This window comes from Electrophorus electricus, chromosome 5, assembly GCF_041902795.1.
Source record: "Electrophorus electricus isolate QZ-2024a chromosome 5, ASM4190279v1, whole genome shotgun sequence".
NCBI classification, from domain to species: Eukaryota; Metazoa; Chordata; class Actinopteri; order Gymnotiformes; family Gymnotidae; genus Electrophorus; species Electrophorus electricus.
The window spans coordinates 34,066,436-34,210,614 of record NC_137501.1 but is presented as its reverse complement, the minus strand read 5'-3'; positions in this window follow the sequence as shown (position 1 = coordinate 34,210,614).

Sequence of the window (144,179 nt, the reverse complement as noted above, 5' to 3'; positions counted from 1 at the left end):
ATCGTATCGGAAGAACGGTGGGTCCAATCCGCGTGCCGCTTAAAGGCGATTACAAGGGAGATGCAAACCTTTCCAAAGAGCCATGAAAAGACTTTCTACTCCCAAGGAGACAATAGATATTAAGCCGAAATGACGTCCGACGCGCGCATTTTCTCCGCCGCGCACCACATTTAAAAAAATCATAGCGTGAAAACCGTGGGTTCGATCCGCGTGCCGCTCGAAGGCGATTACAGCGGAGATGCAGCCCTTTCCAAAGAGCCATGAAAAGACTTTCTACTCCCAAGGAGACAAGAGATATTAAGCCGAAATGACGTCCGACGCGCGCATTTCCTCCGCCGCGCACCACATTTAAAAAAATCATAGCGTGAAAACCGTGGGTTCGATCCGCGTCCCGCTCGAAGGCGATTACAGGGGAGATGGAGCCCTTTCCAAAGAGGCATGAACAGACTTCCTACTCCCAAGGAGCCCAAAGATATTAAGCCGCAAATACGTCCTACGCGCGTCTTTTCTACGCCGCGCACCAAATTTAAAAAATCGTAGCGTAAGAACGGTGGGTCCGATCCGCGTGCCGCTTAAAGGCGATTACAGGGGAGATGCAAACCTTTCCAAAGAGCCATGAAAAGACTTTCTACTCCCAAGGAGACAAGAGATATTAAGCCGCAATGACGTCCGACGCGCGCATTTTCTCCGACGCGCAACACATTTAAAAAAATCATAGCGTGAAAACCGTGGGTTCAATCCGCGTGCCGCTCGAAGGCGATTACAGGGGAGATGCAGCCCTTTCCAAAGAGCCATGAACAGACTTTCTACACCCAATGAGACAAGAGATATTAAGCCGCAATGACGTCCGACGCGCGCATTTTCTCCGACGCGCAACACATTTAAAAAAATCATAGCGTGAAAACCGTGGGTTCAATCCGCGTGCCGCTCGAAGGCGATTACAGGGGAGATGCAGCCCTTTCCAAAGAGCCATGAACAGACTTTCTACTCCCAAGGAGACCAGAAATATTAACATATAAAACGTTACGCTCCAGTCGGATGAACGAGAAACGCTTGTACAATTGCAACGAATTGGAGGAGAAAGTTTAAACAAACGCGCTGACTTTGAACGCTCACATCTAGGCCGGGCCAACTCCAAATGGCGTGCAACTCGGTGTGCATCACCTCCATGACTGTCCCTAACGAACGCCACCTGCCACGCTTTCGGCCTATCCCTGGCGGCATTAAAAAATCGTAGCATGATAACGATGGTTCCGATCCGCGTGCCGCTCGAAGGCGATTACAGGGGAGATGGAGCCCTTTCCAAAGAGGCATGAACAGACTTCCTACTCCCAAGGAGACAAGAGATATTACGCGCATTTTCTCCGACGCGCACCACGTTTAAAAAATCGTAGCGTGAGAACGGTGGGTCCGATCCGCGTGCCGCTTAAAGGCGATTACAGGGGAGATGCAACCCTTTCCAAAGAACCATGAAAAGACTTTCTACTCCCAAGGAGACAAGAGATATTAAGCCGCAATGACGTCCGACGCGCGCATTTTCTCCGCCGCGCAGCACATTTAAAAAAATCATAGCGTGAAAACCGTGGGTTCGATCCGCGTGCCGCTCGAAGGCGATTACAGGGGAGATGGAGCCCTTTCCAAAGAGGCATGAACAGACTTCCTACTCCCAAGGAGCCCAAAGATATTAAGCCGCAAATACGTCCTACGCGCGTCTTTTCTACGCCGCGCACCACATTTAAAAAATCGTAGCGTAAGAACGGTGGGTCCGATCCGCGTGCCGCTTAAAGGCGATTACAGGGGAGATGCAAACCTTTCCAAAGAGCCATGAAAAGACTTTCTACTCCCAAGGAGACAAGAGATATTAAGCCGCAATGACGTCCGACGCGCGCATTTCCTCCGCCGCGCACCACATTTAAAAAAATCATAGCGTGAAAACCGTGGGTTCGATCCGCGTGCCGCTCGAAGGCGATTACAGGGGAGATGCAGCCCTTTCCAAAGAGCCATGAACAGACTTTCTACACCCAATGAGACAAGAGATATTAAGCCGCAAATACGTCCGGCGCGCGTCTTTTCTCCGCCGCGCAACACATTTAAAACAAATCGTAGCGTGAAAAACCGTGGGTTCGATCCGCGTGCCGCTCGAAGGCGATTACAGGGGAGATACATCCCTTTCAAAAGAGCCATGAACAGACTTTCTACTCCCAAGGAGACCAGAAATATTAACATATAAAGCGTTACGCTCCAGTCGGATGAACGAGAAACGCTTGTACAATTGCAACGAATTGGAGGAGAAAGTTTAAACAAACGCGCTGACTTTGAACGCTCACATCTAGGCCGGGCCAACTCCAAATGGCGTGCAACTCGGTGTGCATCACCTCCATGACTGTCCCTAACGAACGCCACCTGCCACGCTTTCGGCCTATCCCTGGCGGCATTAAAAAATCGTAGCATGATAACGATGGTTCCGATCCGCGTGCCGCTCGAAGGCGATTACAGGGGAGATGGAGCCCTTTCCAAAGAGGCATGAACAGACTTCCTACTCCCAAGGAGCCCAAAGATATTAAGCCGCAAATACGTCCTACGCGCGTCTTTTCTACGCCGCGCACCACATTTAAAAAATCGTATCGGAAGAACGGTGGGTCCAATCCGCGTGCCGCTTAAAGGCGATTACAAGGGAGATGCAAACCTTTCCAAAGAGCCATGAAAAGACTTTCTACTCCCAAGGAGACAATAGATATTAAGCCGAAATGACGTCCGACGCGCGCATTTTCTCCGCCGCGCACCACATTTAAAAAAATCATAGCGTGAAAACCGTGGGTTCGATCCGCGTGCCGCTCGAAGGCGATTACAGCGGAGATGCAGCCCTTTCCAAAGAGCCATGAAAAGACTTTCTACTCCCAAGGAGACAAGAGATATTAAGCCGAAATGACGTCCGACGCGCGCATTTCCTCCGCCGCGCACCACATTTAAAAAAATCATAGCGTGAAAACCGTGGGTTCGATCCGCGTCCCGCTCGAATGCGATTACAGGGGAGATGGAGCCCTTTCCAAAGAGGCATGAACAGACTTCCTACTCCCAAGGAGCCCAAAGATATTAAGCCGCAAATACGTCCTACGCGCGTCTTTTCTACGCCGCGCACCACATTTAAAAAATCGTAGCGTAAGAACGGTGGGTCCGATCCGCGTGCCGCTTAAAGGCGATTACAGGGGAGATTCAGCCCTTTCCAAAGAGCCATGAACAGACTTTCTACACCCAATGAGACAAGAGATATTAAGCCGCAAATACGTCCGGCGCGCGTCTTTTCTCCGCCGCGCAACACATATAAAAAAGATCGTAGCGTGAAAAACGTGGGTTCGATCCGCGTGCCGCTCGAAGGCGATTACAGGGGAGATGCATCCCTTTCAAAAGAGCCATGAACAGACTTTCTACTCCCAAGGAGACCAGAAATATTAACATATAAAACGTTACGCTCCAGTCGGATGAACGAGAAACGCTTGTACAATTGCAACGAATTGGAGGAGAAAGTTTAAACAAACGCGCTGACTTTGAACGCTCACATCTAGGCCGGGCCAACTCCAAATGGCGTGCAACTCGGTGTGCATCACCTCCATGACTGTCCCTAACGAACGCCACCTGCCACGCTTTCGGCCTATCCCTGGCGGCATTAAAAAATCGTAGCATGATAACGATGGTTCCGATCCGCGTGCCGCTCGAAGGCGATTACAGGGGAGATGGAGCCCTTTCCAAAGAGGCATGAACAGACTTCCTACTCCCAAGGAGACAAGAGATATTACGCGCATTTTCTCCGACGCGCACCACGTTTAAAAAATCGTAGCGTGAGAACGGTGGGTCCGATCCGCGTGCCGCTTAAAGGCGATTACAGGGGAGATGCAACCCTTTCCAAAGAACCATGAAAAGACTTTCTACTCCCAAGGAGACAAGAGATATTAAGCCGCAATGACGTCCGACGCGCGCATTTTCTCCGCCGCGCAGCACATTTAAAAAAATCATAGCGTGAAAACCGTGGGTTCGATCCGCGTGCCGCTCGAAGGCGATTACAGGGGAGATGCAGCCCTTTCCAAAGAGGCATGAACAGACTTCCTACTCCCAAGGAGCCCAAAGATATTAAGCCGCAAATACGTCCTACGCGCGTCTTTTCTACGCCGCGCACCACATTTAAAAAATCGTAGCGTAAGAACGGTGGGTCCGATCCGCGTGCCGCTTAAAGGCGATTACAGGGGAGATGCAAACCTTTCCAAAGAGCCATGAAAAGACTTTCTACTCCCAAGGAGACAAGAGATATTAAGCCGCAATGACGTCCGACGCGCGCATTTCCTCCGCCGCGCACCACATTTAAAAAAATCATAGCGTGAAAACCGTGGGTTCGATCCGCGTGCCGCTCGAAGGCGATTACAGGGGAGATGCAGCCCTTTCCAAAGAGCCATGAACAGACTTTCTACACCCAATGAGACAAGAGATATTAAGCCGCAAATACCTCCGGCGCGCGTCTTTTCTCCGCCGCGCAACACATTTAAAACAAATCGTAGTGTGAAAAACGTGGGTTCGATCCGCGTGCCGCTCAAAGGCGATTACAGGGGAGATGCATCCCTTTCAAAAGAGCCATGAACAGACTTTCTACTCCCAAGGAGACCAGAAATATTAACATATAAAGCGTTACGCTCCAGTCGGATGAACGAGAAACGCTTGTACAATTGCAACGAATTGGAGGAGAAAGTTTAAACAAACGCGCTGACTTTGAACGCTCACATCTAGGCCGGGCCAACTCCAAATGGCGTGCAACTCGGTGTGCATCACCTCCATGACTGTCCCTAACGAACGCCACCTGCCACGCTTTCGGCCTATCCCTGGCGGCATTAAAAAATCGTAGCATGATAACGATGGTTCCGATCCGCGTGCCGCTCGAAGGCGATTACAGGGGAGATGCAGCCCTTTCCAAAGAGCCATGAACAGACTTTCTACTCCCAAGGAGACAAGAGATATTAAGCCGCAATGACGTCCGACGCGCGCATTTTCTCCGCCGCGCAGCACATTTAAAAAAATCATAGCGTGAAAACCGTGGGTTCGATCCGCGTGCCGCTCGAAGGCGATTACAGGGGAGATGGAGCCCTTTCCAAAGAGGCATGAACAGACTTCCTACTCCCAAGGAGCCCAAAGATATTAAGCCGCAAATACGTCCTACGCGCGTCTTTTCTACGCCGCGCACCACATTTAAAAAATCGTAGCGTAAGAACGGTGGGTCCGATCCGCGTGCCGCTTAAAGGCGATTACAGGGAAGATGCAAACCTTTCCAAAGAGCCATGAACAGACTTTCTACTCCCAATGAGACAAGAGATATTAAGCCGCAAATACGTCCGGCGCGCGTCTTTTCTCCGCCGCGCAACACATTTAAAAAAAATCGTAGCGTGAAAAACGTGGGTTCGATCCGCGTGCCGCTCGAAGGCGATTACAGGGGAGATGCATCCCTTTCAAAAGAGCCATGAACAGACTTTCTACTCCCAAGGAGACCAGAAATATTAACATATAAATCGTTACGCTCCAGTCGGATGAACGAGAAACGCTTGTACAATTGCAACGAATTGGAGGAGAAAGTTTAAACAAACGCGCTGACTTTGAACGCTCACATCTAGGCCGGGCCAACTCCAAATGGCGTGCAACTCGGTGCGCATCACCTCCATGACTGTCCCTAACGAACGCCACCTGCCACGCTTTCGGCCTATCCCTGGCGGCATTAAAAAATCGTAGCATGATAACGATGGTTCCGATCCGCGTGCCGCTCGAAGGCGATTACAGGGGAGATGGAGCCCTTTCCAAAGAGGCATGAACAGACTTCCTACTCCCAAGGAGCCCAAAGATATTAAGCCGCAAATACGTCCTACGCGCGTCTTTTCTACGCCGCGCACCACATTTAAAAAATCGTATCGGAAGAACGGTGGGTCCAATCCGCGTGCCGCTTAAAGGCGATTACAAGGGAGATGCAAACCTTTCCAAAGAGCCATGAAAAGACTTTCTACTCCCAAGGAGACAATAGATATTAAGCCGAAATGACGTCCGACGCGCGCATTTTCTCCGCCGCGCACCACATTTAAAAAAATCATAGCGTGAAAACCGTGGGTTCGATCCGCGTGCCGCTCGAAGGCGATTACAGCGGAGATGCAGCCCTTTCCAAAGAGCCATGAAAAGACTTTCTACTCCCAATGAGACAAGAGATATTAAGCCGAAATGACGTCCGACGCGCGCATTTCCTCCGCCGCGCACCACATTTAAAAAAATCATAGCGTGAAAACCGTGGGTTCGATCCGCGTCCCGCTCGAATGCGATTACAGGGGAGATGGAGCCCTTTCCAAAGAGGCATGAACAGACTTCCTACTCCCAAGGAGCCCAAAGATATTAAGCCGCAAATACGTCCTACGCGCGTCTTTTCTACGCCGCGCACCACATTTAAAAAATCGTAGCGTAAGAACGGTGGGTCCGATCCGCGTGCCGCTTAAAGGCGATTACAGGGGAGATTCAGCCCTTTCCAAAGAGCCATGAACAGACTTTCTACACCCAATGAGACAAGAGATATTAAGCCGCAAATACGTCCGGCGCGCGTCTTTTCTCCGCCGCGCAACACATATAAAAAAGATCGTAGCGTGAAAAACGTGGGTTCGATCCGCGTGCCGCTCGAAGGCGATTACAGGGGAGATGCATCCCTTTCAAAAGAGCCATGAACAGACTTTCTACTCCCAAGGAGACCAGAAATATTAACATATAAAACGTTACGCTCCAGTCGGATGAACGAGAAACGCTTGTACAATTGCAACGAATTGGAGGAGAAAGTTTAAACAAACGCGCTGACTTTGAACGCTCACATCTAGGCCGGGCCAACTCCAAATGGCGTGCAACTCGGTGTGCATCACCTCCATGACTGTCCCTAACGAACGCCACCTGCCACGCTTTCGGCCTATCCCTGGCGGCATTAAAAAATCGTAGCATGATAACGATGGTTCCGATCCGCGTGCCGCTCGAAGGCGATTACAGGGGAGATGGAGCCCTTTCCAAAGAGGCATGAACAGACTTCCTACTCCCAAGGAGACAAGAGATATTACGCGCATTTTCTCCGACGCGCACCACGTTTAAAAAATCGTAGCGTGAGAACGGTGGGTCCGATCCGCGTGCCGCTTAAAGGCGATTACAGGGGAGATGCAACCCTTTCCAAAGAACCATGAAAAGACTTTCTACTCCCAAGGAGACAAGAGATATTAAGCCGCAATGACGTCCGACGCGCGCATTTTCTCCGCCGCGCAGCACATTTAAAAAAATCATAGCGTGAAAACCGTGGGTTCGATCCGCGTGCCGCTCGAAGGCGATTACAGGGGAGATGCAGCCCTTTCCAAAGAGGCATGAACAGACTTCCTACTCCCAAGGAGCCCAAAGATATTAAGCCGCAAATACGTCCTACGCGCGTCTTTTCTACGCCGCGCACCACATTTAAAAAATCGTAGCGTAAGAACGGTGGGTCCGATCCGCGTGCCGCTTAAAGGCGATTACAGGGGAGATGCAAACCTTTCCAAAGAGCCATGAAAAGACTTTCTACTCCCAAGGAGACAAGAGATATTAAGCCGCAATGACGTCCGACGCGCGCATTTCCTCCGCCGCGCACCACATTTAAAAAAATCATAGCGTGAAAACCGTGGGTTCGATCCGCGTGCCGCTCGAAGGCGATTACAGGGGAGATGCAGCCCTTTCCAAAGAGCCATGAACAGACTTTCTACACCCAATGAGACAAGAGATATTAAGCCGCAAATACCTCCGGCGCGCGTCTTTTCTCCGCCGCGCAACACATTTAAAACAAATCGTAGTGTGAAAAACGTGGGTTCGATCCGCGTGCCGCTCAAAGGCGATTACAGGGGAGATGCATCCCTTTCAAAAGAGCCATGAACAGACTTTCTACTCCCAAGGAGACCAGAAATATTAACATATAAAGCGTTACGCTCCAGTCGGATGAACGAGAAACGCTTGTACAATTGCAACGAATTGGAGGAGAAAGTTTAAACAAACGCGCTGACTTTGAACGCTCACATCTAGGCCGGGCCAACTCCAAATGGCGTGCAACTCGGTGTGCATCACCTCCATGACTGTCCCTAACGAACGCCACCTGCCACGCTTTCGGCCTATCCCTGGCGGCATTAAAAAATCGTAGCATGATAACGATGGTTCCGATCCGCGTGCCGCTCGAAGGCGATTACAGGGGAGATGCAGCCCTTTCCAACGAGCCATGAACAGACTTTCTACTCCCAAGGAGACAAGAGATATTAAGCCGCAATGACGTCCGACGCGCGCATTTTCTCCGCCGCGCAGCACATTTAAAAAAATCATAGCGTGAAAACCGTGGGTTCGATCCGCGTGCCGCTCGAAGGCGATTACAGGGGAGATGGAGCCCTTTCCAAAGAGGCATGAACAGACTTCCTACTCCCAAGGAGCCCAAAGATATTAAGCCGCAAATACGTCCTACGCGCGTCTTTTCTACGCCGCGCACCACATTTAAAAAATCGTAGCGTAAGAACGGTGGGTCCGATCCGCGTGCCGCTTAAAGGCGATTACAGGGAAGATGCAAACCTTTCCAAAGAGCCATGAACAGACTTTCTACTCCCAATGAGACAAGAGATATTAAGCCGCAAATACGTCCGGCGCGCGTCTTTTCTCCGCCGCGCAACACATTTAAAAAAAATCGTAGCGTGAAAAACGTGGGTTCGATCCGCGTGCCGCTCGAAGGCGATTACAGGGGAGATGCATCCCTTTCAAAAGAGCCATGAACAGACTTTCTACTCCCAAGGAGACCAGAAATATTAACATATAAATCGTTACGCTCCAGTCGGATGAACGAGAAACGCTTGTACAATTGCAACGAATTGGAGGAGAAAGTTTAAACAAACGCGCTGACTTTGAACGCTCACATCTAGGCCGGGCCAACTCCAAATGGCGTGCAACTCGGTGCGCATCACCTCCATGACTGTCCCTAACGAACGCCACCTGCCACGCTTTCGGCCTATCCCTGGCGGCATTAAAAAATCGTAGCATGATAACGATGGTTCCGATCCGCGTGCCGCTCGAAGGCGATTACAGGGGAGATGGAGCCCTTTCCAAAGAGGCATGAACAGACTTCCTACTCCCAAGGAGCCCAAAGATATTAAGCCGCAAATACGTCCTACGCGCGTCTTTTCTACGCCGCGCACCACATTTAAAAAATCGTATCGGAAGAACGGTGGGTCCAATCCGCGTGCCGCTTAAAGGCGATTACAAGGGAGATGCAAACCTTTCCAAAGAGCCATGAAAAGACTTTCTACTCCCAAGGAGACAATAGATATTAAGCCGAAATGACGTCCGACGCGCGCATTTTCTCCGCCGCGCACCACATTTAAAAAAATCATAGCGTGAAAACCGTGGGTTCGATCCGCGTGCCGCTCGAAGGCGATTACAGCGGAGATGCAGCCCTTTCCAAAGAGCCATGAAAAGACTTTCTACTCCCAAGGAGACAAGAGATATTAAGCCGAAATGACGTCCGACGCGCGCATTTCCTCCGCCGCGCACCACATTTAAAAAAATCATAGCGTGAAAACCGTGGGTTCGATCCGCGTCCCGCTCGAAGGCGATTACAGGGGAGATGGAGCCCTTTCCAAAGAGGCATGAACAGACTTCCTACTCCCAAGGAGCCCAAAGATATTAAGCCGCAAATACGTCCTACGCGCGTCTTTTCTACGCCGCGCACCACATTTAAAAAATCGTAGCGTAAGAACGGTGGGTCCGATCCGCGTGCCGCTTAAAGGCGATTACAGGGGAGATGCAGCCCTTTCCAAAGAGCCATGAACAGACTTTCTACACCCAATGAGACAAGAGATATTAAGCCGCAAATACGTCCGGCGCGCGTCTTTTCTCCGCCGCGCAACACATATAAAAAAGATCGTAGCGTGAAAAACGTGGGTTCGATCCGCGTGCCGCTCGAAGGCGATTACAGGGGAGATGCATCCCTTTCAAAAGAGCCATGAACAGACTTTCTACTCCCAAGGAGACCAGAAATATTAACATATAAAACGTTACGCTCCAGTCGGATGAACGAGAAACGCTTGTACAATTGCAACGAATTGGAGGAGAAAGTTTAAACAAACGCGCTGACTTTGAACGCTCACATCTAGGCCGGGCCAACTCCAAATGGCGTGCAACTCGGTGTGCATCACCTCCATGACTGTCCCTAACGAACGCCACCTGCCACGCTTTCGGCCTATCCCTGGCGGCATTAAAAAATCGTAGCATGATAACGATGGTTCCGATCCGCGTGCCGCTCGAAGGCGATTACAGGGGAGATGGAGCCCTTTCCAAAGAGGCATGAACAGACTTCCTACTCCCAAGGAGACAAGAGATATTACGCGCATTTTCTCCGACGCGCACCACGTTTAAAAAATCGTAGCGTGAGAACGGTGGGTCCGATCCGCGTGCCGCTTAAAGGCGATTACAGGGGAGATGCAACCCTTTCCAAAGAACCATGAAAAGACTTTCTACTCCCAAGGAGACAAGAGATATTAAGCCGCAATGACGTCCGACGCGCGCATTTTCTCCGCCGCGCAGCACATTTAAAAAAATCATAGCGTGAAAACCGTGGGTTCGATCCGCGTGCCGCTCGAAGGCGATTACAGGGGAGATGGAGCCCTTTCCAAAGAGGCATGAACAGACTTCCTACTCCCAAGGAGCCCAAAGATATTAAGCCGCAAATACGTCCTACGCGCGTCTTTTCTACGCCGCGCACCACATTTAAAAAATCGTAGCGTAAGAACGGTGGGTCCGATCCGCGTGCCGCTTAAAGGCGATTACAGGGGAGATGCAAACCTTTCCAAAGAGCCATGAAAAGACTTTCTACTCCCAAGGAGACAAGAGATATTAAGCCGCAATGACGTCCGACGCGCGCATTTCCTCCGCCGCGCACCACATTTAAAAAAATCATAGCGTGAAAACCGTGGGTTCGATCCGCGTGCCGCTCGAAGGCGATTACAGGGGAGATGCAGCCCTTTCCAAAGAGGCATGAACAGACTTCCTACCCCCAAGGAGCCCAAAGATATTAAGCCGCAAATACGTCCTACGCGCGTCTTTTCTACGCGGCGCACCACATTTAAAAATTCGTATCGGAAGAACGGTGGGTCCAATCCGCGTGCCGCTTAAAGGCGATTACAAGGGAGATGCAAACCTTTCCAAAGAGCCATGAAAAGACTTTCTACTCCCAAGGAGACAATAGATATTAAGCCGAAATGACGTCCGACGCGCGCATTTTCTCCGCCGCGCACCACATTTAAAAAAATCATAGCGTGAAAACCGTGGGTTCGATCCGCGTGCCGCTCGAAGGCGATTACAGCGGAGATGCAGCCCTTTCCAAAGAGCCATGAACAGACTTTCTACACCCAATGAGACAAGAGATATTAAGCCGCAAATACGTCCGGCGCGCGTCTTTTCTCCGCCGCGCAACACATATAAAAAAGATCGTAGCGTGAAAAACGTGGGTTCGATCCGCGTGCCGCTCGAAGGCGATTACAGGGGAGATGCATCCCTTTCAAAAGAGCCATGAACAGACTTTCTACTCCCAAGGAGACCAGAAAGATTAACATATAAAACGTTACGCTCCAGTCGGATGAACGAGAAACGCTTGTACAATTGCAACGAATTGGAGGAGAAAGTTTAAACAAACGCGCTGACTTTGAACGCTCACATCTAGGCCGGGCCAACTCCAAATGGCGTGCAACTCGGTGTGCATCACCTCCATGACTGTCCCTAACGAACGCCACCTGCCACGCTTTCGGCCTATCCCTGGCGGCATTAAAAAATCGTAGCGTGATAACGATGGTTCCGATGCGCGTGCCGCTCGAAGGCGATTACAGGGGAGATACAGCCCTTTCCAAAGAGCCATGAACAGACTTTCTACTCCCAAGGAGACAAGAGATATTACGCGCATTTTCTCCGACGCGCACCACGTTTAAAAAATCGTAGCGTGAGAACGGTGGGTCCGATCCGCGTGCCGCTTAAAGGCGATTACAGGGGAGATGCAACCCTTTCCAAAGAACCATGAAAAGACTTTCTACTCCCAAGGAGACAAGAGATATTAAGCCGCAATGACGTCCGACGCGCGCATTTTCTCCGCCGCGCAGCACATTTAAAAAAATCATAGCGTGAAAACCGTGGGTTCGATCCGCGTGCCGCTCGAAGGCGATTACAGGGGAGATGGAGCCCTTTCCAAAGAGGCATGAACAGACTTCCTACTCCCAAGGAGCCCAAAGATATTAAGCCGCAAATACGTCCTACGCGCGTCTTTTCTACGCAGCGCACCACATTTAAAAAATCGTAGCGTAAGAACGGTGGGTCCGATCCGCGTGCCGCTTAAAGGCGATTACAGGGGAGATGCAAACCTTTCCAAAGAGCCATGAAAAGACTTTCTACTCCCAAGGAGACCAGAAATATTAACATATAAAGCGTTACGCTCCAGTCGGATGAACGAGAAACGCTTGTACAATTGCAACGAATTGGAGGAGAAAGTTTAAACAAACGCGCTGACTTTGAACGCTCACATCTAGGCCGGGCCAACTCCAAATGGCGTGCAACTCGGTGTGCATCACCTCCATGACTGTCCCTAACGAACGCCACCTGCCACGCTTTCGGCCTATCCCTGGCGGCATTAAAAAATCGTAGCATGATAACGATGGTTCCGATCCGCGTGCCGCTCGAAGGCGATTACAGGGGAGATGCAGCCCTTTCCAAAGAGCCATGAACAGACTTTCTACTCCCAAGGAGACAAGAGATATTAAGCCGCAATGACGTCCGACGCGCGCAATTTCTCCGCCGCGCAGCACATTTAAAAAAATCATAGCGTGAAAACCGTGGGTTCGATCCGCGTGCCGCTCGAAGGCGATTACAGGGGAGATGGAGCCCTTTCCAAAGAGGCATGAACAGACTTCCTACTCCCAAGGAGCCCAAAGATATTAAGCCGCAAATACGTCCTACGCGCGTCTTTTCTACGCCGCGCACCACATTTAAAAAATCGTAGCGTAAGAACGGTGGGTCCGATCCGCGTGCCGCTTAAAGGCGATTACAGGGAAGATGCAAACCTTTCCAAAGAGCCATGAACAGACTTTCTACTCCCAATGAGACAAGAGATATTAAGCCGCAAATACGTCCGGCGCGCGTCTTTTCTCCGCCGCGCAACACATTTAAAAAAAATCGTAGCGTGAAAAACGTGGGTTCGATCCGCGTGCCGCTCGAAGGCGATTACAGGGGAGATGCATCCCTTTGAAAAGAGCCATGAACAGACTTTCTACTCCCAAGGAGACCAGAAATATTAACATATAAATCGTTACGCTCCAGTCGGATGAACGAGAAACGCTTGTACAATTGCAACGAATTGGAGGAGAAAGTTTAAACAAACGCGCTGACTTTGAACGCTCACATCTAGGCCGGGCCAACTCCAAATGGCGTGCAACTCGGTGCGCATCACCTCCATGACTGTCCCTAACGAACGCCACCTGCCACGCTTTCGGCCTATCCCTGGCGGCATTAAAAAATCGTAGCGTGATAACGATGGTTCCGATGCGCGTGCCGCTCGAAGGCGATTACAGGGGAGATACAGCCCTTTCCAAAGAGCCATGAACAGACTTTCTACTCCCAAGGAGACAAGAGATATTACGCGCATTTTCTCCGACGCGCACGACGTTTAAAAAATCGTAGCGTGAGAACGGTGGGTCCGATCCGGGTGCCGCTTAAAGGCGATTACAGGGGAGATGCAGCCCTTTCCAAAGAGCCATGAACAGACTTCCTACTCCCAAGGAGACAAGAGATATTAAGCCGCAAATACGTCCGGCGCGCGTCTTTTCTCCGCCGCGCAACACATTTAAAAAAAATCGTAGCGTGAAAAACGTGGGTTCGATCCGCGTGCCGCTCGAAGGCGATTACAGGGGAGATGCATCCCTTTCAAAAGAGCCATGAACAGACTTTCTACTCCCAAGGAGACCAGAAATATTAACATATAAAGCGTTACGCTCCAGTCGGATGAACGAGAAACGCTTGTACAATTGCAACGAATTGGAGGAGAAAGTTTAAACAAACGCGCTGACTTTGAACGCTCACATCTAGGCCGGGCCAACTCCAAATGGCGTGCAACTCGGTGTGCATCACCTCCATGACTGTCCCTAACCAACGCCACCTGCCACGCTTTCGGCCAATCCCTGGCGGCATTAAAAAATCGTAGCGTGATAACGATGGTTCCGATGCGCGTGCCGCTCGAAGGCGATTACAGGGGAGATACAGCCCTTTCCAATGAGCCATGAACAGACTTTCTACTCCCAAGGAGACAAGAGATATTACGCGCATTTTCTCCGACGCGCACCACGTTTAAAAAATCGTAGCGTGAGAACCGTGGGTCCGATCCGCGTGCCGCTTAAAGGCGATTACAGGGAAGATGCAAACCTTTCCAAAGAGCCATGAACAGACTTTCTACTCCCAATGAGACAAGCCGCAAATACGTCCGGCGCGCGTCTATTCTCCGCCGCGCAACACATTTAAAAAAAACCGTAGCGTGAAAACCGTGGGTTCGATCCGCGTGCCGCTTAAAGGCGATTACAGGGGAGATGCAGCCCTTTCCAAAGAGCCATGAAAAGACTTTCTACTCCCAAGGAGACAAGAGATATTAAGCCGAAATGACGTCCGACGCGCGCATTTCCTCCGCCGCGCACCACATTTCAAAAAATCATAGCGTGAAAACCGTGGGTTCGATCCGCGTGCCGCTCGAAGGCGATTACAGGGGAGATGCAGCCCTTTCCAAAGAGGCATGAACAGACTTCCTACTCCCAAGGAGCCCAAACATATTAAGCCGCAAATACGTCCTACGCGCGTCTTTTCTACGCCGCGCACCACATTTAAAAAATCGTATCGGAAGAACGGTGGGTCCAATCCGCGTGCCGCTTAAAGGCGATTACAAGGGAGATGCAAACCTTTCCAAAGAGCCATGAAAAGACTTTCTACTCCCAAGGAGACAATAGATATTAAGCCGAAATGACGTCCGACGCGCGCATTTTCTCCGCCGCGCACCACATTTAAAAAAATCATAGCGTGAAAACCGTGGGTTCGATCCGCGTGCCGCTCGAAGGCGATTACAGCGGAGATGCAGCCCTTTCCAAAGAGCCATGAACAGACTTTCTACTCCCAAGGAGACAAGAGATATTAAGCCGAAATGACGTCCGACGCGCGCATTTCCTCCGCCGCGCACCACATTTAAAAAAATCATAGCGTGAAAACCGTGGGTTCGATCCGCGTGCCGTTCGAAGGCGATTACAGGGGAGATGCAGCCCTTTCCAAAGAGCCATGAACAGACTTTCTACACCCAATGAGACAAGAGATATTAAGCCGCAAATACGTCCGGCGCGCGTCTTTTCTCCGCCGCGCAACACATTTAAAAAAAATCGTAGCGTGAAAAACGTGGGTTCGATCCGCGTGCCGCTCGAAGGCGATTACAGGGGAGATGCATCCCTTTCAAAAGAGCCATGAACAGACTTTCTACTCCCAAGGAGACCAGAAATATTAACATATAAAGCGTTACGCTCCAGTCGGATGAACGAGAAACGCTTGTACAATTGCAACGAATTGGAGGAGAAAGTTTAAACAAACGCGCTGACTTTGAACGCTCACATCTAGGCCGGGCCAACTCCAAATGGCGTGCAACTCGGTGTGCATCACCTCCATGACTGTCCCTAACGAACGCCACCTGCCACGCTTTCGGCCTATCCCTGGCGGCATTAAAAAATCGTAGCGTGATAACGATGGTTCCGATGCGCGTGCCGCTCGAAGGCGATTACAGGGGAGATACAGCCCTTTCCAAAGAGCCATGAACAGACTTTCTACTCCCAAGGAGACAAGAGATATTACGCGCATTTTCTCCGACGCGCACCACGTTTAAAAAATCGTAGCGTGAGAACGGTGGGTCCGATCCGCGTGCCGCTTAAAGGCGATTACAGGGGAGATGCAACCCTTTCCAAAGAACCATGAAAAGACTTTCTACTCCCAAGGAGACGAGATATTAAGCCGCAATGACGTCCGACGCGCGCATTTTCTCCGCCGCGCAGCACATTTAAAAAAATCATAGCGTGAAAACCGTGGGTTCGATCCGCGTGCCGCTCGAAGGCGATTACAGGGGAGATGGAGCCCTTTCCAAAGAGGCAAGAACAGACTTCCTACTCCCAAGGAGCCCAAAGATATTAAGCCGCAAATACGTCCTACGCGCGTCTTTTCTACGCCGCGCACCACATTTAAAAAATCGTAGCGTAAGAACGGTGGGTCCGATCCGCGTGCCGCTTAAAGGCGATTACAGGGAAGATGCAAACCTTTCCAAAGAGCCATGAACAGACTTTCTACTCCCAATGAGACAAGAGATATTAAGCCGCAAATACGTCCGGCGCGCGTCTTTTCTCCGCCGCGCAACACATTTAAAAAAAATCGTAGCGTGAAAAACGTGGGTTCGATCCGCGTGCCGCTCGAAGGCGATTACAGGGGAGATGCATCCCTTTCAAAAGAGCCATGAACAGACTTTCTACTCCCAAGGAGACCAGAAATATTAACATATAAATCGTTACGCTCCAGTCGGATGAACGAGAAACGCTTGTACAATTGCAACGAATTGGAGGAGAAAGTTTAAACAAACGCGCTGACTTTGAACGCTCACATCTAGGCCGGGCCAACTCCAAATGGCGTGCAACTCGGTGCGCATCACCTCCATGACTGTCCCTAACGAACGCCACCTGCCACGCTTTCGGCCTATCCCTGGCGGCATTAAAAAATCGTAGCATGATAACGATGGTTCCGATCCGCGTGCCGCTCGAAGGCGATTACAGGGGAGATGGAGCCCTTTCCAAAGAGGCATGAACAGACTTCCTACTCCCAAGGAGCCCAAAGATATTAAGCCGCAAATACGTCCTACGCGCGTCTTTTCTACGCCGCGCACCACATTTAAAAAATCGTATCGGAAGAACGGTGGGTCCAATCCGCGTGCCGCTTAAAGGCGATTACAAGGGAGATGCAAACCTTTCCAAAGAGCCATGAAAAGACTTTCTACTCCCAAGGAGACAATAGATATTAAGCCGAAATGACGTCCGACGCGCGCATTTTCTCCGCCGCGCACCACATTTAAAAAAATCATAGCGTGAAAACCGTGGGTTCGATCCGCGTGCCGCTCGAAGGCGATTACAGCGGAGATGCAGCCCTTTCCAAAGAGCCATGAAAAGACTTTCTACTCCCAAGGAGACAAGAGATATTAAGCCGAAATGACGTCCGACGCGCGCATTTCCTCCGCCGCGCACCACATTTAAAAAAATCATAGCGTGAAAACCGTGGGTTCGATCCGCGTCCCGCTCGAAGGCGATTACAGGGGAGATGGAGCCCTTTCCAAAGAGGCATGAACAGACTTCCTACTCCCAAGGAGCCCAAAGATATTAAGCCGCAAATACGTCCTACGCGCGTCTTTTCTACGCCGCGCACCACATTTAAAAAATCGTAGCGTAAGAACGGTGGGTCCGATCCGCGTGCCGCTTAAAGGCGATTACAGGGGAGATGCAGCCCTTTCCAAAGAGCCATGAACAGACTTTCTACACCCAATGAGACAAGAGATATTAAGCCGCAAATACGTCCGGCGCGCGTCTTTTCTCCGCCGCGCAACACATATAAAAAAGATCGTAGCGTGAAAAACGTGGGTTCGATCCGCGTGCCGCTCGAAGGCGATTACAGGGGAGATGCATCCCTTTCAAAAGAGCCATGAACAGACTTTCTACTCCCAAGGAGACCAGAAATATTAACATATAAAACGTTACGCTCCAGTCGGATGAACGAGAAACGCTTGTACAATTGCAACGAATTGGAGGAGAAAGTTTAAACAAACGCGCTGACTTTGAACGCTCACATCTAGGCCGGGCCAACTCCAAATGGCGTGCAACTCGGTGTGCATCACCTCCATGACTGTCCCTAACGAACGCCACCTGCCACGCTTTCGGCCTATCCCTGGCGGCATTAAAAAATCGTAGCATGATAACGATGGTTCCGATCCGCGTGCCGCTCGAAGGCGATTACAGGGGAGATGGAGCCCTTTCCAAAGAGGCATGAACAGACTTCCTACTCCCAAGGAGACAAGAGATATTACGCGCATTTTCTCCGACGCGCACCACGTTTAAAAAATCGTAGCGTGAGAACGGTGGGTCCGATCCGCGTGCCGCTTAAAGGCGATTACAGGGGAGATGCAACCCTTTCCAAAGAACCATGAAAAGACTTTCTACTCCCAAGGAGACAAGAGATATTAAGCCGCAATGACGTCCGACGCGCGCATTTTCTCCGCCGCGCAGCACATTTAAAAAAATCATAGCGTGAAAACCGTGGGTTCGATCCGCGTGCCGCTCGAAGGCGATTACAGGGGAGATGGAGCCCTTTCCAAAGAGGCATGAACAGACTTCCTACTCCCAAGGAGCCCAAAGATATTAAGCCGCAAATACGTCCTACGCGCGTCTTTTCTACGCCGCGCACCACATTTAAAAAATCGTAGCGTAAGAACGGTGGGTCCGATCCGCGTGCCGCTTAAAGGCGATTACAGGGGAGATGCAAACCTTTCCAAAGAGCCATGAAAAGACTTTCTACTCCCAAGGAGACAAGAGATATTAAGCCGCAATGACGTCCGACGCGCGCATTTCCTCCGCCGCGCACCACATTTAAAAAAATCATAGCGTGAAAACCGTGGGTTCGATCCGCGTGCCGCTCGAAGGCGATTACAGGGGAGATGCAGCCCTTTCCAAAGAGGCATGAACAGACTTCCTACTCCCAAGGAGCCCAAAGATATTAAGCCGCAAATACGTCCTACGCGCGTCTTTTCTACGCGGCGCACCACATTTAAAAAATCGTATCGGAAGAACGGTGGGTCCAATCCGCGTGCCGCTTAAAGGCGATTACAAGGGAGATGCAAACCTTTCCAAAGAGCCATGAAAAGACTTTCTACTCCCAAGGAGACAATAGATATTAAGCCGAAATGACGTCCGACGCGCGCATTTTCTCCGCCGCGCACCACATTTAAAAAAATCATAGCGTGAAAACCGTGGGTTCGATCCGCGTGCCGCTCGAAGGCGATTACAGCGGAGATGCAGCCCTTTCCAAAGAGCCATGAACAGACTTTCTACACCCAATGAGACAAGAGATATTAAGCCGCAAATACGTCCGGCGCGCGTCTTTTCTCCGCCGCGCAACACATTTAAAAAAAATCGTAGCGTGAAAAACGTGGGTTCGATCCGCGTGCCGCTCGAAGGCGATTACAGGGGAGATGCATCCCTTTCAAAAGAGCCATGAACAGACTTTCTACTCCCAAGGAGACCAGAAATATTAACATATAAATCGTTACGCTCCAGTCGGATGAACGAGAAACGCTTGTACAATTGCAACGAATTGGAGGAGAAAGTTTAAACAAACGCGCTGACTTTGAACGCTCACATCTAGGCCGGGCCAACTCCAAATGGCGTGCAACTCGGTGTGCATCACCTCCATGACTGTCCCTAACGAACGCCACCTGCCACGCTTTCGGCCTATCCCTGGCGGCATTAAAAAATCGTAGCGTGATAACGATGGTTCCGATGCGCGTGCCGCTCGAAGGCGATTACAGGGGAGATACAGCCCTTTCCAAAGAGCCATGAACAGACTTTCTACTCCCAAGGAGACAAGAGATATTACGCGCATTTTCTCCGACGCGCACCACGTTTAAAAAATCGTAGCGTGAGAACGGTGGGTCCGATCCGCGTGCCGCTTAAAGGCGATTACAGGGGAGATGCAACCCTTTCCAAAGAACCATGAAAAGACTTTCTACTCCCAAGGAGACAAGAGATATTAAGCCGCAATGACGTCCGACGCGCGCATTTTCTCCGCCGCGCAGCACATTTAAAAAAATCATAGCGTGAAAACCGTGGGTTCGATCCGCGTGCCGCTCGAAGGCGATTACAGGGGAGATGGAGCCCTTTCCAAAGAGGCATGAACAGACTTCCTACTCCCAAGGAGCCCAAAGATATTAAGCCGCAAATACGTCCTACGCGCGTCTTTTCTACGCCGCGCACCACATTTAAAAAATCGTAGCGTAAGAACGGTGGGTCCGATCCGCGTGCCGCTTAAAGGCGATTACAGGGGAGATGCAAACCTTTCCAAAGAGCCATGAAAAGACTTTCTACTCCCAAGGAGACAAGAGATATTAAGCCGCAATGACGTCCGACGCGCGCATTTCCTCCGCCGCGCACCACATTTAAAAAAATCATAGCGTGAAAACCGTGGGTTCGATCCGCGTGCCGCTCGAAGGCGATTACAGGGGAGATGCAGCCCTTTCCAAAGAGCCATGAACAGACTTTCTACACCCAATGAGACAAGAGATATTAAGCCGCAAATACGTCCGGCGCGCGTCTTTTCTCCGCCGCGCAACACATTTAAAACAAATCGTAGCGTGAAAAACGTGGGTTCGATCCGCGTGCCGCTCAAAGGCGATTACAGGGGAGATGCATCCCTTTCAAAAGAGCCATGAACAGACTTTCTACTCCCAAGGAGACCAGAAATATTAACATATAAAGCGTTACGCTCCAGTCGGATGAACGAGAAACGCTTGTACAATTGCAACGAATTGGAGGAGAAAGTTTAAACAAACGCGCTGACTTTGAACGCTCACATCTAGGCCGGGCCAACTCCAAATGGCGTGCAACTCGGTGTGCATCACCTCCATGACTGTCCCTAACGAACGCCACCTGCCACGCTTTCGGCCTATCCCTGGCGGCATTAAAAAATCGTAGCATGATAACGATGGTTCCGATCCGCGTGCCGCTCGAAGGCGATTACAGGGGAGATGCAGCCCTTTCCAAAGAGCCATGAACAGACTTTCTACTCCCAAGGAGACAAGAGATATTAAGCCGCAATGACGTCCGACGCGCGCATTTTCTCCGCCGCGCAGCACATTTAAAAAAATCATAGCGTGAAAACCGTGGGTTCGATCCGCGTGCCGCTCGAAGGCGATTACAGGGGAGATGGAGCCCTTTCCAAAGAGGCATGAACAGACTTCCTACTCCCAAGGAGCCCAAAGATATTAAGCCGCAAATACGTCCTACGCGCGTCTTTTCTACGCCGCGCACCACATTTAAAAAATCGTAGCGTAAGAACGGTGGGTCCGATCCGCGTGCCGCTTAAAGGCGATTACAGGGAAGATGCAAACCTTTCCAAAGAGCCATGAACAGACTTTCTACTCCCAATGAGACAAGAGATATTAAGCCGCAAATACGTCCGGCGCGCGTCTTTTCTCCGCCGCGCAACACATTTAAAAAAAATCGTAGCGTGAAAAACGTGGGTTCGATCCGCGTGCCGCTCGAAGGCGATTACAGGGGAGATGCATCCCTTTGAAAAGAGCCATGAACAGACTTTCTACTCCCAAGGAGACCAGAAATATTAACATATAAATCGTTACGCTCCAGTCGGATGAACGAGAAACGCTTGTACAATTGCAACGAATTGGAGGAGAAAGTTTAAACAAACGCGCTGACTTTGAACGCTCACATCTAGGCCGGGCCAACTCCAAATGGCGTGCAACTCGGTGCGCATCACCTCCATGACTGTCCCTAACGAACGCCACCTGCCACGCTTTCGGCCTATCCCTGGCGGCATTAAAAAATCGTAGCGTGATAACGATGGTTCCGATGCGCGTGCCGCTCGAAGGCGATTACAGGGGAGATACAGCCCTTTCCAAAGAGCCATGAACAGACTTTCTACTCCCAAGGAGACAAGAGATATTACGCGCATTTTCTCCGACGAGCACGACGTTTAAAAAATCGTAGCGTGAGAACGGTGGGTCCGATCCGGGTGCCGCTTAAAGGCGATTACAGGGGAGATGCAGCCCTTTCCAAAGAGCCATGAACAGACTTTCTACTCCCAAGGAGACAAGAGATATTAAGCCGCAAATACGTCCGGCGCGCGTCTTTTCTCCGCCGCGCAACACATTTAAAAAAAATCGTAGCGTGAAAAACGTGGGTTCGATCCGCGTGCCGCTCGAAGGCGATTACAGGGGAGATGCATCCCTTTCAAAAGAGCCATGAACAGACTTTCTACTCCCAAGGAGACCAGAAATATTAACATATAAAGCGTTACGCTCCAGTCGGATGAACGAGAAACGCTTGTACAATTGCAACGAATTGGAGGAGAAAGTTTAAACAAACGCGCTGACTTTGAACGCTCACATCTAGGCCGGGCCAACTCCAAATGGCGTGCAACTCGGTGTGCATCACCTCCATGACTGTCCCTAACCAACGCCACCTGCCACGCTTTCGGCCAATCCCTGGCGGCATTAAAAAATCGTAGCGTGATAACGATGGTTCCGATGCGCGTGCCGCTCGAAGGCGATTACAGGGGAGATACAGCCCTTTCCAATGAGCCATGAACAGACTTTCTACTCCCAAGGAGACAAGAGATATTACGCGCATTTTCTCCGACGCGCACCACGTTTAAAAAATCGTAGCGTGAGAACCGTGGGTCCGATCCGCGTGCCGCTTAAAGGCGATTACAGGGAAGATGCAAACCTTTCCAAAGAGCCATGAACAGACTTTCTACTCCCAATGAGACAAGCCGCAAATACGTCCGGCGCGCGTCTATTCTCCGCCGCGCAACACATTTAAAAAAAATCGTAGCGTGAAAACCGTGGGTTCGATCCGCGTGCCGCTTAAAGGCGATTACAGGGGAGATGCAGCCCTTTCCAAAGAGCCATGAAAAGACTTTCTACTCCCAAGGAGACAAGAGATATTAAGCCGAAATGACGTCCGACGCGCGCATTTCCTCCGCCGCGCACCACATTTCAAAAAATCATAGCGTGAAAACCGTGGGTTCGATCCGCGTGCCGCTCGAAGGCGATTACAGGGGAGATGCAGCCCTTTCCAAAGAGGCATGAACAGACTTCCTACTCCCAAGGAGCCCAAAGATATTAAGCCGCAAATACGTCCTACGCGCGTCTTTTCTACGCCGCGCACCACATTTAAAAAATCGTATCGGAAGAACGGTGGGTCCGATCCGCGTGCCGCTTAAAGGCGATTACAGGGGAGATGCAACCCTTTCCAAAGAACCATGAAAAGACTTTCTACTCCCAAGGAGACAAGAGATATTAAGCCGCAATGACGTCCGACGCGCGCATTTTCTCCGCCGCGCAGCACATTTAAAAAAATCATAGCGTGAAAACCGTGGGTTCGATCCGCGTGCCGCTCGAAGGCGATTACAGCGGAGATGCAGCCCTTTCCAAAGAGCCATGAAAAGACTTTCTACTCCCAAGGAGACAAGAGATATTAAGCCGCAATGACGTCCGACGCGCGCATTTTCTCCGACGCGCAACACATTTAAAAAAATCATAGTGTGAAAACCGTGGGTTCGATCCGCGTGCCGCTCGAAGGCGATTACAGGGGAGATGCAGCCCTTTCCAAAGAGCCATGAAAAGACTTTCTACTCCCAATGAGACAAGAGATATCAAGCCGCAAATACGTCCGGCGCGCGTCTATTCTCCGCCGCGCAACACATTTAAAAAAAATCGTAGCGAGAAAACCGTGGGTTCGATCCGCGTGCCGCTTAAAGGCGATTACAGCGGAGATGCAGCCCTTTCCAAAGAGCCATGAAAAGACTTTCTACTCCCAAGGAGACAAGCGATATTAAGCCGAAATGACGTCCGACGCGCGTCTTTTCTACGCCGCGCACCACATTTAAAAAATCGTATCGGAAGAACGGTGGGTCCAATCCGCGTGCCGCTTAAAGGCGATTACAAGGGAGATGCAAACCTTTTCAAAGAGCCATGAAAAGACTTTCTACTCCCAAGGAGACAATAGATATTAAGCCGAAATGACGTCCGACGCGCGCATTTTCTCCGCCGCGCACCACATTTAAAAAAATCATAGCGTGAAAACCGTAGGTTCGATCCGCGTGCCGCTCGAAAGCGATTACAGCGGAGATGCAGCCCTTTCCAAAGAGCCATGAAAAGACTTTCTACTCCCAAGGAGACAAGAGATATTAAGCCGAAATGACGTCCGACGCGCGCATTTCCTCCGCCGCGCACCACATTTAAAAAAATCATAGCTTGAAAACCGTGGGTTCGATCCGCGTGCCGCTCGAAGGCGATTACAGGGGAGATGCAGCCCTTTCCAAAGAGCCATGAACAGACTTTCTACACCCAATGAGACAAGAGATATTAAGCCGCAAATACGTCCGGCGCGCGTCTTTTCTCCGCCGCGCAACACATTTAAAAAAAATCGTAGCGTGAAAAACGTGGGTTCGATCCGCGTGCCGCTCGAAGGCGATTACAGGGGAGATGCATCCCTTTCAAAAGAGCCATGAACAGACTTTCTACTCCCAAGGAGACCAGAAATATTAACATATAAAGCGTTACGCTCCAGTCGGATGAACGAGAAACGCTTGTACAATTGCAACGAATTGGAGGAGAAAGTTTAAACAAACGCGCTGACTTTGAACGCTCACATCTAGGCCGGGCCAACTCCAAATGGCGTGCAACTCGGTGTGCATCACCTCCATGACTGTCCCTAACGAACGCCACCTGCCACGCTTTCGGCCTATCCCTGGCGGCATTAAAAAATCGTAGCATGATAACGATGGTTCCGATCCGCGTGCCGCTCGAAGGCGATTACAGGGGAGATGCAGCCCTTTCCAAAGAGCCATGAACAGACTTTCTACTCCCAAGGAGACAAGAGATATTAAGCCGCAATGACGTCCGACGCGCGCATTTTCTCCGCCGCGCAGCACATTTAAAAAAATCATAGCGTGAAAACCGTGGGTTCGATCCGCGTGCCGCTCGAAGGCGATTACAGGGGAGATGGAGCCCTTTCCAAAGAGGCATGAACAGACTTCCTACTCCCAAGGAGCCCAAAGATATTAAGCCGCAAATACGTCCTACGCGCGTCTTTTCTACGCCGCGCACCACATTTAAAAAATCGTAGCGTAAGAACGGTGGGTCCGATCCGCGTGCCGCTTAAAGGCGATTACAGGGAAGATGCAAACCTTTCCAAAGAGCCATGAACAGACTTTCTACTCCCAATGAGACAAGAGATATTAAGCCGCAAATACGTCCGGCGCGCGTCTTTTCTCCGCCGCGCAACACATTTAAAAAAAATCGTAGCGTGAAAAACGTGGGTTCGATCCGCGTGCCGCTCGAAGGCGATTACAGGGGAGATGCATCCCTTTGAAAAGAGCCATGAACAGACTTTCTACTCCCAAGGAGACCAGAAATATTAACATATAAATCGTTACGCTCCAGTCGGATGAACGAGAAACGCTTGTACAATTGCAACGAATTGGAGGAGAAAGTTTAAACAAACGCGCTGACTTTGAACGCTCACATCTAGGCCGGGCCAACTCCAAATGGCGTGCAACTCGGTGCGCATCACCTCCATGACTGTCCCTAACGAACGCCACCTGCCACGCTTTCGGCCTATCCCTGGCGGCATTAAAAAATCGTAGCGTGATAACGATGGTTCCGATGCGCGTGCCGCTCGAAGGCGATTACAGGGGAGATACAGCCCTTTCCAAAGAGCCATGAACAGACTTTCTACTCCCAAGGAGACAAGAGATATTACGCGCATTTTCTCCGACGAGCACGACGTTTAAAAAATCGTAGCGTGAGAACGGTGGGTCCGATCCGGGTGCCGCTTAAAGGCGATTACAGGGGAGATGCAGCCCTTTCCAAAGAGCCATGAACAGACTTTCTACTCCCAAGGAGACAAGAGATATTAACATATAAAGCGTTACGCTCCAGTCGGATGAACGAGAAACGCTTGTACAATTGCAACGAATTGGAGGAGAAAGTTTAAACAAACGCGCTGACTTTGAACGCTCACATCTAGGCCGGGCCAACTCCAAATGGCGTGCAACTCGGTGTGCATCACCTCCATGACTGTCCCTAACGAACGCCACCTGCCACGCTTTCGGCCTATCCCTGGCGGCATTAAAAAATCGTAGCATGATAACGATGGTTCCGATCCGCGTGCCGCTCGAAGGCGATTACAGGGGAGATGCAGCCCTTTCCAAAGAGCCATGAACAGACTTTCTACTCCCAAGGAGACAAGAGATATTAAGCCGCAATGACGTCCGACGCGCGTCTTTTCTACGCCGCGCACCACATTTAAAAAATCGTATCGGAAGAACGGTGGGTCCAATCCGCGTGCCGCTTAAAGGCGATTACAAGGGATATGCAAACCTTTCCAAAGAGCCATGAAAAGACGTTCTACTCCCAAGGAGACAATAGATATTAAGCCGAAATGACGTCCGACGCGCGCATTTTCTCCGCCGCGCACCACATTTAAAAAAATCATAGCGTGAAAACCGTGGGTTCGATCCGCGTGCCGCTCGAAGGCGATTACAGCGGAGATGCAGCCCTTTCCAAAGAGCCATGAAAAGACTTTCTACTCCCAAGGAGACAAGCGATATTAAGCCGAAATGACGTCCGACGCGCGTCTTTTCTACGCCGCGCACCACATTTAAAAAATCGTATCGGAAGAACGGTGGGTCCAATCCGCGTGCCGCTTAAAGGCGATTACAAGGGAGATGCAAACCTTTTCAAAGAGCCATGAAAAGACTTTCTACTCCCAAGGAGACAATAGATATTAAGCCGAAATGACGTCCGACGCGCGCATTTTCTCCGCCGCGCACCACATTTAAAAAAATCATAGCGTGAAAACCGTAGGTTCGATCCGCGTGCCGCTCGAAAGCGATTACAGCGGAGATGCAGCCCTTTCCAAAGAGCCATGAAAAGACTTTCTACTCCCAAGGAGACAAGAGATATTAAGCCGAAATGACGTCCGACGCGCGCATTTCCTCCGCCGCGCACCACATTTAAAAAAATCATAGCTTGAAAACCGTGGGTTCGATCCGCGTGCCGCTCGAAGGCGATTACAGGGGAGATGCAGCCCTTTCCAAAGAGCCATGAACAGACTTTCTACACCCAATGAGACAAGAGATATTAAGCCGCAAATACGTCCGGCGCGCGTCTTTTCTCCGCCGCGCAACACATTTAAAAAAAATCGTAGCGTGAAAAACGTGGGTTCGATCCGCGTGCCGCTCGAAGGCGATTACAGGGGAGATGCATCCCTTTCAAAAGAGCCATGAACAGACTTTCTACTCCCAAGGAGACCAGAAATATTAACATATAAAGCGTTACGCTCCAGTCGGATGAACGAGAAACGCTTGTACAATTGCAACGAATTGGAGGAGAAAGTTTAAACAAACGCGCTGACTTTGAACGCTCACATCTAGGCCGGGCCAACTCCAAATGGCGTGCAACTCGGTGTGCATCACCTCCATGACTGTCCCTAACCAACGCCACCTGCCACGCTTTCGGCCAATCCCTGGCGGCATTAAAAAATCGTAGCGTGATAACGATGGTTCCGATGCGCGTGCCGCTCGAAGGCGATTACAGGGGAGATACAGCCCTTTCCAATGAGCCATGAACAGACTTTCTACTCCCAAGGAGACAAGAGATATTACGCGCATTTTCTCCGACGCGCACCACGTTTAAAAAATCGTAGCGTGAGAACCGTGGGTCCGATCCGCGTGCCGCTTAAAGGCGATTACAGGGAAGATGCAAACCTTTCCAAAGAGCCATGAACAGACTTTCTACTCCCAATGAGACAAGCCGCAAATACGTCCGGCGCGCGTCTATTCTCCGCCGCGCAACACATTTAAAAAAAATCGTAGCGTGAAAACCGTGGGTTCGATCCGCGTGCCGCTTAAAGGCGATTACAGGGGAGATGCAGCCCTTTCCAAAGAGCCATGAAAAGACTTTCTACTCCCAAGGAGACAAGAGATATTAAGCCGAAATGACGTCCGACGCGCGCATTTCCTCCGCCGCGCACCATATTTCAAAAAATCATAGCGTGAAAACCGTGGGTTCGATCCGCGTGCCGCTCGAAGGCGATTACAGGGGAGATGCAGCCCTTTCCAAAGAGGCATGAACAGACTTCCTACTCCCAAGGAGCCCAAAGATATTAAGCCGCAAATACGTCCTACGCGCGTCTTTTCTACGCCGCGCACCACATTTAAAAAATCGTATCGGAAGAACGGTGGGTCCAATCCGCGTGCCGCTTAAAGGCGATTACAAGGGATATGCAAACCTTTCCAAAGAGCCATGAAAAGACTTTCTACTCCCAAGGAGACAATAGATATTAAGCCGAAATGACGTCCGACGCGCGCATTTTCTCCGCCGCGCACCACATTTAAAAAAATCATAGCGTGAAAACCGTGGGTTCGATCCGCGTGCCGCTCGAAGGCGATTACAGCGGAGATGCAGCCCTTTCCAAAGAGCCATGAACAGACTTTCTACTCCCAAGGAGACAAGAGATATTAAGCCGAAATGACGTCCGACGCGCGCATTTCCTCCGCCGCGCACCACATTTAAAAAAATCATAGCGTGAAAACCGTGGGTTCGATCCGCGTGCCGTTCGAAGGCGATTACAGGGGAGATGCAGCCCTTTCCAAAGAGCCATGAACAGACTTTCTACACCCAATGAGACAAGAGATATTAAGCCGCAAATACGTCCGGCGCGCGTCTTTTCTCCGCCGCGCAACACATTTAAAAAAAATCGTAGCGTGAAAAACGTGGGTTCGATCCGCGTGCCGCTCGAAGGCGATTACAGGGGAGATGCATCCCTTTCAAAAGAGCCATGAACAGACTTTCTACTCCCAAGGAGACCAGAAATATTAACATATAAATCGTTACGCTCCAGTCGGATGAACGAGAAACGCTTGTACAATTGCAACGAATTGGAGGAGAAAGTTTAAACAAACGCGCTGACTTTGAACGCTCACATCTAGGCCGGGCCAACTCCAAATGGCGTGCAACTCGGTGTGCATCACCTCCATGACTGTCCCTAACGAACGCCACCTGCCACGCTTTCGGCCTATCCCTGGCGGCATTAAAAAATCGTAGCGTGATAACGATGGTTCCGATGCGCGTGCCGCTCGAAGGCGATTACAGGGGAGATACAGCCCTTTCCAAAGAGCCATGAACAGACTTTCTACTCCCAAGGAGACAAGAGATATTACGCGCATTTTCTCCGACGCGCACCACGTTTAAAAAATCGTAGCGTGAGAACGGTGGGTCCGATCCGCGTGCCGCTTAAAGGCGATTACAGGGGAGATGCAACCCTTTCCAAAGAACCATGAAAAGACTTTCTACTCCCAAGGAGACAAGAGATATTAAGCCGCAATGACGTCCGACGCGCGCATTTTCTCCGCCGCGCAGCACATTTAAAAAAATCATAGCGTGAAAACCGTGGGTTCGATCCGCGTGCCGCTCGAAGGCGATTACAGCGGAGATGCAGCCCTTTCCAAAGAGCCATGAAAAGACTTTCTACTCCCAAGGAGACAAGAGATATTAAGCCGCAATGACGTCCGACGCGCGCATTTTCTCCGACGCGCAACACATTTAAAAAAATCATAGCGTGAAAACCGTGGGTTCGATCCGCGTGCCGCTCGAAGGCGATTACAGGGGAGATGCAGCCCTTTCCAAAGAGCCATGAAAAGACTTTCTACTCCCAATGAGACAAGAGATATCAAGCCGCAAATACGTCCGGCGCGCGTCTATTCTCCGCCGCGCAACACATTTAAAAAAAATCGTAGCGTGAAAACCGTGGGTTCGATCCGCGTGCCGCTTAAAGGCGATTACAGCGGAGATGCAGCCCTTTCCAAAGAGCCATGAAAAGACTTTCTACTCCCAAGGAGACAAGAGATATTAAGCCGAAATGACGTCCGACGCGCGTCTTTTCTACGCCGCGCACCACATTTAAAAAATCGTATCGGAAGAACGGTGGGTCCAATCCGCGTGCCGCTTAAAGGCGATTACAAGGGAGATGCAAACCTTTTCAAAGAGCCATGAAAAGACTTTCTACTCCCAAGGAGACAATAGATATTAAGCCGAAATGACGTCCGACGCGCGCATTTTCTCCGCCGCGCACCACATTTAAAAAAATCATAGCGTGAAAACCGTAGGTTCGATCCGCGTGCCGCTCGAAAGCGATTACAGCGGAGATGCAGCCCTTTCCAAAGAGCCATGAAAAGACTTTCTACTCCCAAGGAGACAAGAGATATTAAGCCGAAATGACGTCCGACGCGCGCATTTCCTCCGCCGCGCACCACATTTAAAAAAATCATAGCTTGAAAACCGTGGGTTCGATCCGCGTGCCGCTAGAAGGCGATTACAGGGGAGATGCAGCCCTTTCCAAAGAGCCATGAACAGACTTTCTACACCCAATGAGACAAGAGATATTAAGCCGCAAATACGTCCGGCGCGCGTCTTTTCTCCGCCGCGCAACACATTTAAAAAAAATCGTAGCGTGAAAAACGTGGGTTCGATCCGCGTGCCGCTCGAAGGCGATTACAGGGGAGATGCATCCCTTTCAAAAGAGCCATGAACAGACTTTCTACTCCCAAGGAGACCAGAAATATTAACATATAAAGCGTTACGCTCCAGTCGGATGAACGAGAAACGCTTGTACAATTGCAACGAATTGGAGGAGAAAGTTTAAACAAACGCGCTGACTTTGAACGCTCACATCTAGGCCGGGCCAACTCCAAATGGCGTGCAACTCGGTGCGCATCACCTCCATGACTGTCCCTAACGAACGCCACCTGCCACGCTTTCGGCCCGTCCCTGGCGGCATTAAAAAATCGTAGCGTGATAACGATGGTTCCGATGCGCGTGCCGCTCGAAGGCGATTACAGGGGAGATACAGCCCTTTCCAAAGAGCCATGAACAGACTTTCTACTCCCAAGGAGACAAGAGATATTACGCGCATTTTCTCCGACGCGCACCACGTTTAAAAAATCGTAGCGTGAGAACGGTGGGTCCGATCCGCGTGCCGCTTAAAGGCGATTACAGGGGAGATGCATCCCTTTCCAAAGAGCCATGAACAGACTTTCTACTCCCAAGGAGACCAGAGATATTAACAGATAAAGCGTTACGCTCCAGTCGGATGAGCGAGAAACGCTTGTACAATTGCAACGAATTGGAGGAGAAAGTTTAAACAAACGCGCTGACTTTGAAGGCTCACATCTAGGCCGGGCCAGGTCCAAATGGCCTGCAACTCGGTCCGCATCACGTCCATGACTTTTCCTAACGAACGCCACCTGCCAAGCTTTCGGCCCGTCCCTGTCGGCATTAAAAAATCGTAGCGTGATAAGGATGGTTCCGATCCGCGTGCCGCGCGAAGGCGATTACAGGGGAGATGCAGCCCTTTCCAAAGAACCATGAACAGACTTTCTACTCCCAATGAGACAAGAGATATCAAGCCGCAAATACGTCCGGCGCGCGTCTTTTCTCCGCCGCGCAACACATTTAAAAAAAATCGTAGCGTGAAAACCGTGGGTTCGATCCGCGTGCCGCTTAAAGGCGATTACAGGGGAGATGCAGCCCTTTCCAAAGAGCCATGAAAAGACTTTCTACTCCCAAGGAGACAAGAGATATCAAGCCACAAATACGTCCGGACCGCGTCTTTTCTCCGCAGCTCACCACATTTAAAAAAATCGTAGCGTGAAAACCGTGGGTTCGATATAGTATACATACAGAGTATATAGTTTGACCAAAAGATCGTGCTGATCTTTGATCTCCTGGTTCTTCATCTCCAGCGCCACTTTCAGACTCAATGTCCTCCTCTATGGGCTGGTATAACCCACACATACGAATCATCACTACAGCCAGTACAATGGAAAGGTGGGAATGTGTACTGAATGTGTACTGACATTATAAGTGAAAGGTGGAGGTACTGGTGGATGTGTACTGACACTATAAGGGATCTCTACCTGCAGTGACAGTCTGAGCTTCTCAAGTTCTTCCTCCAGAGATTTCTTCTCCTGTTCACAGGCCATTTTCATATCTGCCAGAGCAAGTATCAATACTGCTGGATATAACATAGATTGTATATACTACATAATTACTACTGAATATATAAAATATAATATATATAGTACTATACATATATTAGTATCACTTTTATTGGAGCCTAAAGGCTAGCATTCATTATTAGTTATGTTAGTATTATTGCATTTCCATAGTACTTACTCTTGATGGACCTGTTATGCTCCTCCTCCTCCTGCTGTTTCTGCAGGAGCTCTGTCTCCTCATGCTGCTTGTGTTTCAGCATCTCCTGAAGAACCTGCAGCTCCTTCTGCTTCTGCAACCTCAACTCCTTCAGCTGCTCCAACAAACTGTTCTCCAACTCCTCCTTCTCACACCGCAAACACTCCAATCGGGCCACAGGCCCCACTAGTGACACAGAACCACACACACACACACACACACACACACACACACAGAGAGAGATAAACATGTATAAATGTATAAGAATTTGTGGATAAAATTATTATGAGATTATTTATAATGAAACGACTACACTACACAACCACTTCTTCCTTTTATTTACATATTATACAGATATTTAGAGATATTTACATTTTATTTACCCGCGTGCGTCTCTCTTCTCCAAGGTAGCGGAGAGATATGAAAGGATAAAAGGGGAAAAGAATAAAATGCACGTCGGTTTTAATTTCGCAGGCTACCTGCGCTGAAGGCGTGGAAAACGAGCACGTGACGGAAAGGCTTCCGTACCCGATGGGTCCAAATCACATGCCCAGCAAAGTAGCCTTAAACCTGGACACACAATGGAGACCATTTGACCATTTAAAATCATATTACAACCAGACTTCCAGGCCCAAGAGGTCACACAGTCATGCACAGCAAAGTAGCTCTGGGCCTGGGCACACTTCACGCAGTTTGACCATTTAAATAAAAGTAGAAACAGACTTCCTGGCCCAAGAGGTCACACAGTCATGCCCAGCAAGGATGCTTTAAACGTGGGCACACTTCAGACCGTTTCACTCTTTAAATCATTCAAAGCACCACATTTCAAGGCCCAAGAGGTCACAGAATCATGCCCATCAAAGTAGCTCTGCGCCTGGGCACACTTCACGCAGTTTGACCCTTTAAATAATACTACAACCAGACACATACAGGTGCGCACATATACACAGATACACATTCTGTTTAATTTCTTCACATCTGCAGACTAGAGTAAGCTGAGGGTATAGTGTTAAACCAGGTACTACATAAACAGTATATAGTATATATACAGAGGATATAGTGTTAAACCAGGTACTATATAGAGAGTATATAGTTTGACCAAAAGATCGTGCTGATCTTTGATCTCCTGGTTCTTCATCTCCAGTGCCACTTTCAGACTCATAATGTCCTCCTCTATGGGCTGGTATAACACACACACGAATCATCACTACAGCCAGTACAATGGAAAGGTGGGAATGTGTACTGAATGTGTACTGACGTTATAAGTGAAAGGTGGAGCTACTGGTGGATGTGTACTGACACTATAAGGGATCTCTACCTGCAGTGACAGTCTGAGCTTCTCAAGTTCTTCCTCCAGAGATTTCTTCTCCTGTTCACAGGCCATTTTCATATCTGCCAGAGCAAGTATCATTACTGCTGGATATAACACAGATTGTATATACTACATAATTACTACTGAATATATAAAATATAATATATATAGTACTATACATATATTAGTATCACTTTTATTGGAGCCTAAAGGCTAACATTCATTATTAGTTATGTTAGTATTATTGCATTTCCATAGTACTTACTCTTGATGGACCTGTTATGCTCCTCCTCCTCCTGCTGTTTCTGCAGGAGCTCTGTCTCCTCCTGCTGCTTGTGTTTCAGCATCTCCTGAAGAACCTGCAGCTCCTTCTGCTTCTGCAACCTCAACTCCTTCAGCTGCTCCAACAAATTGTTCTCCAACTCCTCCTTCTCACAACGCAAACACTCCAATCGGGCCACAGGCCCCACTAGTGACACAGAACCACACACACACACACACACACACACACACACACACAGAGAGAGATAAACATGTATAAATGTATAAGAATTTGTGGATAAAATTATTATGAGATTATTTATAATCAAACGACTACACTACACAACCACTTCTTCCTTTTATTTACATATTATACAGATATTTACAGATATTTACATTTTATTTACCCGCGTGCGTCTCTCTTCTCCAAGGTAGCGGAGAGATATGAAAGGATAAAAGGGGAAAAGAATAAAATGCACGTCGGTTTTAAATTCGCAGGCTACCTGCGCTGAAGGCGTGGAAAACGAGCAGGTGACGGAAAGGCTTCCGTACCCGAAGGGTCCAAATCACATGCCCAGCAAAGTAGCCTTAAACCTGGACACACAATGGAGACCATTTGACCCTTTAAATAATACTACAACCAGACACATACAGGTGCGCACATATACACAGATACACATTCTGTTTAAATTTCTTCACATCTGCAGACTAGAGTAAGCTGAGGATATAGTGTTAAACCAGGTACTACATAAACAGTATATAGTATATATACAGAGGATATAGTGTTAAACCAGGTACTACATACAGAGTATATAGTATATATACAGAGTATATAGTTTGACCAAAAGATCGTGCTGATCTTTGATCTCCTGGTTCTTCATCTCCAGCGCCACTTTCAGACTCATAAAGTCCTCCTCTATGGGCTGGTATAACACACACACGAATCATCACTACAGCCAGTACAATGGAAAGGTGGGAATGTGTACTGAATGTGTACTGACGTTATAAGTGAAAGGTGGAGGTACTGGTGGATGTGTACTGACACTATAAGGGATCTCTACCTGCAGTGACAGTCTGAGCTTCTCAAGTTCTTCCTCCAGAGATTTCTTCTCCTGTTCACAGGCCATTTTCATATCTGCCAGAGCAAGTATCATTACTGCTGGATATAACACAGATTGTATATACTACATAATTACTACTGAATATATAAAATATAATATATATAGTACTATACATTTATTAGTATCACTTTTATTGGAGCCTAAAGGCTAACATTCATTATTAGTTATGTTAGTATTATTGCATTTCCATAGTACTTACTCTTGATGGACCTGTTATGCTCCTCCTCCTCCTGCTGTTTCTGCAGGAGCTCTGTCTCCTCCTGCTGCTTGTGTTTCAGCATCTCCTGAAGAACCTGCAGCTCCTTCTGCTTCTGCAACCTCAACTCCTTCAGCTGCTCCAACAAACTGTTCTCCAACTCCTCCTTCTCACACCGCAAACACTCCAATCGGGCCACAGGCCCCACTAGTGACACAGAACCACACACACACACACACACACACACACACACACACACACACAAAGAGAGAGATAAACATGTATAAATGTATAAGAATTTGTGGATAAAATTATTATGAGATTATTTATAATCAAACGACTACACTACACAACCACATCTTCCTTTTATTTACATATTATACAGATATTTAGAGATATTTACATTTTATTTACCCGCGTGCGTCTCTCTTCTCCAAGGTAGCGGAGAGATATGAAAGGATAAAAGGGGAAAAGAATAAAATGCACGTCGGTTTTAAATTCGCAGGCTACCTACGCTGAAGGCGTGGAAAACGAGCACGTGACGGAAAGGCTTCCGTACCCGATGGGTCCAAATCACATGCCCAGCAAAGTAGCCTTAAACCTGGACACACAATGGAGACCATTTGACCCTTTAAAATCATATTACAACCAGACTTCCAGGCCCAAGAGGTCACACAGTCATGCACAGCAAAGTAGCTCTGGGCCTGGGCACACTTCACGCAGTTTGACCGTTTAAATAAAAGTAGAAACAGACTTCCTGGCCCAAGAGGTCACACAGTCATGCCCAGCAAGGATGCTTTAAACGTGGGCACACTTCAGACCGTTTCACTCTTTAAATCATTCAAAGCACCACATTTCAAGGCCCAAGAGGTCACAGAATCATGCCCATCAAAGTAGCTCTGCGCCTGGGCACACTTCACGCAGTTTGACCCTTTAAATAATACTACAACCAGACACATACAGGTGGGCACATATACACAGATACACATTCTGTTTAATTTCTTCACATCTGCAGACTAGAGTAAGCTGAGGGTATAGTGTTAAACCAGGTACTACATAAACAGTATATAGTATATATACAGAGGATATAGTGTTAAACCAGGTACTATATAGAGAGTATATAGTTTGACCAAAAGATCGTGCTGATCTTTGATCTCCTGGTTCTTCATCTCCAGTGCCACTTTCAGACTCATAATGTCCTCCTCTATGGGCTGGTATAACACACACACGAATCATCACTACAGCCAGTACAATGGAAAGGTGGGAATGTGTACTGAATGTGTACTGACGTTATAAGTGAAAGGTGGAGCTACTGGTGGATGTGTACTGACACTATAAGGGATCTCTACCTGCAGTGACAGTCTGAGCTTCTCAAGTTCTTCCTCCAGAGATTTCTTCTCCTGTTCACAGGCCATTTTCATATCTGCCAGAGCAAGTATCATTACTGCTGGATATAACACAGATTGTATATACTACATAATTACTACTGAATATATAAAATATAATATATATAGTACTATACATATATTAGTATCACTTTTATTGGAGCCTAAAGGCTAACATTCATTATTAGTTATGTTAGTATTATTGCATTTCCATAGTACTTACTCTTGATGGACCTGTTATGCTCCTCCTCCTCCTGCTGTTTCTGCAGGAGCTCTGTCTCCTCCTGCTGCTTGTGTTTCAGCATCTCCTGAAGAACCTGCAGCTCCTTCTGCTTCTGCAACCTCAACTCCTTCAGCTGCTCCAACAAATTGTTCTCCAACTCCTCCTTCTCACACCGCAAACACTCCAATCGGGCCACAGGCCCCACTAGTGACACAGAACCACACACACACACACACACACACACACACACACACAGAGAGATAAACATGTATAAATGTATAAGAATTTGTGGATAAAATTATTATGAGATTATTTATAATCAAACGACTACACTACACAACCACTTCTTCCTTTTATTTACATATTATACAGATATTTACAGATATTTACATTTTATTTACCCGCGTGCGTCTCTCTTCTCCAAGGTAGCGGAGAGATATGAAAGGATAAAAGGGGAAAAGAATAAAATGCACGTCGGTTTTAAATTCGCAGGCTACCTGCGCTGAAGGCGTGGAAAACGAGCAGGTGACGGAAAGGCTTCCGTACCCGAAGGGTCCAAATCACATGCCCAGCAAAGTAGCCTTAAACCTGGACACACAATGGAGACCATTTGACCCTTTAAATAATACTACAACCAGACACATACAGGTGCGCACATATACACAGATACACATTCTGTTTAAATTTCTTCACATCTGCAGACTAGAGTAAGCTGAGGATATAGTGTTAAACCAGGTACTACATAAACAGTATATAGTATATATACAGAGGATATAGTGTTAAACCAGGTACTACATACAGAGTATATAGTATATATACAGAGTATATAGTTTGACCAAAAGATCGTGCTGATCTTTGATCTCCTGGTTCTTCATCTCCAGCGCCACTTTCAGACTCATAAAGTCCTCCTCTATGGGCTGGTATAACACACACACGAATCATCACTACAGCCAGTACAATGGAAAGGTGGGAATGTGTACTGAATGTGTACTGACGTTATAAGTGAAAGGTGGAGGTACTGGTGGATGTGTACTGACACTATAAGGGATCTCTACCTGCAGTGACAGTCTGAGCTTCTCAAGTTCTTCCTCCAGAGATTTCTTCTCCTGTTCACAGGCCATTTTCATATCTGCCAGAGCAAGTATCATTACTGCTGGATATAACACAGATTGTATATACTACATAATTACTACTGAATATATAAAATATAATATATATAGTACTATACATTTATTAGTATCACTTTTATTGGAGCCTAAAGGCTAACATTCATTATTAGTTATGTTAGTATTATTGCATTTCCATAGTACTTACTCTTGATGGACCTGTTATGCTCCTCCTCCTCCTGCTGTTTCTGCAGGAGCTCTGTCTCCTCCTGCTGCTTGTGTTTCAGCATCTCCTGAAGAACCTGCAGCTCCTTCTGCTTCTGCAACCTCAACTCCTTCAGCTGCTCCAACAAACTGTTCTCCAACTCCTCCTTCTCACACCGCAAACACTCCAATCGGGCCACAGGCCCCACTAGTGACACAGAACCACACACACACACACACACACACACACACACACACACACACACACAAAGAGAGAGATAAACATGTATAAATGTATAAGAATTTGTGGATAAAATTATTATGAGATTATTTATAATCAAACGACTACACTACACAACCACATCTTCCTTTTATTTACATATTATACAGATATTTAGAGATATTTACATTTTATTTACCCGCGTGCGTCTCTCTTCTCCAAGGTAGCGGAGAGATATGAAAGGATAAAAGGGGAAAAGAATAAAATGCACGTCGGTTTTAAATTCGCAGGCTACCTGCGCTGAAGGCGTGGAAAACGAGCACGTGACGGAAAGGCTTCCGTACCCGATGGGTCCAAATCACATGCCCAGCAAAGTAGCCTTAAACCTGGACACACAATGGAGACCATTTGACCCTTTAAATAATACTACAACCAGACACATACAGGTGCGCACATATACACAGATACACATTCTGTTTAAATTTCTTCACATCTGCAGACTAGAGTAAGCTGAGGGTATAGTGTTAAACCAGGAACTACATAAACAGTATATAGTATATATACAGAGGATATAGTGTTAAACCAGGTACTACATACAGAGTATATAGTATACATACAGAGTATATAGTTTGACCAAAAGATCGTGCTGATCTTTGATCTCCTGGTTCTTCATCTCCAGCGCCACTTTCAGACTCATAATGTCCTCCTCTATGGGCTGGTATAACCCACACACACGAATCATCACTACAGCCAGTACAATGGAAAGGTGGGAATGTGTACTGAATGTGTACTGACGTTATAAGTGAAAGGTGGAGGTACTGGTGGATGTGTACTGACACTATAAGGGATCTCTACCTGCAGTGACAGTCTGAGCTTCTCAAGTTCTTCCTCCAGAGATTTCTTCTCCTGTTCACAGGCCATTTTCATATCTGCCAGAGCAAGTATCATTACTGCTGGATATAACATAGATTGTATATACTACATAATTACTACTGAATATATAAAATATAATATATATAGTACTATACATATATTAGTATCACTTTTATTGGAGCCTAAAGGCTAGCATTCATTATTATGTTAGTATTATTGCATTTCCATAGTACTTACTCTTGATGGACCTGTTATGCTCCTCCTCCTCCTGCTGTTTCTGCAGGAGCTCTGTCTCCTCCTGCTGCTTGTGTTTCAGCATCTCCTGAAGAACCTGCAGCTCCTTCTGCTTCTGCAAACTCAACTCCTTCAGCTGCTCCAACAAACTGTTCTCCAACTCCTCCTTCTCACACCGCAAACACTCCAATCGGGCCACAGGCCCCACTAGTGACACAGAACCACACACACACACAGACACACACACACACACACACACACACACACACACACACACACACACACACACACACACACACAGAGAGATAAACATGTATAAATGTATAATAATTTGTGGATAAAATTATTATGAGATTATTTATAATCAAACGACTACACTACACAACCACTTCTTCCTTTTATTTACATATTATACAGATATTTACAGATATTTACATTTTATTTACCCGTGTGCGTCTCTCTTCTCCAAGGTAGCGGAGAGATATGAAAGGATAAAAGGGGAAAAGAATAAAATGCACGTCGGTTTTAAATTCGCAGGCTACCTGCGCTGAAGGCGTGGAAAACGAGCACGTGACGGAAAGGCTTCCGTACCCGATGGGTCCAAATCACATGCCCAGCAAAGTAGCCTTAAACCTGGACACACAATGGAGACCATTTGACCCTTTAAAATCATACTACAAGCAGACTTCCAGGCCCAAGAGGTCACACAGTCATGCCCAGCAAAGTACCTCTGGGCCTGGGCACACTTCACGCAGTTTGACCGTTTAAATAAAACTAGAAACAGACTTCCTGGCCCAAGAGGTCACACAGTCATGCCCAGCAAGGTTGCTTTAAACGTGGGCACGTTATAAGTGAGAGGTGGAGGTACTGGTGGATGTGTACTGACACTATAAGGGATCTCTACCTGCAGTGACAGTCTGAGCTTCTCAAGTTCTTCCTCCAGAGAGTTCTTCTCCTGTTCACAGGCCATTTTCATATCTGCCAGAGCAAGTATCATTACTGCTGGACATAACACAGATTGTATATACTACATAATTACTACTGAATATATAAAATATAATATATATAGTACTATACATATATTAGTATCACTTTTATTGGAGCCTAAAGGCTAACATTCATTATTAGTTATGTTAGTATTATTGCATTTCCATAGTACTTACTCTTGATGGACCTGTTATGCTCCTCCTCCTCCTGCTGTTTCTGCAGGAGCTCTGTCTCCTCCTGCTGCTTGTGTTTCAGCATCTCCTGAAGAACCTGCAGCTCCTTCTGCTTCTGCAACCTCAACTCCTTCGGCTGCTCCAACAAACTGTTCTCCAACTCCTCCTTCTCACACCGCAAACACTCCAATCGGACCACAGGCCCCACTAGTGACACAGAACCACACACACACACAGACACACACACACACACACACACACACACACAGAGAGATAAACATGTATAAATGTATAAGAATTTGTGGATAAAATTATTATGAGATTATTTATAATCAAACGACTACACTACACAACCACTTCTTCCTTTTATTTACATATTATACAGATATTTACATTTTATTTACCCGCGTGCGTCTCTCTTCTCCAAGGTAGCGGAGAGATATGAAAGGATAAAAGGGGAAAAGAATAAAATGCACGTCGGTTTTAAATTCGCAGGCTACCTGCGCTGAAGGCGTGGAAAACGAGCACGTGACGGAAAGGCTTCCGTACCCGATGGGTCCAAATCACATGCCCAGCAAAGTAGCCTTAAACCTGGACACACAATGGAGACCATTTGACCCTTTAAAATCATATTACAACCAGACTTCCAGGCCCAAGAGGTCACACAGTCATGCCCAGCAAAGTAGCTCTGGGCCTGGGCACACTTCACGCAGTTTTACCGTTTAAATAAAACTAGAAACAGACACATACAGGTGCGCACATATACACATAAACACATTCTGTTTAATTTCTTCACATCTGCAGAATAGAGTAAGCTGAGGGTATAGTGTTAAACCAGGAACTACATAAACAGTATATAGTATATATACAGAGGATATAGTGTTAAACCAGGTACTACATACAGAGTATATAGTATACATACAGAGTATATAGTTTGACCAAAAGATCGTGCTGATCTTTGATCTCCTGGTTCTTCATCTCCAGCGCCACTTTCAGACTCATAAAGTCCTCCTCTATGGGCTGGTATAACACACACACGAATCATATCTACAGCCAGTACAATGGAAAGGTGGGAATGTGTACTGTATGTGTACTGACGTTATAAGTGAAAGGTGGAGGTACTGGTGGATGTGTACTGACACTATAAGGGATCTCTACCTGCAGTGACAGTCTGAGCTTCTCAAGTTCTTCCTCCAGAGATTTCTTCTCCTGTTCACAGGCCATTTTCATATCTGCCAGAGCAAGTATCATTACTGCTGGATATAACACAGATTGTATATACTACATAATTACTACTGAATATATAAAATATAATATATATAGTACTATACATATATTAGTATCACTTTTATTGGAGCCTAAAGGCTAACATTCATTATTAGTTATGTTAGTATTATTGCATTTCCATAGTACTTACTCTTAATGGACCTGTTATGCTCCTCCTCCTCCTGCTGTTTCTGCAGGAGCTCTGTCTCCTCCTGCTGCTTGTGTTTCAGCATCTCCTGAAGAACCTGCAGCTCCTTCTGCTTCTGCAACCTCAACTCCTTCAGCTGCTCCAACAAACTGTTCTCCAACTCCTCCTTCTCACACCGCAAACACTCCAATCGGGCCACAGGCCCCACTAGTGACACAGAACCACACACACTCACACACAGAGAGAGATAAACATGTATAAATGTATAAGAATTTGTGGATAAAATTATTATGAGATTATTTATAATCAAACGACTACACTACACAACAACATCTTCCTTTTATTTACATATTATACAGATATTTAGAGATATTTACATTTTATTTACCCGCGTGCGTCTCTCTTCTCCAAGGTAGCGGAGAGATATGAAAGGATAAAAGGGGAAAAGAATAAAATGCACGTCGGTTTTAAATTCGCAGGCTACCTGCGCTGAAGGCGTGGAAAACGAGCACGTGACGGAAAGGCTTCCGTACCCGATGGGTCCAAATCACATGCCCAGCAAAGTAGCCTTAAACCTGGACACACAATGGAGACCATTTGACCCTTTAAAATCATACTACAACCAGACTTCCAGGCCCAAGAGGTCACACAGTCATGCCCAGCAAAGTAGCTCTGGGCATGGGCACACTTCATGCAGTTTGACCCTTTATATAATACTACAACCAGACACATACAGGTGCGCACATATACACAGATGCACATTCTGTTTAATTTCTTCACATCTGCAGACTAGAGTAAGCTGAGGGTATAGTGTTAAACCAGGTACTACATAAACAGTATATAATATATAAACAGAGGATATAATGTTAAACCAGGTACTACATACAGAGTATATAGTTTGACCAAAAGATCGTGGTGATCTTTGATCTCCTGGTTCTTCATCTCCAGCGCCACTTTCAGACTCATAATGTCCTCCTCTATGGGCTGGTATAACACACACACGAATCATCACTACAGCCAGTACAATGGAAAGGTGGGAATGTGTACTGAATGTGTACTGACGTTATAAGTGAAAGGTGGAGCTACTGGTGGATGTGTACTGACACTATAAGGGATCTCTACCTGCAGTGACAGTCTGAGCTTCTCAAGTTCTTCCTCCAGAGATTTCTTCTCCTGTTCACAGGCCATTTTCATATCTGCCAGAGCAAGTATCATTACTGCTGGATATAACACAGATTGTATATACTACATAATTACTACTGAATATATAAAATATAATATATATAGTACTATACATATATTAGTATCACTTTTATTGGAGCCTAAAGGCTAACATTCATTATTAGTTATGTTAGTATTATTGCATTTCCATAGTACTTACTCTTGATGGACCTGTTATGCTCCTCCTCCTCCTGCTGTTTCTGCAGGAGCTCTGTCTCCTCCTGCTGCTTGTGTTTCAGCATCTCCTGAAGAACCTGCAGCTCCTTCTGCTTCTGCAACCTCAACTCCTTCAGCTGCTCCAACAAACTGTTCTCCAACTCCTCCTTCTCACACCGCAAACACTCCAATCGGACCACAGGCCCCACTAGTGACACAGAACCACACACACACACACACACACACGCACACACAGAGAGAGATAAACATGTATAAATGTATAATAATTTGTGGATAAAATTATTATGAGATTATTTATAATCAAACGACTACACTACACAACCACTTCTTCCTTTTATTTACATATTATACAGATATTTACAGATATTTACATTTTATTTACCCGCGTGCGTCTCTCTTCTCCAAGGTAGCGGAGAGATATGAAAGGATAAAAGGGGAAAAGAATAAAATGCACGTCGGTTTTAAATTCGCAGGCTACCTGCGCTGAAGGCGTGGAAAACGAGCACGTGACGGAAAGGCTTCCGTACCCGATGGGTCCAAATCACATGCCCAGCAAAGTAGCCTTAAACCTGGACACACAATGGAGACCATTTGACCCTTTAAATAATACTACAACCAGACACATACAGGTGCGCACATATACACAGATACACATTCTGTTTAAATTTCTTCACATCTGCAGACTAGAGTAAGCTGAGGGTATAGTGTTAAACCAGGAACTACATAAACAGTATATAGTATATATACAGAGGATATAGTGTTAAACCAGGTACTACATACAGAGTATATAGTATACATACAGAGTATATAGTTTGACCAAAAGATCGTGCTGATCTTTGATCTCCTGGTTCTTCATCTCCAGCGCCACTTTCAGACTCATAATGTCCTCCTCTATGGGCTGGTATAACCCACACACACGAATCATCACTACAGCCAGTACAATGGAAAGGTGGGAATGTGTACTGAATATGTACTGACGTTATAAGTGAAAGGTGGAGGTACTGGTGGATGTGTACTGACACTATAAGGGATCTCTACCTGCAGTGACAGTCTGAGCTTCTCAAGTTCTTCCTCCAGAGATTTCTTCTCCTGTTCACAGGCCATTTTCATATCTGCCAGAGCAAGTATCATTACTGCTGGATATAACATAGATTGTATATACTACATAATTACTACTGAATATATAAAATATAATATATATAGTACTATACATATATTAGTATCACTTTTATTGGAGCCTAAAGGCTAGCATTCATTATTATGTTAGTATTATTGCATTTCCATAGTACTTACTCTTGATGGACCTGTTATGCTCCTCCTCCTCCTGCTGTTTCTGCAGGAGCTCTGTCTCCTCCTGCTGCTTGTGTTTCAGCATCTCCTGAAGAACCTGCAGCTCCTTCTGCTTCTGCAACCTCAACTCCTTCAGCTGCTCCAACAAACTGTTCTCCAACTCCTCCTTCTCACACCGCAAACACTCCAATCGGGCCACAGGCCCCACTAGTGACACAGAACCACACACACACACAGACACACACACACACACACACACACACACACACACACACACACACACACACACACACAGAGAGATAAACATGTATAAATGTATAATAATTTGTGGATAAAATTATTATGAGATTATTTATAATCAAACGACTACACTACACAACCACTTCTTCCTTTTATTTACATATTATACAGATATTTACAGATATTTACATTTTATTTACCCGCGTGCGTCTCTCTTCTCCAAGGTAGCGGAGAGATATGAAAGGATAAAAGGGGAAAAGAATAAAATGCACGTCGGTTTTAAATTCGCAGGCTACCTGCGCTGAAGGCGTGGAAAACGAGCACGTGACGGAAAGGCTTCCGTACCCGATGGGTCCAAATCACATGCCCAGCAAAGTAGCCTTAAACCTGGACACACAATGGAGACCATTTGACCCTTTAAAATCATACTACAACCAGACTTCCAGGCCCAAGAGGTCACACAGTCATGCCCAGCAAAGTAGCTCTGGGCCTGGGCACACTTCACGCAGTTTTACCGTTTAAATAAAACTAGAAACAGACACATACAGGTGCGCACATATACACATAAACACATTCTGTTTAATTTCTTCACATCTGCAGAATAGAGTAAGCTGAGGGTATAGTGTTAAACCAGGAACTACATAAACAGTATATAGTATATATACAGAGGATATAGTGTTAAACCAGGTACTACATACAGAGTATATAGTATACATACAGAGTATATAGTTTGACCAAAAGATCGTGCTGATCTTTGATCTCCTGGTTCTTCATCTCCAGCGCCACTTTCAGACTCATAATGTCCTCCTCTATGGGCTGGTATAACACACACACGAATCATCACTACAGCCAGTACAATGGAAAGGTGGGAATGTGTACTGAATGTGTACTGACGTTATAAGTGAAAGGTGGAGCTACTGGTGGATGTGTACTGACACTATAAGGGATCTCTACCTGCAGTGACAGTCTGAGCTTCTCAAGTTCTTCCTCCAGAGATTTCTTCTCCTGTTCACAGGCCATTTTCATATCTGCCAGAGCAAGTATCATTACTGCTGGATATAACACAGATTGTATATACTACATAATTACTACTGAATATATAAAATATAATATATATAGTACTATACATATATTAGTATCACTTTTATTGGAGCCTAAAGGCTAACATTCATTATTAGTTATGTTAGTATTATTGCATTTCCATAGTACTTACCCTTGAGGGACCTGTTATGCTCCTCCTCCTCCTGCTGTTTCTGCAGGAGCTCTGTCTCCTCCTGCTGCTTGTGTTTCAGCATCTCCTGAAGAACCTGCAGCTCCTTCTGCTTCTGCAACCTCAACTCCTTCAGCTGCTCCAACAAACTGTTCTCCAACTCCTCCTTCTCACACCGCAAACACTCCAATCGGGCCACAGGCCCCACTAGTGACACAGAACCACACACACACACACACACACACACACACACACACACAAAGAGAGAGATAAACATGTATAAATGTATAAGAATTTGTGGATAAAATTATTATGAGATTATTTATAATGAAACGACTACACTACACAGCCACTTCTTCCTTTTATTTACATATTATACAGATATTTACAGATATTTACATTTTATTTACCCGCGTGCGTCTCTCTTCTCCAAGATAGCGGAGAGATATGAAAGGATAAAAGGGGAAAAGAATAAAATGCACGTCGGTTTTAAATTCGCAGGCTACCTGCGCTGAAGGCGTGGAAAACGAGCACGTGACGGAAAGGCTTCCGTACCCGATGGGTCCAAATCACATGCCCAGCAAAGTAGCCTTAAACCTGGACACACAATGGAGACCATTTGACCCTTTAAATAATACTACAACCAGACACATACAGGTGCGCACATATACACAGATACACATTCTGTTTAAATTTCTTCACATCTGCAGTCTAGAGTAAGCTGAGGGTATAGTGTTAAACCAGGAACTACATAAACAGTATATAGTATATATACAGAGGATATAGTGTTAAACCAGGTACTACATACAGAGTATATAGTATACATACAGAGTATATAGTTTGACCAAAAGATCGTGCTGATCTTTGATCTCCTGGTTCTTCATCTCCAGCGCCACTTTCAGACTCATAATGTCCACCTCTATGGGCTGGTATAACACACACACGAATCATCACTACAGCCAGTACAATGGAAAGGTGGGAATGTGTACTGAATGTGTACTGACGTTATAAGTGAAAGGTGGAGCTACTGGTGGATGTGTACTGACACTATAAGGGATCTCTACCTGCAGTGACAGTCTGAGCTTCTCAAGTTCTTCCTCCAGAGATTTCTTCTCCTGTTCACAGGCCATTTTCATATCTGCCAGAGCAAGTATCATTACTGCTGGATATAACACAGATTGTATATACTACATAATTACTACTGAATATATAAAATATAATATATATAGTACTATACATATATTAGTATCACTTTTATTGGAGCCTAAAGGCTAACATTCATTATTAGTTATGTTAGTATTATTGCATTTCCATAGTACTTACCCTTGAGGGACCTGTTATGCTCCTCCTCCTCCTGCTGTTTCTGCAGGAGCTCTGTCTCCTCCTGCTGCTTGTGTTTCAGCATCTCCTGAAGAACCTGCAGCTCCTTCTGCTTCTGCAACCTCAACTCCTTCAGCTGCTCCAACAAACTGTTCTCCAACTCCTCCTTCTCACACCGCAAACACTCCAATCGGGCCACAGGCCCCACTAGTGACACAGAACCACACACACACACACACACACACACACACACACACACACAAAGAGAGAGATAAACATGTATAAATGTATAAGAATTTGTGGATAAAATTATTATGAGATTATTTATAATGAAACGACTACACTACACAGCCACTTCTTCCTTTTATTTACATATTATACAGATATTTACAGATATTTACATTTTATTTACCCGCGTGCGTCTCTCTTCTCCAAGATAGCGGAGAGATATGAAAGGATAAAAGGGGAAAAGAATAAAATGCACGTCGGTTTTAAATTCGCAGGCTACCTGCGCTGAAGGCGTGGAAAACGAGCACGTGACGGAAAGGCTTCCGTACCCGATGGGTCCAAATCACATGCCCAGCAAACTAGCCTTAAACCTGGACAAACAATGGAGACCATTTGACCCTTTAAAATCATACTAAAACCAGACTTCCAGGCCCAAGAGGTCACACAGTCATGCCCAGCAAAGTAGCTCTGGGCCTGGGCACACTTCACGCAGTTTGACCCTTTAAATAATACTACAACCAGACACATACAGGTGGGCACATATACACAGATACACATTCTGTTTAATTTCTTCACATCTGCAGACTAGAGTAAGCTGAGGGTATAGTGTTCAAGCAGGTACTACATAAACAGTATATAGTATATATACAGAGGATATAGTGTTAAACCAGGTACTACATACAGAGTATATAGTATACATACAGAGTATATAGTTTGACCAAAAGATCGTGCTGATCTTTGATCTCCTGGTTCTTCATCTCCAGCGCCACTTTCAGACTCATAATGTCCTCCTCTATGGGCTGGTATAACACACACACGAATCATCACTACAGCCAGTACAATGGAAAGGTGGGAATGTGTACTGAATGTGTACTGACGTTATAAGTGAAAGGTGGAGCTACTGGTGGATGTGTACTGACACTATAAGGGATCTCTACCTGCAGTGACAGTCTGAGCTTCTCAAGTTCTTCCTCCAGAGATTTCTTCTCCTGTTCACAGGCCATTTTCATATCTGCCAGAGCAAGTATCATTACTGCTGGATATAACACAGATTGTATATACTACATAATTACTACTGAATATATAAAATATAATATATATAGTACTATACATATATTAGTATCACTTTTATTGGAGCCTAAAGGCTAACATTCATTATTAGTTATGTTAGTATTATTGCATTTCCATAGTACTTACTCTTGATGGACCTGTTATGCTCCTCCTCCTCCTGCTGTTTCTGCAGGAGCTCTGTCTCCTCCTGCTGCTTGTGTTTCAGCATCTCCTGAAGAACCTGCAGCTCCTTCTGCTTCTGCAACCTCAACTCCTTCAGCTGCTCCAACAAACTGTTCTCCAACTCCTCCTTCTCACACCGCAAACACTCCAATCGGACCACAGGCCCCACTAGTGACACAGAACCACACACACACACACACACACACGCACACACAGAGAGAGATAAACATGTATAAATGTATAATAATTTGTGGATAAAATTATTATGAGATTATTTATAATCAAACGACTACACTACACAACCACTTCTTCCTTTTATTTACATATTATACAGATATTTACAGATATTTACATTTTATTTACCCGCGTGCGTCTCTCTTCTCCAAGGTAGCGGAGAGATATGAAAGGATAAAAGGGGAAAAGAATAAAATGCACGTCGGTTTTAAATTCGCAGGCTACCTGCGCTGAAGGCGTGGAAAACGAGCACGTGACGGAAAGGCTTCCGTACCCGATGGGTCCAAATCACATGCCCAGCAAAGTAGCCTTAAACCTGGACACACAATGGAGACCATTTGACCCTTTAAATAATACTACAACCAGACACATACAGGTGCGCACATATACACAGATACACATTCTGTTTAAATTTCTTCACATCTGCAGACTAGAGTAAGCTGAGGGTATAGTGTTAAACCAGGAACTACATAAACAGTATATAGTATATATACAGAGGATATAGTGTTAAACCAGGTACTACATACAGAGTATATAGTATACATACAGAGTATATAGTTTGACCAAAAGATCGTGCTGATCTTTGATCTCCTGGTTCTTCATCTCCAGCGCCACTTTCAGACTCATAATGTCCTCCTCTATGGGCTGGTATAACCCACACACACGAATCATCACTACAGCCAGTACAATGGAAAGGTGGGAATGTGTACTGAATATGTACTGACGTTATAAGTGAAAGGTGGAGGTACTGGTGGATGTGTACTGACACTATAAGGGATCTCTACCTGCAGTGACAGTCTGAGCTTCTCAAGTTCTTCCTCCAGAGATTTCTTCTCCTGTTCACAGGCCATTTTCATATCTGCCAGAGCAAGTATCATTACTGCTGGATATAACATAGATTGTATATACTACATAATTACTACTGAATATATAAAATATAATATATATAGTACTATACATATATTAGTATCACTTTTATTGGAGCCTAAAGGCTAGCATTCATTATTATGTTAGTATTATTGCATTTCCATAGTACTTACTCTTGATGGACCTGTTATGCTCCTCCTCCTCCTGCTGTTTCTGCAGGAGCTCTGTCTCCTCCTGCTGCTTGTGTTTCAGCATCTCCTGAAGAACCTGCAGCTCCTTCTGCTTCTGCAACCTCAACTCCTTCAGCTGCTCCAACAAACTGTTCTCCAACTCCTCCTTCTCACACCGCAAACACTCCAATCGGGCCACAGGCCCCACTAGTGACACAGAACCACACACACACACAGACACACACACACACACACACACACACACACACACACACACACACACACACACACACACACACACACAGAGAGATAAACATGTATAAATGTATAATAATTTGTGGATAAAATTATTATGAGATTATTTATAATCAAACGACTACACTACACAACCACTTCTTCCTTTTATTTACATATTATACAGATATTTACAGATATTTACATTTTATTTACCCGCGTGCGTCTCTCTTCTCCAAGGTAGCGGAGAGATATGAAAGGATAAAAGGGGAAAAGAATAAAATGCACGTCGGTTTTAAATTCGCAGGCTACCTGCGCTGAAGGCGTGGAAAACGAGCACGTGACGGAAAGGCTTCCGTACCCGATGGGTCCAAATCACATGCCCAGCAAAGTAGCCTTAAACCTGGACACACAATGGAGACCATTTGACCCTTTAAAATCATACTACAACCAGACTTCCAGGCCCAAGAGGTCACACAGTCATGCCCAGCAAAGTAGCTCTGGGCCTGGGCACACTTCACGCAGTTTTACCGTTTAAATAAAACTAGAAACAGACACATACAGGTGCGCACATATACACATAAACACATTCTGTTTAATTTCTTCACATCTGCAGAATAGAGTAAGCTGAGGGTATAGTGTTAAACCAGGAACTACATAAACAGTATATAGTATATATACAGAGGATATAGTGTTAAACCAGGTACTACATACAGAGTATATAGTATACATACAGAGTATATAGTTTGACCAAAAGATCGTGCTGATCTTTGATCTCCTGGTTCTTCATCTCCAGCGCCACTTTCAGACTCATAATGTCCTCCTCTATGGGCTGGTATAACACACACACGAATCATCACTACAGCCAGTACAATGGAAAGGTGGGAATGTGTACTGAATGTGTACTGACGTTATAAGTGAAAGGTGGAGCTACTGGTGGATGTGTACTGACACTATAAGGGATCTCTACCTGCAGTGACAGTCTGAGCTTCTCAAGTTCTTCCTCCAGAGATTTCTTCTCCTGTTCACAGGCCATTTTCATATCTGCCAGAGCAAGTATCATTACTGCTGGATATAACACAGATTGTATATACTACATAATTACTACTGAATATATAAAATATAATATATATAGTACTATACATATATTAGTATCACTTTTATTGGAGCCTAAAGGCTAACATTCATTATTAGTTATGTTAGTATTATTGCATTTCCATAGTACTTACCCTTGAGGGACCTGTTATGCTCCTCCTCCTCCTGCTGTTTCTGCAGGAGCTCTGTCTCCTCCTGCTGCTTGTGTTTCAGCATCTCCTGAAGAACCTGCAGCTCCTTCTGCTTCTGCAACCTCAACTCCTTCAGCTGCTCCAACAAACTGTTCTCCAACTCCTCCTTCTCACACCGCAAACACTCCAATCGGGCCACAGGCCCCACTAGTGACACAGAACCACACACACACACACACACACACACACACACACACACAAAGAGAGAGATAAACATGTATAAATGTATAAGAATTTGTGGATAAAATTATTATGAGATTATTTATAATGAAACGACTACACTACACAGCCACTTCTTCCTTTTATTTACATATTATACAGATATTTACAGATATTTACATTTTATTTACCCGCGTGCGTCTCTCTTCTCCAAGATAGCGGAGAGATATGAAAGGATAAAAGGGGAAAAGAATAAAATGCACGTCGGTTTTAAATTCGCAGGCTACCTGCGCTGAAGGCGTGGAAAACGAGCACGTGACGGAAAGGCTTCCGTACCCGATGGGTCCAAATCACATGCCCAGCAAAGTAGCCTTAAACCTGGACACACAATGGAGACCATTTGACCCTTTAAATAATACTACAACCAGACACATACAGGTGCGCACATATACACAGATACACATTCTGTTTAAATTTCTTCACATCTGCAGTCTAGAGTAAGCTGAGGGTATAGTGTTAAACCAGGAACTACATAAACAGTATATAGTATATATACAGAGGATATAGTGTTAAACCAGGTACTACATACAGAGTATATAGTATACATACAGAGTATATAGTTTGACCAAAAGATCGTGCTGATCTTTGATCTCCTGGTTCTTCATCTCCAGCGCCACTTTCAGACTCATAATGTCCACCTCTATGGGCTGGTATAACACACACACGAATCATCACTACAGCCAGTACAATGGAAAGGTGGGAATGTGTACTGAATGTGTACTGACGTTATAAGTGAAAGGTGGAGCTACTGGTGGATGTGTACTGACACTATAAGGGATCTCTACCTGCAGTGACAGTCTGAGCTTCTCAAGTTCTTCCTCCAGAGATTTCTTCTCCTGTTCACAGGCCATTTTCATATCTGCCAGAGCAAGTATCATTACTGCTGGATATAACACAGATTGTATATACTACATAATTACTACTGAATATATAAAATATAATATATATAGTACTATACATATATTAGTATCACTTTTATTGGAGCCTAAAGGCTAACATTCATTATTAGTTATGTTAGTATTATTGCATTTCCATAGTACTTACCCTTGAGGGACCTGTTATGCTCCTCCTCCTCCTGCTGTTTCTGCAGGAGCTCTGTCTCCTCCTGCTGCTTGTGTTTCAGCATCTCCTGAAGAACCTGCAGCTCCTTCTGCTTCTGCAACCTCAACTCCTTCAGCTGCTCCAACAAACTGTTCTCCAACTCCTCCTTCTCACACCGCAAACACTCCAATCGGGCCACAGGCCCCACTAGTGACACAGAACCACACACACACACACACACACACACACACACACACACACAAAGAGAGAGATAAACATGTATAAATGTATAAGAATTTGTGGATAAAATTATTATGAGATTATTTATAATGAAACGACTACACTACACAGCCACTTCTTCCTTTTATTTACATATTATACAGATATTTACAGATATTTACATTTTATTTACCCGCGTGCGTCTCTCTTCTCCAAGATAGCGGAGAGATATGAAAGGATAAAAGGGGAAAAGAATAAAATGCACGTCGGTTTTAAATTCGCAGGCTACCTGCGCTGAAGGCGTGGAAAACGAGCACGTGACGGAAAGGCTTCCGTACCCGATGGGTCCAAATCACATGCCCAGCAAACTAGCCTTAAACCTGGACAAACAATGGAGACCATTTGACCCTTTAAAATCATACTAAAACCAGACTTCCAGGCCCAAGAGGTCACACAGTCATGCCCAGCAAAGTAGCTCTGGGCCTGGGCACACTTCACGCAGTTTGACCCTTTAAATAATACTACAACCAGACACATACAGGTGGGCACATATACACAGATACACATTCTGTTTAATTTCTTCACATCTGCAGACTAGAGTAAGCTGAGGGTATAGTGTTCAAGCAGGTACTACATAAACAGTATATAGTATATATACAGAGGATATAGTGTTAAACCAGGTACTACATACAGAGTATATAGTATACATACAGAGTATATAGTTTGACCAAAAGATCGTGCTGATCTTTGATCTCCTGGTTCTTCATCTCCAGCGCCACTTTCAGACTCATAATGTCCTCCTCTATGGGCTGGTATAACCCACACACACGAATCATCACTACAGCCAGTACAATGGAAAGGTGGGAATGTGTACTGAATGTGTACTGACTTTATAAGTGAAAGGTGGAGGTACTGGTGGATGTGTACTGACACTAGAAGGGATCTCTACCTGCAGTGACAGTCTGAGCTTCTCAAGTTCTTCCTCCAGAGATTTCTTCTCCTGTTCACAGGCCATTTTCATATCTGCCAGAGCAAGTATCATTACTCCTGGATATAACACAGATTGTATATACTACATAATTACTACTGAATATATAAAATATAATATATATAGTACTATACATATATTAGTATCACTTTTATTGTAGCCTAAAGGCTAACATTCATTATTAGTTATGTTAGTATTATTGCATTTCCATAGTACTTACTCTTGATGGACCTGTTATGCTCCTCCTCCTCCTGCTGTTTCTGCAGGAGCTCTGTCTCCTCCTGCTGCTTGTGTTTCAGCATCTCCTGAAGAACCTGCAGCTCCTTCTGCTTCTGCAACCTCAACTCCTTCAGTTGCTCCAACAAACTGTTCTCCAACTCCTCTTTCTCACTCCGCAAACACTCCAATCGGGCCACAGGCCCCACTAGTGACACAGAACCACACACACACACACACACACACACACACACACACACACACACACACACACACACACACAAAGAGAGAGATAAACATGTATAAATGTATAAGAATTTGTGGATAAAATTATTATGAGATTATTCATAATCAAACGACTACACTACACAACCACTTCTTCCTTTTATTTACATATTATACAGATATTTACAGATATTTACATTTTATTTACCCGCGTGCGTCTCTCTTCTCCAAGGTAGTGGAGAGATATGAAAGGATAAAAGGGGAAAAGAATAAAATGCACGTCGGTTTTAAATTCGCAGGCTACCTGCGCTGAAGGCGTGGAAAACGAGCACGTGACGGAAAGGCTTCCGTACCCGATGGGTCCAAATCACATGCCCAGCAAAGTAGCCTTAAACCTGGACACACAATGGAGACCATTTGACCCTTTAAAATCATACTACAACCAGACTTCCAGGCCCAAGAGGTCACACAGTCATGCCCAGCAAAGTAGCTCTGGGCCTGGGCACACTTCACGCAGTTTGACCCTTTAAATAATACTACAACCAGACTTCCAGGCACAAGAGGTCACACAGTCATGCACAGCAAAGTAGCTCTGGGCCTGGGCACACTTCATTCACTTTGTACCTTTAAATCATACTACTACTACTACCAGACTTCCAGGCCCAAGAGGTCACACAGTCATGCATAGCAAAGTAGCTCTGGGCCTGGGCACACTTCATTCACTTTGTACCTTTAAATCATACTACTAGTACTACCAGACTTCCAGGCCCAAGAGGTCAAACACAGTCATGCACAGCAAAGTAGATCTGGGCCTGGGCACACTTCAATCAATTTGTGCCTTTAAATCATACTACTACTACCAGACTTCCAGGGCCAAGAGGTCACACAGTCATGCACAGCAAAGTAGCTCCGGGCCTGGGTACACTTCACGCAGTTTGACCATTTAAATAAAACTAGAAACAGACTTCCTGGCCCAAGAGGTCACACAGTCATGCCCATCAAAGTAGCTCTGGGCCTGGGCACACTTCACGCAGTTTGACCCTTTAAATAATATTACAACCAGACACATACAGGTGCGCACATATACACATTCTTTTTAATTTCTTCACATCTGCAGACTAGAGTAAGCTGAGGGTATAGTGTTAAACCATGTACTACATAAACAGTATATAGTATATATACAGAGGATATAATGTTAAACCAGGTACTACATACAGAGTATATAGTTTGACCAAAAGTTCGTGCTGATCTTTGATCTCCTGGTTCTTCATCTCCAGCGCCACTTTCAGACTCAATGTCCTCCTCTATGGGCTGGTATAACACACACACGAATCATCACTACAGCCAGTACAATGGAAAGGTGGGAATGTGTACCGAATGTGTAGTGACGTTATAAGTGAAAGGTGGAGGTACTGGTGGATGTGTACTGACACTATAAGGGATCTCTACCTGCAGTGACAGTCTGAGCTTCTCAAGTTCTTCCTCCAGAGATTTCTTCTCCTGTTCACAGGCCATTTTCATATCTGCCAGAGCAAGTATCATTACTGCTGGACATAACACAGATTGTATATACTACATAATTACTACTGAATATATAAAATATAATATATATAGTACTATACATATATTAGTATCACTTTTATTGGAGCCTAAAGGCTAACATTCATTATTAGTTATGTTAGTATTATTGCATTTCCATAGTACTTACTCTTGATGGACCTGTTATGCTCCTCCTCCTCCTGCTGTTTCTGCAGGAGCTCTGTCTCCTCTTGCTGCTTGTGTTTCAGCATCTCCTGAAGAACCTGCAGCTCCTTCTGCTTCTGCAACCTCAACTCCTTCGGCTGCTCCAACATATTGTTCTCCAACTCCTCCTTCTCACACCGCAAACACTCCAATCGGGCCACATGCCCCACTAGTGACACAGAACCACACACACACACACACACACACACAGACACACACACACACACAGAGAGAGAGATAAACATGTATAAATGTATAAGAATTTGTGGATAAAATTACTATGAGATTATTTATAATCAAACGACTACACTACACAACCACATCTTCCTTTTATTTACATATTATACAGATATTTAGAGATATTTACATTTTATTTACAAGCGTGCGTCTCTCTTCTCCAAGGTAGCGGAGAGATATGAAAGGATAAAAGGGGAAAAGAATAAAATGCACGTCGGTTTTAAATTCGCAGGCTACCTGCGCTGAAGGCGTGGAAAACGAGCACGTGACGGAAAGGCTTCCGTACCCGATGGGTCCAAATCACATGCCCAGCAAAGTAGCCTTAAACCTGGACACACAATGGAGACCATTTGACCCTTTAAAATCATACTACAACCAGACTTCCAGGCCCAAGAGGTCACACAGTCATGCCCAGCAAAGTAGCTCTGGGCCTGGGCACACTTCACGCAGTTTGACCGTTTAAATAAAACTAAACCAGACACATACAGGTGCGCACATATACACAGATACACATTCTGTTTAATTTCTTCACATCTGCAGACTAGAGTAAGCTGAGGGTATAGTGTTAAACCAGGTACTACATAAACAGTATATAGTATATATACAGAGGATATAGTGTTAAACCAGGTACTACATACAGAGTATATAGTATACATACAGAGTATATAGTTTGACCAAAAGATCGTGCTGATCTTTGATCTCCTGGTTCTTCATCTCCAGCGCCACTTTCAGACTCATAATGTCCTCCTCTATGGGCTGGTATAACACACACACGAATCATCACTACAGCCAGTACAATGGAAAGGTGGGAATGTGTACTGAATGTGTACTGACGTTATAAGTGAAAGGTGGAGCTACTGGTGGATGTGTACTGACACTATAAGGGATCTCTACCTGCAGTGACAGTCTGAGCTTCTCAAGTTCTTCCTCCAGAGATTTCTACTCCTGTTCACAGGCCATTTTCATATCTACCAGAGCAAGTATCATTACTGCTGGATATAACACAGATTGTATATACTACATAATTACTACTGAATATATAAAATATAATATATATAGTACTATACATATATTAGTATCACTTTTATTGGAGCCTAAAGGCTAACATTCATTATTAGTTATGTTAGTATTATTGCATTTCCATAGTACTTACTCTTGATGGACCTGTTATGCTCCTCCTCCTCCTGCTGTTGCTGCAGGAGCTCTGTCTCCTCTTGCTGCTTGTGTTTCAGCATCTCCTGAAGAACCTGCAGCTCTTTCTGCTTCTGCAACCTCAACTCCTTCAGCTGCTCCAACAAATTGTTCTCCAACTCCTCCTTCTCACACCGCAAACACTCCAATCGGGCCACAGGCCCCACTAGTGACACAGAACCACACACACACACACACAGACACACACACACACACACACAGAGAGAGAGATAAACATGTATAAATGTATAAGAATTTGTGGATAAAATTACTATGAGATTATTTATAATCAAACGACTACACTATACAACCACATCTTCCTTTTATTTACATATTATACAGACATTTAGAGATATTTACATTTTATTTACCCGCGTGCGTCTCTCTTCTCCAAGGTAGCGGAGAGATATGAAAGGATAAAAGGGGAAAAGAATAAAATGCACGTCGGTTTTAAATTCGCAGGCTACCTGCGCTGAAGGCGTGGAAAACGAGCACGTGACGGAAAGGCTTCCGTACCCGATGGGTCCAAATCACATGCCAAGCAAAGTAGCCTTAAACCTGGACACACAATGGAGACCATTTGACCCTTTAAAATCATACTACAACCAGACTTCCAGGCCCAAGAGGTCACACAGTCATGCACAGCAAAGTAGCTCTGGGCCTGGGCACACTTCATTCACTTTGTACCTTTAAATCATACTACTACTACTACCAGACTTCCAGGCCCAAGAGGTCACACAGTCATGCATAGCAAAGTAGCTCTGGGCCTGGGCACACTTCATTCACTTTGTACCTTTAAATCATACTACTAGTACTACCAGACTTCCAGGCCCAAGAGGTCAAACACAGTCATGCACAGCAAAGTAGATCTGGGCCTGGGCACACTTCAATCAATTTGTGCCTTTAAATCATACTACTACTACCAGACTTCCAGGGCCAAGAGGTCACACAGTCATGCACAGCAAAGTAGCTCCGGGCCTGGGTACACTTCACGCAGTTTGACCATTTAAATAAAACTAGAAACAGACTTCCTGGCCCAAGAGGTCACACAGTCATGCCCATCAAAGTAGCTCTGGGCCTGGGCACACTTCACGCAGTTTGACCCTTTAAATAATATTACAACCAGACACATACAGGTGCGCACATATACACATTCTTTTTAATTTCTTCACATCTGCAGACTAGAGTAAGCTGAGGGTATAGTGTTAAACCATGTACTACATAAACAGTATATAGTATATATACAGAGGATATAATGTTAAACCAGGTACTACATACAGAGTATATAGTTTGACCAAAAGTTCGTGCTGATCTTTGATCTCCTGGTTCTTCATCTCCAGCGCCACTTTCAGACTCAATGTCCTCCTCTATGGGCTGGTATAACACACACACGAATCATCACTACAGCCAGTACAATGGAAAGGTGGGAATGTGTACCGAATGTGTAGTGACGTTATAAGTGAAAGGTGGAGGTACTGGTGGATGTGTACTGACACTATAAGGGATCTCTACCTGCAGTGACAGTCTGAGCTTCTCAAGTTCTTCCTCCAGAGATTTCTTCTCCTGTTCACAGGCCATTTTCATATCTGCCAGAGCAAGTATCATTACTGCTGGACATAACACAGATTGTATATACTACATAATTACTACTGAATATATAAAATATAATATATATAGTACTATACATATATTAGTATCACTTTTATTGGAGCCTAAAGGCTAACATTCATTATTAGTTATGTTAGTATTATTGCATTTCCATAGTACTTACTCTTGATGGACCTGTTATGCTCCTCCTCCTCCTGCTGTTTCTGCAGGAGCTCTGTCTCCTCTTGCTGCTTGTGTTTCAGCATCTCCTGAAGAACCTGCAGCTCCTTCTGCTTCTGCAACCTCAACTCCTTCGGCTGCTCCAACATATTGTTCTCCAACTCCTCCTTCTCACACCGCAAACACTCCAATCGGGCCACATGCCCCACTAGTGACACAGAACCACACACACACACACACACACACACAGACACACACACACACACAGAGAGAGAGATAAACATGTATAAATGTATAAGAATTTGTGGATAAAATTACTATGAGATTATTTATAATCAAACGACTACACTACACAACCACATCTTCCTTTTATTTACATATTATACAGATATTTAGAGATATTTACATTTTATTTACAAGCGTGCGTCTCTCTTCTCCAAGGTAGCGGAGAGATATGAAAGGATAAAAGGGGAAAAGAATAAAATGCACGTCGGTTTTAAATTCGCAGGCTACCTGCGCTGAAGGCGTGGAAAACGAGCACGTGACGGAAAGGCTTCCGTACCCGATGGGTCCAAATCACATGCCCAGCAAAGTAGCCTTAAACCTGGACACACAATGGAGACCATTTGACCCTTTAAAATCATACTACAACCAGACTTCCAGGCCCAAGAGGTCACACAGTCATGCCCAGCAAAGTAGCTCTGGGCCTGGGCACACTTCACGCAGTTTGACCGTTTAAATAAAACTAAACCAGACACATACAGGTGCGCACATATACACAGATACACATTCTGTTTAATTTCTTCACATCTGCAGACTAGAGTAAGCTGAGGGTATAGTGTTAAACCAGGTACTACATAAACAGTATATAGTATATATACAGAGGATATAGTGTTAAACCAGGTACTACATACAGAGTATATAGTATACATACAGAGTATATAGTTTGACCAAAAGATCGTGCTGATCTTTGATCTCCTGGTTCTTCATCTCCAGCGCCACTTTCAGACTCATAATGTCCTCCTCTATGGGCTGGTATAACACACACACGAATCATCACTACAGCCAGTACAATGGAAAGGTGGGAATGTGTACTGAATGTGTACTGACGTTATAAGTGAAAGGTGGAGCTACTGGTGGATGTGTACTGACACTATAAGGGATCTCTACCTGCAGTGACAGTCTGAGCTTCTCAAGTTCTTCCTCCAGAGATTTCTACTCCTGTTCACAGGCCATTTTCATATCTACCAGAGCAAGTATCATTACTGCTGGATATAACACAGATTGTATATACTACATAATTACTACTGAATATATAAAATATAATATATATAGTACTATACATATATTAGTATCACTTTTATTGGAGCCTAAAGGCTAACATTCATTATTAGTTATGTTAGTATTATTGCATTTCCATAGTACTTACTCTTGATGGACCTGTTATGCTCCTCCTCCTCCTGCTGTTGCTGCAGGAGCTCTGTCTCCTCTTGCTGCTTGTGTTTCAGCATCTCCTGAAGAACCTGCAGCTCTTTCTGCTTCTGCAACCTCAACTCCTTCAGCTGCTCCAACAAATTGTTCTCCAACTCCTCCTTCTCACACCGCAAACACTCCAATCGGGCCACAGGCCCCACTAGTGACACAGAACCACACACACACACACACAGACACACACACACACACACACAGAGAGAGAGATAAACATGTATAAATGTATAAGAATTTGTGGATAAAATTACTATGAGATTATTTATAATCAAACGACTACACTATACAACCACATCTTCCTTTTATTTACATATTATACAGACATTTAGAGATATTTACATTTTATTTACCCGCGTGCGTCTCTCTTCTCCAAGGTAGCGGAGAGATATGAAAGGATAAAAGGGGAAAAGAATAAAATGCACGTCGGTTTTAAATTCGCAGGCTACCTGCGCTGAAGGCGTGGAAAACGAGCACGTGACGGAAAGGCTTCCGTACCCGATGGGTCCAAATCACATGCCAAGCAAAGTAGCCTTAAACCTGGACACACAATGGAGACCATTTGACCCTTTAAAATCATACTACAACCAGACTTCCAGGCCCAAGAGGTCACACAGTCATGCCCAGCAAAGTAGCTCTGGGCATGGGCACACTTCACACAGTTTGACCGTTTAAATAAAAGTAGAAACAGACTTCCTGGCCCAAGAGGTCACACAGTCATGCCCAGCAAGGATGCTTTAAACGTGGGCACACTTCAGACCGTTTCACTCTTTAAATCATTCAAAGCACCACATTTCAAGGCCCAAGAGGTCACAGAATCATGCCCATCAAAGTAGCTCTGGGCCTGGGCACACTTCATGCAGTTTGACCCTTTAAATAATACTACAACCAGACACATACAGGTGCGCACATATACACAGATACACATTCTGTTTAATTTCTTCACATCTGCAGACTAGAGTAAGCTGAGGGTATAGTGTTAAACCAGGTACTACATAAACAGTATATAGTATATATACAGAGGATATAATGTTAAACCAGGTACTACATACAGAGTATATAGTTTGACAAAAAGATCGTGCTGATCTTTGATCTCCTGGTTCTTCATCTCCAGCGCCACTTTCAGACTCATAATGTCCTCCTCTATGGGCTGGTATAACACATACACGAATCATCACTACAGCCAGTACAATGGAAAGGTGGGAATGTGTACTGAATGTGTACTGACGTTATAAGTGAAAGGTGGAGCTACTGGTGGATGTGTACTGACACTATAAGGGATCTCTACCTGCAGTGACAGTCTGAGCTTCTCAAGTCCTTCCTCCAGAGATTTCTTCTCCTGTTCACAGGCCATTTTCATATCTGCCAGAGCAAGTATCATTACTGCTGGATATAACACAGATTGTATATACTACATAATTACTACTGAATATATAAAATATAATATATATAGTACTATACATATATTAGTATCACTTTTATTGGAGCCTAAAGGCTAACATTCATTATTAGTTATGTTAGTATTATTGCATTTCCATAGTACTTACCCTTGAGGGACCTGTTATGCTCCTCCTCCTCCTGCTGTTTCTGCAGGAGCTCTGTCTCCTCCTGCTGCTTGTGTTTCAGCATCTCCTGAAGAACCTGCAGCTCCTTCTGCTTCTGCAACCTCAACTCCTTCAGCTGCTCCAACAAACTGTTATCCAACTCCTCCTTCTCACACCGCAAACACTCCAATCGGGCCACAGGCCCCACTAGTGACACAGAACCACACAGACACACACACAGACACACACACGCACACACACACACACACAAAGAGAGAGATAAACATGTATAAATGTATAAGAATTTGTGGATAAAATTATTATGAGATTATTTATAATGAAACGACTACACTACACAACCACTTCTTCCTTTTATTTACATATTATACAGATATTTACAGATATTTACATTTTATTTACCCGCGTGCGTCTCTCTTCTCCAAGGTAGCGGAAAGATATGAAAGGATAAAAGGGGAAAAGAATAAAATGCACGTCGGTTTTAAATTCGCAGGCTACCTGCGCTGAAGGCGTGGAAAACAAGCACGTGACGGAAAGGCTTCCGTACCCGATGGGTCCAAATCACATGCCCAGCAAAGTAGCCTTAAACCTGGACACACAATGGAGACCATTTGACCCTTTAAAATCATACTACAACCAGACTTCCAGGCCCAAGAGGTCACACAGTCATGCCCAGCAAAGTAGCTCTGGGCCTGGGCACACTTCACGCAGTTTGACCGTTTAAATAAAACTAGAAACAGACTTCCTGGCCCAAGAGGTCACACAGTCATGCCCAGCAAGGTTGCTTTAAACGTGGGCACACTTCAGACCGTTTCACTCTTTAAATCATTCAAAGCACCACATTTCAAGTCCCAAGAGGTCACAGAATCATGCCCATCAAAGTAGCTCTGGGCCTGGGCACACTTCACGCAGTTTGACCCTTTAAATAATACTACAAGCAGACACATACAGGTGCGCACATATACACAGATACACATTCTGTTTAATTTCTTCACATCTGCAGACTAGAGTAAGCTGAGGGTATAGTGTTAAACCAGGTACTACATAAACAGTATATAGTATATATACAGAGGATATAGTGTTAAACCAGGTACTACATACAGAGTATATAGTATACATACAGAATATATAGTTTGACCAAAAGATCGTGCTGATCTTTGATCTCCTGGTTCTTCATCTCCAGCGCCACTTTCAGACTCATAAAGTCCTCCTCTATGGGCTGGTATAACACACACACGAATCATCACTACAGCCAGTACAATGGAAAGGTGGGAATGTGTACTGAATGTTTACTGACGTTATAAGTGAAAGGTGGAGCTACTGGTGGATGTGTACTGACACTATAAGGGATCTCTACCTGCAGTGACAGTCTGAGCTTCTCAAGTTCTTCCTCCAGAGATTTCTTCTCCTGTTCACAGGCCATTTTCATATCTGCCAGAGCAAGTATCATTACTGCTGGATATAACATAGATTGTATATACTACATAATTACTACTGAATATATAAAATATAATATATATAGTACTATACATATATTAGTATCACTTTTATTGGAGCCTAAAGGCTAACATTCATTATTAATTATGTTAGTATTATTGCATTTCCATAGTACTTACTCTTGATGGACCTGTTATGCTCCTCCTCCTCCTGCTGTTTCTGCAGGAGCTCTGTCTCCTCCTGCTGCTTGTGTTTCAGCATCTCCTGAAGAACCTGCAGCTCCTTCTGCTTCTGCAACCTCAACTCCTTCAGCTGCTCCAACAAACTGTTCTCCAACTCCTCCTTCTCACACCGCAAACACTCCAATCGGGCCACAGGCCCCACTAGTGACACAGAACCACACACACACACACACACACACACACAAAGAGAGAGATAAACATGTATAAATGTATAATAATTTGTGGATAAAATTATTATGAGATTATTTATAATCAAACGACTACACTACACAACCACATCTTCCTTTTATTTACATATTATACAGATATTTAGAGATATTTACATTTTATTTACCCGCGTGCGTCTCTCTTCTCCAAGGTAGCGGAGAGATATGAAAGGATAAAAGGGGAAAAGAATAAAATGCACGTCGGTTTTAAATTCGCAGGCTACCTGCGCTGAAGGCGTGGAAAACGAGCACGTGACGGAAAGGCTTCCGTACCCGATGGGTCCAAATCACATGCCCAGCAAAGTAGCCTTAAACCTGGACACACAATGGAGACCATTTGACCCTTTAAAATCATACTACAACCAGACTTCCAGGCCCAAGAGGTCACACAGCCATGCCCAGCAAAGTAGCTCTGGGCCTGGGCACACTTCACGCAGTTTGACCGTTTAAATAAAACTAGAAACAGACTTCCTGGTCCAAGAGGTAACAGTCATACCCAGCAAAGTACGTTTAAACCTGGAAACAAATCAGATCCTTTCTGTCATTCAAAGGAATGGGCCTGCAACTCACAACCACATCCCCAGTGAAGCGCACCGTCACCCAGCCACACTACCCCACCTTGCCCGTCCTGGAACAACCACACCTCCAGGGCACCACATGCCAATCTCTCATGCCCAGCAAACTGCAACCTCACGCAGCCAGGCCACACACTGTCTCCCCTTGTACAGTCCAAGGACGAACTCCTCCACAAACCTGGTGTTCACGCGCACACACGCAATTACAACGAATTGGTGGAGAACTTTGAAACAAACGTGCTGACTTTGAAGGCTCACATCTAGGCCGGGCCAGGTCCAAATGGCCTGCAACTCGGTCCGCATCACGTCCATGACTTTTCCTAACGAACGCCACCTGCCAAGCTTTCGGCCCGTCCCTGTCGGCATTAAAAAATCGTAGCGTGATAACGATGGTTCCGATCCGCGTGCCGCGCGAAGGCGATTACAGGGGAGATGCAGCCCTTTCCAAAGAGCCATGAACAGACTTTCTACTCCCAAGGAGCCCAAAGATATTAAGCCGCAAATAAGTCCTACGCGCGTCTTTTCTACGCCTCGCACCACATTTAAAAAATCGTAGCGTAAGAACGGTGGGTCCGATCCGCGTGCCGCTTAAAGGCGATTACAGGGGAGATGCAGCCCTTTCCAAAGAGCCATGAAAAGACTTTCTACTCCCAAGGAGACAAGACATATTAAGCCGAAATGACGTCCGACGCGCGCATTTCCTCCGCCGCGCACCACATTTAAAAAAATCATAGCGTGAAAACCGTGGGTTCGATCCGCGTGCCGCTCGAAGGCAATTACAGGGGAGATGCAGCCCTTTCCAAAGAGGCATGAACAGACTTCCTACTCCCAAGGAGCCCAAAGATATTAAGCCGCAAATACGTCCTACGCGCGTCTTTTCTACGCCGCGCACCACATTTAAAAAATCGTATCGGAAGAATGGTGGGTCCAATCCGCGTGCCGCTTAAAGGCGATTACAAGGGAGATGCAAACCTTTCCAAAGAGCCATGAAAAGACTTTCTACTCCCAAGGAGACAATAGATATTAAGCCGAAATGACGTCCGACGCGCGCATTTTCTCCGCCGCGCACCACATTTAAAAAAATCATAGCGTGAAAACCGTGGGTTCGATCCGCGTGCCGCTCGAAGGCGATTACAGCGGAGATGCAGCCCTTTCCAAAGAGCCATGAAAAGACTTTCTACTCCCAAGGAGACAAGAGATATTAAGCCGAAATGACGTCCGACGCGCGCATTTCCTCCGCCGCGCACCACATTTAAAAAAATCATAGCGTGAAAACCGTGGGTTCGATCCGCGTGCCGCTCGAAGGCGATTACAGGGGAGATGCAGCCCTTTCCAAAGAGCCATGAACAGACTTTCTACTCCCAAGGAGACAAGAGATATTAAGCCGCAATGACGTCCGACGCGCGCATTTATTGCGCCGCGCACCACATTTAAAAAATCGTAGCGTGAGAACGGTGGGTCCGATCCGCGTGCCGCTTAAAGGCGATTACAGGGGAGATGCAGCCCTTTCAAAAGAGCCATGAACAGACTTTCTACTCCCAAGGAGACCAGAAATATTAACATATAAAGCGTTACGCTCCAGTCGGATGAACGAGAAACGCTTGTACAATTGCAACGAATTGGAGGAGAAAGTTTAAACAAACGCGCTGACTTTGAACGCTCACATCTAGGCCGGGCCAACTCCAAATGGCGTGCAACTCGGTGCGCATCACCTCCATGAATGTCCCTAACGAACGCCACCTGCCACGCTTTCGGCCTATCCCTGGCGGCATTAAAAAATCGTAGCGTGATAACGATGGTTCCGATGCGCGTGCCGCTCGAAGGCGATTACAGGGGAGATACAGCCCTTTCCAAAGAGCCATGAACAGACTTTCTACTCCCAAGGAGACAAGAGATATTACGCGCATTTTCTCCGACGCGCACCACGTTTAAAAAATCGTAGCGTGAGAACGGTGGGTCCGATCCGCGTGCCGCTTAAAGGCGATTACAGGGGAGATGCATCCCTTTCCAAAGAGCCATGAACAGACTTTCTACTCCCAAGGAGACCAGAGATATTAACAGATAAAGCGTTACGCTCCAGTCGGATGAGCGAGAAACGCTTGTACAATTGCAACGAATTGGAGGAGAAAGTTTAAACAAACGCGCTGACTTTGAAGGCTCACATCTAGGCCGGGCCAGGTCCAAATGGCCTACAACTCGGTCCGCATCACGTCCATGACTTTTCCTAACGAACGCCACCTGCCAAGCTTTCGGCCCGTCCCTGTCGGCATTAAAAAATCGTAGCGTGATAACGATGGTTCCGATCCGCGTGCCGCGCGAAGGCGATTACAGGGGAGATGCAGCCCTTTCCAAAGAGCCATGAACAGACTTTTTACTCCCAAGGAGCCCAAAGATATTAAGCCGCAAATAAGTCCTACGCGCGTCTTTTCTACGCCTCGTACCACATTTAAAAAATCGTAGCGTAAGAACGGTGGGTCCGATCCGCGTGCCGCTTAAAGGCGATTACAGGGGAGATGCAACCCTTTCCAAAGAACCATGAAAAGACTTTCTACTCCCAAGGAGACAAGAGATATTAAGCCGCAATGACGTCCGACGCGCGCATTTTCTCCGCCGCGCAGCACATTTAAAAAAATCATAGCGTGAAAACCGTGGGTTCGATCCGCGTGCCGCTCGAAGGCGATTACAGGGGAGATGGAGCCCTTTCCAAAAAGGCATGAACAGACTTCCTACTCCCAAGGAGCCCAAAGATATTAAGCAGCAAATAAGTCCTACGCGCGTCTTTTCTACGCCGCGCACCACATTTAAAAAATCGTAGCGTAAGAACGGTGGGTCCGATCCGCGTGCCGCTTAAAGGCGATTACAGGGGAGATGCAAACCTTTCCAAAGAGCCATGAAAAGACTTTCTACTCCCAAGGAGACAAGAGATATTAAGCCGCAATGACGTCCGACGCGCGCATTTTCTCCGACGCGCAACACATTTAAAAAAATAATAGCGTGAAAACCGTGGGTTCGATCCGCGTGCCGCTCGAAGGCGATTACAGGGGAGATGCAGCCCTTTCCAAAGAGCCATGAACAGACTTTCTACTCCCAATGAGACAAGAGATATCAAGCCGCAAATACGTCCGGCGCGAGTCTATTCTCCGCGCGCAACACATTTAAAAAAAATCGTAGCGTGAAAACCGTGGGTTCGATCCGCGTGCCGCTTAAAGGCGATTACAGGGGAGATGCAGCCCTTTCCAAAGAGCCATGAAAAGACTTTCTACTCCCAAGGAGACAAGAGATATTAAGCCGAAATGACGTCCGACGCGCGCATTTCCTCCGCCGCGCACCACATTTAAAAAAATCATAGCGTGAAAACCGTGGGTTCGATCCGCGTGCCGCTCGAAGGCGATTACAGGGGAGATGCAGCCCTTTCCAAAGAGGCATGAACAGACTTCCTACTCCCAAGGAGCCCAAAGATATTAAGCCGCAAATACGTCCTACGCGCGTCTTTTCTACGCCGCGCACCACATTTAAAAAATCGTATCGGAAGAATGGTGGGTCCAATCCGCGTGCCGCTTAAAGGCGATTACAAGGGAGATGCAAACCTTTCCAAAGAGCCATGAAAAGACTTTCTACTCCCAAGGAGACAATAGATATTAAGCCGAAATGACGTCCGACGCGCACATTTTCTCCGCCGCGCACCACATTTAAAAAAATCATAGCGTGAAAACCTTGGGTTCGATCCGCGTGCCGCTCGAAGGCGATTACAGCGGAGATGCAGCCCTTTCCAAAGAGCCATGAACAGACTTTCTACTCCCAAGGAGACAAGAGATATTACGCGCATTTTCTCCGACGCGCACCACGTTTAAAAAATCGTAGCGTGAGAACGGTGGGTCCGATCCGCGTGCCGCTTAAAGGCGATTACAGGGGAGATGCATCCCTTTCCAAAGAGCCATGAACAGACTTTCTACTCCCAAGGAGACCAGAGATATTAACAGATAAAGCGTTACGCTCCTGTCGGATGAGCGAGAAACGCTTGTACAATTGCAACGAATTGGAGGAGAAAGTTTAAACAAACGCGCTGACTTTGAAGGCTCACATCTAGGCCGGGCCAGGTCCAAATGGCCTGCAACTCGGTCCGCATCACGTCCATGACTTTTCCTAACGAACGCCACCTGCCAAGCTTTCGGCCCGTCCCTGTCTGCATTAAAAAATCGTAGCGTGATAACGATGGTTCCGATCCGCGTGCCGCGCGAAGGCGATTACAGGGGAGATGCAGCCCTTTCCAAAGAGCCATGAACAGACTTTCTACTCCCAAGGAGCCCAAAGATATTAAGCCGCAAATACGTCCTACGCGCGTCTTTTCTACGCCGCGCACCACATTTAAAAAATTTTAGCGTGAGAACGGTGGGTCCGATCCGCGTGCCGCTTAAAGGCGATTACAAGGGAAATGCAGCCCTTTCCAAAGAGCCATGAAAAGACTTTCTACTCCCAAGGAGACAAGAGATATTAAGCCGAAATGACGTCCGACGCGCGCATTTTCTCCGCCGCGCAACACATTTTAAAAAATCATAGCGTGAAAACCGTGGGTTCGATCCGCGTGCCGCTCGAAGGCGATTACAGGGGAGATGCAGCCCTTTCCAAAGAGCCATGAACAGACTTCCTACTCCCAACGAGACAAGAGATATTAAGCCGCAATGACGTCCGACGCGCGCATTTATTGCGCCGCGCACCACATTTAAAAAATCGTAGCGTGAGAACGGTGGGTCCGATCCGCGTGCCGCTTAAAGGCGATTACAGGGGAGATGCAGCCCTTTCCAAAGAGCCATGAACAGACTTTCTACTCCCAAGGAGACAAGAGATATTAAGCCGCAATGACGTCCGACGCGCGCATTTTCTCCGCCGCGCACCACATTTAAAAAAATCATAGCGTGAAAACCGTGGGTTCCATCCGCGTGCCGCTCGAAGGCGATTACAGGGGAGATGCAGCCCTTTCCAAAGAGCCATGAACAGACTTTCTACTCCCAACGAGACAAGAGATATTAAGCCGCAATGACGTCCGACGCGCGCATTTTCTCCGCCGCGCACCACATTTAAAAAAAATCATAGCGTGAAAACCGTGGGTTCGATCCGCGTGCCGCTCGAAGGCGATTACAGGGGAGATGCAGCCCTTTCCAAAGAGCCATGAACAGACTTTCTACTCCCAAGGAGACCAGAAATATTAACATATAAAGCGTTACGCTCCAGTCGGATGAGCGAGAAACGCTTGTACAATTGCAACGAATTGGAGGAAAAAGTTTAAACAAACGCGCTGAATTTGAACGCTCACATCTAGGCCGGGCCAGGTCCAAATGGCCTGCAACTCGGTGCGCATCACCTCCATGACTGTCCCTAACGAACGCCACCTGCCACGCTTTCGGCCCGTCCCTAGAGGCATTAAAAAATCGTAGCGTGATAACGATGGTTCCGATCCGCGTGCCGCTCGAAGGCGATTACAGTGGAGATGCAGCCCTTTCCTAAGAGCCATGAACAGACTTTCTATTCCCAAGGAGACAAGAGATATTAAGCCGCAATGACGTCCGACGCGCGCATTTTCTCCGCTGCGCAGCACATTTTAAAAAATCATAGCGTGAAAACCGTGGGTTCGATCCGCGTGCCGCTCGAAGGCGATTACAGGGGAGATGCAGCCCTTTCCAAAGAGCCATGAACAGACTTCCTACTCCCAAGGAGCCCAAAGATATTAAGCCGCAAATACGTCCGGCGCGCGTCTTTTCTCCGCCGCGCAACACATTTAAAAAAAATCGTAGCGTGAAAAACGTGGGTTCGATCCGCGTGCCGCTCGAAGGCGATTACAGGGGAGATGCATCCCTTTCCAAAGAGCCATGAACAGACTTTCTACTCCCAAGGACACCAGAAATATTAACATATAAAGCGTTACGCTCCAGTCGGATGAACGAGAAACGCTTGTACAATTGCAACGAATTGGAGGAGAAAGTTTAAACAAACGCGCTGACTTTGAACGCTCACATCTAGGCCGGGCCAACTCCAAATGGCGTGCAACTCGGTGCGCATCACCTCCATGAATGTCCCTAACGAACGCCACCTGCCACGCTTTCGGCCTATCCCTGGCGGCATTAAAAAATCGTAGCGTGATAACGATGGTTCCGATGCGCGTGCCGCTCGAAGGCGATTACAGGGGAGATACAGCCCTTTCCAAAGAGCCATGAACAGACTTTCTACTCCCAAGGAGACAAGAGATATTACGCGCATTTTCTCCGACGCGCACCACGTTTAAAAAATCGTAGCGTGAGAACGGTGGGTCCGATCCGCGTGCCGCTTAAAGGCGATTACAGGGGAGATGCATCCCTTTCCAAAGAGCCATGAACAGACTTTCTACTCCCAAGGAGACCAGAGATATTAACAGATAAAGCGTTACGCTCCAGTCGGATGAGCGAGAAACGCTTGTACAATTGCAACGAATTGGAGGAGAAAGTTTAAACAAACGCGCTGACTTTGAAGGCTCACATCTAGGCCGGGCCAGGTCCAAATGGCCTACAACTCGGTCCGCATCACGTCCATGACTTTTCCTAACGAACGCCACCTGCCAAGCTTTCGGCCCGTCCCTGTCGGCATTAAAAAATCGTAGCGTGATAACGATGGTTCCGATCCGCGTGCCGCGCGAAGGCGATTACAGGGGAGATGCAGCCCTTTCCAAAGAGCCATGAACAGACTTTTTACTCCCAAGGAGCCCAAAGATATTAAGCCGCAAATAAGTCCTACGCGCGTCTTTTCTACGCCTCGTACCACATTTAAAAAATCGTAGCGTAAGAACGGTGGGTCCGATCCGCGTGCCGCTTAAAGGCGATTACAGGGGAGATGCAACCCTTTCCAAAGAACCATGAAAAGACTTTCTACTCCCAAGGAGACAAGAGATATTAAGCCGCAATGACGTCCGACGCGCGCATTTTCTCCGCCGCGCAGCACATTTAAAAAAATCATAGCGTGAAAACCGTGGGTTCGATCCGCGTGCCGCTCGAAGGCGATTACAGGGGAGATGGAGCCCTTTCCAAAAAGGCATGAACAGACTTCCTACTCCCAAGGAGCCCAAAGATATTAAGCAGCAAATACGTCCTACGCGCGTCTTTTCTACGCCGCGCACCACATTTAAAAAATCGTAGCGTAAGAACGGTGGGTCCGATCCGCGTGCCGCTTAAAGGCGATTACAGGGGAGATGCAAACCTTTCCAAAGAGCCATGAAAAGACTTTCTACTCCCAAGGAGACAAGAGATATTAAGCCGCAATGACGTCCGACGCGCGCATTTTCTCCGACGCGCAACACATTTAAAAAAATAATAGCGTGAAAACCGTGGGTTCGATCCGCGTGCCGCTCGAAGGCGATTACAGGGGAGATGCAGCCCTTTCCAAAGAGCCATGAACAGACTTTCTACTCCCAATGAGACAAGAGATATCAAGCCGCAAATACGTCCGGCGCGAGTCTATTCTCCGCGCGCAACACATTTAAAAAAAATCGTAGCGTGAAAACCGTGGGTTCGATCCGCGTGCCGCTTAAAGGCGATTACAGGGGAGATGCAGCCCTTTCCAAAGAGCCATGAAAAGACTTTCTACTCCCAAGGAGACAAGAGATATTAAGCCGAAATGACGTCCGACGCGCGCATTTCCTCCGCCGCGCACCACATTTAAAAAAATCATAGCGTGAAAACCGTGGGTTCGATCCGCGTGCCGCTCGAAGGCGATTACAGGGGAGATGCAGCCCTTTCCAAAGAGGCATGAACAGACTTCCTACTCCCAAGGAGCCCAAAGATATTAAGCCGCAAATACGTCCTACGCGCGTCTTTTCTACGCCGCGCACCACATTTAAAAAATCGTATCGGAAGAATGGTGGGTCCAATCCGCGTGCCGCTTAAAGGCGATTAGAAGGGAGATGCAAACCTTTCCAAAGAGCCATGAAAAGACTTTCTACTCCCAAGGAGACAATAGATATTAAGCCGAAATGACGTCCGACGCGCACATTTTCTCCGCCGCGCACCACATTTAAAAAAATCATAGCGTGAAAACCGTGGGTTCGATCCGCGTGCCGCTCGAAGGCGATTACAGCGGAGATGCAGCCCTTTCCAAAGAGCCATGAACAGACTTTCTACTCCCAAGGAGACAAGAGATATTACGCGCATTTTCTCCGACGCGCACCACGTTTAAAAAATCGTAGCGTGAGAACGGTGGGTCCGATCCGCGTGCCGCTTAAAGGCGATTACAGGGGAGATGCATCCCTTTCCAAAGAGCCATGAACAGACTTTCTACTCCCAAGGAGACCAGAGATATTAACAGATAAAGCGTTACGCTCCTGTCGGATGAGCGAGAAACGCTTGTACAATTGCAACGAATTGGAGGAGAAAGTTTAAACAAACGCGCTGACTTTGAAGGCTCACATCTAGGCCGGGCCAGGTCCAAATGGCCTGCAACTCGGTCCGCATCACGTCCATGACTTTTCCTAACGAACGCCACCTGCCAAGCTTTCGGCCCGTCCCTGTCTGCATTAAAAAATCGTAGCGTGATAACGATGGTTCCGATCCGCGTGCCGCGCGAAGGCGATTACAGGGGAGATGCAGCCCTTTCCAAAGAGCCATGAACAGACTTTCTACTCCCAAGGAGCCCAAAGATATTAAGCCGCAAATACGTCCTACGCGCGTCTTTTCTACGCCGCGCACCACATTTAAAAAATTTTAGCGTGAGAACGGTGGGTCCGATCCGCGTGCCGCTTAAAGGCGATTACAAGGGAAATGCAGCCCTTTCCAAAGAGCCATGAAAAGACTTTCTACTCCCAAGGAGACAAGAGATATTAAGCCGAAATGACGTCCGACGCGCGCATTTTCTCCGCCGCGCAACACATTTTAAAAAATCATAGCGTGAAAACCGTGGGTTCGATCCGCGTGCCGCTCGAAGGCGATTACAGGGGAGATGCAGCCCTTTCCAAAGAGCCATGAACAGACTTCCTACTCCCAACGAGACAAGAGATATTAAGCCGCAATGACGTCCGACGCGCGCATTTATTGCGCCGCGCACCACATTTAAAAAATCGTAGCGTGAGAACGGTGGGTCCGATCCGCGTGCCGCTTAAAGGCGATTACAGGGGAGATGCAGCCCTTTCCAAAGAGCCATGAACAGACTTTCTACTCCCAAGGAGACAAGAGATATTAAGCCGCAATGACGTCCGACGCGCGCATTTTCTCCGCCGCGCACCACATTTAAAAAAATCATAGCGTGAAAACCGTGGGTTCCATCCGCGTGCCGCTCGAAGGCGATTACAGGGGAGATGCAGCCCTTTCCAAAGAGCCATGAACAGACTTTCTACTCCCAACGAGACAAGAGATATTAAGCCGCAATGACGTCCGACGCGCGCATTTTCTCCGCCGCGCACCACATTTAAAAAAAATCATAGCGTGAAAACCGTGGGTTCGATCCGCGTGCCGCTCGAAGGCGATTACAGGGGAGATGCAGCCCTTTCCAAAGAGCCATGAACAGACTTTCTACTCCCAAGGAGACCAGAAATATTAACATATAAAGCGTTACGCTCCAGTCGGATGAGCGAGAAACGCTTGTACAATTGCAACGAATTGGAGGAAAAAGTTTAAACAAACGCGCTGAATTTGAACGCTCACATCTAGGCCGGGCCAGGTCCAAATGGCCTGCAACTCGGTGCGCATCACCTCCATGACTGTCCCTAACGAACGCCACCTGCCACGCTTTCGGCCCGTCCCTAGAGGCATTAAAAAATCGTAGCGTGATAACGATGGTTCCGATCCGCGTGCCGCTCGAAGGCGATTACAGTGGAGATGCAGCCCTTTCCTAAGAGCCATGAACAGACTTTCTATTCCCAAGGAGACAAGAGATATTAAGCCGCAATGACGTCCGACGCGCGCATTTTCTCCGCTGCGCAGCACATTTTAAAAAATCATAGCGTGAAAACCGTGGGTTCGATCCGCGTGCCGCTCGAAGGCGATTACAGGGGAGATGCAGCCCTTTCCAAAGAGCCATGAACAGACTTCCTACTCCCAAGGAGCCCAAAGATATTAAGCCGCAAATACGTCCGGCGCGCGTCTTTTCTCCGCCGCGCAACACATTTAAAAAAAATCGTAGCGTGAAAAACGTGGGTTCGATCCGCGTGCCGCTCGAAGGCGATTACAGGGGAGATGCATCCCTTTCAAAAGAGCCATGAACAGACTTTCTACTCCCAAGGAGACCAGAAATATTAACATATAAAGCGTTACGCTCCAGTCGGATGAACGAGAAACGCTTGTACAATTGCAACGAATTGGAGGAGAAAGTTTAAACAAACGCGCTGACTTTGAACGCTCACATCTAGGCCGGGCCAACTCCAAATGGCGTGCAACTCGGTGCGCATCACCTCCATGACTGTCCCTAACGAACGCCACCTGCCACGCTTTCGGCCTATCCCTGGCGGCATTAAAAAATCGTAGCGTGATAACGATGGTTCCGATGCGCGTGCCGCTCGAAGGCGATTACAGGGGAGATACAGCCCTTTCCAAAGAGCCATGAACAGACTTTCTACTCCCAAGGAGACAAGAGATATTACGCGCATTTTCTCCGACGCGCACCACGTTTAAAAAATCGTAGCGTGAGAACGGTGGGTCCGATCCGCGTGCCGCTTAAAGGCGATTACAGGGGAGATGCATCCCTTTCCAAAGAGCCATGAACAGACTTTCTACTCCCAAGGAGACCAGAGATATTAACAGATAAAGCGTTACGCTCCAGTCGGATGAGCGAGAAACGCTTGTACAATTGCAACGAATTGGAGGAGAAAGTTTAAACAAACGCGCTGACTTTGAAGGCTCACATCTAGGCCGGGCCAGGTCCAAATGGCCTGCAACTCGGTCCGCATCACGTCCATGACTTTTCCTAACGAACGCCACCTGCCAAGCTTTCGGCCCGTCCCTGTCGGCATTAAAAAATCGTAGCGTGATAACGATGGTTCCGATCCGCGTGCCGCGCGAAGGCGATTACAGGGGAGATGCAGCCCTTTCCAAAGAGCCATGAACAGACTTTCTACTCCCAAGGAGCCCAAAGATATTAAGCCGCAAATACGTCCTACGCGCGTCTTTTCTACGCCGCGCACCACATTTAAAAAATCTTAGCGTGAGAACGGTGGGTCCGATCCGCGTGCCGCTTAAAGGCGATTACAAGGGAAATGCAGCCCTTTCCAAAGAGCCATGAAAAGACTTTCTACTCCCAAGGAGACAAGAGATATTAAGCCGCAATGACGTCCGACGCGCGCATTTTCTCCGACGCGCAACACATTTAAAAAAATAATAGCGTGAAAACCGTGGGTTCGATCCGCGTGCCGCTCGAAGGCGATTACAGGGGAGATGCAGCCCTTTCCAAAGAGCCATGAACAGACTTTCTACTCCCAATGAGACAAGAGATATCAAGCCGCAAATACGTCCGGCGCGAGTCTATTCTCCGCGCGCAACACATTTAAAAAAAATCGTAGCGTGAAAACCGTGGGTTCGATCCGCGTGCCGCTTAAAGGCGATTACAGGGGAGATGCAGCCCTTTCCAAAGAGCCATGAAAAGACTTTCTACTCCCAAGGAGACAAGAGATATTAAGCCGAAATGACGTCCGACGCGCGCATTTCCTCCGCCGCGCACCACATTTAAAAAAATCATAGCGTGAAAACCGTGGGTTCGATCCGCGTGCCGCTCGAAGGCGATTACAGGGGAGATGCAGCCCTTTCCAAAGAGGCATGAACAGACTTCCTACTCCCAAGGAGCCCAAAGATATTAAGCCGCAAATACGTCCTACGCGCGTCTTTTCTACGCCGCGCACCACATTTAAAAAATCGTATCGGAAGAATGGTGGGTCCAATCCGCGTGCCGCTTAAAGGCGATTACAAGGGAGATGCAAACCTTTCCAAAGAGCCATGAAAAGACTTTCTACTCCCAAGGAGACAATAGATATTAAGCCGAAATGACGTCCGACGCGCACATTTTCTCCGCCGCGCACCACATTTAAAAAAATCATAGCGTGAAAACCGTGGGTTCGATCCGCGTGCCGCTCGAAGGCGATTACAGCGGAGATGCAGCCCTTTCCAAAGAGCCATGAACAGACTTTCTACTCCCAAGGAGACAAGAGATATTACGCGCATTTTCTCCGACGCGCACCACGTTTAAAAAATCGTAGCGTGAGAACGGTGGGTCCGATCCGCGTGCCGCTTAAAGGCGATTACAGGGGAGATGCATCCCTTTCCAAAGAGCCATGAACAGACTTTCTACTCCCAAGGAGACCAGAGATATTAACAGATAAAGCGTTACGCTCCTGTCGGATGAGCGAGAAACGCTTGTACAATTGCAACGAATTGGAGGAGAAAGTTTAAACAAACGCGCTGACTTTGAAGGCTCACATCTAGGCCGGGCCAGGTCCAAATGGCCTGCAACTCGGTCCGCATCACGTCCATGACTTTTCCTAACGAACGCCACCTGCCAAGCTTTCGGCCCGTCCCTGTCTGCATTAAAAAATCGTAGCGTGATAACGATGGTTCCGATCCGCGTGCCGCGCGAAGGCGATTACAGGGGAGATGCAGCCCTTTCCAAAGAGCCATGAACAGACTTTCTACTCCCAAGGAGCCCAAAGATATTAAGCCGCAAATACGTCCTACGCGCGTCTTTTCTACGCCGCGCACCACATTTAAAAAATTTTAGCGTGAGAACGGTGGGTCCGATCCGCGTGCCGCTTAAAGGCGATTACAAGGGAAATGCAGCCCTTTCCAAAGAGCCATGAAAAGACTTTCTACTCCCAAGGAGACAAGAGATATTAAGCCGAAATGACGTCCGACGCGCGCATTTTCTCCGCCGCGCAACACATTTTAAAAAATCATAGCGTGAAAACCGTGGGTTCGATCCGCGTGCCGCTCGAAGGCGATTACAGGGGAGATGCAGCCCTTTCCAAAGAGCCATGAACAGACTTCCTACTCCCAACGAGACAAGAGATATTAAGCCGCAATGACGTCCGACGCGCGCATTTATTGCGCCGCGCACCACATTTAAAAAATCGTAGCGTGAGAACGGTGGGTCCGATCCGCGTGCCGCTTAAAGGCGATTACAGGGGAGATGCAGCCCTTTCCAAAGAGCCATGAACAGACTTTCTACTCCCAAGGAGACAAGAGATATTAAGCCGCAATGACGTCCGACGCGCGCATTTTCTCCGCCGCGCACCACATTTAAAAAAATCATAGCGTGAAAACCGTGGGTTCCATCCGCGTGCCGCTCGAAGGCGATTACAGGGGAGATGCAGCCCTTTCCAAAGAGCCATGAACAGACTTTCTACTCCCAACGAGACAAGAGATATTAAGCCGCAATGACGTCCGACGCGCGCATTTTCTCCGCCGCGCACCACATTTAAAAAAAATCATAGCGTGAAAACCGTGGGTTCGATCCGCGTGCCGCTCGAAGGCGATTACAGGGGAGATGCAGCCCTTTCCAAAGAGCCATGAACAGACTTTCTACTCCCAAGGAGACCAGAAATATTAACATATAAAGCGTTACGCTCCAGTCGGATGAGCGAGAAACGCTTGTACAATTGCAACGAATTGGAGGAAAAAGTTTAAACAAACGCGCTGAATTTGAACGCTCACATCTAGGCCGGGCCAGGTCCAAATGGCCTGCAACTCGGTGCGCATCACCTCCATGACTGTCCCTAACGAACGCCACCTGCCACGCTTTCGGCCCGTCCCTAGAGGCATTAAAAAATCGTAGCGTGATAACGATGGTTCCGATCCGCGTGCCGCTCGAAGGCGATTACAGTGGAGATGCAGCCCTTTCCTAAGAGCCATGAACAGACTTTCTATTCCCAAGGAGACAAGAGATATTAAGCCGCAATGACGTCCGACGCGCGCATTTTCTCCGCTGCGCAGCACATTTTAAAAAATCATAGCGTGAAAACCGTGGGTTCGATCCGCGTGCCGCTCGAAGGCGATTACAGGGGAGATGCAGCCCTTTCCAAAGAGCCATGAACAGACTTCCTACTCCCAAGGAGCCCAAAGATATTAAGCCGCAAATACGTCCGGCGCGCGTCTTTTCTCCGCCGCGCAACACATTTAAAAAAAATCGTAGCGTGAAAAACGTGGGTTCGATCCGCGTGCCGCTCGAAGGCGATTACAGGGGAGATGCATCCCTTTCCAAAGAGCCATGAACAGACTTTCTACTCCCAAGGACACCAGAAATATTAACATATAAAGCGTTACGCTCCAGTCGGATGAACGAGAAACGCTTGTACAATTGCAACGAATTGGAGGAGAAAGTTTAAACAAACGCGCTGACTTTGAACGCTCACATCTAGGCCGGGCCAACTCCAAATGGCGTGCAACTCGGTGCGCATCACCTCCATGAATGTCCCTAACGAACGCCACCTGCCACGCTTTCGGCCTATCCCTGGCGGCATTAAAAAATCGTAGCGTGATAACGATGGTTCCGATGCGCGTGCCGCTCGAAGGCGATTACAGGGGAGATACAGCCCTTTCCAAAGAGCCATGAACAGACTTTCTACTCCCAAGGAGACAAGAGATATTACGCGCATTTTCTCCGACGCGCACCACGTTTAAAAAATCGTAGCGTGAGAACGGTGGGTCCGATCCGCGTGCCGCTTAAAGGCGATTACAGGGGAGATGCATCCCTTTCCAAAGAGCCATGAACAGACTTTCTACTCCCAAGGAGACCAGAGATATTAACAGATAAAGCGTTACGCTCCAGTCGGATGAGCGAGAAACGCTTGTACAATTGCAACGAATTGGAGGAGAAAGTTTAAACAAACGCGCTGACTTTGAAGGCTCACATCTAGGCCGGGCCAGGTCCAAATGGCCTACAACTCGGTCCGCATCACGTCCATGACTTTTCCTAACGAACGCCACCTGCCAAGCTTTCGGCCCGTCCCTGTCGGCATTAAAAAATCGTAGCGTGATAACGATGGTTCCGATCCGCGTGCCGCGCGAAGGCGATTACAGGGGAGATGCAGCCCTTTCCAAAGAGCCATGAACAGACTTTTTACTCCCAAGGAGCCCAAAGATATTAAGCCGCAAATAAGTCCTACGCGCGTCTTTTCTACGCCTCGTACCACATTTAAAAAATCGTAGCGTAAGAACGGTGGGTCCGATCCGCGTGCCGCTTAAAGGCGATTACAGGGGAGATGCAACCCTTTCCAAAGAACCATGAAAAGACTTTCTACTCCCAAGGAGACAAGAGATATTAAGCCGCAATGACGTCCGACGCGCGCATTTTCTCCGCCGCGCAGCACATTTAAAAAAATCATAGCGTGAAAACCGTGGGTTCGATCCGCGTGCCGCTCGAAGGCGATTACAGGGGAGATGGAGCCCTTTCCAAAAAGGCATGAACAGACTTCCTACTCCCAAGGAGCCCAAAGATATTAAGCAGCAAATACGTCCTACGCGCGTCTTTTCTACGCCGCGCACCACATTTAAAAAATCGTAGCGTAAGAACGGTGGGTCCGATCCGCGTGCCGCTTAAAGGCGATTACAGGGGAGATGCAAACCTTTCCAAAGAGCCATGAAAAGACTTTCTACTCCCAAGGAGACAAGAGATATTAAGCCGCAATGACGTCCGACGCGCGCATTTTCTCCGACGCGCAACACATTTAAAAAAATAATAGCGTGAAAACCGTGGGTTCGATCCGCGTGCCGCTCGAAGGCGATTACAGGGGAGATGCAGCCCTTTCCAAAGAGCCATGAACAGACTTTCTACTCCCAATGAGACAAGAGATATCAAGCCGCAAATACGTCCGGCGCGAGTCTATTCTCCGCGCGCAACACATTTAAAAAAAATCGTAGCGTGAAAACCGTGGGTTCGATCCGCGTGCCGCTTAAAGGCGATTACAGGGGAGATGCAGCCCTTTCCAAAGAGCCATGAAAAGACTTTCTACTCCCAAGGAGACAAGAGATATTAAGCCGAAATGACGTCCGACGCGCGCATTTCCTCCGCCGCGCACCACATTTAAAAAAATCATAGCGTGAAAACCGTGGGTTCGATCCGCGTGCCGCTCGAAGGCGATTACAGGGGAGATGCAGCCCTTTCCAAAGAGGCATGAACAGACTTCCTACTCCCAAGGAGCCCAAAGATATTAAGCCGCAAATACGTCCTACGCGCGTCTTTTCTACGCCGCGCACCACATTTAAAAAATCGTATCGGAAGAATGGTGGGTCCAATCCGCGTGCCGCTTAAAGGCGATTAGAAGGGAGATGCAAACCTTTCCAAAGAGCCATGAAAAGACTTTCTACTCCCAAGGAGACAATAGATATTAAGCCGAAATGACGTCCGACGCGCACATTTTCTCCGCCGCGCACCACATTTAAAAAAATCATAGCGTGAAAACCGTGGGTTCGATCCGCGTGCCGCTCGAAGGCGATTACAGCGGAGATGCAGCCCTTTCCAAAGAGCCATGAACAGACTTTCTACTCCCAAGGAGACAAGAGATATTACGCGCATTTTCTCCGACGCGCACCACGTTTAAAAAATCGTAGCGTGAGAACGGTGGGTCCGATCCGCGTGCCGCTTAAAGGCGATTACAGGGGAGATGCATCCCTTTCCAAAGAGCCATGAACAGACTTTCTACTCCCAAGGAGACCAGAGATATTAACAGATAAAGCGTTACGCTCCTGTCGGATGAGCGAGAAACGCTTGTACAATTGCAACGAATTGGAGGAGAAAGTTTAAACAAACGCGCTGACTTTGAAGGCTCACATCTAGGCCGGGCCAGGTCCAAATGGCCTGCAACTCGGTCCGCATCACGTCCATGACTTTTCCTAACGAACGCCACCTGCCAAGCTTTCGGCCCGTCCCTGTCGGCATTAAAAAATCGTAGCGTGATAACGATGGTTCCGATCCGCGTGCCGCGCGAAGGCGATTACAGGGGAGATGCAGCCCTTTCCAAAGAGCCATGAACAGACTTTCTACTCCCAAGGAGCCCAAAGATATTAAGCCGCAAATACGTCCTACGCGCGTCTTTTCTACGCCGCGCACCACATTTAAAAAATCTTAGCGTGAGAACGGTGGGTCCGATCCGCGTGCCGCTTAAAGGCGATTACAAGGGAAATGCAGCCCTTTCCAAAGAGCCATGAAAAGACTTTCTACTCCCAAGGAGACAAGAGATATTAAGCCGAAATGACGTCCGACGCGCGCATTTTCTCCGCCGCGCAACACATTTAAAAAAATCATAGCGTGAAAACCGTGGGTTCGATCCGCGTGCCGCTCGAAGGCGATTACAGGGGAGATGCAGCCCTTTCCAAAGAGCCATGAACAGACTTTCTACTCCCAATGAGACAAGAGATATCAAGCCGCAAATACGTCCGGCGCGAGTCTATTCTCCGCGCGCAACACATTTAAAAAAAATCGTAGCGTGAAAACCGTGGGTTCGATCCGCGTGCCGCTTAAAGGCGATTACAGGGGAGATGCAGCCCTTTCCAAAGAGCCATGAAAAGACTTTCTACTCCCAAGGAGACAAGAGATATTAAGCCGAAATGACGTCCGACGCGCGCATTTCCTCCGCCGCGCACCACATTTAAAAAAATCATAGCGTGAAAACCGTGGGTTCGATCCGCGTGCCGCTTAAAGGCGATTACAGGGGAGATGCAGCCCTTTCCAAAGAGCCATGAAAAGACTTTCTACTCCCAAGGAGACAAGAGATATTAAGCCGAAATGACGTCCGACGCGCGCATTTCCTCCGCCGCGCACCACATTTAAAAAAATCATAGCGTGAAAACCGTGGGTTCGATCCGCGTGCCGCTCGAAGGCGATTACAGGGGAGATGCAGCCCTTTCCAAAGAGGCATGAACAGACTTCCTACTCCCAAGGAGCCCAAAGATATTAAGCCGCAAATACGTCCTACGCGCGTCTTTTCTACGCCGCGCACCACATTTAAAAAATCGTATCGGAAGAATGGTGGGTCCAATCCGCGTGCCGCTTAAAGGCGATTACAAGGGAGATGCAAACCTTTCCAAAGAGCCATGAAAAGACTTTCTACTCCCAAGGAGACAATAGATATTAAGCCGAAATGACGTCCGACGCGCACATTTTCTCCGCCGCGCACCACATTTAAAAAAATCATAGCGTGAAAACCGTGGGTTCGATCCGCGTGCCGCTCGAAGGCGATTACAGCGGAGATGCAGCCCTTTCCAAAGAGCCATGAACAGACTTTCTACTCCCAAGGAGACAAGAGATATTACGCGCATTTTCTCCGACGCGCACCACGTTTAAAAAATCGTAGCGTGAGAACGGTGGGTCCGATCCGCGTGCCGCTTAAAGGCGATTACAGGGGAGATGCATCCCTTTCCAAAGAGCCATGAACAGACTTTCTACTCCCAAGGAGACCAGAGATATTAACAGATAAAGCGTTACGCTCCTGTCGGATGAGCGAGAAACGCTTGTACAATTGCAACGAATTGGAGGAGAAAGTTTAAAAAAACGCGCTGACTTTGAAGGCTCACATCTAGGCCGGGCCAGGTCCAAATGGCCTGCAACTCGGTCCGCATCACGTCCATGACTTTTCCTAACGAACGCCACCTGCCAAGCTTTCGGCCCGTCCCTGTCTGCATTAAAAAATCGTAGCGTGATAACGATGGTTCCGATCCGCGTGCCGCGCGAAGGCGATTACAGGGGAGATGCAGCCCTTTCCAAAGAGCCATGAACAGACTTTCTACTCCCAAGGAGCCCAAAGATATTAAGCCGCAAATACGTCCTACGCGCGTCTTTTCTACGCCGCGCACCACATTTAAAAAATTTTAGCGTGAGAACGGTGGGTCCGATCCGCGTGCCGCTTAAAGGCGATTACAAGGGAAATGCAGCCCTTTCCAAAGAGCCATGAAAAGACTTTCTACTCCCAAGGAGACAAGAGATATTAAGCCGAAATGACGTCCGACGCGCGCATTTTCTCCGCCGCGCAACACATTTTAAAAAATCATAGCGTGAAAACCGTGGGTTCGATCCGCGTGCCGCTCGAAGGCGATTACAGGGGAGATGCAGCCCTTTCCAAAGAGCCATGAACAGACTTCCTACTCCCAACGAGACAAGAGATATTAAGCCGCAATGACGTCCGACGCGCGCATTTATTGCGCCGCGCACCACATTTAAAAAATCGTAGCGTGAGAACGGTGGGTCCGATCCGCGTGCCGCTTAAAGGCGATTACAGGGGAGATGCAGCCCTTTCCAAAGAGCCATGAACAGACTTTCTACTCCCAAGGAGACAAGAGATATTAAGCCGCAATGACGTCCGACGCGCGCATTTTCTCCGCCGCGCACCACATTTAAAAAAATCATAGCGTGAAAACCGTGGGTTCCATCCGCGTGCCGCTCGAAGGCGATTACAGGGGAGATGCAGCCCTTTCCAAAGAGCCATGAACAGACTTTCTACTCCCAACGAGACAAGAGATATTAAGCCGCAATGACGTCCGACGCGCGCATTTTCTCCGCCGCGCACCACATTTAAAAAAAATCATAGCGTGAAAACCGTGGGTTCGATCCGCGTGCCGCTCGAAGGCGATTACAGGGGAGATGCAGCCCTTTCCAAAGAGCCATGAACAGACTTTCTACTCCCAAGGAGACCAGAAATATTAACATATAAAGCGTTACGCTCCAGTCGGATGAGCGAGAAACGCTTGTACAATTGCAACGAATTGGAGGAAAAAGTTTAAACAAACGCGCTGAATTTGAACGCTCACATCTAGGCCGGGCCAGGTCCAAATGGCCTGCAACTCGGTGCGCATCACCTCCATGACTGTCCCTAACGAACGCCACCTGCCACGCTTTCGGCCCGTCCCTAGAGGCATTAAAAAATCGTAGCGTGATAACGATGGTTCCGATCCGCGTGCCGCTCGAAGGCGATTACAGTGGAGATGCAGCCCTTTCCTAAGAGCCATGAACAGACTTTCTATTCCCAAGGAGACAAGAGATATTAAGCCGCAATGACGTCCGACGCGCGCATTTTCTCCGCTGCGCAGCACATTTTAAAAAATCATAGCGTGAAAACCGTGGGTTCGATCCGCGTGCCGCTCGAAGGCGATTACAGGGGAGATGCAGCCCTTTCCAAAGAGCCATGAACAGACTTCCTACTCCCAAGGAGCCCAAAGATATTAAGCCGCAAATACGTCCGGCGCGCGTCTTTTCTCCGCCGCGCAACACATTTAAAAAAAATCGTAGCGTGAAAAACGTGGGTTCGATCCGCGTGCCGCTCGAAGGCGATTACAGGGGAGATGCATCCCTTTCAAAAGAGCCATGAACAGACTTTCTACTCCCAAGGAGACCAGAAATATTAACATATAAAGCGTTACGCTCCAGTCGGATGAACGAGAAACGCTTGTACAATTGCAACGAATTGGAGGAGAAAGTTTAAACAAACGCGCTGACTTTGAACGCTCACATCTAGGCCGGGCCAACTCCAAATGGCGTGCAACTCGGTGCGCATCACCTCCATGACTGTCCCTAACGAACGCCACCTGCCACGCTTTCGGCCTATCCCTGGCGGCATTAAAAAATCGTAGCGTGATAACGATGGTTCCGATGCGCGTGCCGCTCGAAGGCGATTACAGGGGAGATACAGCCCTTTCCAAAGAGCCATGAACAGACTTTCTACTCCCAAGGAGACAAGAGATATTACGCGCATTTTCTCCGACGCGCACCACGTTTAAAAAATCGTAGCGTGAGAACGGTGGGTCCGATCCGCGTGCCGCTTAAAGGCGATTACAGGGGAGATGCATCCCTTTCCAAAGAGCCATGAACAGACTTTCTACTCCCAAGGAGACCAGAGATATTAACAGATAAAGCGTTACGCTCCAGTCGGATGAGCGAGAAACGCTTGTACAATTGCAACGAATTGGAGGAGAAAGTTTAAACAAACGCGCTGACTTTGAAGGCTCACATCTAGGCCGGGCCAGGTCCAAATGGCCTGCAACTCGGTCCGCATCACGTCCATGACTTTTCCTAACGAACGCCACCTGCCAAGCTTTCGGCCCGTCCCTGTCGGCATTAAAAAATCGTAGCGTGATAACGATGGTTCCGATCCGCGTGCCGCGCGAAGGCGATTACAGGGGAGATGCAGCCCTTTCCAAAGAGCCATGAACAGACTTTCTACTCCCAAGGAGCCCAAAGATATTAAGCCGCAAATACGTCCTACGCGCGTCTTTTCTACGCCGCGCACCACATTTAAAAAATCTTAGCGTGAGAACGGTGGGTCCGATCCGCGTGCCGCTTAAAGGCGATTACAAGGGAAATGCAGCCCTTTCCAAAGAGCCATGAAAAGACTTTCTACTCCCAAGGAGACAAGAGATATTAAGCCGCAATGACGTCCGACGCGCGCATTTTCTCCGACGCGCAACACATTTAAAAAAATAATAGCGTGAAAACCGTGGGTTCGATCCGCGTGCCGCTCGAAGGCGATTACAGGGGAGATGCAGCCCTTTCCAAAGAGCCATGAACAGACTTTCTACTCCCAATGAGACAAGAGATATCAAGCCGCAAATACGTCCGGCGCGAGTCTATTCTCCGCGCGCAACACATTTAAAAAAAATCGTAGCGTGAAAACCGTGGGTTCGATCCGCGTGCCGCTTAAAGGCGATTACAGGGGAGATGCAGCCCTTTCCAAAGAGCCATGAAAAGACTTTCTACTCCCAAGGAGACAAGAGATATTAAGCCGAAATGACGTCCGACGCGCGCATTTCCTCCGCCGCGCACCACATTTAAAAAAATCATAGCGTGAAAACCGTGGGTTCGATCCGCGTGCCGCTCGAAGGCGATTACAGGGGAGATGCAGCCCTTTCCAAAGAGGCATGAACAGACTTCCTACTCCCAAGGAGCCCAAAGATATTAAGCCGCAAATACGTCCTACGCGCGTCTTTTCTACGCCGCGCACCACATTTAAAAAATCGTATCGGAAGAATGGTGGGTCCAATCCGCGTGCCGCTTAAAGGCGATTACAAGGGAGATGCAAACCTTTCCAAAGAGCCATGAAAAGACTTTCTACTCCCAAGGAGACAATAGATATTAAGCCGAAATGACGTCCGACGCGCACATTTTCTCCGCCGCGCACCACATTTAAAAAAATCATAGCGTGAAAACCGTGGGTTCGATCCGCGTGCCGCTCGAAGGCGATTACAGCGGAGATGCAGCCCTTTCCAAAGAGCCATGAACAGACTTTCTACTCCCAAGGAGACAAGAGATATTACGCGCATTTTCTCCGACGCGCACCACGTTTAAAAAATCGTAGCGTGAGAACGGTGGGTCCGATCCGCGTGCCGCTTAAAGGCGATTACAGGGGAGATGCATCCCTTTCCAAAGAGCCATGAACAGACTTTCTACTCCCAAGGAGACCAGAGATATTAACAGATAAAGCGTTACGCTCCTGTCGGATGAGCGAGAAACGCTTGTACAATTGCAACGAATTGGAGGAGAAAGTTTAAACAAACGCGCTGACTTTGAAGGCTCACATCTAGGCCGGGCCAGGTCCAAATGGCCTGCAACTCGGTCCGCATCACGTCCATGACTTTTCCTAACGAACGCCACCTGCCAAGCTTTCGGCCCGTCCCTGTCTGCATTAAAAAATCGTAGCGTGATAACGATGGTTCCGATCCGCGTGCCGCGCGAAGGCGATTACAGGGGAGATGCAGCCCTTTCCAAAGAGCCATGAACAGACTTTCTACTCCCAAGGAGCCCAAAGATATTAAGCCGCAAATACGTCCTACGCGCGTCTTTTCTACGCCGCGCACCACATTTAAAAAATTTTAGCGTGAGAACGGTGGGTCCGATCCGCGTGCCGCTTAAAGGCGATTACAAGGGAAATGCAGCCCTTTCCAAAGAGCCATGAAAAGACTTTCTACTCCCAAGGAGACAAGAGATATTAAGCCGAAATGACGTCCGACGCGCGCATTTTCTCCGCCGCGCAACACATTTTAAAAAATCATAGCGTGAAAACCGTGGGTTCGATCCGCGTGCCGCTCGAAGGCGATTACAGGGGAGATGCAGCCCTTTCCAAAGAGCCATGAACAGACTTCCTACTCCCAACGAGACAAGAGATATTAAGCCGCAATGACGTCCGACGCGCGCATTTATTGCGCCGCGCACCACATTTAAAAAATCGTAGCGTGAGAACGGTGGGTCCGATCCGCGTGCCGCTTAAAGGCGATTACAGGGGAGATGCAGCCCTTTCCAAAGAGCCATGAACAGACTTTCTACTCCCAAGGAGACAAGAGATATTAAGCCGCAATGACGTCCGACGCGCGCATTTTCTCCGCCGCGCACCACATTTAAAAAAATCATAGCGTGAAAACCGTGGGTTCCATCCGCGTGCCGCTCGAAGGCGATTACAGGGGAGATGCAGCCCTTTCCAAAGAGCCATGAACAGACTTTCTACTCCCAACGAGACAAGAGATATTAAGCCGCAATGACGTCCGACGCGCGCATTTTCTCCGCCGCGCACCACATTTAAAAAAAATCATAGCGTGAAAACCGTGGGTTCGATCCGCGTGCCGCTCGAAGGCGATTACAGGGGAGATGCAGCCCTTTCCAAAGAGCCATGAACAGACTTTCTACTCCCAAGGAGACCAGAAATATTAACATATAAAGCGTTACGCTCCAGTCGGATGAGCGAGAAACGCTTGTACAATTGCAACGAATTGGAGGAAAAAGTTTAAACAAACGCGCTGAATTTGAACGCTCACATCTAGGCCGGGCCAGGTCCAAATGGCCTGCAACTCGGTGCGCATCACCTCCATGACTGTCCCTAACGAACGCCACCTGCCACGCTTTCGGCCCGTCCCTAGAGGCATTAAAAAATCGCAGCGTGATAACGATGGTTCCGATCCGCGTGCCGCTCGAAGGCGATTACAGTGGAGATGCAGCCCTTTCCTAAGAGCCATGAACAGACTTTCTATTCCCAAGGAGACAAGAGATATTAAGCCGCAATGACGTCCGACGCGCGCATTTTCTCCGCTGCGCAGCACATTTTAAAAAATCATAGCGTGAAAACCGTGGGTTCGATCCGCGTGCCGCTCGAAGGCGATTACAGGGGAGATGCAGCCCTTTCCAAAGAGCCATGAACAGACTTCCTACTCCCAAGGAGCCCAAAGATATTAAGCCGCAAATACGTCCGGCGCGCGTCTTTTCTCCGCCGCGCAACACATTTAAAAAAAATCGTAGCGTGAAAAACGTGGGTTCGATCCGCGTGCCGCTCGAAGGCGATTACAGGGGAGATGCATCCCTTTCAAAAGAGCCATGAACAGACTTTCTACTCCCAAGGAGACCAGAAATATTAACATATAAAGCGTTACGCTCCAGTCGGATGAACGAGAAACGCTTGTACAATTGCAACGAATTGGAGGAGAAAGTTTAAACAAACGCGCTGACTTTGAACGCTCACATCTAGGCCGGGCCAACTCCAAATGGCGTGCAACTCGGTGCGCATCACCTCCATGACTGTCCCTAACGAACGCCACCTGCCACGCTTTCGGCCTATCCCTGGCGGCATTAAAAAATCGTAGCGTGATAACGATGGTTCCGATGCGCGTGCCGCTCGAAGGCGATTACAGGGGAGATACAGCCCTTTCCAAAGAGCCATGAACAGACTTTCTACTCCCAAGGAGACAAGAGATATTACGCGCATTTTCTCCGACGCGCACCACGTTTAAAAAATCGTAGCGTGAGAACGGTGGGTCCGATCCGCGTGCCGCTTAAAGGCGATTACAGGGGAGATGCATCCCTTTCCAAAGAGCCATGAACAGACTTTCTACTCCCAAGGAGACCAGAGATATTAACAGATAAAGCGTTACGCTCCAGTCGGATGAGCGAGAAACGCTTGTACAATTGCAACGAATTGGAGGAGAAAGTTTAAACAAACGCGCTGACTTTGAAGGCTCACATCTAGGCCGGGCCAGGTCCAAATGGCCTGCAACTCGGTCCGCATCACGTCCATGACTTTTCCTAACGAACGCCACCTGCCAAGCTTTCGGCCCGTCCCTGTCGGCATTAAAAAATCGTAGCGTGATAACGATGGTTCCGATCCGCGTGCCGCGCGAAGGCGATTACAGGGGAGATGCAGCCCTTTCCAAAGAGCCATGAACAGACTTTCTACTCCCAAGGAGCCCAAAGATATTAAGCCGCAAATACGTCCTACGCGCGTCTTTTCTACGCCGCGCACCACATTTAAAAAATCTTAGCGTGAGAACGGTGGGTCCGATCCGCGTGCCGCTTAAAGGCGATTACAAGGGAAATGCAGCCCTTTCCAAAGAGCCATGAAAAGACTTTCTACTCCCAAGGAGACAAGAGATATTAAGCCGAAATGACGTCCGACGCGCGCATTTTCTCCGCCGCGCAACACATTTTAAAAAATCATAGCGTGAAAACCGTGGGTTCGATCCGCGTGCCGCTCGAAGGCGATTACAGGGGAGATGCAGCCCTTTCCAAAGAGCCATGAACAGACTTCCTACTCCCAACGAGACAAGAGATATTAAGCCGCAATGACGTCCGACGCGCGCATTTATTGCGCCGCGCACCACATTTAAAAAATCGTAGCGTGAGAACGGTGGGTCCGATCCGCGTGCCGCTTAAAGGCGATTACAGGGGAGATGCAGCCCTTTCCAAAGAGCCATGAACAGACTTTCTACTCCCAAGGAGACAAGAGATATTAAGCCGCAATGACGTCCGACGCGCGCATTTTCTCCGCCGCGCACCACATTTAAAAAAATCATAGCGTGAAAACCGTGGGTTCCATCCGCGTGCCGCTCGAAGGCGATTACAGGGGAGATGCAGCCCTTTCCAAAGAGCCATGAACAGACTTTCTACTCCCAACGAGACAAGAGATATTAAGCCGCAATGACGTCCGACGCGCGCATTTTCTCCGCCGCGCACCACATTTAAAAAAATCATAGCGTGAAAACCGTGGGTTCGATCCGCGTGCCGCTCGAAGGCGATTACAGGGGAGATGCAGCCCTTTCCAAAGAGCCATGAACAGACTTTCTACTCCCAAGGAGACCAGAAATATTAACATATAAAGCGTTACGCTCCAGTCGGATGAGCGAGAAACGCTTGTACAATTGCAACGAATTGGAGGAAAAAGTTTAAACAAACGCGCTGAATTTGAACGCTCACATCTAGGCCGGGCCAGGTCCAAATGGCCTGCAACTCGGTGCGCATCACCTCCATGACTGTCCCTAACGAACGCCACCTGCCACGCTTTCGGCCCGTCCCTAGAGGCATTAAAAAATCGTAGCGTGATAACGATGGTTCCGATCCGCGTGCCGCTCGAAGGCGATTACAGTGGAGATGCAGCCCTTTCCTAAGAGCCATGAACAGACTTTCTATTCCCAAGGAGACAAGAGATATTAAGCCGCAATGACGTCCGACGCGCGCATTTTCTCCGCTGCGCAGCACATTTTAAAAAATCATAGCGTGAAAACCGTGGGTTCGATCCGCGTGCCGCTCGAAGGCGATTACAGCGGAGATGCAGCCCTTTCCTAAGAGCCATGAAAAGACTTTCTACTCCCAAGGAGACAAGAGATATTAAGCCGCAATGACGTCCGACGCGCGCATTTTCTCCGACGCGCAACACATTTTAAAAAATCATAGCGTGAAAACCGTGGGTTCGATCCGCGTGCCGCTTAAAGGCGATTACAGGGGAGATGCAGCCCTTTCCAAAGAGCCATGAAAAGACTTTCTACTCCCAAGGAGACAAGAGATATTAAGCCGAAATGACGTCCGACGCGCGCATTTCCTCAGCCGCGCACCACATTTAAAAAAATCATAGCGTGAAAACCGTGGGTTCGATCCGCGTGCCGCTCGAAGGCGATTACAGGGGAGATGCAGCCCTTTCCAAAGAGGCATGAACAGACTTCCTACTCCCAAGGAGCCCAAAGATATTAAGCCGCAAATACGTCCTACGCGCGTCTTTTCTACGCCGCGCACCACATTTAAAAAATCGTATCGGAAGAATGGTGGGTCCAATCCGCGTGCCGCTTAAAGGTGATTACAAGGGAGATGCAAACCTTTCCAAAGAGCCATGAAAAGACTTTCTACTCCCAAGGAGACAATAGATATTAAGCCGAAATGACGTCCGACGCGCGCATTTTCTCCGCCGCGCACCACATTTAAAAAAATCATAGCGTGAAAACCGTGGGTTCGATCCGCGTGCCGCTCGAAGGCGATTACAGGGGAGATGCAGCCCTTTCCAATGAGCCATGAAAAGACTTTATACTCCCAAGGAGACAAGAGATATTAAGCCGAAATTACGTCCGACGCGCGCATTTCCTCCGCCGCGCACCACGTTTAAAAAAATCATAGTGTGAAAACCGTGGGTTCGATCCGCGTGCCGCTCGAAGGCGATTACAGGGGAGATGCAGCCCTTTCCAAAGAGCCATGAACAGACTTTCTACACCCAATGAGACAAGAGATATTAAGCCGCAAATACGTCCGGCGCGCCTTTTCTCCGCCGCGCAACACATTTAAAAAAAATCGTAGCGTGAAAAACGTGGGTTCGATCCGCGTGCCGCTCGAAGGCGATTACAGGGGAGATGCATCCCTTTCAAAAGAGCCATGAACAGACTTTCTACTCCCAAGGAGACCAGAAATATTAACATATAAAGCGTTACGCTCCAGTCGGATGAACGAGAAACGCTTGTACAATTGCAACGAATTGGAGGAGAAAGGTTAAACAAACGCGCTGACTTTGAACGCTCACATCTAGGCCGGGCCAACTCCAAATGGCGTGCAACTCGGTGCGCATCACCTCCATGACTGTCCCTAACGAACGCCGCCTGCCACGCTTTCGGCCTATCCCTGGCGGCATTAAAAAATCGTAGCGTGATAACGATGGTTCCGATGCGCGTGCCGCTCGAAGGCGATTACAGGGGAGATACAGCCCTTTCCAAAGAGCCATGAACAGACTTTCTACTCCCAAGGAGACAAGAGATATTACGCGCATTTTCTCCGACGCGCACCACGTTTAAAAAATCGTAGCGTGAGAACGGTGGGTCCGATCCGCGTGCCGCTTAAAGGCGATTACAGGGGAGATGCATCCCTTTCCAAAGAGCCATGAACAGACTTTCTACTCCCAAGGAGACCAGAGATATTAACAGATAAAGCGTTACGCTCCAGTCGGATGAGCGAGAAACGCTTGTACAATTGCAACGAATTGGAGGAGAAAGTTTAAACAAACGCGCTGACTTTGAAGGCTCACATCTAGGCCGGGCCAGGTCCAAATGGCCTGCAACTCGGTCCGCATCACGTCCATGACTTTTCCTAACGAACGCCACCTGCCAAGCTTTCGGCCCGTCCCTGTCGGCATTAAAAAATCGTAGCGTGATAACGATGGTTCCGATCCGCGTGCCGCGCGAAGGCGATTACAGGGGAGATGCAGCCCTTTCCAAAGAGCCATGAACAGACTTTCTACTCCCAAGGAGCCCAAAGATATTAAGCCGCAAATAAGTCCTACGCGCGTCTTTTCTACGCCTCGCAGGACATTTAAAAAATCGTAGCGTAAGAACAGTGGGTCCGATCCGCGTGCCGCTTAAAGGCGATTACAGGGGAGATGCAACCCTTTCCAAAGAACCATGAAAAGACTTTCTACTCCCAAGGCGACAAGAGATATTAAGCCGCAATGACGTCCGACGCGCGCATTTTCTCCGCCGCGCAGCACATTTAAAAAAATCATAACGTGAAAACCGTGGGTTCGATCCGCGTGCCACTCGAAGGCGATTACAAGGGAGATGCAGCCCTTTCCAAAGAGCCATGAACAGACTTCCTACTCCCAAGGAGCCCAAAGATATTAAGCCGCAAATACGTCCTACGCGCGACTTTTCTACGCCGCGCACCACATTTAAAAAATCGTATCGGAAGAACGGTGGGTCCGATCCGCGTGCCGCTTAAAGGCTATTACAGGGGAGATGCAACCCTTTCCAAAGAACCATGAAAAGACTTTCTACTCCCAAGGCGACAATAGATATTAAGCCGAAATGACGTCCGACGCGCGCATTTTCTCCGCCGCGCACCACATTTAAAAAAATCATAGCGTGAAAACCGTGGGTTCGATCCGCGTGCCGCTCGAAGGCGATTACAGCGGAGATGCAAACCTTTCCAAAGAGCCATGAAAAGACTTTCTACTCCCAACGAGACAAGAGATATTAAGCCGCAATGACGTCCGACGCGCGCATTTTCTCCGCCGCGCACCACATTTAAAAAAAATCATAGCGTGAAAACCGTGGGTTCGATCCGCGTGCCGCTCGAAGGCGATTACAGGGGAGATGCAGCCCTTTCCAAAGAGCCATGAACAGACTTTCTACTCCCAAGGAGACCAGAAATATTAACATATAAAGCGTTACGCTCCAGTCGGATGAGCGAGAAACGCTTGTACAATTGCAACGAATTGGAGGAAAAAGTTTAAACAAACGCGCTGAATTTGAACGCTCACATCTAGGCCGGGCCAGGTCCAAATGGCCTGCAACTCGGTGCGCATCACCTCCATGACTGTCCCTAACGAACGCCACCTGCCACACTTTCGGCCCGTCCCTAGAGGCATTAAAAAATCGTAGCGTGATAACGATGGTTCCGATCCGCGTGCCGCTCGAAGGCGATTACAGTGGAGATGCAGCCCTTTCCTAAGAGCCATGAACAGACTTTCTATTCCCAAGGAGACAAGAGATATTAAGCCGCAATGACGTCCGACGCGCGCATTTTCTCCGCTGCGCAGCACATTTTAAAAAATCATAGCGTGAAAACCGTGGGTTCGATCCGCGTGCCGCTCGAAGGCGATTACAGGGGAGATGCAGCCCTTTCCAAAGAGCCATGAACAGACTTCCTACTCCCAAGGAGCCCAAAGATATTAAGCCGCAAATACGTCCGGCGCGCGTCTTTTCTCCGCCGCGCAACACATTTAAAAAAAATCGTAGCGTGAAAAACGTGGGTTCGATCCGCGTGCCGCTCGAAGGCGATTACAGGGGAGATGCATCCCTTTCCAAAGAGCCATGAACAGACTTTCTACTCCCAAGGACACCAGAAATATTAACATATAAAGCGTTACGCTCCAGTCGGATGAACGAGAAACGCTTGTACAATTGCAACGAATTGGAGGAGAAAGTTTAAACAAACGCGCTGACTTTGAACGCTCACATCTAGGCCGGGCCAACTCCAAATGGCGTGCAACTCGGTGCGCATCACCTCCATGAATGTCCCTAACGAACGCCACCTGCCACGCTTTCGGCCTATCCCTGGCGGCATTAAAAAATCGTAGCGTGATAACGATGGTTCCGATGCGCGTGCCGCTCGAAGGCGATTACAGGGGAGATACAGCCCTTTCCAAAGAGCCATGAACAGACTTTCTACTCCCAAGGAGACAAGAGATATTACGCGCATTTTCTCCGACGCGCACCACGTTTAAAAAATCGTAGCGTGAGAACGGTGGGTCCGATCCGCGTGCCGCTTAAAGGCGATTACAGGGGAGATGCATCCCTTTCCAAAGAGCCATGAACAGACTTTCTACTCCCAAGGAGACCAGAGATATTAACAGATAAAGCGTTACGCTCCAGTCGGATGAGCGAGAAACGCTTGTACAATTGCAACGAATTGGAGGAGAAAGTTTAAACAAACGCGCTGACTTTGAAGGCTCACATCTAGGCCGGGCCAGGTCCAAATGGCCTACAACTCGGTCCGCATCACGTCCATGACTTTTCCTAACGAACGCCACCTGCCAAGCTTTCGGCCCGTCCCTGTCGGCATTAAAAAATCGTAGCGTGATAACGATGGTTCCGATCCGCGTGCCGCGCGAAGGCGATTACAGGGGAGATGCAGCCCTTTCCAAAGAGCCATGAACAGACTTTTTACTCCCAAGGAGCCCAAAGATATTAAGCCGCAAATAAGTCCTACGCGCGTCTTTTCTACGCCTCGTACCACATTTAAAAAATCGTAGCGTAAGAACGGTGGGTCCGATCCGCGTGCCGCTTAAAGGCGATTACAGGGGAGATGCAACCCTTTCCAAAGAACCATGAAAAGACTTTCTACTCCCAAGGAGACAAGAGATATTAAGCCGCAATGACGTCCGACGCGCGCATTTTCTCCGCCGCGCAGCACATTTAAAAAAATCATAGCGTGAAAACCGTGGGTTCGATCCGCGTGCCGCTCGAAGGCGATTACAGGGGAGATGGAGCCCTTTCCAAAAAGGCATGAACAGACTTCCTACTCCCAAGGAGCCCAAAGATATTAAGCAGCAAATACGTCCTACGCGCGTCTTTTCTACGCCGCGCACCACATTTAAAAAATCGTAGCGTAAGAACGGTGGGTCCGATCCGCGTGCCGCTTAAAGGCGATTACAGGGGAGATGCAAACCTTTCCAAAGAGCCATGAAAAGACTTTCTACTCCCAAGGAGACAAGAGATATTAAGCCGCAATGACGTCCGACGCGCGCATTTTCTCCGACGCGCAACACATTTAAAAAAATAATAGCGTGAAAACCGTGGGTTCGATCCGCGTGCCGCTCGAAGGCGATTACAGGGGAGATGCAGCCCTTTCCAAAGAGCCATGAACAGACTTTCTACTCCCAATGAGACAAGAGATATCAAGCCGCAAATACGTCCGGCGCGAGTCTATTCTCCGCGCGCAACACATTTAAAAAAAATCGTAGCGTGAAAACCGTGGGTTCGATCCGCGTGCCGCTTAAAGGCGATTACAGGGGAGATGCAGCCCTTTCCAAAGAGCCATGAAAAGACTTTCTACTCCCAAGGAGACAAGAGATATTAAGCCGAAATGACGTCCGACGCGCGCATTTCCTCCGCCGCGCACCACATTTAAAAAAATCATAGCGTGAAAACCGTGGGTTCGATCCGCGTGCCGCTCGAAGGCGATTACAGGGGAGATGCAGCCCTTTCCAAAGAGGCATGAACAGACTTCCTACTCCCAAGGAGCCCAAAGATATTAAGCCGCAAATACGTCCTACGCGCGTCTTTTCTACGCCGCGCACCACATTTAAAAAATCGTATCGGAAGAATGGTGGGTCCAATCCGCGTGCCGCTTAAAGGCGATTACAAGGGAGATGCAAACCTTTCCAAAGAGCCATGAAAAGACTTTCTACTCCCAAGGAGACAATAGATATTAAGCCGAAATGACGTCCGACGCGCACATTTTCTCCGCCGCGCACCACATTTAAAAAAATCATAGCGTGAAAACCGTGGGTTCGATCCGCGTGCCGCTCGAAGGCGATTACAGCGGAGATGCAGCCCTTTCCAAAGAGCCATGAACAGACTTTCTACTCCCAAGGAGACAAGAGATATTACGCGCATTTTCTCCGACGCGCACCACGTTTAAAAAATCGTAGCGTGAGAACGGTGGGTCCGATCCGCGTGCCGCTTAAAGGCGATTACAGGGGAGATGCATCCCTTTCCAAAGAGCCATGAACAGACTTTCTACTCCCAAGGAGACCAGAGATATTAACAGATAAAGCGTTACGCTCCTGTCGGATGAGCGAGAAACGCTTGTACAATTGCAACGAATTGGAGGAGAAAGTTTAAACAAACGCGCTGACTTTGAAGGCTCACATCTAGGCCGGGCCAGGTCCAAATGGCCTGCAACTCGGTCCGCATCACGTCCATGACTTTTCCTAACGAACGCCACCTGCCAAGCTTTCGGCCCGTCCCTGTCTGCATTAAAAAATCGTAGCGTGATAACGATGGTTCCGATCCGCGTGCCGCGCGAAGGCGATTACAGGGGAGATGCAGCCCTTTCCAAAGAGCCATGAACAGACTTTCTACTCCCAAGGAGCCCAAAGATATTAAGCCGCAAATACGTCCTACGCGCGTCTTTTCTACGCCGCGCACCACATTTAAAAAATTTTAGCGTGAGAACGGTGGGTCCGATCCGCGTGCCGCTTAAAGGCGATTACAAGGGAAATGCAGCCCTTTCCAAAGAGCCATGAAAAGACTTTCTACTCCCAAGGAGACAAGAGATATTAAGCCGAAATGACGTCCGACGCGCGCATTTTCTCCGCCGCGCAACACATTTTAAAAAATCATAGCGTGAAAACCGTGGGTTCGATCCGCGTGCCGCTCGAAGGCGATTACAGGGGAGATGCAGCCCTTTCCAAAGAGCCATGAACAGACTTCCTACTCCCAACGAGACAAGAGATATTAAGCCGCAATGACGTCCGACGCGCGCATTTATTGCGCCGCGCACCACATTTAAAAAATCGTAGCGTGAGAACGGTGGGTCCGATCCGCGTGCCGCTTAAAGGCGATTACAGGGGAGATGCAGCCCTTTCCAAAGAGCCATGAACAGACTTTCTACTCCCAAGGAGACAAGAGATATTAAGCCGCAATGACGTCCGACGCGCGCATTTTCTCCGCCGCGCACCACATTTAAAAAAATCATAGCGTGAAAACCGTGGGTTCCATCCGCGTGCCGCTCGAAGGCGATTACAGGGGAGATGCAGCCCTTTCCAAAGAGCCATGAACAGACTTTCTACTCCCAACGAGACAAGAGATATTAAGCCGCAATGACGTCCGACGCGCGCATTTTCTCCGCCGCGCACCACATTTAAAAAAAATCATAGCGTGAAAACCGTGGGTTCGATCCGCGTGCCGCTCGAAGGCGATTACAGGGGAGATGCAGCCCTTTCCAAAGAGCCATGAACAGACTTTCTACTCCCAAGGAGACAAGAGATATTACGCGCATTTTCTCCGACGCGCACCACGTTTAAAAAATCGTAGCGTGAGAACGGTGGGTCCGATCCGCGTGCCGCTTAAAGGCGATTACAGGGGAGATGCAACCCTTTCCAAAGAGGCATGAATAGACTTCCTACTCCCAAGGAGACAAGAGATATTAAGCCGCAATGACGTCCGACGCGCGCATTTTCTCCGCCGCGCAGCACATTTAAAAAAATCATAGCGTGAAAACCGTGGGATCGATCCGCGTGCCGCTCGAAGGCGATTACAGGGGAGATGGAGCCCTTTCCAAAGAGGCATGAACAGACTTCCTACTCCCAAGGAGCCCAAAGATATTAAGCCGCAAATACGTCCTACGCGCGTCTTTTCTACGCCGCGCACCACATTTAAAAAATCGTATCGGAAGAATGGTGGGTCCAATCCGCGTGCCGCTTAAAGGCGATTACAAGGGAGATGCAAACCTTTCCAAAGAGCCATGAAAAGACTTTCTACTCCCAAGGAGACAATAGATATTAAGCCGAAATGACGTCCGACGCGCACATTTTCTCCGCCGCGCACCACATTTAAAAAAATCATAGCGTGAAAACCGTGGGTTCGATCCGCGTGCCGCTCGAAGGCGATTACAGCGGAGATGCAGCCCTTTCCAAAGAGCCATGAACAGACTTTCTACTCCCAAGGAGACAAGAGATATTACGCGCATTTTCTCCGACGCGCACCACGTTTAAAAAATCGTAGCGTGAGAACGGTGGGTCCGATCCGCGTGCCGCTTAAAGGCGATTACAGGGGAGATGCATCCCTTTCCAAAGAGCCATGAACAGACTTTCTACTCCCAAGGAGACCAGAGATATTAACAGATAAAGCGTTACGCTCCTGTCGGATGAGCGAGAAACGCTTGTACAATTGCAACGAATTGGAGGAGAAAGTTTAAACAAACGCGCTGACTTTGAAGGCTCACATCTAGGCCGGGCCAGGTCCAAATGGCCTGCAACTCGGTCCGCATCACGTCCATGACTTTTCCTAACGAACGCCACCTGCCAAGCTTTCGGCCCGTCCCTGTCTGCATTAAAAAATCGTAGCGTGATAACGATGGTTCCGATCCGCGTGCCGCGCGAAGGCGATTACAGGGGAGATGCAGCCCTTTCCAAAGAGCCATGAACAGACTTTCTACTCCCAAGGAGCCCAAAGATATTAAGCCGCAAATACGTCCTACGCGCGTCTTTTCTACGCCGCGCACCACATTTAAAAAATTTTAGCGTGAGAACGGTGGGTCCGATCCGCGTGCCGCTTAAAGGCGATTACAAGGGAAATGCAGCCCTTTCCAAAGAGCCATGAAAAGACTTTCTACTCCCAAGGAGACAAGAGATATTAAGCCGAAATGACGTCCGACGCGCGCATTTTCTCCGCCGCGCAACACATTTTAAAAAATCATAGCGTGAAAACCGTGGGTTCGATCCGCGTGCCGCTCGAAGGCGATTACAGGGGAGATGCAGCCCTTTCCAAAGAGCCATGAACAGACTTCCTACTCCCAACGAGACAAGAGATATTAAGCCGCAATGACGTCCGACGCGCGCATTTATTGCGCCGCGCACCACATTTAAAAAATCGTAGCGTGAGAACGGTGGGTCCGATCCGCGTGCCGCTTAAAGGCGATTACAGGGGAGATGCAGCCCTTTCCAAAGAGCCATGAACAGACTTTCTACTCCCAAGGAGACAAGAGATATTAAGCCGCAATGACGTCCGACGCGCGCATTTTCTCCGCCGCGCACAACATTTAAAAAAATCATAGCGTGAAAACCGTGGGTTCCATCCGCGTGCCGCTCGAAGGCGATTACAGGGGAGATGCAGCCCTTTCCAAAGAGCCATGAACAGACTTTCTACTCCCAACGAGACAAGAGATATTAAGCCGCAATGACGTCCGACGCGCGCATTTTCTCCGCCGCGCACCACATTTAAAAAAAATCATAGCGTGAAAACCGTGGGTTCGATCCGCGTGCCGCTCGAAGGCGATTACAGGGGAGATGCAGCCCTTTCCAAAGAGCCATGAACAGACTTTCTACTCCCAAGGAGACCAGAAATATTAACATATAAAGCGTTACGCTCCAGTCGGATGAGCGAGAAACGCTTGTACAATTGCAACGAATTGGAGGAAAAAGTTTAAACAAACGCGCTGAATTTGAACGCTCACATCTAGGCCGGGCCAGGTCCAAATGGCCTGCAACTCGGTGCGCATCACCTCCATGACTGTCCCTAACGAACGCCACCTGCCACGCTTTCGGCCCGTCCCTAGAGGCATTAAAAAATCGTAGCGTGATAACGATGGTTCCGATCCGCGTGCCGCTCGAAGGCGATTACAGTGGAGATGCAGCCCTTTCCTAAGAGCCATGAACAGACTTTCTATTCCCAAGGAGACAAGAGATATTAAGCCGCAATGACGTCCGACGCGCGCATTTTCTCCGCTGCGCAGCACATTTTAAAAAATCATAGCGTGAAAACCGTGGGTTCGATCCGCGTGCCGCTCGAAGGCGATTACAGGGGAGATGCAGCCCTTTCCAAAGAGCCATGAACAGACTTTCTACTCCCAAGGAGACCAGAGATATTAACAGATAAAGCGTTACGCTCCAGTCGGATGAGCGAGAAACGCTTGTACAATTGCAACGAATTGGAGGAGAAAGTTTAAACAAACGCGCTGACTTTGAAGGCTCACATCTAGGCCGGGCCAGGTCCAAATGGCCTACAACTCGGTCCGCATCACGTCCATGACTTTTCCTAACGAACGCCACCTGCCAAGCTTTCGGCCCGTCCCTGTCGGCATTAAAAAATCGTAGCGTGATAACGATGGTTCCGATCCGCGTGCCGCGCGAAGGCGATTACAGGGGAGATGCAGCCCTTTCCAAAGAGCCATGAACAGACTTTTTACTCCCAAGGAGCCCAAAGATATTAAGCCGCAAATAAGTCCTACGCGCGTCTTTTCTACGCCTCGTACCACATTTAAAAAATCGTAGCGTAAGAACGGTGGGTCCGATCCGCGTGCCGCTTAAAGGCGATTACAGGGGAGATGCAACCCTTTCCAAAGAACCATGAAAAGACTTTCTACTCCCAAGGAGACAAGAGATATTAAGCCGCAATGACGTCCGACGCGCGCATTTTCTCCGCCGCGCAGCACATTTAAAAAAATCATAGCGTGAAAACCGTGGGTTCGATCCGCGTGCCGCTCGAAGGCGATTACAGGGGAGATGGAGCCCTTTCCAAAAAGGCATGAACAGACTTCCTACTCCCAAGGAGCCCAAAGATATTAAGCAGCAAATACGTCCTACGCGCGTCTTTTCTACGCCGCGCACCACATTTAAAAAATCGTAGCGTAAGAACGGTGGGTCCGATCCGCGTGCCGCTTAAAGGCGATTACAGGGGAGATGCAAACCTTTCCAAAGAGCCATGAAAAGACTTTCTACTCCCAAGGAGACAAGAGATATTAAGCCGCAATGACGTCCGACGCGCGCATTTTCTCCGACGCGCAACACATTTAAAAAAATAATAGCGTGAAAACCGTGGGTTCGATCCGCGTGCCGCTCGAAGGCGATTACAGGGGAGATGCAGCCCTTTCCAAAGAGCCATGAACAGACTTTCTACTCCCAACGAGACAAGAGATATTAAGCCGCAATGACGTCCGACGCGCGCATTTTCTCCGCCGCGCACCACATTTAAAAAAAATCATAGCGTGAAAACCGTGGGTTCGATCCGCGTGCCGCTCGAAGGCGATTACAGGGGAGATGCAGCCCTTTCCAAAGAGCCATGAACAGACTTTCTACTCCCAAGGAGACCAGAAATATTAACATATAAAGCGTTACGCTCCAGTCGGATGAGCGAGAAACGCTTGTACAATTGCAACGAATTGGAGGAAAAAGTTTAAACAAACGCGCTGAATTTGAACGCTCACATCTAGGCCGGGCCAGGTCCAAATGGCCTGCAACTCGGTGCGCATCACCTCCATGACTGTCCCTAACGAACGCCACCTGCCACGCTTTCGGCCCGTCCCTAGAGGCATTAAAAAATCGTAGCGTGATAACGATGGTTCCGATCCGCGTGCCGCTCGAAGGCGATTACAGTGGAGATGCAGCCCTTTCCTAAGAGCCATGAACAGACTTTCTATTCCCAAGGAGACAAGAGATATTAAGCCGCAATGACGTCCGACGCGCGCATTTTCTCCGCTGCGCAGCACATTTTAAAAAATCATAGCGTGAAAACCGTGGGTTCGATCCGCGTGCCGCTCGAAGGCGATTACAGGGGAGATGCAGCCCTTTCCAAAGAGCCATGAACAGACTTCCTACTCCCAAGGAGCCCAAAGATATTAAGCCGCAAATACGTCCGGCGCGCGTCTTTTCTCCGCCGCGCAACACATTTAAAAAAAATCGTAGCGTGAAAAACGTGGGTTCGATCCGCGTGCCGCTCGAAGGCGATTACAGGGGAGATGCATCCCTTTCAAAAGAGCCATGAACAGACTTTCTACTCCCAAGGAGACCAGAAATATTAACATATAAAGCGTTACGCTCCAGTCGGATGAACGAGAAACGCTTGTACAATTGCAACGAATTGGAGGAGAAAGTTTAAACAAACGCGCTGACTTTGAACGCTCACATCTAGGCCGGGCCAACTCCAAATGGCGTGCAACTCGGTGCGCATCACCTCCATGACTGTCCCTAACGAACGCCACCTGCCACGCTTTCGGCCTATCCCTGGCGGCATTAAAAAATCGTAGCGTGATAACGATGGTTCCGATGCGCGTGCCGCTCGAAGGCGATTACAGGGGAGATACAGCCCTTTCCAAAGAGCCATGAACAGACTTTCTACTCCCAAGGAGACAAGAGATATTACGCGCATTTTCTCCGACGCGCACCACGTTTAAAAAATCGTAGCGTGAGAACGGTGGGTCCGATCCGCGTGCCGCTTAAAGGCGATTACAGGGGAGATGCATCCCTTTCCAAAGAGCCATGAACAGACTTTCTACTCCCAAGGAGACCAGAGATATTAACAGATAAAGCGTTACGCTCCAGTCGGATGAGCGAGAAACGCTTGTACAATTGCAACGAATTGGAGGAGAAAGTTTAAACAAACGCGCTGACTTTGAAGGCTCACATCTAGGCCGGGCCAGGTCCAAATGGCCTGCAACTCGGTCCGCATCACGTCCATGACTTTTCCTAACGAACGCCACCTGCCAAGCTTTCGGCCCGTCCCTGTCGGCATTAAAAAATCGTAGCGTGATAACGATGGTTCCGATCCGCGTGCCGCGCGAAGGCGATTACAGGGGAGATGCAGCCCTTTCCAAAGAGCCATGAACAGACTTTCTACTCCCAAGGAGCCCAAAGATATTAAGCCGCAAATACGTCCTACGCGCGTCTTTTCTACGCCGCGCACCACATTTAAAAAATCTTAGCGTGAGAACGGTGGGTCCGATCCGCGTGCCGCTTAAAGGCGATTACAAGGGAAATGCAGCCCTTTCCAAAGAGCCATGAAAAGACTTTCTACTCCCAAGGAGACAAGAGATATTAAGCCGAAATGACGTCCGACGCGCGCATTTTCTCCGCCGCGCAACACATTTTAAAAAATCATAGCGTGAAAACCGTGGGTTCGATCCGCGTGCCGCTCGAAGGCGATTACAGGGGAGATGCAGCCCTTTCCAAAGAGCCATGAACAGACTTCCTACTCCCAACGAGACAAGAGATATTAAGCCGCAATGACGTCCGACGCGCGCATTTATTGCGCCGCGCACCACATTTAAAAAATCGTAGCGTGAGAACGGTGGGTCCGATCCGCGTGCCGCTTAAAGGCGATTACAGGGGAGATGCAGCCCTTTCCAAAGAGCCATGAACAGACTTTCTACTCCCAAGGAGACAAGAGATATTAAGCCGCAATGACGTCCGACGCGCGCATTTTCTCCGCCGCGCACCACATTTAAAAAAATCATAGCGTGAAAACCGTGGGTTCCATCCGCGTGCCGCTCGAAGGCGATTACAGGGGAGATGCAGCCCTTTCCAAAGAGCCATGAACAGACTTTCTACTCCCAACGAGACAAGAGATATTAAGCCGCAATGACGTCCGACGCGCGCATTTTCTCCGCCGCGCACCACATTTAAAAAAATCATAGCGTGAAAACCGTGGGTTCGATCCGCGTGCCGCTCGAAGGCGATTACAGGGGAGATGCAGCCCTTTCCAAAGAGCCATGAACAGACTTTCTACTCCCAAGGAGACCAGAAATATTAACATATAAAGCGTTACGCTCCAGTCGGATGAGCGAGAAACGCTTGTACAATTGCAACGAATTGGAGGAAAAAGTTTAAACAAACGCGCTGAATTTGAACGCTCACATCTAGGCCGGGCCAGGTCCAAATGGCCTGCAACTCGGTGCGCATCACCTCCATGACTGTCCCTAACGAACGCCACCTGCCACGCTTTCGGCCCGTCCCTAGAGGCATTAAAAAATCGTAGCGTGATAACGATGGTTCCGATCCGCGTGCCGCTCGAAGGCGATTACAGTGGAGATGCAGCCCTTTCCTAAGAGCCATGAACAGACTTTCTATTCCCAAGGAGACAAGAGATATTAAGCCGCAATGACGTCCGACGCGCGCATTTTCTCCGCTGCGCAGCACATTTTAAAAAATCATAGCGTGAAAACCGTGGGTTCGATCCGCGTGCCGCTCGAAGGCGATTACAGCGGAGATGCAGCCCTTTCCTAAGAGCCATGAAAAGACTTTCTACTCCCAAGGAGACAAGAGATATTAAGCCGCAATGACGTCCGACGCGCGCATTTTCTCCGACGCGCAACACATTTTAAAAAATCATAGCGTGAAAACCGTGGGTTCGATCCGCGTGCCGCTTAAAGGCGATTACAGGGGAGATGCAGCCCTTTCCAAAGAGCCATGAAAAGACTTTCTACTCCCAAGGAGACAAGAGATATTAAGCCGAAATGACGTCCGACGCGCGCATTTCCTCAGCCGCGCACCACATTTAAAAAAATCATAGCGTGAAAACCGTGGGTTCGATCCGCGTGCCGCTCGAAGGCGATTACAGGGGAGATGCAGCCCTTTCCAAAGAGGCATGAACAGACTTCCTACTCCCAAGGAGCCCAAAGATATTAAGCCGCAAATACGTCCTACGCGCGTCTTTTCTACGCCGCGCACCACATTTAAAAAATCGTATCGGAAGAATGGTGGGTCCAATCCGCGTGCCGCTTAAAGGTGATTACAAGGGAGATGCAAACCTTTCCAAAGAGCCATGAAAAGACTTTCTACTCCCAAGGAGACAATAGATATTAAGCCGAAATGACGTCCGACGCGCGCATTTTCTCCGCCGCGCACCACATTTAAAAAAATCATAGCGTGAAAACCGTGGGTTCGATCCGCGTGCCGCTCGAAGGCGATTACAGGGGAGATGCAGCCCTTTCCAATGAGCCATGAAAAGACTTTATACTCCCAAGGAGACAAGAGATATTAAGCCGAAATTACGTCCGACGCGCGCATTTCCTCCGCCGCGCACCACGTTTAAAAAAATCATAGTGTGAAAACCGTGGGTTCGATCCGCGTGCCGCTCGAAGGCGATTACAGGGGAGATGCAGCCCTTTCCAAAGAGCCATGAACAGACTTTCTACACCCAATGAGACAAGAGATATTAAGCCGCAAATACGTCCGGCGCGCCTTTTCTCCGCCGCGCAACACATTTAAAAAAAATCGTAGCGTGAAAAACGTGGGTTCGATCCGCGTGCCGCTCGAAGGCGATTACAGGGGAGATGCATCCCTTTCAAAAGAGCCATGAACAGACTTTCTACTCCCAAGGAGACCAGAAATATTAACATATAAAGCGTTACGCTCCAGTCGGATGAACGAGAAACGCTTGTACAATTGCAACGAATTGGAGGAGAAAGGTTAAACAAACGCGCTGACTTTGAACGCTCACATCTAGGCCGGGCCAACTCCAAATGGCGTGCAACTCGGTGCGCATCACCTCCATGACTGTCCCTAACGAACGCCGCCTGCCACGCTTTCGGCCTATCCCTGGCGGCATTAAAAAATCGTAGCGTGATAACGATGGTTCCGATGCGCGTGCCGCTCGAAGGCGATTACAGGGGAGATACAGCCCTTTCCAAAGAGCCATGAACAGACTTTCTACTCCCAAGGAGACAAGAGATATTACGCGCATTTTCTCCGACGCGCACCACGTTTAAAAAATCGTAGCGTGAGAACGGTGGGTCCGATCCGCGTGCCGCTTAAAGGCGATTACAGGGGAGATGCATCCCTTTCCAAAGAGCCATGAACAGACTTTCTACTCCCAAGGAGACCAGAGATATTAACAGATAAAGCGTTACGCTCCAGTCGGATGAGCGAGAAACGCTTGTACAATTGCAACGAATTGGAGGAGAAAGTTTAAACAAACGCGCTGACTTTGAAGGCTCACATCTAGGCCGGGCCAGGTCCAAATGGCCTGCAACTCGGTCCGCATCACGTCCATGACTTTTCCTAACGAACGCCACCTGCCAAGCTTTCGGCCCGTCCCTGTCGGCATTAAAAAATCGTAGCGTGATAACGATGGTTCCGATCCGCGTGCCACGCGAAGGCGATTACAGGGGAGATGCAGCCCTTTCCAAAGAGCCATGAACAGACTTTCTACTCCCAAGGAGCCCAAAGATATTAAGCCGCAAATAAGTCCTACGCGCGTCTTTTCTACGCCTCGCAGGACATTTAAAAAATCGTAGCGTAAGAACAGTGGGTCCGATCCGCGTGCCGCTTAAAGGCGATTACAGGGGAGATGCAACCCTTTCCAAAGAACCATGAAAAGACTTTCTACTCCCAAGGCGACAAGAGATATTAAGCCGCAATGACGTCCGACGCGCGCATTTTCTCCGCCGCGCAGCACATTTAAAAAAATCATAGCGTGAAAACCGTGGGTTCGATCCGCGTGCCACTCGAAGGCGATTACAAGGGAGATGCAGCCCTTTCCAAAGAGCCATGAACAGACTTCCTACTCCCAAGGAGCCCAAAGATATTAAGCCGCAAATACGTCCTACGCGCGACTTTTCTACGCCGCGCACCACATTTAAAAAATCGTATCGGAAGAACGGTGGGTCCGATCCGCGTGCCGCTTAAAGGCTATTACAGGGGAGATGCAACCCTTTCCAAAGAACCATGAAAAGACTTTCTACTCCCAAGGCGACAATAGATATTAAGCCGAAATGACGTCCGACGCGCGCATTTTCTCCGCCGCGCACCACATTTAAAAAAATCATAGCGTGAAAACCGTGGGTTCGATCCGCGTGCCGCTCGAAGGCGATTACAGCGGAGATGCAAACCTTTCCAAAGAGCCATGAAAAGACTTTCTACTCCCAAGGAGACAAGAGATATTAAGCCGCAATGACGTCCGACGCGCGCATTTTCTCCGACGCGCAACACATTTAAAAAAATAATAGCGTGAAAACCGTGGGTTCGATCCGCGTGCCGCTCGAAGGCGATTACAGGGGAGATGCAGCCCTTTCCAAAGAGCCATGAACAGACTTTCTACTCCCAATGAGACAAGAGATATCAAGCCGCAAATACGTCCGGCGCGAGTCTATTCTCCGCGCGCAACACATTTAAAAAAAATCGTAGCGTGAAAACCGTGGGTTCGATCCGCGTGCCGCTTAAAGGCGATTACAGGGGAGATGCAGCCCTTTCCAAAGAGCCATGAAAAGACTTTCTACTCCCAAGGAGACAAGAGATATTAAGCCGAAATGACGTCCGACGCGCGCATTTCCTCCGCCGCGCACCACATTTAAAAAAATCATAGCGTGAAAACCGTGGGTTCGATCCGCGTGCCGCTCGAAGGCGATTACAGGGGAGATGCAGCCCTTTCCAAAGAGGCATGAACAGACTTCCTACTCCCAAGGAGCCCAAAGATATTAAGCCGCAAATACGTCCTACGCGCGTCTTTTCTACGCCGCGCACCACATTTAAAAAATCGTATCGGAAGAATGGTGGGTCCAATCCGCGTGCCGCTTAAAGGCGATTACAAGGGAGATGCAAACCTTTCCAAAGAGCCATGAAAAGACTTTCTACTCCCAAGGAGACAATAGATATTAAGCCGAAATGACGTCCGACGCGCACATTTTCTCCGCCGCGCACCACATTTAAAAAAATCATAGCGTGAAAACCTTGGGTTCGATCCGCGTGCCGCTCGAAGGCGATTACAGCGGAGATGCAGCCCTTTCCAAAGAGCCATGAACAGACTTTCTACTCCCAAGGAGACAAGAGATATTACGCGCATTTTCTCCGACGCGCACCACGTTTAAAAAATCGTAGCGTGAGAACGGTGGGTCCGATCCGCGTGCCGCTTAAAGGCGATTACAGGGGAGATGCATCCCTTTCCAAAGAGCCATGAACAGACTTTCTACTCCCAAGGAGACCAGAGATATTAACAGATAAAGCGTTACGCTCCTGTCGGATGAGCGAGAAACGCTTGTACAATTGCAACGAATTGGAGGAGAAAGTTTAAACAAACGCGCTGACTTTGAAGGCTCACATCTAGGCCGGGCCAGGTCCAAATGGCCTGCAACTCGGTCCGCATCACGTCCATGACTTTTCCTAACGAACGCCACCTGCCAAGCTTTCGGCCCGTCCCTGTCTGCATTAAAAAATCGTAGCGTGATAACGATGGTTCCGATCCGCGTGCCGCGCGAAGGCGATTACAGGGGAGATGCAGCCCTTTCCAAAGAGCCATGAACAGACTTTCTACTCCCAAGGAGCCCAAAGATATTAAGCCGCAAATACGTCCTACGCGCGTCTTTTCTACGCCGCGCACCACATTTAAAAAATTTTAGCGTGAGAACGGTGGGTCCGATCCGCGTGCCGCTTAAAGGCGATTACAAGGGAAATGCAGCCCTTTCCAAAGAGCCATGAAAAGACTTTCTACTCCCAAGGAGACAAGAGATATTAAGCCGAAATGACGTCCGACGCGCGCATTTTCTCCGCCGCGCAACACATTTTAAAAAATCATAGCGTGAAAACCGTGGGTTCGATCCGCGTGCCGCTCGAAGGCGATTACAGGGGAGATGCAGCCCTTTCCAAAGAGCCATGAACAGACTTCCTACTCCCAACGAGACAAGAGATATTAAGCCGCAATGACGTCCGACGCGCGCATTTATTGCGCCGCGCACCACATTTAAAAAATCGTAGCGTGAGAACGGTGGGTCCGATCCGCGTGCCGCTTAAAGGCGATTACAGGGGAGATGCAGCCCTTTCCAAAGAGCCATGAACAGACTTTCTACTCCCAAGGAGACAAGAGATATTAAGCCGCAATGACGTCCGACGCGCGCATTTTCTCCGCCGCGCACCACATTTAAAAAAATCATAGCGTGAAAACCGTGGGTTCCATCCGCGTGCCGCTCGAAGGCGATTACAGGGGAGATGCAGCCCTTTCCAAAGAGCCATGAACAGACTTTCTACTCCCAACGAGACAAGAGATATTAAGCCGCAATGACGTCCGACGCGCGCATTTTCTCCGCCGCGCACCACATTTAAAAAAAATCATAGCGTGAAAACCGTGGGTTCGATCCGCGTGCCGCTCGAAGGCGATTACAGGGGAGATGCAGCCCTTTCCAAAGAGCCATGAACAGACTTTCTACTCCCAAGGAGACCAGAAATATTAACATATAAAGCGTTACGCTCCAGTCGGATGAGCGAGAAACGCTTGTACAATTGCAACGAATTGGAGGAAAAAGTTTAAACAAACGCGCTGAATTTGAACGCTCACATCTAGGCCGGGCCAGGTCCAAATGGCCTGCAACTCGGTGCGCATCACCTCCATGACTGTCCCTAACGAACGCCACCTGCCACGCTTTCGGCCCGTCCCTAGAGGCATTAAAAAATCGTAGCGTGATAACGATGGTTCCGATCCGCGTGCCGCTCGAAGGCGATTACAGTGGAGATGCAGCCCTTTCCTAAGAGCCATGAACAGACTTTCTATTCCCAAGGAGACAAGAGATATTAAGCCGCAATGACGTCCGACGCGCGCATTTTCTCCGCTGCGCAGCACATTTTAAAAAATCATAGCGTGAAAACCGTGGGTTCGATCCGCGTGCCGCTCGAAGGCGATTACAGGGGAGATGCAGCCCTTTCCAAAGAGCCATGAACAGACTTCCTACTCCCAAGGAGCCCAAAGATATTAAGCCGCAAATACGTCCGGCGCGCGTCTTTTCTCCGCCGCGCAACACATTTAAAAAAAATCGTAGCGTGAAAAACGTGGGTTCGATCCGCGTGCCGCTCGAAGGCGATTACAGGGGAGATGCATCCCTTTCCAAAGAGCCATGAACAGACTTTCTACTCCCAAGGACACCAGAAATATTAACATATAAAGCGTTACGCTCCAGTCGGATGAACGAGAAACGCTTGTACAATTGCAACGAATTGGAGGAGAAAGTTTAAACAAACGCGCTGACTTTGAACGCTCACATCTAGGCCGGGCCAACTCCAAATGGCGTGCAACTCGGTGCGCATCACCTCCATGAATGTCCCTAACGAACGCCACCTGCCACGCTTTCGGCCTATCCCTGGCGGCATTAAAAAATCGTAGCGTGATAACGATGGTTCCGATGCGCGTGCCGCTCGAAGGCGATTACAGGGGAGATACAGCCCTTTCCAAAGAGCCATGAACAGACTTTCTACTCCCAAGGAGACAAGAGATATTACGCGCATTTTCTCCGACGCGCACCACGTTTAAAAAATCGTAGCGTGAGAACGGTGGGTCCGATCCGCGTGCCGCTTAAAGGCGATTACAGGGGAGATGCATCCCTTTCCAAAGAGCCATGAACAGACTTTCTACTCCCAAGGAGACCAGAGATATTAACAGATAAAGCGTTACGCTCCAGTCGGATGAGCGAGAAACGCTTGTACAATTGCAACGAATTGGAGGAGAAAGTTTAAACAAACGCGCTGACTTTGAAGGCTCACATCTAGGCCGGGCCAGGTCCAAATGGCCTACAACTCGGTCCGCATCACGTCCATGACTTTTCCTAACGAACGCCACCTGCCAAGCTTTCGGCCCGTCCCTGTCGGCATTAAAAAATCGTAGCGTGATAACGATGGTTCCGATCCGCGTGCCGCGCGAAGGCGATTACAGGGGAGATGCAGCCCTTTCCAAAGAGCCATGAACAGACTTTTTACTCCCAAGGAGTCCAAAGATATTAAGCCGCAAATAAGTCCTACGCGCGTCTTTTCTACGCCTCGTACCACATTTAAAAAATCGTAGCGTAAGAACGGTGGGTCCGATCCGCGTGCCGCTTAAAGGCGATTACAGGGGAGATGCAACCCTTTCCAAAGAACCATGAAAAGACTTTCTACTCCCAAGGAGACAAGAGATATTAAGCCGCAATGACGTCCGACGCGCGCATTTTCTCCGCCGCGCAGCACATTTAAAAAAATCATAGCGTGAAAACCGTGGGTTCGATCCGCGTGCCGCTCGAAGGCGATTACAGGGGAGATGGAGCCCTTTCCAAAAAGGCATGAACAGACTTCCTACTCCCAAGGAGCCCAAAGATATTAAGCAGCAAATACGTCCTACGCGCGTCTTTTCTACGCCGCGCACCACATTTAAAAAATCGTAGCGTAAGAACGGTGGGTCCGATCCGCGTGCCGCTTAAAGGCGATTACAGGGGAGATGCAAACCTTTCCAAAGAGCCATGAAAAGACTTTCTACTCCCAAGGAGACAAGAGATATTAAGCCGCAATGACGTCCGACGCGCGCATTTTCTCCGACGCGCAACACATTTAAAAAAATAATAGCGTGAAAACCGTGGGTTCGATCCGCGTGCCGCTCGAAGGCGATTACAGGGGAGATGCAGCCCTTTCCAAAGAGCCATGAACAGACTTTCTACTCCCAATGAGACAAGAGATATCAAGCCGCAAATACGTCCGGCGCGAGTCTATTCTCCGCGCGCAACACATTTAAAAAAAATCGTAGCGTGAAAACCGTGGGTTCGATCCGCGTGCCGCTTAAAGGCGATTACAGGGGAGATGCAGCCCTTTCCAAAGAGCCATGAAAAGACTTTCTACTCCCAAGGAGACAAGAGATATTAAGCCGAAATGACGTCCGACGCGCGCATTTCCTCCGCCGCGCACCACATTTAAAAAAATCATAGCGTGAAAACCGTGGGTTCGATCCGCGTGCCGCTCGAAGGCGATTACAGGGGAGATGCAGCCCTTTCCAAAGAGGCATGAACAGACTTCCTACTCCCAAGGAGCCCAAAGATATTAAGCCGCAAATACGTCCTACGCGCGTCTTTTCTACGCCGCGCACCACATTTAAAAAATCGTATCGGAAGAATGGTGGGTCCAATCCGCGTGCCGCTTAAAGGCGATTACAAGGGAGATGCAAACCTTTCCAAAGAGCCATGAAAAGACTTTCTACTCCCAAGGAGACAATAGATATTAAGCCGAAATGACGTCCGACGCGCACATTTTCTCCGCCGCGCACCACATTTAAAAAAATCATAGCGTGAAAACCGTGGGTTCGATCCGCGTGCCGCTCGAAGGCGATTACAGCGGAGATGCAGCCCTTTCCAAAGAGCCATGAACAGACTTTCTACTCCCAAGGAGACAAGAGATATTACGCGCATTTTCTCCGACGCGCACCACGTTTAAAAAATCGTAGCGTGAGAACGGTGGGTCCGATCCGCGTGCCGCTTAAAGGCGATTACAGGGGAGATGCATCCCTTTCCAAAGAGCCATGAACAGACTTTCTACTCCCAAGGAGACCAGAGATATTAACAGATAAAGCGTTACGCTCCTGTCGGATGAGCGAGAAACGCTTGTACAATTGCAACGAATTGGAGGAGAAAGTTTAAACAAACGCGCTGACTTTGAAGGCTCACATCTAGGCCGGGCCAGGTCCAAATGGCCTGCAACTCGGTCCGCATCACGTCCATGACTTTTCCTAACGAACGCCACCTGCCAAGCTTTCGGCCCGTCCCTGTCTGCATTAAAAAATCGTAGCGTGATAACGATGGTTCCGATCCGCGTGCCGCGCGAAGGCGATTACAGGGGAGATGCAGCCCTTTCCAAAGAGCCATGAACAGACTTTCTACTCCCAAGGAGCCCAAAGATATTAAGCCGCAAATACGTCCTACGCGCGTCTTTTCTACGCCGCGCACCACATTTAAAAAATTTTAGCGTGAGAACGGTGGGTCCGATCCGCGTGCCGCTTAAAGGCGATTACAAGGGAAATGCAGCCCTTTCCAAAGAGCCATGAAAAGACTTTCTACTCCCAAGGAGACAAGAGATATTAAGCCGAAATGACGTCCGACGCGCGCATTTTCTCCGCCGCGCAACACATTTTAAAAAATCATAGCGTGAAAACCGTGGGTTCGATCCGCGTGCCGCTCGAAGGCGATTACAGGGGAGATGCAGCCCTTTCCAAAGAGCCATGAACAGACTTCCTACTCCCAACGAGACAAGAGATATTAAGCCGCAATGACGTCCGACGCGCGCATTTATTGCGCCGCGCACCACATTTAAAAAATCGTAGCGTGAGAACGGTGGGTCCGATCCGCGTGCCGCTTAAAGGCGATTACAGGGGAGATGCAGCCCTTTCCAAAGAGCCATGAACAGACTTTCTACTCCCAAGGAGACAAGAGATATTAAGCCGCAATGACGTCCGACGCGCGCATTTTCTCCGCCGCGCACCACATTTAAAAAAATCATAGCGTGAAAACCGTGGGTTCCATCCGCGTGCCGCTCGAAGGCGATTACAGGGGAGATGCAGCCCTTTCCAAAGAGCCATGAACAGACTTTCTACTCCCAACGAGACAAGAGATATTAAGCCGCAATGACGTCCGACGCGCGCATTTTCTCCGCCGCGCACCACATTTAAAAAAAATCATAGCGTGAAAACCGTGGGTTCGATCCGCGTGCCGCTCGAAGGCGATTACAGGGGAGATGCAGCCCTTTCCAAAGAGCCATGAACAGACTTTCTACTCCCAAGGAGACCAGAAATATTAACATATAAAGCGTTACGCTCCAGTCGGATGAGCGAGAAACGCTTGTACAATTGCAACGAATTGGAGGAAAAAGTTTAAACAAACGCGCTGAATTTGAACGCTCACATCTAGGCCGGGCCAGGTCCAAATGGCCTGCAACTCGGTGCGCATCACCTCCATGACTGTCCCTAACGAACGCCACCTGCCACGCTTTCGGCCCGTCCCTAGAGGCATTAAAAAATCGTAGCGTGATAACGATGGTTCCGATCCGCGTGCCGCTCGAAGGCGATTACAGTGGAGATGCAGCCCTTTCCTAAGAGCCATGAACAGACTTTCTATTCCCAAGGAGACAAGAGATATTAAGCCGCAATGACGTCCGACGCGCGCATTTTCTCCGCTGCGCAGCACATTTTAAAAAATCATAGCGTGAAAACCGTGGGTTCGATCCGCGTGCCGCTCGAAGGCGATTACAGGGGAGATGCAGCCCTTTCCAAAGAGCCATGAACAGACTTCCTACTCCCAAGGAGCCCAAAGATATTAAGCCGCAAATACGTCCGGCGCGCGTCTTTTCTCCGCCGCGCAACACATTTAAAAAAAATCGTAGCGTGAAAAACGTGGGTTCGATCCGCGTGCCGCTCGAAGGCGATTACAGGGGAGATGCATCCCTTTCAAAAGAGCCATGAACAGACTTTCTACTCCCAAGGAGACCAGAAATATTAACATATAAAGCGTTACGCTCCAGTCGGATGAACGAGAAACGCTTGTACAATTGCAACGAATTGGAGGAGAAAGTTTAAACAAACGCGCTGACTTTGAACGCTCACATCTAGGCCGGGCCAACTCCAAATGGCGTGCAACTCGGTGCGCATCACCTCCATGACTGTCCCTAACGAACGCCACCTGCCACGCTTTCGGCCTATCCCTGGCGGCATTAAAAAATCGTAGCGTGATAACGATGGTTCCGATGCGCGTGCCGCTCGAAGGCGATTACAGGGGAGATACAGCCCTTTCCAAAGAGCCATGAACAGACTTTCTACTCCCATGGAGACAAGAGATATTACGCGCATTTTCTCCGACGCGCACCACGTTTAAAAAATCGTAGCGTGAGAACGGTGGGTCCGATCCGCGTGCCGCTTAAAGGCGATTACAGGGGAGATGCATCCCTTTCCAAAGAGCCATGAACAGACTTTCTACTCCCAAGGAGACCAGAGATATTAACAGATAAAGCGTTACGCTCCAGTCGGATGAGCGAGAAACGCTTGTACAATTGCAACGAATTGGAGGAGAAAGTTTAAACAAACGCGCTGACTTTGAAGGCTCACATCTAGGCCGGGCCAGGTCCAAATGGCCTGCAACTCGGTCCGCATCACGTCCATGACTTTTCCTAACGAACGCCACCTGCCAAGCTTTCGGCCCGTCCCTGTCGGCATTAAAAAATCGTAGCGTGATAACGATGGTTCCGATCCGCGTGCCGCGCGAAGGCGATTACAGGGGAGATGCAGCCCTTTCCAAAGAGCCATGAACAGACTTTCTACTCCCAAGGAGCCCAAAGATATTAAGCCGCAAATACGTCCTACGCGCGTCTTTTCTACGCCGCGCACCACATTTAAAAAATCTTAGCGTGAGAACGGTGGGTCCGATCCGCGTGCCGCTTAAAGGCGATTACAAGGGAAATGCAGCCCTTTCCAAAGAGCCATGAAAAGACTTTCTACTCCCAAGGAGACAAGAGATATTAAGCCGAAATGACGTCCGACGCGCGCATTTTCTCCGCCGCGCAACACATTTTAAAAAATCATAGCGTGAAAACCGTGGGTTCGATCCGCGTGCCGCTCGAAGGCGATTACAGGGGAGATGCAGCCCTTTCCAAAGAGCCATGAACAGACTTCCTACTCCCAACGAGACAAGAGATATTAAGCCGCAATGACGTCCGACGCGCGCATTTATTGCGCCGCGCACCACATTTAAAAAATCGTAGCGTGAGAACGGTGGGTCCGATCCGCGTGCCGCTTAAAGGCGATTACAGGGGAGATGCAGCCCTTTCCAAAGAGCCATGAACAGACTTTCTACTCCCAAGGAGACAAGAGATATTAAGCCGCAATGACGTCCGACGCGCGCATTTTCTCCGCCGCGCACCACATTTAAAAAAATCATAGCGTGAAAACCGTGGGTTCCATCCGCGTGCCGCTCGAAGGCGATTACAGGGGAGATGCAGCCCTTTCCAAAGAGCCATGAACAGACTTTCTACTCCCAACGAGACAAGAGATATTAAGCCGCAATGACGTCCGACGCGCGCATTTTCTCCGCCGCGCACCACATTTAAAAAAATCATAGCGTGAAAACCGTGGGTTCGATCCGCGTGCCGCTCGAAGGCGATTACAGGGGAGATGCAGCCCTTTCCAAAGAGCCATGAACAGACTTTCTACTCCCAAGGAGACCAGAAATATTAACATATAAAGCGTTACGCTCCAGTCGGATGAGCGAGAAACGCTTGTACAATTGCAACGAATTGGAGGAAAAAGTTTAAACAAACGCGCTGAATTTGAACGCTCACATCTAGGCCGGGCCAGGTCCAAATGGCCTGCAACTCGGTGCGCATCACCTCCATGACTGTCCCTAACGAACGCCACCTGCCACGCTTTCGGCCCGTCCCTAGAGGCATTAAAAAATCGTAGCGTGATAACGATGGTTCCGATCCGCGTGCCGCTCGAAGGCGATTACAGTGGAGATGCAGCCCTTTCCTAAGAGCCATGAACAGACTTTCTATTCCCAAGGAGACAAGAGATATTAAGCCGCAATGACGTCCGACGCGCGCATTTTCTCCGCTGCGCAGCACATTTTAAAAAATCATAGCGTGAAAACCGTGGGTTCGATCCGCGTGCCGCTCGAAGGCGATTACAGCGGAGATGCAGCCCTTTCCTAAGAGCCATGAAAAGACTTTCTACTCCCAAGGAGACAAGAGATATTAAGCCGCAATGACGTCCGACGCGCGCATTTTCTCCGACGCGCAACACATTTTAAAAAATCATAGCGTGAAAACCGTGGGTTCGATCCGCGTGCCGCTTAAAGGCGATTACAGGGGAGATGCAGCCCTTTCCAAAGAGCCATGAAAAGACTTTCTACTCCCAAGGAGACAAGAGATATTAAGCCGAAATGACGTCCGACGCGCGCATTTCCTCAGCCGCGCACCACATTTAAAAAAATCATAGCGTGAAAACCGTGGGTTCGATCCGCGTGCCGCTCGAAGGCGATTACAGGGGAGATGCAGCCCTTTCCAAAGAGGCATGAACAGACTTCCTACTCCCAAGGAGCCCAAAGATATTAAGCCGCAAATACGTCCTACGCGCGTCTTTTCTACGCCGCGCACCACATTTAAAAAATCGTATCGGAAGAATGGTGGGTCCAATCCGCGTGCCGCTTAAAGGTGATTACAAGGGAGATGCAAACCTTTCCAAAGAGCCATGAAAAGACTTTCTACTCCCAAGGAGACAATAGATATTAAGCCGAAATGACGTCCGACGCGCGCATTTTCTCCGCCGCGCACCACATTTAAAAAAATCATAGCGTGAAAACCGTGGGTTCGATCCGCGTGCCGCTCGAAGGCGATTACAGGGGAGATGCAGCCCTTTCCAATGAGCCATGAAAAGACTTTATACTCCCAAGGAGACAAGAGATATTAAGCCGAAATTACGTCCGACGCGCGCATTTCCTCCGCCGCGCACCACGTTTAAAAAAATCATAGTGTGAAAACCGTGGGTTCGATCCGCGTGCCGCTCGAAGGCGATTACAGGGGAGATGCAGCCCTTTCCAAAGAGCCATGAACAGACTTTCTACACCCAATGAGACAAGAGATATTAAGCCGCAAATACGTCCGGCGCGCCTTTTCTCCGCCGCGCAACACATTTAAAAAAAATCGTAGCGTGAAAAACGTGGGTTCGATCCGCGTGCCGCTCGAAGGCGATTACAGGGGAGATGCATCCCTTTCAAAAGAGCCATGAACAGACTTTCTACTCCCAAGGAGACCAGAAATATTAACATATAAAGCGTTACGCTCCAGTCGGATGAACGAGAAACGCTTGTACAATTGCAACGAATTGGAGGAGAAAGGTTAAACAAACGCGCTGACTTTGAACGCTCACATCTAGGCCGGGCCAACTCCAAATGGCGTGCAACTCGGTGCGCATCACCTCCATGACTGTCCCTAACGAACGCCGCCTGCCACGCTTTCGGCCTATCCCTGGCGGCATTAAAAAATCGTAGCGTGATAACGATGGTTCCGATGCGCGTGCCGCTCGAAGGCGATTACAGGGGAGATACAGCCCTTTCCAAAGAGCCATGAACAGACTTTCTACTCCCAAGGAGACAAGAGATATTACGCGCATTTTCTCCGACGCGCACCACGTTTAAAAAATCGTAGCGTGAGAACGGTGGGTCCGATCCGCGTGCCGCTTAAAGGCGATTACAGGGGAGATGCATCCCTTTCCAAAGAGCCATGAACAGACTTTCTACTCCCAAGGAGACCAGAGATATTAACAGATAAAGCGTTACGCTCCAGTCGGATGAGCGAGAAACGCTTGTACAATTGCAACGAATTGGAGGAGAAAGTTTAAACAAACGCGCTGACTTTGAAGGCTCACATCTAGGCCGGGCCAGGTCCAAATGGCCTGCAACTCGGTCCGCATCACGTCCATGACTTTTCCTAACGAACGCCACCTGCCAAGCTTTCGGCCCGTCCCTGTCGGCATTAAAAAATCGTAGCGTGATAACGATGGTTCCGATCCGCGTGCCGCGCGAAGGCGATTACAGGGGAGATGCAGCCCTTTCCAAAGAGCCATGAACAGACTTTCTACTCCCAAGGAGCCCAAAGATATTAAGCCGCAAATAAGTCCTACGCGCGTCTTTTCTACGCCTCGCAGGACATTTAAAAAATCGTAGCGTAAGAACAGTGGGTCCGATCCGCGTGCCGCTTAAAGGCGATTACAGGGGAGATGCAACCCTTTCCAAAGAACCATGAAAAGACTTTCTACTCCCAAGGCGACAAGAGATATTAAGCCGCAATGACGTCCGACGCGCGCATTTTCTCCGCCGCGCAGCACATTTAAAAAAATCATAACGTGAAAACCGTGGGTTCGATCCGCGTGCCACTCGAAGGCGATTACAAGGGAGATGCAGCCCTTTCCAAAGAGCCATGAACAGACTTCCTACTCCCAAGGAGCCCAAAGATATTAAGCCGCAAATACGTCCTACGCGCGACTTTTCTACGCCGCGCACCACATTTAAAAAATCGTATCGGAAGAACGGTGGGTCCGATCCGCGTGCCGCTTAAAGGCTATTACAGGGGAGATGCAACCCTTTCCAAAGAACCATGAAAAGACTTTCTACTCCCAAGGCGACAATAGATATTAAGCCGAAATGACGTCCGACGCGCGCATTTTCTCCGCCGCGCACCACATTTAAAAAAATCATAGCGTGAAAACCGTGGGTTCGATCCGCGTGCCGCTCGAAGGCGATTACAGCGGAGATGCAAACCTTTCCAAAGAGCCATGAAAAGACTTTCTACTCCCAACGAGACAAGAGATATTAAGCCGCAATGACGTCCGACGCGCGCATTTTCTCCGCCGCGCACCACATTTAAAAAAAATCATAGCGTGAAAACCGTGGGTTCGATCCGCGTGCCGCTCGAAGGCGATTACAGGGGAGATGCAGCCCTTTCCAAAGAGCCATGAACAGACTTTCTACTCCCAAGGAGACCAGAAATATTAACATATAAAGCGTTACGCTCCAGTCGGATGAGCGAGAAACGCTTGTACAATTGCAACGAATTGGAGGAAAAAGTTTAAACAAACGCGCTGAATTTGAACGCTCACATCTAGGCCGGGCCAGGTCCAAATGGCCTGCAACTCGGTGCGCATCACCTCCATGACTGTCCCTAACGAACGCCACCTGCCACACTTTCGGCCCGTCCCTAGAGGCATTAAAAAATCGTAGCGTGATAACGATGGTTCCGATCCGCGTGCCGCTCGAAGGCGATTACAGTGGAGATGCAGCCCTTTCCTAAGAGCCATGAACAGACTTTCTATTCCCAAGGAGACAAGAGATATTAAGCCGCAATGACGTCCGACGCGCGCATTTTCTCCGCTGCGCAGCACATTTTAAAAAATCATAGCGTGAAAACCGTGGGTTCGATCCGCGTGCCGCTCGAAGGCGATTACAGGGGAGATGCAGCCCTTTCCAAAGAGCCATGAACAGACTTCCTACTCCCAAGGAGCCCAAAGATATTAAGCCGCAAATACGTCCGGCGCGCGTCTTTTCTCCGCCGCGCAACACATTTAAAAAAAATCGTAGCGTGAAAAACGTGGGTTCGATCCGCGTGCCGCTCGAAGGCGATTACAGGGGAGATGCATCCCTTTCCAAAGAGCCATGAACAGACTTTCTACTCCCAAGGACACCAGAAATATTAACATATAAAGCGTTACGCTCCAGTCGGATGAACGAGAAACGCTTGTACAATTGCAACGAATTGGAGGAGAAAGTTTAAACAAACGCGCTGACTTTGAACGCTCACATCTAGGCCGGGCCAACTCCAAATGGCGTGCAACTCGGTGCGCATCACCTCCATGAATGTCCCTAACGAACGCCACCTGCCACGCTTTCGGCCTATCCCTGGCGGCATTAAAAAATCGTAGCGTGATAACGATGGTTCCGATGCGCGTGCCGCTCGAAGGCGATTACAGGGGAGATACAGCCCTTTCCAAAGAGCCATGAACAGACTTTCTACTCCCAAGGAGACAAGAGATATTACGCGCATTTTCTCCGACGCGCACCACGTTTAAAAAATCGTAGCGTGAGAACGGTGGGTCCGATCCGCGTGCCGCTTAAAGGCGATTACAGGGGAGATGCATCCCTTTCCAAAGAGCCATGAACAGACTTTCTACTCCCAAGGAGACCAGAGATATTAACAGATAAAGCGTTACGCTCCAGTCGGATGAGCGAGAAACGCTTGTACAATTGCAACGAATTGGAGGAGAAAGTTTAAACAAACGCGCTGACTTTGAAGGCTCACATCTAGGCCGGGCCAGGTCCAAATGGCCTACAACTCGGTCCGCATCACGTCCATGACTTTTCCTAACGAACGCCACCTGCCAAGCTTTCGGCCCGTCCCTGTCGGCATTAAAAAATCGTAGCGTGATAACGATGGTTCCGATCCGCGTGCCGCGCGAAGGCGATTACAGGGGAGATGCAGCCCTTTCCAAAGAGCCATGAACAGACTTTTTACTCCCAAGGAGCCCAAAGATATTAAGCCGCAAATAAGTCCTACGCGCGTCTTTTCTACGCCTCGTACCACATTTAAAAAATCGTAGCGTAAGAACGGTGGGTCCGATCCGCGTGCCGCTTAAAGGCGATTACAGGGGAGATGCAACCCTTTCCAAAGAACCATGAAAAGACTTTCTACTCCCAAGGAGACAAGAGATATTAAGCCGCAATGACGTCCGACGCGCGCATTTTCTCCGCCGCGCAGCACATTTAAAAAAATCATAGCGTGAAAACCGTGGGTTCGATCCGCGTGCCGCTCGAAGGCGATTACAGGGGAGATGGAGCCCTTTCCAAAAAGGCATGAACAGACTTCCTACTCCCAAGGAGCCCAAAGATATTAAGCAGCAAATACGTCCTACGCGCGTCTTTTCTACGCCGCGCACCACATTTAAAAAATCGTAGCGTAAGAACGGTGGGTCCGATCCGCGTGCCGCTTAAAGGCGATTACAGGGGAGATGCAAACCTTTCCAAAGAGCCATGAAAAGACTTTCTACTCCCAAGGAGACAAGAGATATTAAGCCGCAATGACGTCCGACGCGCGCATTTTCTCCGACGCGCAACACATTTAAAAAAATAATAGCGTGAAAACCGTGGGTTCGATCCGCGTGCCGCTCGAAGGCGATTACAGGGGAGATGCAGCCCTTTCCAAAGAGCCATGAACAGACTTTCTACTCCCAATGAGACAAGAGATATCAAGCCGCAAATACGTCCGGCGCGAGTCTATTCTCCGCGCGTAACACATTTAAAAAAAATCGTAGCGTGAAAACCGTGGGTTCGATCCGCGTGCCGCTTAAAGGCGATTACAGGGGAGATGCAGCCCTTTCCAAAGAGCCATGAAAAGACTTTCTACTCCCAAGGAGACAAGAGATATTAAGCCGAAATGACGTCCGACGCGCGCATTTCCTCCGCCGCGCACCACATTTAAAAAAATCATAGCGTGAAAACCGTGGGTTCGATCCGCGTGCCGCTCGAAGGCGATTACAGGGGAGATGCAGCCCTTTCCAAAGAGGCATGAACAGACTTCCTACTCCCAAGGAGCCCAAAGATATTAAGCCGCAAATACGTCCTACGCGCGTCTTTTCTACGCCGCGCACCACATTTAAAAAATCGTATCGGAAGAATGGTGGGTCCAATCCGCGTGCCGCTTAAAGGCGATTACAAGGGAGATGCAAACCTTTCCAAAGAGCCATGAAAAGACTTTCTACTCCCAAGGAGACAATAGATATTAAGCCGAAATGACGTCCGACGCGCACATTTTCTCCGCCGCGCACCACATTTAAAAAAATCATAGCGTGAAAACCGTGGGTTCGATCCGCGTGCCGCTCGAAGGCGATTACAGCGGAGATGCAGCCCTTTCCAAAGAGCCATGAACAGACTTTCTACTCCCAAGGAGACAAGAGATATTACGCGCATTTTCTCCGACGCGCACCACGTTTAAAAAATCGTAGCGTGAGAACGGTGGGTCCGATCCGCGTGCCGCTTAAAGGCGATTACAGGGGAGATGCATCCCTTTCCAAAGAGCCATGAACAGACTTTCTACTCCCAAGGAGACCAGAGATATTAACAGATAAAGCGTTACGCTCCTGTCGGATGAGCGAGAAACGCTTGTACAATTGCAACGAATTGGAGGAGAAAGTTTAAACAAACGCGCTGACTTTGAAGGCTCACATCTAGGCCGGGCCAGGTCCAAATGGCCTGCAACTCGGTCCGCATCACGTCCATGACTTTTCCTAACGAACGCCACCTGCCAAGCTTTCGGCCCGTCCCTGTCTGCATTAAAAAATCGTAGCGTGATAACGATGGTTCCGATCCGCGTGCCGCGCGAAGGCGATTACAGGGGAGATGCAGCCCTTTCCAAAGAGCCATGAACAGACTTTCTACTCCCAAGGAGCCCAAAGATATTAAGCCGCAAATACGTCCTACGCGCGTCTTTTCTACGCCGCGCACCACATTTAAAAAATTTTAGCGTGAGAACGGTGGGTCCGATCCGCGTGCCGCTTAAAGGCGATTACAAGGGAAATGCAGCCCTTTCCAAAGAGCCATGAAAAGACTTTCTACTCCCAAGGAGACAAGAGATATTAAGCCGAAATGACGTCCGACGCGCGCATTTTCTCCGCCGCGCAACACATTTTAAAAAATCATAGCGTGAAAACCGTGGGTTCGATCCGCGTGCCGCTCGAAGGCGATTACAGGGGAGATGCAGCCCTTTCCAAAGAGCCATGAACAGACTTCCTACTCCCAACGAGACAAGAGATATTAAGCCGCAATGACGTCCGACGCGCGCATTTATTGCGCCGCGCACCACATTTAAAAAATCGTAGCGTGAGAACGGTGGGTCCGATCCGCGTGCCGCTTAAAGGCGATTACAGGGGAGATGCAGCCCTTTCCAAAGAGCCATGAACAGACTTTCTACTCCCAAGGAGACAAGAGATATTAAGCCGCAATGACGTCCGACGCGCGCATTTTCTCCGCCGCGCACCACATTTAAAAAAATCATAGCGTGAAAACCGTGGGTTCCATCCGCGTGCCGCTCGAAGGCGATTACAGGGGAGATGCAGCCCTTTCCAAAGAGCCATGAACAGACTTTCTACTCCCAACGAGACAAGAGATATTAAGCCGCAATGACGTCCGACGCGCGCATTTTCTCCGCCGCGCACCACATTTAAAAAAAATCATAGCGTGAAAACCGTGGGTTCGATCCGCGTGCCGCTCGAAGGCGATTACAGGGGAGATGCAGCCCTTTCCAAAGAGCCATGAACAGACTTTCTACTCCCAAGGAGACAAGAGATATTACGCGCATTTTCTCCGACGCGCACCACGTTTAAAAAATCGTAGCGTGAGAACGGTGGGTCCGATCCGCGTGCCGCTTAAAGGCGATTACAGGGGAGATGCAACCCTTTCCAAAGAGGCATGAATAGACTTCCTACTCCCAAGGAGACAAGAGATATTAAGCCGCAATGACGTCCGACGCGCGCATTTTCTCCGCCGCGCAGCACATTTAAAAAAATCATAGCGTGAAAACCGTGGGATCGATCCGCGTGCCGCTCGAAGGCGATTACAGGGGAGATGGAGCCCTTTCCAAAGAGGCATGAACAGACTTCCTACTCCCAAGGAGCCCAAAGATATTAAGCCGCAAATACGTCCTACGCGCGTCTTTTCTACGCCGCGCACCACATTTAAAAAATCGTATCGGAAGAATGGTGGGTCCAATCCGCGTGCCGCTTAAAGGCGATTACAAGGGAGATGCAAACCTTTCCAAAGAGCCATGAAAAGACTTTCTACTCCCAAGGAGACAATAGATATTAAGCCGAAATGACGTCCGACGCGCACATTTTCTCCGCCGCGCACCACATTTAAAAAAATCATAGCGTGAAAACCGTGGGTTCGATCCGCGTGCCGCTCGAAGGCGATTACAGCGGAGATGCAGCCCTTTCCAAAGAGCCATGAACAGACTTTCTACTCCCAAGGAGACAAGAGATATTACGCGCATTTTCTCCGACGCGCACCACGTTTAAAAAATCGTAGCGTGAGAACGGTGGGTCCGATCCGCGTGCCGCTTAAAGGCGATTACAGGGGAGATGCATCCCTTTCCAAAGAGCCATGAACAGACTTTCTACTCCCAAGGAGACCAGAGATATTAACAGATAAAGCGTTACGCTCCTGTCGGATGAGCGAGAAACGCTTGTACAATTGCAACGAATTGGAGGAGAAAGTTTAAACAAACGCGCTGACTTTGAAGGCTCACATCTAGGCCGGGCCAGGTCCAAATGGCCTGCAACTCGGTCCGCATCACGTCCATGACTTTTCCTAACGAACGCCACCTGCCAAGCTTTCGGCCCGTCCCTGTCTGCATTAAAAAATCGTAGCGTGATAACGATGGTTCCGATCCGCGTGCCGCGCGAAGGCGATTACAGGGGAGATGCAGCCCTTTCCAAAGAGCCATGAACAGACTTTCTACTCCCAAGGAGCCCAAAGATATTAAGCCGCAAATACGTCCTACGCGCGTCTTTTCTACGCCGCGCACCACATTTAAAAAATTTTAGCGTGAGAACGGTGGGTCCGATCCGCGTGCCGCTTAAAGGCGATTACAAGGGAAATGCAGCCCTTTCCAAAGAGCCATGAAAAGACTTTCTACTCCCAAGGAGACAAGAGATATTAAGCCGAAATGACGTCCGACGCGCGCATTTTCTCCGCCGCGCAACACATTTTAAAAAATCATAGCGTGAAAACCGTGGGTTCGATCCGCGTGCCGCTCGAAGGCGATTACAGGGGAGATGCAGCCCTTTCCAAAGAGCCATGAACAGACTTCCTACTCCCAACGAGACAAGAGATATTAAGCCGCAATGACGTCCGACGCGCGCATTTATTGCGCCGCGCACCACATTTAAAAAATCGTAGCGTGAGAACGGTGGGTCCGATCCGCGTGCCGCTTAAAGGCGATTACAGGGGAGATGCAGCCCTTTCCAAAGAGCCATGAACAGACTTTCTACTCCCAAGGAGACAAGAGATATTAAGCCGCAATGACGTCCGACGCGCGCATTTTCTCCGCCGCGCACAACATTTAAAAAAATCATAGCGTGAAAACCGTGGGTTCCATCCGCGTGCCGCTCGAAGGCGATTACAGGGGAGATGCAGCCCTTTCCAAAGAGCCATGAACAGACTTTCTACTCCCAACGAGACAAGAGATATTAAGCCGCAATGACGTCCGACGCGCGCATTTTCTCCGCCGCGCACCACATTTAAAAAAAATCATAGCGTGAAAACCGTGGGTTCGATCCGCGTGCCGCTCGAAGGCGATTACAGGGGAGATGCAGCCCTTTCCAAAGAGCCATGAACAGACTTTCTACTCCCAAGGAGACCAGAAATATTAACATATAAAGCGTTACGCTCCAGTCGGATGAGCGAGAAACGCTTGTACAATTGCAACGAATTGGAGGAAAAAGTTTAAACAAACGCGCTGAATTTGAACGCTCACATCTAGGCCGGGCCAGGTCCAAATGGCCTGCAACTCGGTGCGCATCACCTCCATGACTGTCCCTAACGAACGCCACCTGCCACGCTTTCGGCCCGTCCCTAGAGGCATTAAAAAATCGTAGCGTGATAACGATGGTTCCGATCCGCGTGCCGCTCGAAGGCGATTACAGTGGAGATGCAGCCCTTTCCTAAGAGCCATGAACAGACTTTCTATTCCCAAGGAGACAAGAGATATTAAGCCGCAATGACGTCCGACGCGCGCATTTTCTCCGCTGCGCAGCACATTTTAAAAAATCATAGCGTGAAAACCGTGGGTTCGATCCGCGTGCCGCTCGAAGGCGATTACAGGGGAGATGCAGCCCTTTCCAAAGAGCCATGAACAGACTTTCTACTCCCAAGGAGACCAGAGATATTAACAGATAAAGCGTTACGCTCCAGTCGGATGAGCGAGAAACGCTTGTACAATTGCAACGAATTGGAGGAGAAAGTTTAAACAAACGCGCTGACTTTGAAGGCTCACATCTAGGCCGGGCCAGGTCCAAATGGCCTACAACTCGGTCCGCATCACGTCCATGACTTTTCCTAACGAACGCCACCTGCCAAGCTTTCGGCCCGTCCCTGTCGGCATTAAAAAATCGTAGCGTGATAACGATGGTTCCGATCCGCGTGCCGCGCGAAGGCGATTACAGGGGAGATGCAGCCCTTTCCAAAGAGCCATGAACAGACTTTTTACTCCCAAGGAGCCCAAAGATATTAAGCCGCAAATAAGTCCTACGCGCGTCTTTTCTACGCCTCGTACCACATTTAAAAAATCGTAGCGTAAGAACGGTGGGTCCGATCCGCGTGCCGCTTAAAGGCGATTACAGGGGAGATGCAACCCTTTCCAAAGAACCATGAAAAGACTTTCTACTCCCAAGGAGACAAGAGATATTAAGCCGCAATGACGTCCGACGCGCGCATTTTCTCCGCCGCGCAGCACATTTAAAAAAATCATAGCGTGAAAACCGTGGGTTCGATCCGCGTGCCGCTCGAAGGCGATTACAGGGGAGATGGAGCCCTTTCCAAAAAGGCATGAACAGACTTCCTACTCCCAAGGAGCCCAAAGATATTAAGCAGCAAATACGTCCTACGCGCGTCTTTTCTACGCCGCGCACCACATTTAAAAAATCGTAGCGTAAGAACGGTGGGTCCGATCCGCGTGCCGCTTAAAGGCGATTACAGGGGAGATGCAAACCTTTCCAAAGAGCCATGAAAAGACTTTCTACTCCCAAGGAGACAAGAGATATTAAGCCGCAATGACGTCCGACGCGCGCATTTTCTCCGACGCGCAACACATTTAAAAAAATAATAGCGTGAAAACCGTGGGTTCGATCCGCGTGCCGCTCGAAGGCGATTACAGGGGAGATGCAGCCCTTTCCAAAGAGCCATGAACAGACTTTCTACTCCCAACGAGACAAGAGATATTAAGCCGCAATGACGTCCGACGCGCGCATTTTCTCCGCCGCGCACCACATTTAAAAAAAATCATAGCGTGAAAACCGTGGGTTCGATCCGCGTGCCGCTCGAAGGCGATTACAGGGGAGATGCAGCCCTTTCCAAAGAGCCATGAACAGACTTTCTACTCCCAAGGAGACCAGAAATATTAACATATAAAGCGTTACGCTCCAGTCGGATGAGCGAGAAACGCTTGTACAATTGCAACGAATTGGAGGAAAAAGTTTAAACAAACGCGCTGAATTTGAACGCTCACATCTAGGCCGGGCCAGGTCCAAATGGCCTGCAACTCGGTGCGCATCACCTCCATGACTGTCCCTAACGAACGCCACCTGCCACGCTTTCGGCCCGTCCCTAGAGGCATTAAAAAATCGTAGCGTGATAACGATGGTTCCGATCCGCGTGCCGCTCGAAGGCGATTACAGTGGAGATGCAGCCCTTTCCTAAGAGCCATGAACAGACTTTCTATTCCCAAGGAGACAAGAGATATTAAGCCGCAATGACGTCCGACGCGCGCATTTTCTCCGCTGCGCAGCACATTTTAAAAAATCATAGCGTGAAAACCGTGGGTTCGATCCGCGTGCCGCTCGAAGGCGATTACAGGGGAGATGCAGCCCTTTCCAAAGAGCCATGAACAGACTTCCTACTCCCAAGGAGCCCAAAGATATTAAGCCGCAAATACGTCCGGCGCGCGTCTTTTCTCCGCCGCGCAACACATTTAAAAAAAATCGTAGCGTGAAAAACGTGGGTTCGATCCGCGTGCCGCTCGAAGGCGATTACAGGGGAGATGCATCCCTTTCAAAAGAGCCATGAACAGACTTTCTACTCCCAAGGAGACCAGAAATATTAACATATAAAGCGTTACGCTCCAGTCGGATGAACGAGAAACGCTTGTACAATTGCAACGAATTGGAGGAGAAAGTTTAAACAAACGCGCTGACTTTGAACGCTCACATCTAGGCCGGGCCAACTCCAAATGGCGTGCAACTCGGTGCGCATCACCTCCATGACTGTCCCTAACGAACGCCACCTGCCACGCTTTCGGCCTATCCCTGGCGGCATTAAAAAATCGTAGCGTGATAACGATGGTTCCGATGCGCGTGCCGCTCGAAGGCGATTACAGGGGAGATACAGCCCTTTCCAAAGAGCCATGAACAGACTTTCTACTCCCAAGGAGACAAGAGATATTACGCGCATTTTCTCCGACGCGCACCACGTTTAAAAAATCGTAGCGTGAGAACGGTGGGTCCGATCCGCGTGCCGCTTAAAGGCGATTACAGGGGAGATGCATCCCTTTCCAAAGAGCCATGAACAGACTTTCTACTCCCAAGGAGACCAGAGATATTAACAGATAAAGCGTTACGCTCCAGTCGGATGAGCGAGAAACGCTTGTACAATTGCAACGAATTGGAGGAGAAAGTTTAAACAAACGCGCTGACTTTGAAGGCTCACATCTAGGCCGGGCCAGGTCCAAATGGCCTGCAACTCGGTCCGCATCACGTCCATGACTTTTCCTAACGAACGCCACCTGCCAAGCTTTCGGCCCGTCCCTGTCGGCATTAAAAAATCGTAGCGTGATAACGATGGTTCCGATCCGCGTGCCGCGCGAAGGCGATTACAGGGGAGATGCAGCCCTTTCCAAAGAGCCATGAACAGACTTTCTACTCCCAAGGAGCCCAAAGATATTAAGCCGCAAATACGTCCTACGCGCGTCTTTTCTACGCCGCGCACCACATTTAAAAAATCTTAGCGTGAGAACGGTGGGTCCGATCCGCGTGCCGCTTAAAGGCGATTACAAGGGAAATGCAGCCCTTTCCAAAGAGCCATGAAAAGACTTTCTACTCCCAAGGAGACAAGAGATATTAAGCCGAAATGACGTCCGACGCGCGCATTTTCTCCGCCGCGCAACACATTTTAAAAAATCATAGCGTGAAAACCGTGGGTTCGATCCGCGTGCCGCTCGAAGGCGATTACAGGGGAGATGCAGCCCTTTCCAAAGAGCCATGAACAGACTTCCTACTCCCAACGAGACAAGAGATATTAAGCCGCAATGACGTCCGACGCGCGCATTTATTGCGCCGCGCACCACATTTAAAAAATCGTAGCGTGAGAACGGTGGGTCCGATCCGCGTGCCGCTTAAAGGCGATTACAGGGGAGATGCAGCCCTTTCCAAAGAGCCATGAACAGACTTTCTACTCCCAAGGAGACAAGAGATATTAAGCCGCAATGACGTCCGACGCGCGCATTTTCTCCGCCGCGCACCACATTTAAAAAAATCATAGCGTGAAAACCGTGGGTTCCATCCGCGTGCCGCTCGAAGGCGATTACAGGGGAGATGCAGCCCTTTCCAAAGAGCCATGAACAGACTTTCTACTCCCAACGAGACAAGAGATATTAAGCCGCAATGACGTCCGACGCGCGCATTTTCTCCGCCGCGCACCACATTTAAAAAAATCATAGCGTGAAAACCGTGGGTTCGATCCGCGTGCCGCTCGAAGGCGATTACAGGGGAGATGCAGCCCTTTCCAAAGAGCCATGAACAGACTTTCTACTCCCAAGGAGACCAGAAATATTAACATATAAAGCGTTACGCTCCAGTCGGATGAGCGAGAAACGCTTGTACAATTGCAACGAATTGGAGGAAAAAGTTTAAACAAACGCGCTGAATTTGAACGCTCACATCTAGGCCGGGCCAGGTCCAAATGGCCTGCAACTCGGTGCGCATCACCTCCATGACTGTCCCTAACGAACGCCACCTGCCACGCTTTCGGCCCGTCCCTAGAGGCATTAAAAAATCGTAGCGTGATAACGATGGTTCCGATCCGCGTGCCGCTCGAAGGCGATTACAGTGGAGATGCAGCCCTTTCCTAAGAGCCATGAACAGACTTTCTATTCCCAAGGAGACAAGAGATATTAAGCCGCAATGACGTCCGACGCGCGCATTTTCTCCGCTGCGCAGCACATTTTAAAAAATCATAGCGTGAAAACCGTGGGTTCGATCCGCGTGCCGCTCGAAGGCGATTACAGCGGAGATGCAGCCCTTTCCTAAGAGCCATGAAAAGACTTTCTACTCCCAAGGAGACAAGAGATATTAAGCCGCAATGACGTCCGACGCGCGCATTTTCTCCGACGCGCAACACATTTTAAAAAATCATAGCGTGAAAACCGTGGGTTCGATCCGCGTGCCGCTTAAAGGCGATTACAGGGGAGATGCAGCCCTTTCCAAAGAGCCATGAAAAGACTTTCTACTCCCAAGGAGACAAGAGATATTAAGCCGAAATGACGTCCGACGCGCGCATTTCCTCAGCCGCGCACCACATTTAAAAAAATCATAGCGTGAAAACCGTGGGTTCGATCCGCGTGCCGCTCGAAGGCGATTACAGGGGAGATGCAGCCCTTTCCAAAGAGGCATGAACAGACTTCCTACTCCCAAGGAGCCCAAAGATATTAAGCCGCAAATACGTCCTACGCGCGTCTTTTCTACGCCGCGCACCACATTTAAAAAATCGTATCGGAAGAATGGTGGGTCCAATCCGCGTGCCGCTTAAAGGTGATTACAAGGGAGATGCAAACCTTTCCAAAGAGCCATGAAAAGACTTTCTACTCCCAAGGAGACAATAGATATTAAGCCGAAATGACGTCCGACGCGCGCATTTTCTCCGCCGCGCACCACATTTAAAAAAATCATAGCGTGAAAACCGTGGGTTCGATCCGCGTGCCGCTCGAAGGCGATTACAGGGGAGATGCAGCCCTTTCCAATGAGCCATGAAAAGACTTTATACTCCCAAGGAGACAAGAGATATTAAGCCGAAATTACGTCCGACGCGCGCATTTCCTCCGCCGCGCACCACGTTTAAAAAAATCATAGTGTGAAAACCGTGGGTTCGATCCGCGTGCCGCTCGAAGGCGATTACAGGGGAGATGCAGCCCTTTCCAAAGAGCCATGAACAGACTTTCTACACCCAATGAGACAAGAGATATTAAGCCGCAAATACGTCCGGCGCGCCTTTTCTCCGCCGCGCAACACATTTAAAAAAAATCGTAGCGTGAAAAACGTGGGTTCGATCCGCGTGCCGCTCGAAGGCGATTACAGGGGAGATGCATCCCTTTCAAAAGAGCCATGAACAGACTTTCTACTCCCAAGGAGACCAGAAATATTAACATATAAAGCGTTACGCTCCAGTCGGATGAACGAGAAACGCTTGTACAATTGCAAGGAATTGGAGGAGAAAGGTTAAACAAACGCGCTGACTTTGAACGCTCACATCTAGGCCGGGCCAACTCCAAATGGCGTGCAACTCGGTGCGCATCACCTCCATGACTGTCCCTAACGAACGCCGCCTGCCACGCTTTCGGCCTATCCCTGGCGGCATTAAAAAATCGTAGCGTGATAACGATGGTTCCGATGCGCGTGCCGCTCGAAGGCGATTACAGGGGAGATACAGCCCTTTCCAAAGAGCCATGAACAGACTTTCTACTCCCAAGGAGACAAGAGATATTACGCGCATTTTCTCCGACGCGCACCACGTTTAAAAAATCGTAGCGTGAGAACGGTGGGTCCGATCCGCGTGCCGCTTAAAGGCGATTACAGGGGAGATGCATCCCTTTCCAAAGAGCCATGAACAGACTTTCTACTCCCAAGGAGACCAGAGATATTAACAGATAAAGCGTTACGCTCCAGTCGGATGAGCGAGAAACGCTTGTACAATTGCAACGAATTGGAGGAGAAAGTTTAAACAAACGCGCTGACTTTGAAGGCTCACATCTAGGCCGGGCCAGGTCCAAATGGCCTGCAACTCGGTCCGCATCACGTCCATGACTTTTCCTAACGAACGCCACCTGCCAAGCTTTCGGCCCGTCCCTGTCGGCATTAAAAAATCGTAGCGTGATAACGATGGTTCCGATCCGCGTGCCACGCGAAGGCGATTACAGGGGAGATGCAGCCCTTTCCAAAGAGCCATGAACAGACTTTCTACTCCCAAGGAGCCCAAAGATATTAAGCCGCAAATAAGTCCTACGCGCGTCTTTTCTACGCCTCGCAGGACATTTAAAAAATCGTAGCGTAAGAACAGTGGGTCCGATCCGCGTGCCGCTTAAAGGCGATTACAGGGGAGATGCAACCCTTTCCAAAGAACCATGAAAAGACTTTCTACTCCCAAGGCGACAAGAGATATTAAGCCGCAATGACGTCCGACGCGCGCATTTTCTCCGCCGCGCAGCACATTTAAAAAAATCATAGCGTGAAAACCGTGGGTTCGATCCGCGTGCCACTCGAAGGCGATTACAAGGGAGATGCAGCCCTTTCCAAAGAGCCATGAACAGACTTCCTACTCCCAAGGAGCCCAAAGATATTAAGCCGCAAATACGTCCTACGCGCGACTTTTCTACGCCGCGCACCACATTTAAAAAATCGTATCGGAAGAACGGTGGGTCCGATCCGCGTGCCGCTTAAAGGCTATTACAGGGGAGATGCAACCCTTTCCAAAGAACCATGAAAAGACTTTCTACTCCCAAGGCGACAATAGATATTAAGCCGAAATGACGTCCGACGCGCGCATTTTCTCCGCCGCGCACCACATTTAAAAAAATCATAGCGTGAAAACCGTGGGTTCGATCCGCATGCCGCTCGAAGGCGATTACAGCGGAGATGCAAACCTTTCCAAAGAGCCATGAAAAGACTTTCTACTCCCAAGGAGACAAGAGATATTAAGCCGCAATGACGTCCGACGCGCGCATTTTCTCCGACGCGCAACACATTTAAAAAAATAATAGCGTGAAAACCGTGGGTTCGATCCGCGTGCCGCTCGAAGGCGATTACAGGGGAGATGCAGCCCTTTCCAAAGAGCCATGAACAGACTTTCTACTCCCAATGAGACAAGAGATATCAAGCCGCAAATACGTCCGGCGCGAGTCTATTCTCCGCGCGCAACACATTTAAAAAAAATCGTAGCGTGAAAACCGTGGGTTCGATCCGCGTGCCGCTTAAAGGCGATTACAGGGGAGATGCAGCCCTTTCCAAAGAGCCATGAAAAGACTTTCTACTCCCAAGGAGACAAGAGATATTAAGCCGAAATGACGTCCGACGCGCGCATTTCCTCCGCCGCGCACCACATTTAAAAAAATCATAGCGTGAAAACCGTGGGTTCGATCCGCGTGCCGCTCGAAGGCGATTACAGGGGAGATGCAGCCCTTTCCAAAGAGGCATGAACAGACTTCCTACTCCCAAGGAGCCCAAAGATATTAAGCCGCAAATACGTCCTACGCGCGTCTTTTCTACGCCGCGCACCACATTTAAAAAATCGTATCGGAAGAATGGTGGGTCCAATCCGCGTGCCGCTTAAAGGCGATTACAAGGGAGATGCAAACCTTTCCAAAGAGCCATGAAAAGACTTTCTACTCCCAAGGAGACAATAGATATTAAGCCGAAATGACGTCCGACGCGCACATTTTCTCCGCCGCGCACCACATTTAAAAAAATCATAGCGTGAAAACCTTGGGTTCGATCCGCGTGCCGCTCGAAGGCGATTACAGCGGAGATGCAGCCCTTTCCAAAGAGCCATGAACAGACTTTCTACTCCCAAGGAGACAAGAGATATTACGCGCATTTTCTCCGACGCGCACCACGTTTAAAAAATCGTAGCGTGAGAACGGTGGGTCCGATCCGCGTGCCGCTTAAAGGCGATTACAGGGGAGATGCATCCCTTTCCAAAGAGCCATGAACAGACTTTCTACTCCCAAGGAGACCAGAGATATTAACAGATAAAGCGTTACGCTCCTGTCGGATGAGCGAGAAACGCTTGTACAATTGCAACGAATTGGAGGAGAAAGTTTAAACAAACGCGCTGACTTTGAAGGCTCACATCTAGGCCGGGCCAGGTCCAAATGGCCTGCAACTCGGTCCGCATCACGTCCATGACTTTTCCTAACGAACGCCACCTGCCAAGCTTTCGGCCCGTCCCTGTCTGCATTAAAAAATCGTAGCGTGATAACGATGGTTCCGATCCGCGTGCCGCGCGAAGGCGATTACAGGGGAGATGCAGCCCTTTCCAAAGAGCCATGAACAGACTTTCTACTCCCAAGGAGCCCAAAGATATTAAGCCGCAAATACGTCCTACGCGCGTCTTTTCTACGCCGCGCACCACATTTAAAAAATTTTAGCGTGAGAACGGTGGGTCCGATCCGCGTGCCGCTTAAAGGCGATTACAAGGGAAATGCAGCCCTTTCCAAAGAGCCATGAAAAGACTTTCTACTCCCAAGGAGACAAGAGATATTAAGCCGAAATGACGTCCGACGCGCGCATTTTCTCCGCCGCGCAACACATTTTAAAAAATCATAGCGTGAAAACCGTGGGTTCGATCCGCGTGCCGCTCGAAGGCGATTACAGGGGAGATGCAGCCCTTTCCAAAGAGCCATGAACAGACTTCCTACTCCCAACGAGACAAGAGATATTAAGCCGCAATGACGTCCGACGCGCGCATTTATTGCGCCGCGCACCACATTTAAAAAATCGTAGCGTGAGAACGGTGGGTCCGATCCGCGTGCCGCTTAAAGGCGATTACAGGGGAGATGCAGCCCTTTCCAAAGAGCCATGAACAGACTTTCTACTCCCAAGGAGACAAGAGATATTAAGCCGCAATGACGTCCGACGCGCGCATTTTCTCCGCCGCGCACCACATTTAAAAAAATCATAGCGTGAAAACCGTGGGTTCCATCCGCGTGCCGCTCGAAGGCGATTACAGGGGAGATGCAGCCCTTTCCAAAGAGCCATGAACAGACTTTCTACTCCCAACGAGACAAGAGATATTAAGCCGCAATGACGTCCGACGCGCGCATTTTCTCCGCCGCGCACCACATTTAAAAAAAATCATAGCGTGAAAACCGTGGGTTCGATCCGCGTGCCGCTCGAAGGCGATTACAGGGGAGATGCAGCCCTTTCCAAAGAGCCATGAACAGACTTTCTACTCCCAAGGAGACCAGAAATATTAACATATAAAGCGTTACGCTCCAGTCGGATGAGCGAGAAACGCTTGTACAATTGCAACGAATTGGAGGAGAAAGTTTAAACAAACGCGCTGACTTTGAACGCTCACATCTAGGCCGGGCCAACTCCAAATGGCGTGCAACTCGGTGCGCATCACCTCCATGAATGTCCCTAACGAACGCCACCTGCCACGCTTTCGGCCTATCCCTGGCGGCATTAAAAAATCGTAGCGTGATAACGATGGTTCCGATGCGCGTGCCGCTCGAAGGCGATTACAGGGGAGATACAGCCCTTTCCAAAGAGCCATGAACAGACTTTCTACTCCCAAGGAGACAAGAGATATTACGCGCATTTTCTCCGACGCGCACCACGTTTAAAAAATCGTAGCGTGAGAACGGTGGGTCCGATCCGCGTGCCGCTTAAAGGCGATTACAGGGGAGATGCATCCCTTTCCAAAGAGCCATGAACAGACTTTCTACTCCCAAGGAGACCAGAGATATTAACAGATAAAGCGTTACGCTCCAGTCGGATGAGCGAGAAACGCTTGTACAATTGCAACGAATTGGAGGAGAAAGTTTAAACAAACGCGCTGACTTTGAAGGCTCACATCTAGGCCGGGCCAGGTCCAAATGGCCTACAACTCGGTCCGCATCACGTCCATGACTTTTCCTAACGAACGCCACCTGCCAAGCTTTCGGCCCGTCCCTGTCGGCATTAAAAAATCGTAGCGTGATAACGATGGTTCCGATCCGCGTGCCGCGCGAAGGCGATTACAGGGGAGATGCAGCCCTTTCCAAAGAGCCATGAACAGACTTTTTACTCCCAAGGAGTCCAAAGATATTAAGCCGCAAATAAGTCCTACGCGCGTCTTTTCTACGCCTCGTACCACATTTAAAAAATCGTAGCGTAAGAACGGTGGGTCCGATCCGCGTGCCGCTTAAAGGCGATTACAGGGGAGATGCAACCCTTTCCAAAGAACCATGAAAAGACTTTCTACTCCCAAGGAGACAAGAGATATTAAGCCGCAATGACGTCCGACGCGCGCATTTTCTCCGCCGCGCAGCACATTTAAAAAAATCATAGCGTGAAAACCGTGGGTTCGATCCGCGTGCCGCTCGAAGGCGATTACAGGGGAGATGGAGCCCTTTCCAAAAAGGCATGAACAGACTTCCTACTCCCAAGGAGCCCAAAGATATTAAGCAGCAAATACGTCCTACGCGCGTCTTTTCTACGCCGCGCACCACATTTAAAAAATCGTAGCGTAAGAACGGTAGGTCCGATCCGCGTGCCGCTTAAAGGCGATTACAGGGGAGATGCAAACCTTTCCAAAGAGCCATGAAAAGACTTTCTACTCCCAAGGAGACAAGAGATATTAAGCCGCAATGACGTCCGACGCGCGCATTTTCTCCGACGCGCAACACATTTAAAAAAATAATAGCGTGAAAACCGTGGGTTCGATCCGCGTGCCGCTCGAAGGCGATTACAGGGGAGATGCAGCCCTTTCCAAAGAGCCATGAACAGACTTTCTACTCCCAATGAGACAAGAGATATCAAGCCGCAAATACGTCCGGCGCGAGTCTATTCTCCGCGCGCAACACATTTAAAAAAAATCGTAGCGTGAAAACCGTGGGTTCGATCCGCGTGCCGCTTAAAGGCGATTACAGGGGAGATGCAGCCCTTTCCAAAGAGCCATGAAAAGACTTTCTACTCCCAAGGAGACAAGAGATATTAAGCCGAAATGACGTCCGACGCGCGCATTTCCTCCGCCGCGCACCACATTTAAAAAAATCATAGCGTGAAAACCGTGGGTTCGATCCGCGTGCCGCTCGAAGGCGATTACAGGGGAGATGCAGCCCTTTCCAAAGAGGCATGAACAGACTTCCTACTCCCAAGGAGCCCAAAGATATTAAGCCGCAAATACGTCCTACGCGCGTCTTTTCTACGCCGCGCACCACATTTAAAAAATCGTATCGGAAGAATGGTGGGTCCAATCCGCGTGCCGCTTAAAGGCGATTACAAGGGAGATGCAAACCTTTCCAAAGAGCCATGAAAAGACTTTCTACTCCCAAGGAGACAATAGATATTAAGCCGAAATGACGTCCGACGCGCACATTTTCTCCGCCGCGCACCACATTTAAAAAAATCATAGCGTGAAAACCGTGGGTTCGATCCGCGTGCCGCTCGAAGGCGATTACAGCGGAGATGCAGCCCTTTCCAAAGAGCCATGAACAGACTTTCTACTCCCAAGGAGACAAGAGATATTACGCGCATTTTCTCCGACGCGCACCACGTTTAAAAAATCGTAGCGTGAGAACGGTGGGTCCGATCCGCGTGCCGCTTAAAGGCGATTACAGGGGAGATGCATCCCTTTCCAAAGAGCCATGAACAGACTTTCTACTCCCAAGGAGACCAGAGATATTAACAGATAAAGCGTTACGCTCCTGTCGGATGAGCGAGAAACGCTTGTACAATTGCAACGAATTGGAGGAGAAAGTTTAAACAAACGCGCTGACTTTGAAGGCTCACATCTAGGCCGGGCCAGGTCCAAATGGCCTGCAACTCGGTCCGCATCACGTCCATGACTTTTCCTAACGAACGCCACCTGCCAAGCTTTCGGCCCGTCCCTGTCTGCATTAAAAAATCGTAGCGTGATAACGATGGTTCCGATCCGCGTGCCGCGCGAAGGCGATTACAGGGGAGATGCAGCCCTTTCCAAAGAGCCATGAACAGACTTTCTACTCCCAAGGAGCCCAAAGATATTAAGCCGCAAATACGTCCTACGCGCGTCTTTTCTACGCCGCGCACCACATTTAAAAAATTTTAGCGTGAGAACGGTGGGTCCGATCCGCGTGCCGCTTAAAGGCGATTACAAGGGAAATGCAGCCCTTTCCAAAGAGCCATGAAAAGACTTTCTACTCCCAAGGAGACAAGAGATATTAAGCCGAAATGACGTCCGACGCGCGCATTTTCTCCGCCGCGCAACACATTTTAAAAAATCATAGCGTGAAAACCGTGGGTTCGATCCGCGTGCCGCTCGAAGGCGATTACAGGGGAGATGCAGCCCTTTCCAAAGAGCCATGAACAGACTTCCTACTCCCAACGAGACAAGAGATATTAAGCCGCAATGACGTCCGACGCGCGCATTTATTGCGCCGCGCACCACATTTAAAAAATCGTAGCGTGAGAACGGTGGGTCCGATCCGCGTGCCGCTTAAAGGCGATTACAGGGGAGATGCAGCCCTTTCCAAAGAGCCATGAACAGACTTTCTACTCCCAAGGAGACAAGAGATATTAAGCCGCAATGACGTCCGACGCGCGCATTTTCTCCGCCGCGCACCACATTTAAAAAAATCATAGCGTGAAAACCGTGGGTTCCATCCGCGTGCCGCTCGAAGGCGATTACAGGGGAGATGCAGCCCTTTCCAAAGAGCCATGAACAGACTTTCTACTCCCAACGAGACAAGAGATATTAAGCCGCAATGACGTCCGACGCGCGCATTTTCTCCGCCGCGCACCACATTTAAAAAAAATCATAGCGTGAAAACCGTGGGTTCGATCCGCGTGCCGCTCGAAGGCGATTACAGGGGAGATGCAGCCCTTTCCAAAGAGCCATGAACAGACTTTCTACTCCCAAGGAGACCAGAAATATTAACATATAAAGCGTTACGCTCCAGTCGGATGAGCGAGAAACGCTTGTACAATTGCAACGAATTGGAGGAAAAAGTTTAAACAAACGCGCTGAATTTGAACGCTCACATCTAGGCCGGGCCAGGTCCAAATGGCCTGCAACTCGGTGCGCATCACCTCCATGACTGTCCCTAACGAACGCCACCTGCCACGCTTTCGGCCCGTCCCTAGAGGCATTAAAAAATCGTAGCGTGATAACGATGGTTCCGATCCGCGTGCCGCTCGAAGGCGATTACAGTGGAGATGCAGCCCTTTCCTAAGAGCCATGAACAGACTTTCTATTCCCAAGGAGACAAGAGATATTAAGCCGCAATGACGTCCGACGCGCGCATTTTCTCCGCTGCGCAGCACATTTTAAAAAATCATAGCGTGAAAACCGTGGGTTCGATCCGCGTGCCGCTCGAAGGCGATTACAGGGGAGATGCAGCCCTTTCCAAAGAGCCATGAACAGACTTCCTACTCCCAAGGAGCCCAAAGATATTAAGCCGCAAATACGTCCGGCGCGCGTCTTTTCTCCGCCGCGCAACACATTTAAAAAAAATCGTAGCGTGAAAAACGTGGGTTCGATCCGCGTGCCGCTCGAAGGCGATTACAGGGGAGATGCATCCCTTTCAAAAGAGCCATGAACAGACTTTCTACTCCCAAGGAGACCAGAAATATTAACATATAAAGCGTTACGCTCCAGTCGGATGAACGAGAAACGCTTGTACAATTGCAACGAATTGGAGGAGAAAGTTTAAACAAACGCGCTGACTTTGAACGCTCACATCTAGGCCGGGCCAACTCCAAATGGCGTGCAACTCGGTGCGCATCACCTCCATGACTGTCCCTAACGAACGCCACCTGCCACGCTTTCGGCCTATCCCTGGCGGCATTAAAAAATCGTAGCGTGATAACGATGGTTCCGATGCGCGTGCCGCTCGAAGGCGATTACAGGGGAGATACAGCCCTTTCCAAAGAGCCATGAACAGACTTTCTACTCCCATGGAGACAAGAGATATTACGCGCATTTTCTCCGACGCGCACCACGTTTAAAAAATCGTAGCGTGAGAACGGTGGGTCCGATCCGCGTGCCGCTTAAAGGCGATTACAGGGGAGATGCATCCCTTTCCAAAGAGCCATGAACAGACTTTCTACTCCCAAGGAGACCAGAGATATTAACAGATAAAGCGTTACGCTCCAGTCGGATGAGCGAGAAACGCTTGTACAATTGCAACGAATTGGAGGAGAAAGTTTAAACAAACGCGCTGACTTTGAAGGCTCACATCTAGGCCGGGCCAGGTCCAAATGGCCTGCAACTCGGTCCGCATCACGTCCATGACTTTTCCTAACGAACGCCACCTGCCAAGCTTTCGGCCCGTCCCTGTCGGCATTAAAAAATCGTAGCGTGATAACGATGGTTCCGATCCGCGTGCCGCGCGAAGGCGATTACAGGGGAGATGCAGCCCTTTCCAAAGAGCCATGAACAGACTTTCTACTCCCAAGGAGCCCAAAGATATTAAGCCGCAAATACGTCCTACGCGCGTCTTTTCTACGCCGCGCACCACATTTAAAAAATCTTAGCGTGAGAACGGTGGGTCCGATCCGCGTGCCGCTTAAAGGCGATTACAAGGGAAATGCAGCCCTTTCCAAAGAGCCATGAAAAGACTTTCTACTCCCAAGGAGACAAGAGATATTAAGCCGAAATGACGTCCGACGCGCGCATTTTCTCCGCCGCGCAACACATTTTAAAAAATCATAGCGTGAAAACCGTGGGTTCGATCCGCGTGCCGCTCGAAGGCGATTACAGGGGAGATGCAGCCCTTTCCAAAGAGCCATGAACAGACTTCCTACTCCCAACGAGACAAGAGATATTAAGCCGCAATGACGTCCGACGCGCGCATTTATTGCGCCGCGCACCACATTTAAAAAATCGTAGCGTGAGAACGGTGGGTCCGATCCGCGTGCCGCTTAAAGGCGATTACAGGGGAGATGCAGCCCTTTCCAAAGAGCCATGAACAGACTTTCTACTCCCAAGGAGACAAGAGATATTAAGCCGCAATGACGTCCGACGCGCGCATTTTCTCCGCCGCGCACCACATTTAAAAAAATCATAGCGTGAAAACCGTGGGTTCCATCCGCGTGCCGCTCGAAGGCGATTACAGGGGAGATGCAGCCCTTTCCAAAGAGCCATGAACAGACTTTCTACTCCCAACGAGACAAGAGATATTAAGCCGCAATGACGTCCGACGCGCGCATTTTCTCCGCCGCGCACCACATTTAAAAAAATCATAGCGTGAAAACCGTGGGTTCGATCCGCGTGCCGCTCGAAGGCGATTACAGGGGAGATGCAGCCCTTTCCAAAGAGCCATGAACAGACTTTCTACTCCCAAGGAGACCAGAAATATTAACATATAAAGCGTTACGCTCCAGTCGGATGAGCGAGAAACGCTTGTACAATTGCAACGAATTGGAGGAAAAAGTTTAAACAAACGCGCTGAATTTGAACGCTCACATCTAGGCCGGGCCAGGTCCAAATGGCCTGCAACTCGGTGCGCATCACCTCCATGACTGTCCCTAACGAACGCCACCTGCCACGCTTTCGGCCCGTCCCTAGAGGCATTAAAAAATCGTAGCGTGATAACGATGGTTCCGATCCGCGTGCCGCTCGAAGGCGATTACAGTGGAGATGCAGCCCTTTCCTAAGAGCCATGAACAGACTTTCTATTCCCAAGGAGACAAGAGATATTAAGCCGCAATGACGTCCGACGCGCGCATTTTCTCCGCTGCGCAGCACATTTTAAAAAATCATAGCGTGAAAACCGTGGGTTCGATCCGCGTGCCGCTCGAAGGCGATTACAGCGGAGATGCAGCCCTTTCCTAAGAGCCATGAAAAGACTTTCTACTCCCAAGGAGACAAGAGATATTAAGCCGCAATGACGTCCGACGCGCGCATTTTCTCCGACGCGCAACACATTTTAAAAAATCATAGCGTGAAAACCGTGGGTTCGATCCGCGTGCCGCTTAAAGGCGATTACAGGGGAGATGCAGCCCTTTCCAAAGAGCCATGAAAAGACTTTCTACTCCCAAGGAGACAAGAGATATTAAGCCGAAATGACGTCCGACGCGCGCATTTCCTCAGCCGCGCACCACATTTAAAAAAATCATAGCGTGAAAACCGTGGGTTCGATCCGCGTGCCGCTCGAAGGCGATTACAGGGGAGATGCAGCCCTTTCCAAAGAGGCATGAACAGACTTCCTACTCCCAAGGAGCCCAAAGATATTAAGCCGCAAATACGTCCTACGCGCGTCTTTTCTACGCCGCGCACCACATTTAAAAAATCGTATCGGAAGAATGGTGGGTCCAATCCGCGTGCCGCTTAAAGGTGATTACAAGGGAGATGCAAACCTTTCCAAAGAGCCATGAAAAGACTTTCTACTCCCAAGGAGACAATAGATATTAAGCCGAAATGACGTCCGACGCGCGCATTTTCTCCGCCGCGCACCACATTTAAAAAAATCATAGCGTGAAAACCGTGGGTTCGATCCGCGTGCCGCTCGAAGGCGATTACAGGGGAGATGCAGCCCTTTCCAATGAGCCATGAAAAGACTTTATACTCCCAAGGAGACAAGAGATATTAAGCCGAAATTACGTCCGACGCGCGCATTTCCTCCGCCGCGCACCACGTTTAAAAAAATCATAGTGTGAAAACCGTGGGTTCGATCCGCGTGCCGCTCGAAGGCGATTACAGGGGAGATGCAGCCCTTTCCAAAGAGCCATGAACAGACTTTCTACACCCAATGAGACAAGAGATATTAAGCCGCAAATACGTCCGGCGCGCCTTTTCTCCGCCGCGCAACACATTTAAAAAAAATCGTAGCGTGAAAAACGTGGGTTCGATCCGCGTGCCGCTCGAAGGCGATTACAGGGGAGATGCATCCCTTTCAAAAGAGCCATGAACAGACTTTCTACTCCCAAGGAGACCAGAAATATTAACATATAAAGCGTTACGCTCCAGTCGGATGAACGAGAAACGCTTGTACAATTGCAACGAATTGGAGGAGAAAGGTTAAACAAACGCGCTGACTTTGAACGCTCACATCTAGGCCGGGCCAACT